At 44.9% G+C, this 130,404-nt stretch overlaps 3 protein-coding genes and 1 long non-coding RNA gene across 6 annotated transcripts; 2 read left to right on the top strand and 2 right to left on the bottom strand.

Annotated features, from left to right (window-relative positions):
- Positions 1–8,807: 8,807 nt before the first annotated feature.
- Positions 8,808–17,798, top strand: LOC124009657 (calreticulin-like). Its single transcript, XM_046321680.1, has 9 exons — positions 8,808–8,991; positions 9,542–9,643; positions 9,982–10,185; positions 11,060–11,154; positions 11,249–11,458; positions 12,133–12,246; positions 15,538–15,681; positions 16,306–16,398; positions 16,642–17,798. Exons 1-9 carry the CDS (start codon positions 8,904–8,906, stop codon positions 16,843–16,845), a joined length of 1,254 nt encoding a protein of 417 aa, XP_046177636.1. The 5' UTR covers positions 8,808–8,903; the 3' UTR covers positions 16,846–17,798.
- Positions 17,799–33,563: 15,765 nt separating this feature from the next.
- Positions 33,564–36,119, bottom strand: LOC124009183. Its single transcript, XR_006834235.1, has 5 exons — positions 35,994–36,119; positions 35,615–35,686; positions 34,433–35,197; positions 33,938–34,156; positions 33,564–33,830 (listed from the first exon to the last, which is right to left on the bottom strand). It is a non-coding gene; the product is annotated as an uncharacterized LOC124009183 (long non-coding RNA).
- A 1,535-nt stretch (positions 36,120–37,654) lies between these two features.
- LOC124009324 (epidermal growth factor receptor substrate 15-like 1) lies at positions 37,655–104,254 on the top strand. Of its 2 annotated transcripts, XM_046320991.1 has the most exons (23): positions 37,655–37,762; positions 38,513–38,554; positions 40,280–40,369; positions 40,596–40,643; positions 40,734–40,829; positions 41,129–41,200; positions 43,705–43,830; positions 44,480–44,539; positions 44,719–45,072; positions 48,167–48,330; positions 51,255–51,414; positions 55,901–55,986; positions 57,154–57,226; positions 57,940–58,101; positions 58,623–58,820; positions 63,067–63,246; positions 63,851–63,974; positions 65,634–65,767; positions 66,251–66,323; positions 76,082–76,167; positions 76,425–76,485; positions 101,259–101,275; positions 101,980–104,254. In XM_046320991.1, exons 1-23 carry the CDS (start codon positions 37,736–37,738, stop codon positions 102,109–102,111), a joined length of 2,565 nt encoding a protein of 854 aa, XP_046176947.1. In that variant the 5' UTR covers positions 37,655–37,735; the 3' UTR covers positions 102,112–104,254. The 2 variants fall into 2 exon arrangements, with proteins under 2 accessions (XP_046176947.1, XP_046176948.1); XM_046320992.1 differs by lacking the exon at positions 101,259–101,275.
- A 1,078-nt stretch (positions 104,255–105,332) lies between these two features.
- Positions 105,333–107,840, bottom strand: LOC124009643 (Krueppel-like factor 2). Of its 2 annotated transcripts, none has more exons than XM_046321647.1 (3): positions 107,468–107,840; positions 106,348–107,341; positions 105,333–106,174 (listed from the first exon to the last, which is right to left on the bottom strand). In XM_046321647.1, the coding sequence occupies exons 1-3, from the start codon at positions 107,534–107,536 to the stop codon at positions 105,999–106,001; spliced, it is 1,239 nt and encodes a 412-aa protein (XP_046177603.1). In that variant the 5' UTR covers positions 107,537–107,840; the 3' UTR covers positions 105,333–105,998. The 2 variants fall into 2 exon arrangements, with proteins under 2 accessions (XP_046177603.1, XP_046177604.1); XM_046321648.1 differs by having other exon boundaries at positions 107,611–107,840.
- Between the last annotated feature and the right edge of the window lie 22,564 nt (positions 107,841–130,404).

Raw genomic sequence — 130,404 nt, 5'->3', positions numbered from 1 at the left:
CAATTTCAAAATGATGGAGGCCACAGTGTTCACAATGGACCTTCAATGCTGCAGACATTTTTTGGTGCTGTACCCTTCCCCAGATCTGTGGCTCGACACAATCCTTCCTGTCTCGGAGCTCAACAGACAATTCCTTTGACCTCATGCCTTGTGAGGATCAGGTGATGAGTGGCTAATATGCCTATGCCTCCTGTCCTGCTAGCTAACGTTCAATTGCTGGAAAATAGGTGCGGCGAACTTAAAGCACGTATATCCTACCAACGGGACATTAAAAACTGTAATATCTTATCTTTCACTGACTCGTGGCTGAACGACGAAATTAAGAACATACAGCTGGAGGCTTATACATTTTTACGGCAGGATAGAACAGCAGCCTCTGGTAAGACACGGGGCGGGGGCCTATGCATATATACAGTGGGGAGAACAAGTAGTTGATACACTGCCAATTTTGCAGGTTTTCCTACTTACAAAGCATGTAGAGGTCTATAATTTGTATCATAGGTACACTTCAACTGTGAGAGATGGAATCTAAAACAAAAATCCAGAAAATCACATTGTATGATTTTCAAGCAATTAATTTGCATTTTATTGCATGACATAAGTATTTGATCACCTACCAACCAGTAAGAATTCTGGCTCTCACAGACCTGTTAGTTTTTCTTTAAGAAGCCCTCCTGTTCTCCACTCATTACCTGTATTAACTGTACCTGTTTGAACTCGTTACCTGTATAAAAGACACCTGTCCACACACTCAATCAAACAGACTCCAACCTTTCCACAATGGTCAAGACTAGAGAGCTGTGTAAGGACATCAGGGTTAAAATGTTAGACCTGCACAATTCTGGGATGGGCTACAGGACAATAGGCAAGCAGCTTGGTGAGAAGGCAACAACTGTTGGCGCAATTATTAGAAAATGGAAGAAGATGACGGTCAAGATGATGGTCAATCACTCTCGGTCTGGGGCTCCATGCAAGATCTCACCTCGTGGGGCATCAATGATCACGATGAAGGTGAGGAATCAGCCCAGAACTACATGGCAGGACCTGGTCAATGACCTGAAGAGAGCTGGGACCACAGTCTCAAAGAAAACCATTAGTAACACACTACGCCATCATGTATTAAAATCCTGCAGCGCAAGCAAGGTCCCTCTGCTCAAGCCAGTGCATGTCCAGGCCTGTCTGAAGTTTGCCAATGGCCATCTGGATGATCCAGAGGAGGAATGGGAGAAGGTCATGTGGTCTGTTGTTAAGTGACTGTCCCACTGGATGTCATAAGGTGAATGCACCAATTTGTAAGTCGCTCTGGATAAGAGCGTCTGCTAAATGACTTAAATGTAATGTAAATGTCTGATGAGACAAAAATGGAGCTTTTTGGTCTAAACTCCACTCGCTGTGTTTGGATGAAGAAAAAGGATGAGTACAACCCCGAGTACAACCCCAAGAACACCATCCCAACCGTGTAGCATGGAGGTGGAAACATCATTCTTTGGGGATGATTTTCTGCAAAGGGGACAGGACGACTGCACCGTATTGAGGGGGGGATGGATGGGGCCATGTATCGTGAGATCTTGGCCAACAACCTCCTTCCCTCAGTAAGAGCATTGAAGATGACAAGGACCTGAAACACACAGCCAGGGCAACTAAGGAGTGGCTTCGTAAGATGCATCTCAAGGTCCTGGAGTGACCTAGCCAGTCTCCAGACCTGAACCCAATAGAAAATCTTTAGAGGGAGCTGAAAGTCCATATTGCCCAGCGACAGCCCCGAAACCTGAAGGATCTGGAGAAGGTCTGTACGGAGGAGTGGGCCAAAATCCTTGTTGCAGTGTGTGCAAACCTAGTCTGGCCTGCTCGCCTACCTACCACTGAGGAAGTACAGCTCCCGCTCAGCCCAGTCAAAACTGTTCGCTGCTCTGGCCCCCCAATGGTGGAACAAACTCCCTCACGACGCCAGGACAGCGGAGTCAATCACCACCTTCCGGAGACACCTGAAACCCCACCTCTTTAAGGAATACCTAGGATAGGATAAGTATTCCCCCCCCCTTTAAGATTTAGATGCACTATCGTAAAGTGACTGTTCCACTGGATGTCATAAGGTGAATGCACCAATTTGTAAGTCGCTCTGGATAAGAGCGTCTGCTAAATGACTTAAATGTAAAATGTAAATGTAGTCAAGAGCTACAGGAAACGTATGATCTCTGTAATTGCAAACAAAGGTTTCTGTACTAAATATTAAGTTCTGCTTTTCTGATGTATCAAATACTTATGTCATGCAATAAAATACAAATGAATTACTTAAAAATCATACAATGTGATTTTCTGGATTTTTGTTTTAGATACCATCTCTCACAGTTGAAGTGTCTCTATGATAAAAAATTACAGACCTCTACATGCTTTGTAAGTAGGAAAAACCTGCTAAATCGGCAGTGTATCAAATACTTGTTCTCCCCACTGTATAAACAACAGCTGGTGCACAATAACTAAGGAAGTCTCGAGGTTTTGCTTACCTGAGGTAGAGTATCTCATGATAAGCTGTAGACCACACTATCTACCTAGAGAGTTTATCTGTATTTTTCATATCTGTCTCTACAGACCGATGCTGGCACTAAAACCTCACTCCATGAGCTGTATACCGCGATAAGCAAACAGGAAAACGTTCATCCAGAGACGACACTCCTAGTGGAGGGACTTTAATGCAGGGAAACTTGTATCAGTTTTACCTCATTTCTATCAGCATTTTAAATGTGCAACCAGAGGGGGGGGTCTAGACCATTTTTACTCCACACGCAGAGATGCGTGCAAGGCTCTCCCTCGTCCTCCATTTGGCAAATCTGAACATAATTCTATCTTCCTGATTTCTGCTTGCAAGCAAAAATTTAACCAGGAAGCATCAGTGACTTGGTTTATAAAAAAGTGGTTAGATGAAGCAGATGCTAAACTACAGCACTGTTTTGCTAGCACAGACTGGAATATGTTCCTGAATTATTCCGATGATATTGAGGAGTACACCAGTCACTGGCTTTATCAATATGTGCATTGAGGACGTTGTCCCCACAGTGACTGTACGTACATACCCCAACCAGAAGCCATGGGTTAGAGCTAAAGGGTAGAGTTGCCGCTTTCAAGGAGCGGGACTCTAACCCAGAAGCTTATAAGAAAAACCATCAAACAGGCAGAGCATCAATACAGGACTAAGATCAAATCGTACTACACCGGCTCCAACGCTCGCCGGATGTGGCCGGGCTTGCGAACTATTACAGACTACAAAGGGAAGCACAGCCGAGAGCTTTCCAGTGACATGAGCCTTCGAAATGAGCTAAATCACTTCTATGCTCGCTTCGAGGCAAGTAACACTGAAACATGCATGAGAGCATCAGCTATTCCGGACGACTGTGTGATCACTCTCTACGCAGCCAATGTCAGACCTTTAAACAGGTCAACATTCACAAGGTCGCAGGGCCAGACGGATTACCAGGATGTGTACTCCGAGCATGCACTGACCAACTGGCAAGTGTCTTTAATGACATGTTCAGCCTCTCCCTGTCTGAGTCTGTAATACCAGCATGTTTCAAGCAGACCACCATAGTCCCATTGCCCAAGAACATTAAAATAACCTGCCTAAATGACTACCGACCCGTAGCACTCACGTCTGTAGCCATTAAATGCTTTGAAAGGCTGGTCATGGCTCACATCAACACCATTATCCCAGAAACCCGAGACCCACTCCAATTTGCATACCACACCAACAAATCTGCAAATGATGCAATCTTTATTGCACACCACACTGCCCTTTCACACCTGGACAAGAGGAACACCTATGTGAGAATGCTGTGCACTGACTACAGCTCAGCGAACAACACCATAGTGCCCTCAAAGCTCATCACTAACGTAAGGACACTGGGACTAAACACCTCCCTCTGCAACTGGATCCTGGACATCCTGATGGGCATCCCCCTGGTGGTAAGGGTAGGTAACAACACATCCACCACGCTGATCCTCAACACGGGGGCCCCTCAGGGGTGCATGCTCAGTTCTCTCCTGTACTCCCTGTTCACTCATGACTGCACGGCCAGGCACGACTCCAACACCATCATTGAGTTTGCTGATGACACAACATTGGTAGGCCTGATCACCGACAACGATGAGATAACCTGTAGGGAGAAGGTCAGAGACCTGACCGTGTGGTGCAAAGACAACAACCTCTCCCTCAACGTAATCAAGACAAATTAGATGATTGTGGACTACAGGAAAAGGAGGAACGAGCACGCCCCCATTCTCATCGACGGGCTGTAGTTTAGCAGGTTGAGAGCTTCAAGTTCCTTGGTGTCCGCATCACCAACAAACTAACATGGTCTAAGCACACCAAGACAGGCGTGAAGAGGGCACAACAAAACCTATTCCCCCTCAGGAGACTGAAAAGATTTGGCATGGGTCCTCAGATCCTCAAAAGTTTTTACAGCTGCACCATCGAGAGCATCCTAACGGGTTGCATCACTGCCTGGTATGGCAACTGCTCGGCCTCTGACCGCAAGGCACTACAGAGGGTCGTGCGTACGGCCCAGTACATAACCGGGGCCAAGTTTCCTACCATCCAGGACCTCTATACCAGGCGGTGTCAGAGGAAGGTCCTAAAAATTGTCAATGACTCCAGCCACCCTAGTTATAGACTTTTCTCTCTGCTACCACATGGCAAGCGGTACTGGAGCGCCAAGTCTAGGTCCAAGAGAATCCTAAACAGCTTCTACCCCCCCAAGCCATAAGACTCCTGAACAGTTAATATAATGGCTTCCCAGACTACTTGCATTGCCCCCCTCTTCTCAATGGAAACAGGATGCACCTGAGATCAATTTGGAGTCTCATATCACATGGTCTGAAGACTTATGTAAATAAGGTATTTCTGTTTAAAAACCAATTCTGAATTAGCTAAAATGTAAAACAAAAAATATATTTTTGCTTTGTCATTATGAGTTATTGTGTGTAGATTGATGAGGAAGAAAAATAATTGAATAATTTTTAGAATAAGGCTGTAACATAACAAAATGTGGAGAAAGTCAAGGGGTCTGAGTACTTTCCGAATGCACTACATTTGACATATTGTTGTGGTTCATTTCTTTACTATCAAATGAGGAGAGACAAACTGATCACACAAGTCAGAGTTATCCTTAAACTAAATCTTGAATCACTTTGTAATAATAGTGCAGGCCAATACAACGCACACACATAAAGGGAATCGATTGAGTGCTCTTGTCATGCATTGTCATATTATGTCTTGTTCCTGTTCTTTCTCTTCACTCCGTCTCCCTCTGCTGGTCGTATTAGGTTACCTCCTCTTCCTCTCCTTCCCCCAGCTGTTCCTCATTTTCTCTAACTACCTCGTTCACCCTTTTCCCACCTGTTCCCTTTTTCCCTCTGATTAGGTCTCTATTTCTCTCTCTGTTCCTGCTTCTGTCTTTGTCAGATTCTCGTTTGAGTTTCTCATGCCAGAACCAAGCTATCGTCTCGTTTGCTTCACCCTTGTCCCGTCCTGTCGGAATCTGCATGTTCATCTGATGCTACGTGTGATTATTATTATTGATCAGGTACCTCTGTCCTCTACGACCCGCGCCTACCCAGAGAGACCAGCAGTCTGTCGCCGCTAACCCAGCTATTCTCCTCTGCTGCTAAGAAGGGGACTCTTCTGTAAATATCAGAAGGACTTTATGATTCATTTGTCGCCCTCTCTGCGGGTTGTCTATTTTGCCATTATATACATCTGAAGAGGATCTATGTCTTCCTTGTGTTTTGACATTAAAGAACTCTGTATTTGTTAAACCGCTTTTGGGTCCTCACTCACGTGCATAACAGGTCTATCATAATGTTGGCTGGTCGACGATTCACGGTCAAATGATTCGTTGAGAGCACCGGGACAAAAGTACAAAGGTCTTTTATGGCCAAGATACACCCCTTTCAACCTACATGACGAACAACAGATCTATAGAATGGGTCACAAGGTTAAGATCTGTATGAAAGATACCTATAATACATAGCAGACAACTGTTGACACAGCAGATACTTTCATTGTATAGAGACCAGTTTCTGGCCCTCCAACTCCAAACTGGAGTCGTCTCTCTCTGGTATGGTATAGAAAAGCAACATTAACCCATGCTCTTGAATGCTCTTTAGGTTTTATCACCCAAAATACATTGTAATTTTCCTGTTAGTGTTATCTCCCATCCTCAGTAGAACACACACACACACAATAGTTAAGAATACTCTATTCTGTCGAATAAAATAACCATTTGATAAAAGTATTACAACATAATCTTACAATTTTTCCTCTCACAATATACATTTGACATTTTTATTACTGAACAAAAATATAAATGCAACATGTAACAATTTCAATGATATTACTGAGTTACAGTTCATATAAGGATATCAGTCAATTTAAATGGATAAATTAAGACCTACTCTATGGATTTCACCTGACTGGGTGGGGGCTTAGTCGTGGGTAGCCACTGGGAAGCCAGAGCCAGCCAATCAAAATGTGTTTTTCCCTACAAAAGAGCTTTATTACAGACAGAAATTCTCCTCAGTTTCATCAGCTGTCCGGGTGGCTGGTCTCAGACGATCCCGCAGGTGAAGAAGCTGGATGTGGAGGTCATGGGATTGCATGGTTACATGTGGTCTGCGGTTGTGAGGCCAGTTGGACATACTGCCAAATTTTCTAAAACAACATTGGATGTGGCTTATGGTAGAGAAATTAACATTCAATTCCCTGGCTACAGTTCTGGTGAGGACCACCACTTTACATGTTGCCTTTATATTTTTGTTCAGTATACAGTACCAGTCAAAAGTTTGGACACACCTACTCATTCAAGGTTTATTTTTTTTTTTACTATTTTCTACATTGTAGAATAATAGTGAAGGCATCAACACTATGAAATAACACATGGATTCATGTAGTAACTAAAAAAGTGTTAATCAACAAATCAAAATATATTTAACATTTGAGATTCTTCAAAGTAGCCACCCTTTGCATTGATGACGGCTTTGCACACACTTGTTATTCTCTCAACCAGGCTCATGAGGTAGTCACCTGGAATGCATTTCACCTAATAGGTGTGCCTTGTTAATTTGTGGAATTTATTGATTTATTAATGTGTTTGAGCCAACCGCTGTGTCTTTGAGACGCAGAGTAGGTGGAAGGATGATCTCTGCATGTGTGGTTCCCACCGTGAAGCATGGAGGATGAGGTGTGATGGTGTGGGGGGGCTTTGCTGGTGACACTGTGATTTATTTAGAATTCAAGGCACACTTAACAGGCATGGCTACCACAGCATTCTGCAGCAATATGCCATCCCATCAGACTGGCGCTTAGTGGGACTAGTGGGACAGTGAAGCTAGTTGAGAGAATGCCAAGAGTCTTCCTTTTTTGTGGCGGTCCTCATGAGAGCCAGTTTCATCACAGTGCTTGATAGTTTTTGCGATTGCACTTGAAGATACTTTCAAAGTTCTTGACATTTTTCGGGTTGACTGCCCTTCATGTCCTAAAGTAATGATGGACTGTCGTTTCTGTTTACTTATTTGAGCTGTTCTTGACATAATATGGACTTGGCTTTTTACCAAATAGGGCTATCTTCTGTATACCACCCCTACCTTGTCACAACACAACCGATTGGCTCAAATGCATTAAGAAGGAAATAAATTCCACAAATAAACTTTTTGCAAGGCACACCTGTTAATTGAAATGCATTCCAGGTTACTACCCCATGAGGCTGGTTGAGAGAATGCCAAACGTGTGCAAAGCTGTCAAGGCAAACATGAGCTACTTTGAAGAATCTCAAATCTAAAATATATTTGGATTTGTTTAACACTTTTTTGTTTACTACATGATTCCATATGTGTTATTTCACAGTGTTGATGTCTTCACTGTTAAACTACAATGTACAAATAAAGAAAACAACTGGAATGATTAGGTGTGTCCAAACTTTTGACTGGTAATGTACATACATATGTAACAGTATGACTTTAGACCGTCCCCTCGCCCATACCCGGGCGCAAACCAGGGACCCTCTGCACACATCAACAACAGTCACCCGCGAAGCATCGCTACCCATCGCTCCACAAAAGCCACTACTTCAAGGTCTCAGAGCAAGTGATGTCCACGGTTGAAACGCTATTTAGCGCGCACCACCGCTGACTAGCTAGCCGTTTCACATACATACATACATACCTACCTACCTACCTACCCACACACACACACACACACACACACACACACACACACACACACACACACACACACACACACACACACACACACACACACACACACACACACACACACACACACACACATACATACATACATACATACATACATACATACATACATACATACATACATACATACATACATACATACATACATACATACAGTATCAGTCAAAAGTTTGGACACACCTACCCATTCAAGTATATTCTTTATTTTTTAATATTTTCTACATTGTAGAATAAGGCTCAATCTGACCATGAATCTGATTTTAAAAGTTAGGCAATGTTGTATTTGAGCTAACCCTAACCCTTTTCCTAAGCTGCTACGTTAATTATCCCAACCTGCTGAATAAATTGTCCTAACCTGCTATGAAAAGTCAATTTTGACATAAACTCTGTACTATCAATTCAAAACAATTTACCACTGGATCAGCGGAATTTAGTTCACCGGAAGAGGAATGACCGAGCGTGTGTTTCGTGGTCTCATCTGATTGGTCAAGGATGATAGCGTTTGAACCAATGAGAGGCAGACATCTGTTCACTCGAGCAACTCCGAAATTGCTTTCCCTTCCTTGTCATTCATTGAAATCACAAGACATTACCTGGAAGAGTCTCTTTTGAGGACAACGTTTAAGCTTTAGGCGGTCAAAATGCAGGTCTTGGGAGCATTCGCGATAATTCTGTCCATATTTTCTGTTCATTCTACCGTTTATTTCCAAGAACAATTCCTTGATGGAGGTAAGTTCGTTTTATTTCTGACGTTCCACCCTCGTCTAGAAACGTTAGCTAGCTAGCCCACTTACTCAGGCCGTGCACAAGTTTCAAAGATGGACCTGGAAATGAGTTGTCACACTGCCTTCTCTTCAATTGAACTGTATGCTGCATATTTTGTTGCACATGCATTATTTACATGTTAATGCTAGCTATATTGCTACATAATGAAAGAAAATTAGCTTTGACAATGTAAAATTTGCAGACTTAGTTAGTTGGGCTACACTGGTCTATTCAGACAGACTCATGAGTTCCATTTGTAACATTTGACTGACCATACACAAACAAATGGCTTGATGATTAGGCATGTCAGAGAAGTAGCTGGTGACACTTAAAAAAAAAAAAAAACTGAATTGAATGTTTTTGCCCTTATCAGATGGTGTCTAGACTGTAAAATTACTGTGTTTGAGGTGGAGAAGGCCTTGTGCCATATTTTCCACTGTTTTGCGACGTCAGTGACTGGTCTTCATTTGTTTGATGATTCTGACTGTTCATTGGTTGGTGTATTTTTCTGCAGATGCCTGGAAGACTCGCTGGCTGGACTCTAAGCACAAGGCAGACTACGGGGAGTGGAAACTGACAGCTGGTAACTTCTATGGAGATGCTGAGAAGGACAAAGGTTAGTTCATTATTGCCCCTTGGGTCGATGACCTTACTGGGTCAGTTTCTTTATTGTCTCCTGGGTCAGTGCTGCCTACTAAGGTTTGGGGTCATTTCAGGAAGTGAACTGAAATTCCTACACTGGTTGTAGCTTTTTGGTTTACTTCCTGAATTGATGGAATTTACCACAATTCTGCAGCCTGCTGTTTGGCTGGGGTCTTGAACATGTTCTGTTATTAACTAAGATACTGATAATGGCTGTTTGTGATTTGTGACTATTGTGTTGTCACCCATTATGACTGTTATACAGCGAGTATTCATCAGTGTTACCATGCCTCACTCTGGCTGTGTCCCCAGGTCTACAGACGAGCCAGGATGCCCGTTTCTATGCCGCATCGGCCCGCTTCGAACCCTTCAGCAACGAGGGAAAGACTCTGGTGATCCAGTTCACTGTGAAACACGAGCAGAAAATTGACTGTGGTGGCGGTTATGTCAAGGTGTTCCCCTCCACCCTTGACCAGGCTGAGATGCACGGAGACTCCCAGTACTACATCATGTTCGGTAGGTACCTCTGTCTGGTCTTATGGCCAGTGCACTGGTGTGTATTCATTAGGGCACATAGAAAATTGTAGCCAAACATTTTGCAACATAAACAAGAGTTAAAAAATATATATATTATACAAATTCAGGTAGGTCCCTCCCTGTTTTTGTTCCATTTGCTTCCATTTGGTTAGTGAATACACACAGGAGTTTTTCTTAAATTTAACACATTGTGACATGACCAGGGAAAACTCTGGGTCCTTATTGGAGCCTATGAGTAGGTTTATTTCCTAGTCTAATAACATGGGCAGGAACATCAGGACTGGTGTGTGTGATGATGACTCAATTATATTGGACAACTTTGTGGTGATAGGATGGAAGGTCTCTACTAGAGGTTGACCGATTATGATTTTTCAACGCCGATACCAATTTATTGGAGGACCAAAAAAAGCCAAAGCCGATTTCATTGTTTATTTGTAATAATGACAATTACATCAATACTGAATTAACACTTTTATTTTAACTTAATATAATACATAAATAAAATCAACTTAGTCTCAAATAATGAAACCTGCTCAATTTGATTTAAGTAATAAAAAACAAAGTGTTGGATAAAGTAGTAGTGCTGTATGTGCCATGTTAGCTTTTACATTTAACATTGAATGTTTAAAAAAAAGAATTGTCGTAATTATGTACAATTCTGGAAAATTAGTTTGCAGCGAGCCAGGTGGCCCAAACTGTTGCATATACCCTGACTCTGCGTGCAATGAACGCAAGAGAAGTAACACAATTTCCCTAATTAATATTTCCTGCTAACATTAATTAAATTAAACTAAATATGCAATTAGCACCGCTAGTGCTAATTTGATCATACTCTGTCCTGCGACCTGTACAGGCCCTGACATCTGTGGCTACAGCACCAAGAAGGTCCACGTTATCTTCAACTACAAGGGCAAGAATCACCTCATCAAGAAGGAAGTCAAGTGTAAGGTAAGGTGCTCTCGTTTTGATTTCTGTCCTCTGATTACCGTCTCACACACACACACCTACTTTAACCTAAGCGATCTCTCTTCCCCCGCTTCAGGATGACGAGCTGACCCACCTGTACACGCTGATCCTGAACCCAAACCAGACCTACGAGGTGAAGATTGATAATGAGAAGGTTGAGTCAGGCACTCTGGAGGAGGACTGGGACTTCCTGCCGGCTAAGACCATCAAGGACCCCGAGGCCAAGAAGCCCGAGGACTGGGACGACCGCCCCAAGATGGACGACGCTGAAGACACCAAGCCAGAGGTACAACCACTGTCTTTAAACACCACGTGGCACCAAGCCTATTCAAATCAAACTTTTATCTAAACTGCATTTAGATCGTATGAAGACACTTTACTGTAAAATACACCCAGTAAAAGAAAGTAGAGGACAGATGCCTCATTATTACTATAGTCAGTGCAGGAGCTGTGTGTTTTATTTAACTAGGCAAGTCAGTTAAGAACAAATTCTTATTTTACAATGACTGCCTATTCCCCCTGGCCTATTCCCCCTGGCCAAACCCCCCGGCCAAACCCGGGCCAATTGTGCACCGCCCTACGGCCGGTTGTGATACAGCCTGGAATCTAACCAGGGTCTGTGGTGATGCCTCTAGCACTGAGATGCAGTGCCTTAGACCACTGCGCCACTCGGGAGGGGCTAGTAGCAACACCACCTCAGATGTTTCACTGTTTGACTTCCTGTTCTTCTGATAGATTATTAAACTCAAAAGTATTGTGGAGCTCCTGCTCTTAAATATAAACAGGACCAGAGTCCCTACACCTATTTCCGTCCAAGTCATATAGTATTATTGGTTTTACAATGATATGGTGAGGCTGACCTCGACGTGCCATAGCAGGAAGTGATTTTCATATTGTGAGTTATGTTTCCAGGATTGGTCCAGTAAGCTATACTGTAGTAGTAAATGACTGTTGTTCCAGGACTGGGATGTGGCTGAGAACATCCCTGACCCTGATGCCAAGAAGCCTGACGACTGGGACGTGGACATGGATGGAGAGTGGGAGCCGCCTGTGATCACCAACCCAGTGTACAAGGTTTGTGTTAAACTAGGCTGGGGCGGTGATCAGTGATCACACTATACCAGTGTTCCTCAACTCCAGTCTACAAGCCCAGAACAAGTGTACCTAATTCAACTAATCAAAGGCTTGATATATGTAGTTTGACTCAGATTTGTTAGTGTGGGTCTAGGACAAAAATGTGCAATGGATGGTACTCGAGGACATTAGTTGAGAAACACTATCAGCTTATCAAACTGAACCAAGAGGAGTGTTTTCAGCTAATTTGTCAATGAGCTGTGCTTAGCCAGAGTGGTATTCAAGACCGCAACGTTGTAGAAACATGTTATTCTTGAAAGGGAAGTTCTAGCAACTTTTTTTGCAACAGCTTTTGTTGCCATTCAGTTTTTGTGAAATGGAATGGAGGAAGTTGTTTCCTGAAATAATGCCACACAATTTGGACCGTTTGTTGCGAAACTGGTTAGGACTTAACCTTTGTGCAACTGGCACAAGTTGAGGAAGACTCTATAGACATTATCACACTGCATTGTTCTTAACCCCAGGGCTAGATGCATTGTTCTTAACCCCAGGGCTAGATGCATTGTTCTTAACCCCAGGGCTAGATGCATTGTTCTTAACCCCAGGGCTAGATGCATTGTTCTTAACCCCAGGGCTAGATGCATTGTTCTTAACCCCAGGGCTAGATGCATTGTTCTTAACCCCAGGGCTAGATGCATTGTTCTTAACCCCAGGGCTAGATGTATTGTTCTTAACCCCAGGGCTAGATGTATTGTTCTTAACCCCAGGGCTAGATGCATTGTTCTTAACCCCAGGGCTAGATGTGTTGTTCTTGGCCCCAGGCCGAGCTGCAGTGTTCACGCAAGCATTTTTTTACATGTATTCCAAAGCCCTGGGATAACGGACAAGCGATCAACATTTTTATTTAGCATTTTAGTCATTTGGTAGATACACTTATCCAGAGCAACTTACAGGAGCAATTAGGGTTAAGTACCTTGCTCAAGGGCACATCAACATATTTTTCACCTAGTTGGCTCGGGGATTTGAACCAGCAAACTTTTCGGTTACTGGCCCAAAGCTCTTAACCGCTAGACTACATTTTGTCTCTGACATGCGACCACTGTTTACAAGGCACTTAGTAATGCCATTTCCTCTTGCATCTGGACCAGCATTTGATTTCCAACAGTGATAGTTTCCGAGGTCAGACAGCAAAAACAATGTTTTACTTTTCATATGCGATCTCGCCCCTGTACATAGATGAATCAAATCAAACTTTATTTGTCACATGCGCCGAATACATAAAAGCTATGAAAAGTGTTTGCTGCCCTTCTAGCAGTTGCTTTAGTTGAGTAAGTACGAAGACATTAGCCAACCTGCATGGCAAACATTTTTGTTTTTGCACGTATTACAGTATTTTGCTCAGATTGAAGGACGAAATGGTATGATTTTACTGATCAAATTAACATGCATATGTCTTCGCTAACCGTGCTCCGGAGCAGGGCCAACTAGCCCACTTATAAAATGTGCAAGAGTGAACATTCGCTTAGCCCTGGGCTAAAAATCTTCCTTAGCCCTGGGCTAAAAATCTTCCTTAGCCCTGGGCTAAAAATCTTCCTTAGCCCTGGGCTAAAAATCTTCCTTAGCCCTGGGCTAAAAATCTTCCTTAGCCCTGGGCTAAAAATCTCCCTTAGCCCTGGGCTAAAAATCTCCCTTAGCCCTGGGCTAAAAATCTCCCTTAGCCCTGGGCTAAAAATCTCCCTTAGCCCTGGGCTAAAAATCTCCCTTAGCCCTGGGCTAAAAATCTCCCTTAGCCCTGGGCTAAAAATCTCCCTTAGCCCTGGGCTAAAAATCTCCCTTAGCCCTGGGCTAAAAATCTCCCTTAGCCCTGGGCTAAAAATCTCCCTTAGCCCTGGGCTAAAAATCTCCCTTAGCCCTGGGCTAAAAATCTCCCTTAGCCCTGGGCTAAAAATCTCCCTTAGCCCTGGGCTAAAAATCTCCCTTAGCCCTGGGCTAAAAATCTCCCTTAGCCCTGGGCTAAAAATCTCCCTTAGCCCTGGGCTAAAAATCTCCCTTAGCCCTGGGCTAAAAATCTCCCTTAGCCCTGGGCTAAAAATCTCCCTTAGCCCTGGGCTAAAAATCTCCCTTAGCCCTGGGCTAAAAATCTCCCTTAGCCCTGGGCTAAAAATCTCCCTTAGCCCTGGGCTAAAAATCTCCCTTAGCCCTGGGCTAAAAATCTCCCCTTAGCCCTGGCCTGGGCTAAAAATCTCCCTTAGCCCTGGGCTAAAAATCTCCCTTAGCCCTGGGCTAAAAATCTCCCTTAGCCCTGGGCTAAAAATCTCCCTTAGCCCTGGGCTAAAAATCTCCCTTAGCCCTGGGCTAAAAATCTCCCTTAGCCCTGGGCTAAAAATCTCCCTTAGCCCTGGGCTAAAAATCTCCCTTAGCCCTGGGCTAAAAATCTCCCTTAGCCCTGGGCTAAAAATCTCCCTTAGCCCTGGGCTAAAAATCTCCCTTAGCCCTGGGCTAAAAATCTCCCTTAGCCCTGGGCTAAAAATCTCCCTTAGCCCTGGGCTAAAAATCTCCCTTAGCCCTGGGCTAAAAATCTCCCTTAGCCCTGGGCTAAAAATCTCCCTTAGCCCTGGGCTAAAAATCTCCCTTAGCCCTGGGCTAAAAATCTCCCTTAGCCCTGGGCTAAAAATCTCCCTTAGCCCTGGGCTAAAAATCTCCCTTAGCCCTGGGCTAAAAATCTCCCTTAGCCCTGGGCTAAAAATCTCCCTTAGCCCTGGGCTAAAAATCTCCCTTAGCCCTGGGCTAAAAATCTCCCTTAGCCCTGGGCTAAAAATCTCCCTTAGCCCTGGGCTAAAAATCTCCCTTAGCCCTGGGCTAAAAATCTCCCTTAGCCCTGGGCTAAAAATCTCCCTTAGCCCTGGGCTAAAAATCTCCCTTAGCCCTGGGCTAAAAATCTCCCTTAAAAATCTCCCTTAGCCCTGGGCTAAAAATCTCCCTTAGCCCTGGGCTAAAAATCTCCCTTAGCCCTGGGCTAAAAATCTCCCTTAGCCCTGGGCTAAAAATCTCCCTTAGCCCTGGGCTAAAAATCTCCCTTAGCCCTGGGCTAAAAATCTCCCTTAGCCCTGGGCTAAAAATCTCCCTTAGCCCTGGGCTAAAAATCTCCCTTAGCCCTGGGCTAAAAATCTCCCTTAGCCCTGGGCTAAAAATCTCCCTTAGCCCTGGGCTAAAAATCTCCCTTAGCCCTGGGCCTACTGCTTTTTAAAAACAATGGCTAAGACTAAAGCAACAACCATGCGTTGTCTGCAGGGAGAGTGGAAGCCCAAGCAGATAGACAACCCTAACTACAAAGGAGCCTGGGTCCATCCTGAGATCGATAACCCAGAGTACGCCGCTGACTCTAACATCTACAAGTTTGATGACATCAGTGTCCTGGGCCTGGATCTGTGGCAGGTGAGACTGGACACCACAGAATGTTAAATATAACATAATACATTATACATGCTACATATTTCAAATATGCATTTTAATGGTGGACACCTGTGAGAAACTCCTATTTTTACCCTCAAGTTTTACCTAACCATGTGACCTTGCCAAGAAACTCCTGAGGGGGTTTACTACTAAGGGTCTTTGAGGGTTAGCCGACTTCAGTTCGCTTACTACAAAGCAGGGTCAATGAGTTGGCCAGCTAACGTGCCTAAATATATTTAAAAAAAATATGAGCTTGAAATGGGAACGATCTAGCGGACTCCACAGTCAAACACACACATTGAAGTTAAGCTTTTATTAATGACCCTGAAGATTGGTTCTGGTTGTTTATCAATGTTAGTTGGCGAACCCTCATTGAATCTGCTTTGTGTTAAGCTCAGGTAACTGAAGCTGGTTAGTTTTAGAAGACTCTTGAGTAGATCTCGCTTCCTTTGTACTTTACCCCTATGGCCTTATGACTATCTACAGTAATGCTAATTGTAGATAGTAGGGCCTTTTCCTGGTCATGTGAGAAATAAATAGCTTTAAAAAGATAAAAATAAACATTTTATCAATGTAGTTAAGACGCCAACATGAGTTTCTTTTCAGGTGAAATCTGGCACAATCTTTGACAACTTCCTGGTCTCAGATGATGTGAAGGAAGCAGAGGAGTTTGGAGCTGATACATGGGGTGTTACTAAGGTATGTGATAACTATACTGTGAACTGGCTGGTCCTCTATTCTCCTATGAGTGTTTATTGTACATTCCCAATATTAACACACCATGTTTCAATTCATCAACCAATCAACTCTTTGGTTATTTGAATCTGGTGTCCTAGTGCTGGGCTCGAGCAGAAATGTTGAACATGCCACCTACCACAATAAGGCTTCCAGTTCACTGTCAATACATGTCCATCTACTGTTACCTCTTTACACATATCACAGGAGCCAGAGAGGAAAATGAAACAGGAGGAAGATGACAAGAAACGTAAAGAGGAAGATGAGAAAAACAAAGAACAAGCCACTGAGGCAGAAGACGAAGGTGAGGACGAGGAAGGTGAGGACGAAGGTGAGGACGAGGAAGGTGAGGAGGAGACTCCAGAGGAAGGAACTGAGGAAGAAGAGGCTCCAGAGAAAGATGAGCTATAGGCTGGCTTGGACACAAGTGTCTGTCTGAATCCCAATTCAACCCCTAGCCACCACAGTCTCTAGTGTAGATCTGAGAGATTCAGGAAGGATGTCCACAATTTGACTACAATTCCAACAGAGGGCAAGATGGATCTGCCAATTATGCAATCCTCTGAGATCTACATAAGTACCTATGAGCTAGGGGTTGATTTGTGATTTAGGGTGTGTCCCGCTCTGGCTCTACTTACCAGGGAGTTATCATGGCTGCTATGCATCCATCCCCTGAGAAGCCAATGGGTCCATTTGAGGGTTACAAGCTTTACTGAAGTGTATCCCAAATGGCACCCTACCTCTGATATAGTGCTGTTTTGACCAGGACCCCTGGGTAAAAGTATTGCTATATATTAGGTGATCGGGTGCCATTTGGGATACCGATTGGGTGATATTGGACTTAGTGATTCACACATCAGCTTGTATGTTTATAGGTGATTTTTGTTTCCCTTACCCAGATATGACATTCATAGGTCCTCCCAATCCAGTATGTCATGCTTAATTGTGTAGTATGTTCAGTGTCTTTATATCCAACAGCAGTTAATTTGACTTTTGTACCGTGTAACAATGCTATATTCCCCTTGTCCATCGGCTCTGACCTTTCTTTTCCGACTCAACGTAACACACCAAGATGTTCTCTGTTCTGACGTGATTCACAAAGTCACTGGTTGTCATCGTTTGGAAATAAATTGGTTCTTGTACCACTGAATGTTTGTAAAGTGCAACATATTTCTCAACATGCCTTGTCATCCACCTGGCACTTTGTCTTTCACACATCAGCTCATTGTTATTCTACTGTGTTCTCATTACATCCATTTTGTTTCGCACTGAATTTTCCTCACTGTTTGTTTTGTCTTTACTGTTTGTTTTCATACGTGTTCAATGAGATTACATGCTTGGCCAATTAAAACAGTTGTTGGGTTCTCTGCGTTTTGATGAATATTGTGAAAGATTAGTCATTTATAAATTGTCCCTCCTGTCCTGCTTTTGAATTTGAAAATTCCTTCTCCCCCCCCCCCTTGAAAGTATAGTTATTGTTTGAATGGCGTTCCATCCCAACAATGCCACGGGTCTGGACACCAAACATATAATTGCTGTCATGTCAACCCCATGTTGTACAGCAATGTCACCTAGGAATGCACACTTTTCTAATAATGTTATTGATACCAAAGTTTTATTAAAATAACTTAACTGAGGTCTTATTGACCCCTACATATTATACTGAAAATAGTGTTTGATATTAGACACAGTAGGAAAAATAAGCTGAAAAGGGTCTTACTCATGATCAACCAATTAGATTCATTTTAAAATCCAAAAATGATTAAACAATTTTGCCACGTGGGTGACAACATAATGAATAACACTGGCGTTTTATCGCTTAGGTGCAGTTTATACATGTGAAAATGTACCACAACTTAGTACAAAACTCTAACGTTTTCAATTAAGTAGAACAGTCACTTTTTCACATCGCAATACATATAAAGTAATTTCCTTTCGCAATGCAACGCTCACATTACTTTTGATAGGATTCTCTTTTAATATAGATTTGACTATTAATCGGATTGCTCCTAAACAATCATTTAAACATTTGGTAAACCTATACATTTATATATCTGGTTTGTCTCCTACAGATTTTGAGAACTACATAATGAAAATGTATGTGAAGTAGAAACAAAAAGTATATATATATATATACTTGAATCTACAATGGTGACTTATGATTTTACTTCACAATACATTTTTAAAAATTTGATATTGACAATATTAGAGATGTGCTTTATGTAACAAATCAACGTTTATTGGTCGCGTACACAGATATGCCGATGTTACAGCAGGTGCAGCGACATTCTTGTGTTTGTAATACAATACCAGTACACAAAATAAAGTCAAAAACAAAGAAATGCATCCCCTATACAGTAAACATGTATTCAAAAAAACAAAGAAATGCATCCCCTATACAGTAAACATGTATTCAAAAAAACAAAGTTGCTAAAACTGCATTGGCTAATACTGAACTGTAATACGTGATATATTTACGTAGCAGACGCTTTTATTGAAAGTGAAAATAGTCCACACATTTTGGTATTAATCGAACCCACAACTCTGGTGCTGCTAGTGCCATGCTCTTACAGTATCACATGTATTTATATAGCCCTTCTTACATCAGCTGATATATCAAAGTGCTGTACAGAGAACCCAGGCTAAAACCCCAAACAGCAAGCAGAAAGGCTCCCTAGAAAGCCCAAAACCTAGGAAGAAACCTAGAGAGAAACCAGGCTATGAGGGGTGGCCAGTCTTCTTCTGTCTGTGCCGGGTGGAGATTATAACAACATGGCCAAGATGTTCAAATGTTCATAATATGTATGAACTGAGCCACGTACAGGACCACTACAATACATACGTACAATACTTGATTAAAATACAGGTGGAAGATGTATGATCGCCACCCCCATAAGCGAACCACCCTCCTTCAGGCCATGGATGATATGGGGGGGTGATAAGTGCCAGTTTTAAGCCTCGTGAAGTTACTGATACCTCTCACCAAGTCACCTAATGTCTTCCTAGCGCCATAAAATACCGCCCTTGAATTAACATGGAATGTCAATGGAGGCAAGTTGTTTTCTAAGGCGCCATACTGCCGACGCTTTTACGTCATGTTCATGTCACGTGACACGTACACGTAATGTAGATGTGGTCCAGTCATCTTATGTGTTACTGATTTACGTGTTAGTTTATTATGACAGATCTTACCATGAATGGGCCTCCCAGGTGGCGCAGTGGTCTGCATCGCAGCGCTAGCTGTGCCACCAGAGACCCTGGGTTCGCATCCAGGCTGTCGCAGCCGGCCGCGACTGGGAGGTCTGTGGGGGACGCACAATTGGCCTCGCGTCGTCCGGGTTAGGGAGGGTTTGGCCGGTAGGGATATCCTTGTCTCATCGCGCACCAGCGACTCCTGTGGCTGGCCGGGCGCAGTGCGTGCTAACCAAGGTCGCCAGGTGCACGGTGTTTCCTTTGACACATTGGTGCGGCTGGCTTCCTGGTTGGATGCGCACTGTGTTAAGAAGCAGTGTGGCTTGGTTGGGTTGTGTTTGGGGGGGATGCATGACTTTTGACCTTCATCTCTCCCGAGCCCGTACGGGAGTTGTAGCGATGAGACAAGATAGTAACTACTAATAATTGGATACTACGAAATTGGGGGTAAAATTTAAAAAAATAAAATAATTGTCGATTATGCTAAAATAGGCATATCACCTCAATCACCTCAAAAATTATTAGGCTAGTTGATATCGCTACCGCTTGTTTGCTTAACCTTAGAAAAAACAACGGTCCAGATTATATAAAGTGATCTCGGTAATAACAATGAGTAACTTCACGATTATTTCCGTAGTCTACAAGCCTATCAAAGGTATTGCTCAGCCTCAACATCATAGGAAAATGTGGTTGGTTTATTAAATGCTCCGCAATTTAGAATATTAGTGGTAGCCCATGCCTACCGCAAAAGAAAAACAACTATATAGAATTGTATGGGTCTATGCAAAGACCATACAGCTTAAAAGATACTTTTTTTATTCAGGAGAATCGCATTGAATCAAATCAAATGCCATTGTAATACAACAGGTGTAGACCTGACAGGGAAATTCTTACGTACAAGCCCTTAACCAACAATGCAGTTTTAAGAAAAAAATGTGTTTTAGAAAGTATTTACTGAAATAAACTGAAGTTAAAAATGTTTTTACAAAAAAACCACAAAAAAACTAATAATTATGGAGCAACAATAAAGTAACAGTAGCAAGGCTATATACAGGGGGTACCGGTACTGAGTCAATGTGGAGGCTATATACAGGGGGTACCGGTACTGAGTCAATGTGGAGGCTATATACAAGGGGTACCGGTACTGAGTCAATGTGGAGGCTATATACAGGGGGTACCGGTACTGAGTCAATGTGGAGGCTATATACAGGGGGTACCGGTACTGAGTCAATGTGGAGGCTATATACAGGGGGTACCGGTACTGAGTCAATGTGGAGGCTATATACAAGGGGTACCGGTACTGAGTCAATGTGGAGGCTATATACGGGGGGTACCGGTACTGAGTCAATGTGGAGGCTATATACAGGGGGTACCGGTACTGAGTCAATGTGGAGGCTATATACAGGGGGTACCGGTACTGAGTCAATGTGGAGGCTATATACAAGGGGGTACCGGTACTGAGTCAATGTGGAGACTATATACAGGGTGTACCGGTACTGAGTCAATGTGGAGGCTATATACAGGGGGTACCGGTACTGAGTCAATGTGGAGGCTATATACATGGGCTACCGGTACTGAGTCAATGTGGAGGATATATACAGGGGGTATCGGTACTGAGTCAATGTGGAGGTTATATACAGGGGGTACTGGTACAGAGTCAATGTGGAGTCTATATACAAGGGTACCGGTACAGAGTCAATGTGCGGGGGTCACCGGTTAGTCAAGGTCATTGAGGTAATGTACATGTAGGTAGAGGTAATGGATAATGGATAATGGATAATAAACAGAGAGTAGCAGCAGTTAAACATGGGGGGTGGGGTGGGGACAATGCAAATAGTCCAGGTAGCCATTTGATTAGCTGTTCAGCAGTCTTATGGCTTGTGTCAGGATTTGGCCAGGGTTGTTCCGGTTTTTGGTCACTAGATGCCCCCATTGTGCTTTTTGACCTTTTGTTTTCCCTTGATCCCCATTATTATTTGCACCTGTGCCTCGTGTCCCCTAATTGTATTTAAACCCTTAGTTTTCCTCAGTTATTTGCTCTGTGTTTGTATGTTAGCACCCAGCCCTAGTATTCTCTGTACTCTTGTTGATCCCGGTGGACTCTCTTGTGGAATTCTGTTTTTTGTTCTTGTTTATTTATTTTTGAGTATCTTTTGAGGCTTTTTATGCTATCCCTACCACCTTGTGGATTTACCTTTTTGTCTTGGAGGATTACCTTTGTTCTTGTGGAATTCCTTTTGAGGTTGTGGAGTTACATGTTTTCCTGAAGGACTTCACTGTTTTACTTCATTAAATACACTGTCTCAAGTACTGCTGTGTCTGCCCCATCTTCTGGGTTCTGCCGACTATTCGTGGCTCAGTTGGTTAAGTGACTGTTTCTCACTCCGGAGACCCGGGTTCGTAACCGGGTCCTGACAGCTTGGGGGTAGAAGCTGTTAAGAAGCCTTTTGGACCTAGACTTGGCGCTCCGGTACTGCTTGCTGTGCGGTAGCAGAGAGAACAGTCTATGTCTAGGGTGGCTGGAGTCTTTACCAATTTTTGGGGGCCTTCCTCTGACACCTCCTCCCTATAGGCTGTCTCATCGTTGTCGGGGATCAGTCCTGCCACTGTGGTGTCGTCGGCAAACTTAATGATGGTGTTGGAGTTGTGCTTGGCCATGCAGTCATGGGTGAACAGGGATTACAGGAGGGTACTGAGCCCTCACCCCAGAGGGCCCCCTATGTTGAGGATAAGCGTGGCAGATATGTTGTTATCTACTCTTACGACCTGAGGGCAGCCCATCAGGAAGTCCAGATCCAGTTGCAGATAAATTTGTTTAGTCCCAAGGTCCTTAGCTTAGTGATGAGCTTTGAGGGAACTATGATGTTGCATGCTGAGCTGTAGTCAATGAATAGCATTCTCACATAGGTGTTCCTAGTGTGGAGTGCAGTAGAGATTGCATCATCTATAAATCTGTTGTGGCGGTATGCAAATTGGAATTGGTCTAAGGTTTCTGGGATAATGGTGTTGATGTGAGCCATGACCAGCCTTTCAAAGCACTTCTTGGCTACAGACGTGAGTGCTACGGGTCGCTAGTCCTTTAGGCAGGTTACTTTAGTGTTTTTTGGCTCAGGGACTATGGTGGTCTGCTTGAAATATGTAGGTATTACAGACTTGGACAAGGACAGGTTGAAAATGTTAGTGAAGACACTTGCCAGTTGGTCAGCGCATGCTCGGAGTACACGTCCTGGTAATCCGTCTGGCCCTGCGGCCTTGTGAATGTTGACCTGTTTAAAGGTCTCACATTGGCTACGGAGAGTGTGATCACAAAGTCGCCTGGAACAGCTGAGGCTCTCATGCATGCTTCAGTGTTGATTGCCTCTAAGTGAGCATAGAAGTAATTTAGCTTGTCTGGTAGGCTTGTGTCACTGGGCAGCTCGTGGCTGTGCTTCCCTTTGTAGTCTGTAATAGTTTGCAAGACTTGCCACATCCGATGAACGTCGGGGCCGGTGTATTATATTTCAATCTTAAGTACTGTATTGACGCTTTGTCTGTTTGATGGTTTGTCGGAGTGCATAGCGGGCTATTTCATTTCAGTGCAGTTGTTTTCTTGTGCATAACCTTAGTCTAAACGGATCCGAAAACACCCCAGGCTGTTTTGATCACAGATCATGATGAAGCCGGAACATTTCAGCTGTTTGTCATTGATTTAGCCCACAATCACCTACAGATGTGAGACACATGAAAAACCTATATTTCATCTGGATTTGACAAACTGTCTGCCTGACAAGGACCCTTTGACTTCTCCCCACGTTATATGTGTTACCAATTAGGCCAAATGTATTCTTATTAATAAGCTTTTATTTTCCTATTAAGTTGCATTGGCTAATCAATGTTATTTACCATCTTCTGCTTTTTATGAATCGGGGTAAAAAATAATATATAATTTCGATGTCCTCCCCCACCCCACACATTAATGCTACTTTCCTTACAGATCACAAAGACAGATAATTTCCACTCTATTCATATGCAAATACTTTTGATTCATACACTGGCTTGTCTGGCTGTCATGTTTTCATTTTAAACAGGCCTTCCCTTATCTACACTGAAATAATATTATTTCAGTAGTCCTGCATTATAATACAAAAAAATAATAGCTCATTAGTACACCCTTGTGGTTGAATATATATATCTATTGTATGTCGGATACAACAATGAATAATGTTGAAGTAACAAATACCATCAAAGGAACTGTTACAATTTACAATAATGAACACCTTGTGAAACAGCTTTGAAAACCAATCTGGCAATATTTAAGTTTCAAATACAGTACCAGTCAAACGTTTGGAGGGTTTTTCTTCATTTTAAAAAATGTTTTACATTGTAGAATAATAGTGAAGACATAAAAACTATGTAGTAACCCAAAAGTTGTCCATCATTACTTTAAGACATGAAAGTCAGTCAATCTGGAACATTTCAAGAAATTTCAAGAAAGTTTCTTAAAGTGCAGTCGCAAAAACCAAGTGCTATTATGAAACTGGCTCTCAGGAAAGGAAGACCCAGAGTTACCTCTGCTGCAGAGGATAAGTTCTTTAGAGTTACCAGCCTCAGAAATTCCTGCCCAAAAAATGGGTTCAAGTAACAGACACATCTCTAAATCAACTGTTCAGAGGTACCAGTACCCCCTGTACTACTAAAGGACACCAATAATAAGAAGAGACATGCTTGGGCCAAGAAGCACGAGCAATGGACAATAGACAGGTGAAAATCTGTCCTTTAGTTTGATGAGTCCGAATTTTGTGATTTTTCGATCCAACTGCCGTGTCTTTGTGAGACACAGAGTAGGTGAATGGATGATCGCCGCATGTGTGGTTCCCACTGTGAAGCACGGAGAAGGAGGAGTGATGGCGTGGGTGTGCTTTGCTGGTGACACTGATTTATTTGGAATTCAAGGCACACTTAAGCGCACCACAGCATTATGCAGTGATACGCCATCTCATCTGGTTTGAGCTTATTGGGACTATCATTTGTTTTTCAACAGGACAATGACCCAACACACCTACAGGCTGTGTAAGGACTATTTGACCAAGAAAGAGAGTGATGGAGTGCTGCATCAGATGAACTGGCCTCCACAATCACCCGACCTCAACCCAATTGAGATGGTTTGGGATGAGTTGGACGTAGAGTGAAGGAAAAGCAGCCAACATGCGCTCAGTATATGTGGGAACTCCTTCAAGACTGTTAGAAAAGCATTTCAGGTGAAGCTGGTTGAGAAAATACCAAGAGTGTGCAAAGCTGCTGTTGTCGTGCCTTTACTATCATTAACTGAAGACTTATATTTTTTTTCAAAGATTCTCTGTAATTAGTATTACGCGATCAACTGATTAATCATGTAACTAATTAACTAGGAAGTCTGGGCACCAAGGAAAAATATTCAGATTACAAGGTTATAATTTCCGAATATAACCTTTCAGATATTTTCATATCTGATCCATAGTCTTCTGATGAATGAATGAATTACTTTACCTCACATTAGTCTCATTCCAAACGTCGTAAATTGTTGGTTATCGGCACGAACCCAGTCTTCACTATGAGTCATCCATACATCAATTGTCTTAAATCATTTATTTATTACTAAGTAATTCACAGAAATGCATAAACACACAAACAAACATGGTAAATGTAATGATAGGAGAATGTGCCCTAGTGGGCTAAACCGGCATGGCGGCTTGTTAGACAAAAGGGGAAGTGGGGGTCGACGAAGAAGTCACTACAGAGTGATAATTATAATAATTGAAATGCTAATCCTTTACACATGAACGCTCACTCATTCGGGAACAATTGCAATCAATCAATATATTTACGCTCAGTGCGTTGTCTTGATCGCTGGCGAAAAAGTTTGTTTCTTTTGTAGAATTGTCTGTCTCTCTCCCTCTCGTGGTTATAGTGAATAGTTCAGAGAGACATTCATTCGTTTCGTTATAGAATGGATGTTTCAGCGGTTGTCGTTCTTCGCGTTCAATGATACCGAATTCCTGGCTGCAGACTAGTAATTAATATCAAAGGCTTGTTCTTATTCTGTCGGTATCGATAGTCTAAGAGTTTAACCACGTGGTATGGTTAAAAGGTTCAGCAATGGTCTACAACCTTTGGAGAAAAACATGGTCTGCGGATAATTTCTCAAAGTTGGGTTTTATTCGGAATGGCAGAAAAGGGCTGTCCCAGGATGTCTGACCCTAACTGGGCTCAGGGGCGGTCCTCTGATTTAGTTAAAATCCAATTCCCTTTTTGAGTTTTCCTTCATTAAACAGTCCAAAAGTACAATACACAATTTTACAAACAGTATCATACTCACTCATTCATCTTATACAACAATTAGATGTAAACCTCATATCTGAGGCTATTATATAAACAGCGTTATGGTAATGTGGTCACACCGTCTCCCATGAGCTTCCCCAAGTTGTGACAAACGGACCAGTTCGTAGCTGGATTCTTCACCGATCTTTTATACTTTCTCCGGAACATGACATTTATTCGTACCTCAAGTTCTGTGAGGTGGAAGGAATTCCTTTGTTCTCCATGAAAATCTATTCTCTCTATACTGTGTGTCCATGAGGAGATCCTCAGGAATTTACGACGTCTCTCTGACCACAGCAACCTAGTTGAAGGAGGCAAGGGGGAGGCAGGGAGAGGAGGATGGGGCTTGCTATACTCAAAGAGGCCAACATCATGACACTGTCATCAAGGCAAAGGGTGGCTACTTTTGAAGAATCTAAAATCTAAAACATATTTTGTTTTGTTCAACACTTTTTTGGTTGCTACGCGATTCCATTTGTGTTATTTCATAGTTTTGATGTCTTCACTAGTATTCTACAATGTAGAAAATATAAAAAATAAAGAAAAACACTTGAATGAGTAGGTGTGTCCAAACTTTTGACTGTTGGTGTATATAAACGTTGATATTTTTTTGGTACACGTGTGTCAATTTACTTTCACAGATTTTTTGTGCACTCACATTGCATTCATAGACTGAAATACTGAATTCTGGTGTGTGGAATAGAGAGGAGGTTGATGCTGTGTGGATGGGAGGTTCTGCCTGTCACTTCTCAACAGGCAGTCTCTGAAGGGGGACTCGAAGAGTGAGACTGCAAAGTTCAGGCGCTGCTGCTCTTTTTCATCTGAGGTGTTTGTAGTGCCAGAGTTTTATCTAATCTGTGTATCTCACATGATGTGCCCAGTATGATTGTTTTCTTGCTCTTTCTTAGTAGATAATAACAACATGACAATAACAGTAGCTGATGAAGGAAAAGTTGGAGGGTGGTGGGTAATGGAGAACATCAGGTAGCTCCATGTCTGGGTGTTGGGCAGAACCCCTAGATCGTAGGCGACAGACGTAAACAAGCAAACACACAGGTTACAGATTTATCAGGTATATAATAATACAGTTATTGAATGATTTAATTTAAATGTTTGATTAGACATGCAATAATGTTAATGGCAGACAGAAAATAATGGATACCTGTCTGATATTGTTTTTGTCCGTGGGGTTGATGAGGGAGGTAAGGGGTGGTCCCTTGAAAAGATCGAGAATAGAGTTGTGAAAGAAACTCCTGGGTGGGGTCATACACCTCAACAGTACCTACCTAGATGAGGTGGTTACTGAAATTGACCCAGTGGTTTTTATTTTTATAACTAGGCAAGTCAGGTGAGAACAAATTCTTATTTACAATGACAGCCTACCCGGGTGACGCTGGGCCGATTGTGCGCCGCCCTATGTGACTCCCAATCACAGCCGGATGTAAATGCAGCCGGGATTTGAACCAGGGACTGCAGTGATGCTTCTTACACTGGGATGCAGTGCAGTGACCGCTGCGCCACTCGGTCTTCCCAGTGTTCCCTCCTCAGGTTATCGAGTTGATGGAGTGCTGCATCAGTCTGTTGCATTTTATTCTCAGATGCTGCGATTTTTATATTCATTGAGATTGAAATGGCTATTTTTTCATCATTTCTGCAAATTTGGACTTTAATTGGACCTTCATAACGCTTCCATCTCGGAGAAAGTATCCCCTAGGCCAGTGTTGGTACTAATCAGAAGTGCATTTCAACTGACAGCATGGCCGTTCCTGTCACGTCGGTTCAGCTTGTTTGTTGTCGCCCATCACGAGGAAGCAAATGCAAATATTTATAATCAGAGATTTTTATATTCATCTTAATCTTAAAGCTAGCGGAACCCCTCGACAACATCCGCTGAAATGGCAGAGCGCGAAATTCAATTTTTTTTATTTCTAAATATTTAACTTTCATACATTCACAAGTGAAATACACCAAACTTGTCATGTTTGTCATTTATTATCATGTCTTGTCCCTGTTCCCCATGTTTCCACTCTGGCTGGTTCCTTTAGATTGGCTCACTCTTTCCCTCCTTCTATCCCTTCTCTCCCCTCGTTCGCATCTTCCCCTCCGCATCGCCCATCTCTTCTGGCTCTAGCCCAGCAGTTCCTGCACCCAGCCGCCTGTTCCCTAATCAGTGCTGGAGTCTTCCCAGAACCTATCTGTAGTTCGGATCTTCTCCTCCTGATTAGGTCCTGTTCTTTGTGATCCACCTACGCTGACCGGTTCGGTCCTTGTATTGCCTTGATTCATTATTGGTTGTTTGTCCTGGGTTCGGACGTTTTTCAGAGATTGATAAGCCTACGCCCATGTTCTCCTTAGATGGTACATCTTCCCAGTATCAGTCACTACCTTTAACCCTCACAGTATCTGGTAACCACAGTGAGACTATTTCTTTTTGAGTTGTTTACACCTGTTGTTTTGGGTCCCCTGGCTAGTATGTCTAATCCTTCTATTAATTGGTTTCTAGTAATTCTATCCTATCCTGGAACGTTTCTTGTCATGTCTGTTTTGTTAATGTCTGCCATCCTCCCGTTTCTTTGTCCCTCTTCTCACCTTCCAGGAGTGCCGGAGGAATTCCTGCCACGGTCTTCAGTCGGTCCCGAGCCAATCGATGATTGTAGTATTGATCTCTTTCTCCTCCTCGAGGTAGAATACTCTCTCTTGGGCAGAACGGCTCCCCTGGGCAGAATAGGATTATTTGTCTGTGTCTCTTGGTACCATAGTGCCTTCTTCTGCTCCTCAGGGGCGGGGTTCTTTTTGTTAAGAAGAAGGACGGTAGTCTGGGTTACCAGCTGAATGACATGTTCGTTATCCCAGCTTGCCCCTTATGTCATCAGCCTTCGAGATCCTCTGCGTTTGTCCAACGCCATCTCGTGCGCATCCGTTTGCACTCCGTTAGGGCATTTTGAGTACCGGGTTCTGTTCGGTCTCGCCAATGCGCCAGCTGTTTTTCAGGCATTAAGTTAATGATGTTCTGAGAGACATGCTGAACATTTTTGAGAGCTCGTGATTTTTCTCCGTCACTTACGAGATTCATGTTCCACTTCGAACGTTACCTCTCTACGTACAGCTGAGTAAGTGCTCTTTTCATGTCTCCTCCGGCTGATTTCCGCTGAAGGGATTCGTAAGGTCCGCTGTCTCCCAGGCCGTTCAAGGTCACGTGTCGAGTTGCAGCGCTTTAGGTTTCCTGCGACTATCTTCATTCGTAATTTAGGTCAACGTCTGCCCCCTCTCATCTTCTTCCATGTCAAGACGTGTTTAAGCCCTTTCTTCCTCTATCCCCGTTACTCCTGACGTCACTGATTGTCCCCCTCCCGTCCTTGTCAGAGCGGCGTATTCTATCCCAGCGCAGTCTACATAAGATCATGGACATGCTCTCGGGGGACGGGGTCATCTGGAGCGCAACTATGATTGTTTCCGGTCCTGAGGAGAGGAGTTGGTTCCGTCTGGACGTGCTGGACATCAACTCATCGATGATTTCCTCCGTTGCCGCCAGATCTCCTCCTCTGAGTGCGCCACTGGAGGCGGGCGTCGGTGACAGTGGGGGAGTACTGTCATGTTTGTCATTTATTATCATGTCTTGTCCCTGTGCTCCCCATGCTGATGTTTCCCTCTGCTGGTCTTATTTGGTTCTTTCCCCCTTCTACTCCTCCTCCAGGTAGACTAGACTCTCTGTCGGCTCCCAACGTACTCTCGATTATTTGTCCCTCTTGAGGGTACCATTCCTTCTTCTTCTCCGGGCTCGTGGAAGAGCGGGGTTCTTTTTGTTAAGAGCGTGTGCAGCTGGGAGGGATCGGAGGATCACCAACCCCTGTCATCATTGAGAAATTCATGTCCAGGTAAAGTTCATCTGTAAGCGGAGCAACTACCATCAGGTCCTGTACTACTTTGTCGGTCCACCTACGCTGGACCGGTTCTGCCGTGCTACATGTAGTGCCTTGTAGACCTCTCTCTCCCCCTGCCCCTCTCACCTGTCTTACTTCTGTCAAGGTCTGTTTTATGTCCTCTAAAGAACGTTTCATTCCGCTCCTATCCTGGAACTCCTTGTCACTGTGAAGTCATTAATGTCTCCTCCCGTTTCTTCTGCCATTCTATCAGGAGGAACCTTCCAGTCTGACAGGATCATCTCGCTCTCTCTTCTCTCTATGTGGGTAACCGTTCCGTTCCTGGTCCCAGCTGTTTGGACCCATATTCCCCCTGCCAATCATCATTTAGTCTTCCCCGGTACACACTGTTCCCGATTCTTCTTTCTACCCCGGGGGGATGATTAATTGAAAGAGGATTAAGAAGTCCTATTTATTCCTTTGTTCCTGATCGTCGTTCTTCTGTCCCTGCCAAGTCGGTCATCCTTTCGAGGCACTCTTGCGTCTATTCGCCAGCGCTATTGACACCATGCTGTAAGATTCCTCCTGCGTTTCGCCCTGTCCTTTAGTTCATGGTCTGCCTTTTGCCGTGATTGTTAGTATCTCTGACCCTTGGGTTCGTCTTCTGTAAGCTGGACGGCACAAATCGATGTTTCAGAATTGCCTTCAGACGTTCCGTCAGATGCTGCGTGGAGGGGGTTCTGATTTATTATCAGTCTCTCTTCTGTCTCCCCAGTCGACTCCCCTGAAGGCCTTACCCTGAAGCTCCCCTCAGACCTGCAGTCTGTGGCCGCTTCTCATCCCAGTTGTTTCCCCTCTTTGTCCACAAGTCTAGAGGTCCCATTTCTTACTTTTATTCCGTTTTGGACTTTAATAAACTCTGTTTCTGTTAAGTCGCTTTTGTGGCCGGGTCCTCTTTCACCTGCATGACAAAACTAAAGCTTTCACCTGCATAATGTATTCAGAATTCATGGCCTCCCCTCTCAGTTTACTTCTGAACGCTTTCAGACAGAGGCCCGTTCTCACGCACTGTTTTGGAGGGAGTTCTGTCGTTTGAGAAATATTAATCATAAACTTTGATAAAAGATACAAGTGTCATGCATAAAATTAAAGATATACTTCTCCTTAATGCAACCGCTGTGTCCGATTTCAATAATCTTTACAGAAAAAGCACACCATACAATAATCTGAGTATAGTGCTAAGCCACAAAAACAAGCCATACAGATACCCACCATGTTGTGGAATCAGTAAAAGTCAGAAATAGCATTATAAATATTAACTTACCTTTGCTGATCTTCATCAGAATGCACTCCCAGGAATCGCAGTTCCACAATAAATGTTTGTTTTGTTCGAACAAGTTAATCTTTATGTCCAAATACCTCCTTTTTGTTAGCGCTTTTAGTTCACCAATTGAAATTCACAAGGCACGGGCAAGTCCATACGAAAGTCCAGACGAAAAGTCAAAAAAGTTATATTACAGTTCGTAGAAACATGTCAAACGATGTATAGAATCAATCTTTAGGATGTTTTATCATAAATCTTCAATAATATTTCAAGCCCTTTCTTCGGGTTCCCCCCTCCCGTCCTTGTCGGGCACGTGCTGGACCACTCATCGATGGGAGGTTTCCTCCGTTCGGGGCGTGCTGGACGTTCACTCATCGGTTGGGTCATGTTGTCATTTATTATCATGTCTTGTCCCTGTGCTCCCCATGCTATTCGTTTCCCTCTGCTGGTCTTATTTGGTTCTTTCCCTCCTTCTATCCCTCTCTCTCCCCCTCCCTCTCTCATCTCTCGCTCTCCAGACAATTCCTTAGTCTTTAGAAATGAAAATGAACACAGCTCGCTCTCACGGACGCACGTGTGACTTAGCTCATGGCATTCTGCCAGACCCCTTAGTCAAACAGCTCTTATTCGCTTCCCCTTAAATTCTTGCGTCGAGCCATCCCGGATCAGGGATCGTGACTACAGCCTCAAGCCCATTACCATAATGCAACGTTAACTATTCATGAAAATCGCAAATGAAATTAAATCAATATGCTAGCTCTCATGCTTAGCCTTTTGTTAACAACACTGTCGTCTCAGATTCTCAAAATATGCTTCTCAACCATAGCAAAACAAGCATTTGTGTAACAGTATTGATAGCTAGCGTAGCATTTAGCGTCAGCATTCAGCAGGCAACATTTTCAACATTTTCAACATTTTAATTTTCAATGAGGAGACTCTCAGTTAGATAGCAAATGTTCCGTTTTTCCTGAAAGATTATTTGTTTAGGACAAATCGCTCCGTTTTCTGCGTCACGTTTAGCTACGAAAAAAACCTGTATCCAGGATTGTGTAAATCTATCCGCAAGCTCATTAGCATAACACAACGTTAACTATTCATGAAAATCGCAAATGAAATGAAATCAATATGCTAGCTCTCAAGCTTAGCCTTTTGTTAACAACACTGTCATCTCAGATTTTCAAAAATATGCTTCTCAACCATAGCAAAACAAGCATTTGTGTAACAGTATTGATAGCTATTGATAGCTAGTGTAGCATTTAGCGTTAGCATTCAGCAGGCAACATTTTCACAAAAACCAGAAAAGCATTCAAATAAAATAATTTACCTTTGAAGAACTTCGGATGTTTTCAATGAGGAGACTCTCAGTTAGATAGCAAATGTTCAGTTTTTCCTGAAAGATTATTTGTTTAGGACAAATCGCTCCGTTTTCTGCGTCATGTTTAGCTATGAAAAAAACCTGTATCCAGGATTGTGTAAATCTATCCGCAAGCTCATTAGCATAACGCAACGTTAACTATTCATGAAAATCGCAAATGAAATTAAATAAATCTATTTGCTCTCAAGCTTAGCCTTTTGTTAACAACACTGTCATCTCAGATTTTCAAAATATGCTTTTGAACCATAGCTAAACAAGCATTTGTGTAACAGTATTGATAGCCTAGCATAGGATTATGCCTGGCATTCAGCATGCAACATTTTCACAAAAACCAGAAAAGCATTCAAATAAAATAATTTACCTTTGAAGAACTTCAGATGTTTTCAATGAGGAGACTCTCAGTTAGATAGCAAATGTTCAGTTTTTACAAAAATATTATTTGAGTTGACAAATCGCTCCGTTTTCTTCATCACGTTTGGGTAAGAAAAAAAGCAAAGAAATTAACTCCATAATATCAACAGAAACATGGCAAACGATGTTTAGAATCAATCCTCAAGGTGTTTTTCACATATCTATCGATGATAAATCCTTCGTGGCAGTTGACGTTCTCTTCTGAAGAAATGGAACGCGCATGGACCTAGAGATTACGCAATAATTTCGACACAGGACACCGGGCGGACACCTGGTAAATGTAGTCTCTTATGGTCAATCTTCCAATGATATGCCTACAAATAAGTCACAATGCTGCAGACACCTTCGAGAAATGACAGAAAGGGCAGGCTCATTCCTGGCACATTCACAGCCATATAAGGAGACATTGGAACACAGCACCTTCAGAATCTGGGGCATTTCCTGTATGAAACTTCATCTTGATTTCGCCTGTAGCATTAGTTTTGGGGCACTCACAGATAATATATTTGCAGTTTTGGAAACGTCAGAGTTTTTTATTTCCAAAGCTGTCAATTACATGCATAGTCGAGCATCTTTTCGTGACAAAATATCTTGTTTAAAACGGGAACGTTTTTTATCCAAAAATTAAAAGAGCGCCCCCTATCTCGAAGAAGTTAATAGTAGAAGCCTGCAACAAGGTTCTAAAGACTGTTGACAATACTGCCCCTATCCCAAACAGGTTTTAACAGTGACCCCAGCTAGGAGCGAAAGAGCAGCAAGGCCTCCCAGGTCTCGCCTTCCTTTTGTCCATCTTCCAAGAGAAGTAATTTGCCCGGATGTCGAAGCACTTGGTCTGCTTGCTTCTCCTCTGGTGGCTCTCCTTCTGTTTCTCGTACACCTTGTCCATGTTCAGTCTTACCTTTATTGATAATAGAAATAACTGCAATTATATTTCATATTATATTAAAATACATATTTTATATATAACTTAGGAGTGCCAGAAAATACATTAATAATACTTTTTACCTGGTCAAAAACCTCTTAATCTTTCTCATTCCATGCCCGAAGGTGGTCCACGAAGACGTTCTGATTAACCTGGTCAAAAACCTCTTCGTCGTTCTCATTCCATGCCCGAAGGTGGTCCACGAAGACGTTCTGATTTACCTGGTCAAAAACCTCTTCGTCGTTCTCATTCCATGCCCGAAGGTGGTCCACGAAGACGTTCTGATTTACCTGGTCAAAAACCTCTTCGTCGTTCTCATTCTATGCCCGAAGGTGGTCCACGAAGACGTTCTGATTTACCTGGTCAAAAACCTCTTCGTCGTTCTCATTCCATGCCCGAAGGTGGTCCACGAAGACGTTCTGATTTACCTGGTCAAAATCCTCTACGTCGTTCTCATTCCATGCCGGAAGGTGGTCCACGAAGACGTTCTGATTTACCTGGTCAAAAACCTCTTCGTCGTTCTCATTCCATGCCCGAAGGTGGTCCACGAAGACGTTCTGATTTACCTGGTCAAAAACCTCTTCGTCGGGCTCCATTCCAGAGAGGGTTTTTCATGGAACCAAAAATACTTCTACTTGGAACCAAAAAGGGTTGGCCTTTCGTGACAGGCAAAGAACCCTTTTGGAACCCCTTTCTCAAACATCTGTCTGGTAGCACCACCAACTTTGAAGGTTTTCATCAACCTCTGCTCAGACTTAAATAGCAGTGTTCCAAGAACCTCCACCAGGGGTGCTGTAGTATCCTCAAATGGACAAAAAAGGAGACACAAGAGGACACCCCATATTCATTTTAGATCCCAAGGGGTCTTTATTTTTATACTTATGCTCTCACTCTCATCGCTATCTCATTTGCCATCCACTCATGTCTTTTCTTGGAAGTCCGTACACACACACACACACACACACACACACACACACACACACACACACACACACACACACACACACACACACACACACACACACACACACACACACACACACACACACACACACACACACACACACACACACACACACACACACACACACACACACACACACAACTGTAGCATCTTGTTTACATTTCTCACATTTTAGGCATCCATCTTTGGCCTTGGTTGGATCATGTTGCAATGAGATGGACACAGAGGTATGTATGTATGTACAGTCTTTTTCAGTCTGGTGTCAAATTAGTTGAACAGGAGAAGAGAATGAGGATGCTTGTGGAGGGAGAGCAGTGTGGGTGGTGGGTAGAACAGCTGCAGGGACGGTGATTGGTTGCTCTGGCTCATCACTTATTGACTAAAAGAAAGATAGATTTAGAAATGATTTCAACCTTGCCATAGTTCAACAGCTGAAAAGCCTTCACTAACGTACTCCCAGAGAAAGCAAGACATTTAGTATTCACTGAATGAAGTAGCCTCTCCATCCCCATTTACAATTTAATTGATAAATTAAACAAATGTTTCTATAGCACATTCAATTACATTATTGCTCCTCTACATTGCTGCTCCTCTATCTACCTTGTACAATTCCATAATCATTGAATGAAGTAGCGTACTCGTACACATTTACAATTTAAATAAATACTAGCCCATAGACTTACATTATTGTAGAATAGGCTACTCTGTTATCCACACTATATTTAGATATCGTTATGATTTAATTGCTCTTGTCAGGCATGATTTTAAGGTCTTCGATCGAAATTATAAGTTGTACCTCGTTCCCTTCTTCGGTGAAAAGTAGTTATGCATCCCCCATTCAATTCCGTTCGAGTGTGAATGCGTAGGTCTAGAGACAGTGGAAAAATAAATCCATAGCTCCAGCACGCAGTGCCACGTAGGGGTAGTGTATTACAATGTCAAATATGTATATATCCTATGTGTGTAAATTTTCATTTACAGTTTCAATAAACTAGCACATCAAATTACGTTATTATTGTACACCAGTCTACTCCCCTATCGACATAGTAAAAAATATTGCTTATGCTCGTTGTAGACAAAAATATATTATTTTCAAATCAACCAAATTTGCCTTAGCAACACAGTAGGGCTAAATATTTCCTAGTGATATCACAACTTAAATATAACCTGCTTACTCCTCAGTCGGATCAAGGACATCTTGGTAATTCTTTTCATCGTCTCTAAGGAAACTATCTTGGCCAGACACTCTCGAAAATCGAGTGCACGGACCCCCTGGGAAAGCCTATGGACTCCTCTATTCGACTGAAAGCCACGGACACAACTCTTATTGGTTCTCTGATGTAGGCTACTGGGAACTGGTAACAACACAGTCTGTGATTGGCTAACAATATTTAGATCTGTATACAGCGAGATAGGACAACATACCATGCCATGAGTTGTTGAGGGAAAGACAGATTACCTATAGATTGGACATCATCTTTTATAGGCCATTGGCTATAACAGGAAATACACAAGCGGTGGCTCAAGATGGCTACTTTGGCATGTCGGCGTGCACAGGAAAAACATGAAGTTTCTAACATTTATGGTTTAATACATTTAAATATAAACTATTCACCTTATGACTTTCATTAACACGCAGACGTCACGCAGACGTTAGTATGGCGTTTGTATCATGTCATGTCAGTCAGACGTTCAATGGTAGGCGACAGCCACACGGTGGTGCAGTTGTCTAGGCTTAATTCTGGCACATATCATCCCCCACAGACGAGCCATGCAATGATTTACATCCAGACCTACAGTATGTCAGGCTTGAATTCGCCATGCCAAAAGTTTTCCCCCAGTTGCATGAACAATGAGGATATTTATTGCGATTTCGCATTGTGATTACATTGTGAAAGATGTCTTCAATCATCACACATTTGATCACACATGGGATGGAAATTATAGACATTTGATGTTCAGTTAATTTTAATGGGTACTGCAAGTGTGTTGTCTCATGTGAAAACACTGTAATGTACTGTCGCATAATACATTCAAAGGGCAATTTTGAAACATGTATCATAAATGTTTTGCTATTGGATGAACTGGTTATTAAAATAACTACATTGAAACGATATAATTATTTTGTGTTTTTATGATTAAACCAATGTACTCATTATATTTCACAGTTAACGTATATTTTGAATGGTTGTGTGGTGAAAATGCCTACAAACAAAATGAATGCACAATGAAAGGCACAATATGTATGACTAGCTGCGTTACAAGTGTTACCAGTTTGTAGTTTTGTAGTTCTTTACTACTAAAATTCTCCACATACTTGTGAAAATAGTACCAAAGCAATAAAAAAATAAAAAAAACGGTAATAAAGACAGACAATTAGAAAAATAGTGCGTCTGTTGAATAACAAGCACAGTAAATTAGCTAAATGCCTCGCCAATAAGTGATCCAACTTGACTGGGACACAATGCAGATAGCCCGGTTAGCCAATGTGCGGGACCACTGGTTGGTCGGGCCAATTGAGGTAGTATGTACATTAATGTATAGTTAAAGTGACTATTCATATAAGATAAACAGAGAGTAGCAGCAGCGTAAAATAGGGGATGGGGGGGGAACACAATGCAAATAGTCTGAGTACCCATTTGGTTACCTGTTCAGGAGTCTTATCGCTTGGGGGTAAAAACTGTTGAGTAGCCTTTTTGTCCTAGACTTGGCACTGAATAGAAGGGTGAACAATGGAAAAGGGTGTAGCTAGTTCTATTCTATTGTTTTCTTTTATTCGGTGTTACTGAAAATAACAAGTTTTCCCTCCCCGTGCATTCATGCTCCTCCACACCACTAATGTCAACAATGTCGAGCTGTCAGTGGTGAGGCGCGTCGTAGCTTCAAGGGTGTGCGCGCTCTCGACACAGCAGGAAATATGGCGGCGCTCATGACTCTCACCCAGGTAACTCCAAATACGTACTTTCCCGATGTTTTTGCTATGGTTAAATGGTGTACATGAGCTAGTTATTCACACATCTCGAAAGTGATTGAATTATATGGTAACCACTAGCCGAGAAGTCAAAGATTGATGCATGTCCCCTTGTTAGCTATCTAGCTAGCTGTTAGCATTTTCGCCAGCAACAGGAAGGGAGCCGACAATGTAGCTCAGTTCGTGTAGCTAAATGATTGCTATCTAGCTGTAGCGATGTTTTCCTAATATCACGAATCACATTGACAATCAATGTTTTACTATCGTAGTTGTGTCAGTAATACTGTCACTGTCAAACAATTAGCTACGAGTCTATTTGAAGTTAGCTTGCAGCCAAGTCACCAAAAGTTGAACTGTTAGCTGTTAGCTCCAGTGTTTGTTAGCTCAGCTGTAATTTCCTTCTTTATCTTCCTAATCGTCACTGTTCACACTGTTTTATTATGGCTGTTGACTTGCTCATCATTATTACAAGTAATGTGGGTTGCTCTACTTAAGAGAGAGATAGTCATGGCAGACTGGAAACCACTTCATACTGACAGTGACACAGATTTAGATACTGTTGATTCGCTGTAACTTCACCTGTGACAACATAGGTTACATCTTTCACGTCTTCCCAAAATGTGTTGAATGTAAGTAGACCAAAATGTGTAAGTAAACGTGCTATTTACATTTTTTTTAATTTTTAAACTACATCTCCCCTGACGTTTCTTGATTTCTCTGCAGTTATCGAGTGGAAACCCAGTTTACGAAGTCTACTACAGACAGGTGAATGAATGATAATTTGTGCCATTTATGTTTTGTTTGTTACACCTAAAATGCTGTCAATTGATTTGGTATGTCTCTACATAAGCTACAGCCGCTCGGCTCCTTCCTTCTACAATGCATTGCAGTTCCAATTAGGGATGTGACAAATGGACAATCTCGCTTAAGGTTTAAACGGACATTTTTAATAAATCGGTTTTCGGTTAAAACGATAAGAAAACATCATACAATTCCACATCAATTTACAATGCAGAATAATGGCGCTATTACATATGTATGACCGCAAGGGCTGATTAATGAAGTAATATCTACCGTAACCCGTTACAAGACAGAACGCAGCTACAGTATAACATGTCGATATCGACGATTGATAACTTTTCAGACAATTAAAAAAACAGGCTACTGCAATTTCATATGAGACCAAAACTAAGAGTAGGTTACCCCTCTAAGACAACGGTGCGGTGAATAGGCTTTTATACTATACACACAACAGACCGAAGACTGAACACACTTGCTTCATTAGAGAGCAGGCAGGCCAGGGAGAGAGAGGTAGAAGCCTGCTCATATGTTTTGGTAATCTTCATCTTGCAGTGTTTTGTCATGCCTTGCAAATTCACCAAGTAGTTCCGTTTTGCCTCTTTCTCTCTGGTTGTATTTGAATTGCACAACTTCCCCAGGCCTTTCCGGCCTATTGGCTATAACACAGAAAATAATGTATTGTTATAACTGAACTGTGATTTATAATTAAGTGGGGGTAAAATACATGGTTTTTCGGTTAGGGATTTTTTTGTTAACGTTAAGGATCCCAATGTTGAAACTTTTATACCCAATAAGTGTTGCAATTTCAATGTTGCAGAGTGGCTGTATACAGGGCTAATGAGCAGAGTGGCTGTATACAGGGCTAATGAGCAGAGTGGCTGTATACCGGGCTAATGTTGCAGAGTGGCTGTATACACGGCTAATGAGCGCTAATGACCAGAGTGGCTGTATACAGGGCTAATCAGCAGAGTGGCTGTATACAGGGCTAATGTTGCAGAGTGGCTGTATACACGGCTAATGAGCGCTAATGAGCAGAGTGACTGTATACAGGGCTAATGAGCAGAGTGGCTGTATACCGGGCTAATGAGCAGAGTGGCTGTATACAGGGCTAATGAGCAGAGTGGCTGTATACAGGGCTAATGTTGCAGAGTGGCTGTATACCGGGCTAATGAGCAGAGTGGCTGTATACCGGGCTAATGAGCAGAGTGGCTGTATACCGGGCTAATGAGCAGAGTGGCTGTATACCGGGCTAATGAGCAGAGTGGCTGTATACCGGGCTAATGAGCAGAGTGGCTGTATACCGGGCTAATGAGCAGAGTGGCTGTATACCGGGCTAATGAGCAGAGTGGCTGTATACCGGGCTAATGAGCAGAGTGGCTGTATACCGGGCTAATGAGCAGAGTGGCTGTATACCGGGCTAATGAGCAGAGTGGCTGTATACCGGGCTAATGAGCAGAGTGGCTGTATACACGGCTAATGAGCAGAGTGGCTGTATACCGGGCTAATGAGCAGAGTGGCTGTATACCGGGCTAATGAGCAGAGTGGCTGTATACCGGGCTAATGAGCAGAGTGGCTGTATACCGGGCTAATGAGCAGAGTGGCTGTATACCGGGCTAATGTTGCAGAGTGGCTGTATACAGAAGCACAACCAGCTGATTACATTACCTCCATTCCGTTCCCCCATTGAAGGTGGATCTGGGAGACACTGGGACAGTAGGAGCTGCAGATGCTGCTCAGTTCCTGAAGAAATCAGGCCTTTCAGACAGTACCTTAGGAAAAGTGAGTAGCAGACCCCCCCCCCACACACACACACACACACACACACACACACACACACACACACACACACACACACACACACACACACACACACACACACACACACACACACACACACACACACACACACACACACACACACACACCCCACTCTCAGTAAACTGCACACTTCATATCTCAGACTCCAACTACATACAGTTACACCATACTATTTGACTATTTTCAGATCTGGGATTTGGCCGATCCAGAAAGGAAGGGCTTCTTGGACAAACGGGTAAATAAAATGAACCTCCATTACTTCTTACTACCAAATAATGAATGATTTCCCACATGAACCACTGACCAGATCCTCTGTTCCTCCCAGGGTTTCTTTGTAGCGTTGAGGTTGGTGGCCTCAGCTCAGGGTGGCAACGACATCAGTCTCAACAACCTCAATCAGACTCTAGCAGCACCCAAGTTTGTGAGTGATACTTTACTTACTTACCACCAACTATATTGTCCTCGTAGGGAACGCGTGTTTGTAGTATCGTATGTATTATTATGTTTTAAAACAAAAGTAGAAACATGCACTTGATCTTCTCAATCATTTCAGCAATGAACACAAGATGAATAAGTTATCTAGCTAACCTGCCTAAATAATCTGGCATTGATACCCCTCTGTTGATCTTATCTTCATTGGGGTAATCTCAGTCGTCATATCAGTTAAGAACTACCGTGGTCTTTATTGAAACAATCTAAGTTGTTTTTGTATTGTTGCAGAGAGACACAAATACTCCGTTGCTCAGCACATCGCTGAGTACACCTTCATCTGATTCCCACTGGGCTGTAAGGGTGAGCATTCATACCTGGTGTATGTAGAAATGAATCAATCAATGATAGATATGCTGTGCCTTCAGAAAGCATTCAAATCAAAGTCTATTTGTCACGTGCGCCGAATACAACAAGTGTAGGTAGACCTTACAGTGAAATGCTGAATATAACAGGTGTAGGTAGACCTTACAGTGAAATGCTGAATACAACAGGTGTAGGTAGACCTTACAGTGAAATGCTGAATACAACAGGTGTAGGTAGACCTTACAGTGAAATGCTGAATACAACAGGTGTAGGTAGACCTTACAGTGAAATGCTGAATACAACAGGTGTAGGTAGACCTTACAGTGAAATGCTTACTTACAGGCTCTAACCTATAGTGCAAAAAAGGTATTAGGTGAACAATAGGTAAGTATCCTTATTCCACATTTTGTTGTGTTATAGCCTGAATTCAAAATGGATTAGCCAGCTAGCCGGGTAATGATGACAAAATGGATTAGCCAGCTAGCCGGGTAATGATGACAAAATGGATTAGCCAGCTAGCCGGGTAATGATGACAAAATGGATTAGCCAGCTAGCCGGGTAATGATGACAAAACGGATTAGCCAGCTAGCCGGGTAATGATGACAAAATGAAAACATGTTTTTACATTTTTTTTTTTAGAAAATGAAATATAGAAATATCTCATTTATGTACACTGTAAGTATTCACACACCTGAGTCAATACGTCTTAGAATCAATCACTTTTGGCAGCGATTACAGCTGTGAGTCAGTCTGGCTGGGTAAGTCTGTAAGAGGTTTGCACACCTGCATTGTAAACATCTTGCCCAGTATTCTTTTCTAAATTCTTCATGCTCTGTCAAATTGGATGTTGATCATTGCTAGACAACCATTTTCAAGTCTTTCCATAGATTTTCAGACAGATTTAAGTCAAAACTGTCCACTGTCTTCTTGGTAAGCAACTCCAGTGTAGATTTGGCCTTGTGTTTTAGGTTATTATCATGCTGAAAGGTGAATTCAACTCCCAGTATCTGGTGGGGAGCAGACTGAAGCAGGTTTTACGGTCATGAAAATCCTGGATAATTCATGGATTTTTTAAAAATGGAATGAAATCAAAAAAGTAATGGAAATTCATTTCTGTTTAATGTAATTTATTTAGGCACAGTTTTAAAATACTTTATTGATCAAAAAGAAATCCAACGTATCAGCTAGGATCGGAGTGTCATTTGGCGCTCAACACCTGCGTGTTTGTGAGACAAGTGAGCAGTTCAAGGAAGAGTCAATTTATCTATAAATCTATAAAATATTATAGGGAACAGACTAATAGCTTGGTAGCCAATTCAAAACATATCGTGTACCCTCTAGTTGACTGTTTAACAATTATTAGCATATTTTCATCTTTTCGTCATGTCCCCAAAAAACTTTACAACAACATTTGCGAACACTATTATTGACAGAGGACACAGAGTGAGTCCATGCAACTTATTATGTGACTCGTTAAGCACATTTCTACTCCTGAATGTATTTAGTTAGGCTTGCCATAACAAGGGGGTTGAATACTTATGGACTCGAGACACTTCAGCTTTTCATTTTTAATTAATTTGCAAAGAAATGGTAAAAACATGATTCCATTTAGGTATTATGTGATATTATGTGTAGGCCAGTAACACAAATTCTCAATTGAATCCATTTTAAATTCAGGCTCTAACACAATAAAAATGTGGTATAAGTCCAGGGGTATGAATCATTTTTGAAGTCATTGTTTGTTGAACACATACCTTTTGTTAACAAATGACCTGTACATGTTTGACAATGTATTTTTTTCATGTAGGAGAAATGCAGTGAGCTTAAATCCACGAAGGGATGACCAGAATTATGATGATTATAAACAGGCATAAGTCAATACTGCACTATTGGTAGATAGGTCCTCTGAGCTTCTCTTTCAATTGGTTTTGAGAAGGAGGTGAGGAGTAACCCCATGTAACATCTTTCTCTGTCTCCCTCTTTCCCTGTTTCTCTCTCCCTCTTTCCTTCTTTCTCTTTCCCTCTTTCTCTTTCCCTCTTTCTCTTTCCCTCTGTCTCTCTCCCTGTCTCTCTCTCCCTGTCTCTCTCTCCCTGTCTCTCTCTCCCTGTCTCTCTCTCTCCCTGTCTCTCTCTCTCCCTGTCTCTCTCTCTCCCTGTCTCTCTCTCCCTGTCTCTCTCTCCCTGTCTCTCTCTCTCTCTCTCCCTGTCTCTTTCTCTCCCTGTCTCTCTTTCTCTCCCTGTCTCTCTCTCTCTCTCTCTCTCTGTCTCTCTCTCTCTGTCTCTCTCTCTCTCTCCCTGTCTCTCTCTCTCTCTCTCTCTCTCTCTCCCTGTCTCTCTCTCTCTCTCTCTCTCTCTCTCCCTGTCTCTCTCTCTCTCTCCCTGTCTCTCTCTCTCTCTCCCTGTCTCTCTCTCTCTCTCTCCCTGTCTCTCTCTCTCTCTCTCCCTGTCTCTCTCTCTCTCTCTCCCTGTCTCTCTCTCTCCCGGTCTTGCCTTTCCTCCAGTCTGATGAAAAAAGGAAGTTTGATGGCATCTTTGAAAGTCTTCTACCAGTCAACGGTCTTTTGTCTGGAGACCAAGTCAAACCTGTCCTGATCAACTCCAAACTACCCATGGATGTGTTAGGAAGGGTAAGCACATGACAAGGATCTGTCCAAAAACAATCCCTACCCCCTACCCCCGGCCCTTACCCCACCCCCTAGGCCCTACCCCCACCCCCTACCCCCTACCCCACACCCTAGCCCCTACCCCACGCCCTACTCCCTAGCCCCTACCCCTAGCCCCTACCCAACCCCTACCCCTAGCCCCTACCCCACATCCCCTACCCCACAGCCCCTACCCCACATCCCCTACCCCACCCCTAGCTCCTATCCCCTAGCCCCTACCCTAGCTCCTATCCCTTAGCCCCTACCCCACCCCCTACCCCACATCCCCTACCCCCTAGCCCCTACCCTACCCTAGCTCCTATCCCCTAGCCCCTACCCTAGCTCCTATCCCCTAGCCCCTACCCCACCCCCTAGCCCCTACCCCACATCCCCTATCTCCTACTCCACCCCTACCCTAGCTCCTATCCCCTAGCCCCTACCCTAGCTCCTATCCCCTAGCCCCTACCCCACCCCCTACCCCCTAGCCCCTACCCCACATCCCTATCCTCTACCCCACCCCCTACCCTAGCTCCTATCCCTTGGCCCCTACCACACTGTTCCTGTATACTAAGAAGTTAGCTATAGCAGATATTGTGACCGTTTGGTCATATTTTTGTTATATTCTGTTCTGTAGATTTGGGACCTCGGTGACGTGGATAAAGATGGACACTTGGACAGAGAGGAGTTTTCAGTGGTAAGTTGATTGGAGGAGAGAGCTCATGGAGTTAAGACTCCAATTACCCTGGTTACACCTTGCATTAACATGTGGTTTTCGTCATCCTTTCATGACAATCCAATCACTAAGACACACCTACGCAGGGTGTTAATGGGGCGAATGAAGTTTGCTGAACTGTTTTCTCCTTTCCCCTCCAGGCCATGCACCTGGTGTACAGGGCTATGGAGAAGGAGCCTGTCCCTTCCGTCCTGCCCTCCTCCCTCATCCCTCCATCCAAGAGGAAGAAGTCTGCGGGGGCTCTGCCTGGCGCCGTCTCTGTCCTGCCTCCCTTGTCTGCCCTCGCAGGCCTGTCTGGTCTGTCTCGGACAGCCAGCTCTCCTCCCCTGCCCGGCGCTGTAGCGGCTCTGCCTGGCTTGTCTGGTCTGTCTCGGACAGCAAACTCTCCTCCTCTCAACGACACCTTACACTCCACTCCACCTCACAGAAGCATCACCTCCATCAACAGCTCTGGCAGTCTCTCTCCTAAACCTTCGTTCAAAGCCCCCTCACAGGTACAGTACAGAGTACAGTACAGAGTACAGTATCAATCCACACCCTGCCTGGTGACTGGGTCGGAATGCTGTTACACTGTCCCATCTGTGTCACAAATGACACACTAATCCCTATGTAGTGCACTCTTTTTGACGAGAACCCTATGCGGTTGTGAGATTTTACGATTTTCGCCTTTAATGTTATTGCAGACGGTCCTTGATTCCCTCTAATTATTTGACTAGCACATTGAGGCATTAGGGTTCATCCTTGGACTGTCAGCGGGGTAGGTAACGAATCTCAGAAAGTGTAAGAGGCAGCTGTGCTTTTCTTAGTAAAGCCAGGACGTCGTTCAGTCTTCCTCCCTGTTCCTGAGAAGTCTGTTAAGGGTTACAGCAGCTATATACCAACCTGAATTTCCTGTACCTCCTATACCCACTGGGATGGTTCATCTGTCATAAACCATAACTCTTCACCTACTGGTTCATGTGTCATAAACCCTAACTCTTCACCTACTGGTTCATGTGTCATAAACCCTAACTCTTCACCTACTGGTTCATCTGTCATAAACCCTAACTCTTCACCTACTGGTTCATCTGTCATAAACCCTAACTCTTCACCTACTGGTTCATCTGTCATAAACCCTAACTCTTCACCTACTGGTTCATCTGTCATAAACCCTAACTCTTCACCTACTGGTTCATCTGTCATAAACCCTAACTCTTCACCTACTGGTTCATCTGTCATAAACCCTAACTCTTCACCTACTGGTTCATCTGTCATAAACCCTAACTCTTCACCTACTGGTTCATCTGTCATAAACCCTAACTCTTCACCTACTGGTTCATCTGTCATAAACCCTAACTCTTCACCTACTGGTTCATCTGTCATAAACCCTAACTCTTCACCTACTGGTTCATCTGTCATAAACCCTAACTCTTCACCTACTGGTTCATCTGTCATAAACCCTAACTCTTCACCTACTGGTTCATCTGTCATAAACCCTAACTCTTCACCCACTGGGATGGTTCATCTGTCATAAACCCTAACTCTTCACCCACTGGGATGGTTCATCTGTCATAAACCATAACTCTTCACCCACTGGTTCATCTGTCATATAAGTAGACTTGTTTGGCAACATTCTCTAAATTGTCTTCGATCCCTGAGTGGTCCTTTTCTTAGTCATCTGTTTGAAAGGAATTTGTCTGATGATTAAGAGGAACAGGTTTCATTGAAAGGGAAACGATGCCACACCCACAATGTGTCATCACAACCGAAGGCATGTGAACAACCAGAGGGACATAGTGTCCCCGCTTTAAAGCTACACTCCTTAATTTGAGCACATAAGCATACCAATAAAGAGTGTTTAATGCCCATTGATTGACATGAATGCATGATTTCTGAAAAGGCAAGATGTGCACACATACTGTAGTTAGGATTAGGAATCTGTGCAAAGATTGTATCTCCTATTCTCCGGTCCTGTTTTTCTGTCCTCTCTCCTGTCCTCTCTCCTGTGTGCTAGCCACCTGCAGTAGTGAACTGGGTTGATAGTCCTGTCCTCTCTCCTGTGTGCTAGCCACCTGCAGTAGTGAACTGGGTTGATAGTTCTGTCCTATATCCTGTCCTCTCTCCTGTGTGCTAGCCACCTGCAGTAGTGAACTGGGTTGATAGTCCTGTCCTCTCTCCTGTCCTCTCTCCTGTGTGCTAGTCACCTGCAGTAGTGAACTGGGTTGATAGTCCTCTATCCTGTCCTCTCTCCTGTGTGCTAGTCACCTGCAGTAGTGAACTGGGTTGATACTCCTCTATCCTGTCCTCTCTCCTGTGTGCTAGTCACCTGCAGTAGTGAACTGGGTTGATAGTTCTGTCCTATATCCTGTCCTCTCTCCTGTGTGCTAGCCACCTGCAGTAGTGAACTGGGTTGATAGTTCTGTCCTATATCCTGTCCTCTCTCCTGTGTGCTAGTCACCTGCAGTAGTGAACTGGGTTGATAGTCCTGTCCTCTCTCCTGTCCTCTCTCCTGTGTGCTAGTCACCTACAGTAGTGAACTGGGTTGATAGTCCTGTCTCCTGTCCTCTCTCCTGTGTGCTAGCCACCTGCAGTAGTGAACTGGGTTGATACTCCTGTCCTCTCTCCTGTCCTCTCTCCTGTGTGCTAGCCACCTGCAGTAGTGAACTGGGTTGATAGTCCTGTCCTCTCTCCTGTCCTCTCTCCTGTCCTCTCTCCTGTGTGCTAGACACCTGCAGTAGTGAACTGGGTTGATAGTCCTGTCCTCTCTCCTGTCCTCTCTCCTGTGTGCTAGTCACCTGCAGTAGTGAACTGGGTTGATAGTCCTGTCCTCTCTCCTGTCCTCTCTCCTGTGTGCTAGTCACCTGCAGTAGTGAACTGGGTTGATAGTCCTGTCCTCTCTCCTGTCATCTCTCCTGTGTGCTAGTCACCTGCAGTAGTGAACTGGGTTGATAGTTCTGTCCTCTCTCCTGTCCTCCTGTCCTCTCTCCTGTCCTCTCTCCTGTCCTCTCTCCTGTGTGCTAGTCACCTGCAGTAGTGAACTGGGTTGATAGTTCTGTCCTCTCTCCTGTCCTCTCTCCTGTCCTCTCTCCTGTCCTCTCTCCTGTCCTCTCTCCTGTGTGCTAGCCACCTGCAGTAGTGAACTGGGTTGATACTCATGTCCTCTCTCCTGTCCTCTCTCCTGTGTGCTAGCCACCTGCAGTAGTGAACTGGGTTGATAGTCCTGTCCTCTCTCCTGTCCTCTCTCCTGTGTGCTAGCCACCTGCAGTAGTGAACTGGGTTGATAGTCCTGTCCTCTCTCCTGTCCTCTCTCCTGTGTGCTAGCCACCTGCAGTAGTGAACTGGGTTGATAGTCCTGTCCTCTCTCCTGTCCTCTCTCCTGTCCTCTCTCCTGTCCTCTCTCCTGTGTGCTAGCCACCTGCAGTAGTGAACTGGGTTGATAGTCCTGTCCTCTCTCCTGTCCTCTCTCCTGTGTGCTAGTCACCTGCAGTAGTGAACTGGGTTGATAGTTCTGTCCTCTCTCCTGTCCTCTCTCCTGTCCTCTCTCCTGTGTGCTAGCCACCTGCGGTATTGAACTGGGTTGATGGTTCTGTCCTCTCTCCTGTGTGCTAGTCACCTGCAGTAGTGAACTGGGTGGTCCCGGTGGCAGACAGAGGACGTTATAATGACATCTTCCTGAAGACAGACACAGACATGGACGGTCTTGTCACCGGAGGGGAAGTCATGGAGATCTTTATGCTGTCCAACCTTTCTAAGACCATGCTGGCACAGATCTGGTGAGCGACAGAATGGCCTGCACCTTAGACTTACATATTGTTAATTTAACACCTAACAAACACACTGAGTGCACAAAACATTAGGAGCACGTTTGGCTCTTTCCATGACATAAACTGACCAGGTGAATCCAGGTGAAAGCTATGATCCCTTATTAATGTACAGTGGGGAGAACAAGTATTTGATACATTGCCGATTTTGCAGGTTTTCCTACTTACAAAGCATGTAGAGGTCTGTAATTTCTATCATAGAGACACTTCAACTGTGAGAGACGGAATCTAAAACAAAAAACAAGAAAATGACATTGTATGATTTTTAAGTAATTAATTTGCATTTTATTGCATGACATAACATTTGATCACCTACCAACCAGTAAGAATTCTGGCTCTGACAGACCTGTTAGTTTTTCTTTAAGAAGCCCTCCTGTTCTCCACTCATTACCTGTATTAACTGCACCTGTTTGAACTCGTTACCTGTATAAAAGACACCTGTCCACACACTCAATCAAACAGACTCCAACCTCTCCACAATGGCCAAGACCAAAGAGCTGTGTAAGGACATCAGGGACAAAATTGTAGACCTGCACAAGGCTGGGATGGGCTACAGGACAATAGGCAAGCAGCTTGGTGAGAAGGCAAAAACGGTTGGCGCAATTATTAGAAAATGGAAGAAGTTCAAGATGATGGTCAATCACCCTCGGTCTGGGGCTCCATGCAAGATCTCACCTTGTGGGGCATCAATGATCATGAGGATGTCATAAGGTGAATGCACCAATTTGTAAGTCGCTCTGGATAAGAGCGTCTGCTAAATGACTTAAATGTAAATGTAAAATGTAGGAAGGTGAGGGATCTGCCCAGAACTACATGGCAAGACCAGGTCAATGACCTGAAGAGAGCTGGGACCACAGTCTCAAAGAAAACCATTAGTAACACACTACGCTGTCATGGATTAAAATCCTGCAGTGCACGCAAGGTCCCCCTGCTCAAGCCAGCGCATTTCCAGGCCTGTCTGAAGTTCACCAATGACCATTTGGATGATCCAGAGGAGGAATGGGAGAAGGTCATGTGGTCTGATGAGACAAAAATAGAGCTTTTTGGTCTAAACTCCACTCGCCATGTTTGGAGGAAGAAGAAAGATGAGTACAACCTCAAGAACACCATCCCAACCGTGAAGCATGGAGGTGGAAACGTCATTCTTTGGGGATGCTTTTCTGCAAAGGGGACAGGACGACTGCACCGTATTGAGGGGAGGATGGATTGGGCCATGTATCTTGAGATCTTGGCCAACAACCTCCTTCCCTCAGTAAGAGCATTGAAGATGGGTCGTGGCTCGGTCTTCCAGCATGACAACCACCCGAAACCCACAGCCAGGGCAACTAAGTAGTGGCTCCGTAAGAAGCATCTCAAGGTCCTGGAGTGGCCTAGCCAGTCTTCAGACCTGAACCCAATAGAAAATCTTTGGAGGGAGGTGAAAGTCCATATTGCCCAGTGGGCCAAAATCCCTGCTGCAGTGTGTGCAAACCTGGTCAAGAACTACATGAAACGTATGATCTCTAATTGCAAACACAGGATTCTGTACCAAATATTAAGTTCTGCTTTTCTGATGTATCAAATACTTGTCATGCAATAAAATGCAAATGAGTTACTTAAAAATCATACAATGTGATTTTCTGGATTTTTGTTTTAGATACTGTCTCTCACAGTTGAAGTGTCCGTATGATAAAAAAATTACATACCTCTACATGCTTTGTAAGTAGGAAACACTGCCGATTTTGTAGGTTATCAAATACTCGTTCTCCCCACTGTATAAACAACAACCGGGGTACAATAACTAAGTAAGTCTCAAGGTTTTGCTTGCCTGAGGTAGAGTATCTCATGATAAGGTGTAGACCACACTATCTACCTAGAGAGTTTTCATCTGTATTTTTCGTATCTGTCTGTCTACCACCACAGCACCTATGATAAAGAATGACAACCTCTACATGCTTTGTAAGTAGGAAAACCTGCAAAATCAGCAGTGTATCAAATACTTGTTCTCCCCACTGTATGTTATTAAATCAGTGGAGATGAAGGGGAGGAGATGATTTATTAAGCCTTGAGACAATTGAGACATGGATTGTGTAGGTGGGCCATTTAGAGGGTGAATGGACAATACAACATATTTAAGTGCCTTTGAATGGGGTCTGGTAGTAGGTACCAGGCGCACTGGTTTGTGTCAAGAACTGCAACGCTGCAGTTTTTTATAAATGGTCAACAGTTTCCTGTGTGTATCAGAGTGGTCCACCACCCAAAGGACATCCAGCCAACTTGACACAACTGTGGGAAGCATTGGAGTCAACATGGGTCAGCATCCCTGTGTAATGCTTTTGACACCTTGTAGAGTCCATGCCCAGACAAATGAGCCTGTTCTGAGGGCAAGGGGGGGGGGGCAACTCAATGTTAAGAAGGTGTTCTAGATGTTTTGTACACTCGGTGTGTAATAACAGATGTATCTCATCATAAAATGTTTTGGCAAAAACGAGAAACTATTTTCATTGGCCGATCATACAGTGACATATTGGGCATTGTCTTGTTGGACCAGTACACTACACTTTAACAAAAGGTTACTTGCAGTGATCGTGATATGTCATTTTCTTTCCTGCTGAATGTGAATGCATTATGTTAAATTACTCTGGATTAGAATACACAGTACCTGTTAACTTGACTACAATGTAATGAGAGTAGCAAAATTATCTTTTAACTTTCCCCAAATTCCCTGTTTTTTTGGAAATCATGGTTGGGACCATAACCCTAACCCATTGCTGTAATCAAGAGGGAATAAGCACAAAACCTGCATTTCTGCAACCAGAATTTAGGGGAAAAGCAGCCAAATTTAAACAAGTGACAGTAATTTAGCAAACCCTAAATGTAATGTATTTTGTTCCTAGGGGTCTGGCTGACACCAAGCAGACAGGAAAGCTGTCCAGAGAGCAGTTCTCTTTGGCCATGTGGCTGATCCACCAGAAAGTCATCAGCGGGTTGGACCCTCCCCAGACCCTCTCCCCCGAAATGATACCCCCCTCTGAGAGGACCACCACCTCTGTTCTTGTAAGTCACTCCCTCACCCCTAGTTCCTCACCTTCTCCCCCTCCTCGTACCCTCTCCCCCCGAGTGATACCCCCCGAGAGGACCGCCACTGCCCTCCTGTTTGATACCCCCCTCTACCCTTCTCACCAACCCTCTACTGCTCTCCTCTCCACTTTCTTGTCTTTATCCCTCTCTCTGCACCCTCTCCCATCTCCCCAGCGCCTCCTATCTTTAGCTTTACTGTACTGCATTTCAAGCTCTCTCTGTCTGTTACTGTCTGGTGTTGTGTTGTGTTACTGTCTGGTGTTGTGTTGTGTTACTGTCTGGTGTCGTGTTGTGTTACTGTCTGGTGTCGTGTTACTGTCTGGTGTTATGTTACTGTCTGGTGTTGTGTTACTGTCTGGTGTTGTGTTACTGTCTGGTGTCGTGTTACTGTCTGGTGTTGTGTTACTGTGTTGTGTTACTGTCTGGTGTTGTGTTACTGTGTTGTGTTACTGTCTGGTGTCGTGTTACTGTCTGGTGTCGTGTTACTGTCTGGTGTCGTGTTACTGTCTGGTGTCTTGTTACTGTCTGGTGTTGTGTCTTGTTACTGTGTTGTGTTACTGTGTTGTGTTACTGTCTGGTGTTGTGTTACTGTCTGTTGTTGTGTTACTGTCTGGTGTTGTGTCTTGTTACTGTGTTGTGTTACTGTGTTGTGTTACTGTCTGGTGTTGTGTCTTGTTACTGTGTTGTGTTACTGTCTGGTGTTGTGTCTTGTTACTGTGTTGTGTTACTGTCTGGTGTTGTGTTGTGTTACTGTCTGGTGTTGTGTCTTGTTACTGTGTTGTGTTACTTTCTGGTGTTGTGTTACTGTCTGGTGTTGTGTTACTGTCTGGTGTTGTGTTACTGTCTGGTGTTGTGTCTTGTTACTGTGTTGTGTTACTGTCTGGTGTTGTGTCTTGTTACTGTCTGGTGTTGTGTTACTGTCTGGTGTTGTGTTGCTGTCTGGTGTTGTGTTGCGTTACTGTCGTGGTGTTTCACTGTCCTTTGTTTCACAGTGTAAAGCACAATATTTGTACAGATGTATTTCCTGTGGTGTGTCATGACCTATTGTTTATGTATTACCAATGCCAAGGAAGGGATGAATGCATTCTAGTATTTCCAGCCTTACCTCAGAATGTTACTGTTTTCAAGGCAAACACTGCCACCTTCTGGTGGTCTAGAGTGATAACACCACTGTCTGATTCAGTTCACCGTGAAATCTTTCTCTTTCTCTCTCTCAGTTCAAAGGGCTTTATTGGCATGGGAAACATGTTTACATTGCCAAAGCAAATGGAATAGACAAACAAGGGAAACATTAGTGAACATTACACTCACAAAAGTTTATAGATGTTTCAAATGTTATATTATTGGCTATGTACAGTGTTGTAACAATGTGCAAGTAGTTGGAAATAAATAATCGGATAAATATAGGTTTTATTTGCAATGTTTGTGCTCCACTTTTTGACCCTTTTCTCATTGCAACGACCCACAAATCACACAACTGTGATTTCACACTGCGGTATGTAACCTAACAGATATGGGAATTTATCAATGTTTGATTTGTTTTCAAATTCTTTGTGGATCTGTGTAATCTGTGAAAAATATGTCTCTCTAATGTGGTCATACATTTGGCAGGTGGTTAGGAAGTGTAGCTCAGTTTCCACCTCATCTTGTGGGCAGTCTGCACATAGCCTGTCTTCTCTTGAGAGCCAGGTCTGCCTATGGTGGCCTTTCTCAATAACAATGCTATGCTCACGGAGTCTGTGCATGGTCAAGATTTTTCTTAATTTTGGGTCAGTCACAGTGGTCAGGTATTCTGCCACTGTATACTCTCTGTTTAGGGCCAAATAGCATTATAGTTTGCTCTGTTTTTTGGTTGATTCTTTCCAGTGTGTCAAGTAATTATCTTTTCGCTTTCTCATAATTTGGTTGGATCTAATTGTGTTTCTGTCCTCGGGCTCTGTGGGGTCTGTTTGTGTTTGTGAACAGAGCCCCAGGACCAGCAGGCTGAGGGGACTCTTCTCTAGGTTCATCTCTCTGTAGGTGATGGCTTTGTGGTGGAATGTGTGGGCATCGCTTCCTTTTTAGGTGGTTGTAGAATGTAGCAGCTCTTTTCTGGATGTTGATAACTAGTGGGTATAGTCCTCATTCTGCTATGCCTGCATTGTTCGGGATTTTGCATTGTACACAAAGTATATTTTTGCGGAATTCTGCATGCAGAATCTCAATTGGGTGTTTGTCCCATTTTGTGACTTCTTGGTTGGTGAGTGGACCCCAGACCTCACAACCATAGGTTCGATAACTGATTGAATTATTTTAGCCAGATCCTAATTGTGATGTTTTATGTTCATTTTGATGGCGTAGAAGGCCCTTCTTGCCTTGTCTCTTAGATCGTTCACAGCTTTGTGGAAGTTACCTTTGGTGCTGATGTTTAAGCCTAGGTAGGAATAATTCTATAATATAATAATAATATATGCCATTTAGCAGACGCTTTTATCCAAAGCGACTTACAGTCATGTGTGCATACATTCTACGTGTGGTCTCCCTGGCGTTACAAGCGCCATGCTCTACCAACTGAGCTACACAGGACCCAATTCTTTGTGTGCTCTAGGGCAACAGTGTCTAGATATAATTTGTATTTGTTGTCTTGGCTACTGGACATATTTTGGAATACCATTGTGTTGGTCTTACTGAGATTTACTGTCAGGGCCCAGGTCTGACAGAATATGTGCAGAAGATCTAGGTCCTGCTGTAGGCCCTCCTTGGTTGGGGACAGAAGCACCAGATCATCTGCAAACAGTAGACATTTTACATTATAGTAGGGTGAGGCTGGGTGCTGCAGAGTGTTGTAGTGCCCTCACCAATTCATTCATCATTCATCATATGTTGAAGAGTGTGGGGCTCAAGCTGCATCCCTGTCTCACCCCATGGCCCTGAGAAAATAAATCTATGTTTAATTGCCCATTTTAACTGCACATTTGTTGTTGATTTAATAATGTTATATGCTTTCCCTCCCAACACTTCTTTCCATCAATTTTTATAGCAGACCCTCATGCCAAATTTTGAAATCAACAAAGCGCGATAACTTGTTTTGTTTGTCAATTGGGGTGTGTAGGATGAATACGTGCTTTGTCATACGGTATGTTGGTAAGAAGCCGATTTGTCATTTGCTCAGGAAGTTGTTTTTACTGAGTAAATGTTGGATTTTTCTGAGGTACCGGCTGACGCCTATTCCACTGTAATTATTGCGGTCAAAATTGTCACCACTTTTGTGTATTGGGGTGATCAAATCAGTCAATGTTGTTGAAGAGTTTAAGAATAGCCTATTTGAATTTGTGGTCTGTATATTTGATAATTTCATTGAGGATACCATCAACACCACAGGCCGTTTTAGGTTGTAGGGTTTGATCCTTTACTTCATCCAATGTAATTGGAGAATCCAGTGGGTTCTGATTCTAAGTTTACTAAATGATCATGTATATCTTTTAGCTTTTGTTTCTTTGTTATATGTCCAAACGGTTGGAGAAGTGGTTTTATCTGTACATCTCCATTTTGGATAGATAGCTCTTTGTGTTTTTTGTTTAGTGCGTTCCAATTTTCCCAGAAGGGATTTGATTCTATGCATTCTTAAATCACATTGAGCTGATTTCTGTCATGCTGTTCCTTCTTTTTCTGTATTATCTGAGTGATTCACCAGAGTGAAGCCATAGGCTCAGATTTTCTGCTTCTCTATGGTTTTGTTTGGATAGGTTTCTCAACATTTTTTCTTAGGTTTTTACATTCAACATCAAACCATTTCTCATTGATGTTAGTTGTCTTAGGTTTTCTGCCTGAATTTAAATATGATATGTTAGCTGATAGGTAAAATATATTGTTCAGGCTTCCTACTGCTAAGTTTACACCTTCGCTATTTTGCAGGAAAACATTTTGTCCAGGAAGTTGTCTCGAAGGGAGTAGATTTTGTTGTTGGCCAGGTTTGGTAGGTTTCTACAATACCCTCCGTCTATCCTTAACATTCCTTAATAGTATGCAGCTTGTTCGGCTTCGATGCTTCGTGGTTGATTATTGCTCCGTTCAAGTAGATTGTGATTTTGCTGTGATCTGACAGGGTTGTCAGTGGGCTGACTGTGAACGCTCTGAGAGACCCTGGGTTGAGGTCAGGGATAAAGTAGTCTACAGTACTACTGCCAAGGGATGCTATAGGTGTACCTAACGTAGGAGTCCCCTCGTAGCCTACCGTTGACTATGTACTACATACCCAGCATGCGACAGAGCTCCTTCCTGTGTTAACGTTGTGGTGATGCAGCAGTAGTGAGATCCTCTCTCTCCCTCAGAGCAGAATCTCTCTCACCTACTCTTCTTCTTCTTCTCTCCTCTGTTTCTCGACACCCCACTCTCTACCCCTTTTTTACCTTTCCTTCTCTTATCGCTCTTCTGTCACCCTGTTCATCCCTCCCCTCTCTTCCTCATCCTCTGCCCCCCACAGGACAGCAGCAGTTCTACAGAGTCAGCTGACCTGACAGGCATCAAAGAGCTGGATGACATCAGTCAGGAAATCGCCCAGCTGCAGAGGTGAGCCCCTCCCAGAACACTGAGCCTAGAACACTGAGCCTAGAACACTGAGCCTAGAACACTGAGCCTAGAACACTGAGCCTAGAACACTGAGCCTAGAACACTGAGCCTAGAACACTGAGCCTAGAACACTGAGCCCAGAACACTGAGCCCAGAACACTGAGCCCAGAACACTGAGCCCAGAACACTGAGCCTAGAACTTTAAGCCTAGAACTTTAAGCCTAGAACTTTAAGCCTAGAACTTTAAGCCTAGAACACTAACCCTAGAACACTAACCCTAGAACTTTAACCCTAGAACTTTAACCCTAGAACTTTAACCCTAGAACTTTAACCCTAGAACTTTAACCCTAGAACTTTAACCCTAGAACTTTAACCCTAGAACTTTAACCCTAGAACTTTAACCCTAGAACTTTAACCCTAGAACACTAAGCTTAGAACACTAAGCTTAGAACACTAAGCTTAGAACACTAACCCTATAACTCTAAGCCTATAACTCTAAGCCTATAACTCTAAGCCTATAACTCTAAGCCTATAACTCTAAGCCTATAACTCTAAGCTTAGAACTCTAAGCTTAGAACTCTGAGCCTAGAACTCTGAGCCTAGAACTCTAACCCTAACCTCTATTGCTCGACTGGAGGACATCTTGTTTGACATTTCTTTTAACAGCCAGGGGGAGATCTTCTTCGTTGGATTAAATCTACTTTGATTGTCTGTTGTTCACAGAAATGTACTTTGTGTACAGAATCCTTGCCCAATGACTGAAGCACAGCCAAGGAGATGAGAAATAGGAAGCTATGTTTTCCCTACTGATCCTCGTGCCTTGTGGGTTTCCCTGATGTGTGTTCTGTAAACAGTGTCCTCTTCATACTGCCTCCTCAGCACTCTTATCTTTTACAGCACTCTTACCTTTTTACACTCAGGTAACCTGGTGACACAAAGGCCTTGTTGCCGTGTCTAGCATTGGCTAGGGCAGTGTTTCTCGATCCATACCTCGCAGATCCCCCAGACACTGCACAGTCAACTAGCACTTGGGGGAGGTAATAACGTACAATTTGACATGGTCTCCTTCTCACCTGTGTGTGTGTGTGTGTGTGTGTGTGTGTGTGTGTGTGTGTGTGTGTGTGTGTGTGTGTGTGTGTGTGTGTGTGTGTGTGTGTGTGGTTGCAGAGAGAAGTACACTCTGGAGCAGGACATCAGGGACAAAGAGGAAGCCATCAGACAGAAGAACAAGGAAATTCAGGTGAGACCCACAGGGAGTCAGGGACCCATTTTATGGATGAATCGTTCTTAATGGGTCTATACCTAGGATAGGATAAGTAATCCCTCTCACCCCCCCCCCCCTTTTAAGATTTAGATGCACTATTGTAAAGTGACTGTTCCACTGGATGTCATAAGGTGAATGCACCAATTTGTAAGTCGCTCTGGATAAGAGCGTCTGCTAAATGACTTAAATGTAAATGTAATCCACGGGAAGGGAACTCTCATCCTGAAGTGTCTCATGGACTCCACATCTTGTTCAATCACAACTACTCAAAACAGATTGGAGGAAAATATATGATTCCACCCCCCTCAAACCTAAACTTCCAATTATTTTTGGGATGGAGGTGAGGAGAGGGAGGATGCAAGGAATCAAGGAAAGACAAATGGAGAAAGCGCCTATATCTCTATTGCTGAGGTCTGCGCTGGTCTCCTTCCCTTCCACCATTTCCTCAGGAGATGCAGGGGGACCTGGGGAGCGGTGGTCTGGTCTGATTACTGTATGTATTTTAACAGGAGATGCAGGGGGACCTGGGGAGCGGTGGTCTGGTCTGATTACTGTATGTATATTAACAGGAGATGCAGGGGGACCTGGGGAGCGGTGGTCTGGTCTGATTACTGTATGTATTTTAACAGGAGATGCAGGGGGACCAGGGGAGCGGTGGTCTGGTCTGATTACTGTATGTGTTTTAACAGGAGATGCTGGAGGACCTGGACCAGGAGAGCGGTGGTCTGCAGGACCTGGAGGCCCAGAAGCAGGATGCTCAGCAGCAGCTGGAGGAGATGGACCAGCAGAGGAACAAGCTGGAGGGCATGCTAAAAGACGTTCACCTGAAGTGTCAGGATCAGTCCACCCTGGTCAGTCAGCAACACACCTATACGATTACGAAAACTCTGTCCACAGTTAGGGCTGTTACGGCCATAGAATTTTGGATGCTGGTTATTGGTCAACCAAATGATTGCGATCACCGTTATAACCATTTCGACCAGCCAATTATTCATTTGTTGTACCAGTTATTTATTCTCCTCTCCTCCGCTCCTGACTGCATGTGCTGCTTCTGCAGGGAGCGGGGTGTTGCCTAGGCATCCAAAGACTCATTTGCTACAACACCGTGCTTGTTTCAGCAAGGAGTAACAAAGTTAAGGACGGTGTAGAGTCCATGTTACAGCAGAAACGGACTCAACTGTCCCATCTTCAGTCAGCTGTTTGTTAAATGGTGATCTTCATTGGTTACCCGGTTATATGGTATATGTGCCACCCCTAACCCCAGTTTATAGAGGCTTATCTGAATGTCCGAAACAATTGTCCCCATTTACAGGCCGTCACTAGCGCTTATCACATCTTATTTACATAGGATTCCTCTTCTCCCTCCGTCCAGATCTCATCCTTACAGACCCAGATCCACAGTCAGGAGTCTGACCTGCAGAGTCAGGAGACTGAGCTGAGTCGTACCAAGTCTGACCTGAACAAACTGCAGTTGGAGGAGAAGCAGCTAGAGCAGAACCTACTGACCGGACGCATGCAGCTAGACTCCATCATCAAGTCACTCAAGGCCACCCAGGATGAGATCAACCAGGTACGTGGATAGAGAGATGCTATAGCTCATTATCATAGACAAATGTCGTATTAAATGAACATGGTGTCACGTTTGGAGTAGAATGTAACTTTTGAATGGCCATCTGGAAAATAGAAATGTTCCCTGTTTAATAACTAAATGAAAATGTTCCCCATTTTGCTTCTACCTCTCCGATGCTTTCAGATCTAGCGTGTGGTTCTTAAACTTTTGTAGCTCAAGAACCAAATGAGAAATTGACCGTCGTCCCTTGACCCAAATCGTCCTACAAACGACCCCAATTTAGAAGAAATTGTGTGTGATTTCTAGATGTATTCTCATAACTCACTACCCACCTCTCACATGCCCAGGGCCCACTTTGGGTCCCCGCCCGTGGTTTAAGAAACCCTGGACTAGAGTGCACGGGCTAGGGGTTGTTTCTGGATGGGACTCTCACAAAAACAGACAGTGTTATTTTTGTAGACTGACAACCCATTGTCCCCGCAGGATTTTATTAATAACGGTTTAAATGTAGGGTTGTGGCGGCCATTACTATTTTGGCAGCCGGTAATTGTTAAGCAAATAACTGTCGGTCTCGAGGTAATTGACCATTAATTAACATTAACACGTTAAGCATCTCCTGTCTTCCACACACAGCCTACAAGCCACTGATGCAGACCTTTCAAACATGTATATAAAAAATATATTTAGAAAAATCCATGATTTATTTTAGACATATCCAAAGAAACATGATATGAAGAAAATGTAAGTCTATTTCAGAAGAACATGCTCGGAGTTGTCCCTTATCTGGCTGGGCCATATGGCCGTGGGCTACACCAGGTGCTTTTAGCAGACAATAGTTGCTTAGAATTCCATGGCATTATTTTATAGAATGAAGAATACAATTGAACAAAGCTGAATAAAATAGAACGGATATTTTCTTCAAATGATTTCCGAGGGAGTGAACACGTGTTGAGCAGTTAACAAAGGAACAGGAACTCCTATATGCTGAGTTGAGTTGTTTATGCCATGTTAGTTGTGATACACACGTTGGGCTATATGTCTTGATGTTTATTACATTCTAATGCTGCGTAATGCGACTTAAATGATGACTTGAAAAAAGTTTCACGAAAAGCATGATCTCTGCTTTGTTTTGTTTTTGCACAGGCTGTACACACTTCATCAGTCTCTCATTCACAATTTGACAAGCACTTGATAATGGCTCCAATTTCCCGTTGGCATCCCGCTTGTGTTGCCGTAAGGCCCCCTGAAAAAGCCCATTCCTTTTGTGGCCAGTGGTCGTTGTGCTCTTGGGCTGAATATGAATAATTATTATTCCCTTATCAAATCAAAGTTTATTTGTCACGTGCGCTGAATACAACAGGTGTAGGTAGACCTTACAGTGAAATGCTGAATACAACAGGTGTAGGTAGACCTTACAGTGAAATGCTGAATACAACAGGTGTAGTAGACCTTACAGTGAAATGCTGAATACAACAGGTGTAGGTAGACCTTACAGTGAAATGCTGAATACAACAGGTGTAGGTAGACCTTACAGTGAAATGCTGAATACAACAGGTGTAGTAGACCTTACAGTGAAATGCTGAATACAACAGGTGTAGGTAGACCTTACAGTGAAATGCTGAATACAACAGGTGTAGTAGACCTTACAGTGAAATGCTGAATACAACAGGTGTAGTAGACCTTACAGTGAAATGCTGAATACAACAGGTGTGGTAGACCTTACAGTGAAATGCTGAATACAACAGGTGTAGGTAGACCTTACAGTGAAATGCTGAATACAACAGGTGTAGTAGACCTTACAGTGAAATGCTGAATACAACAGGTGTAGGTAGACCTTACAGTGAAATGCTTACATACAGGCTCTAACCAATAGTTCAGAAAAGTTATTAGGTGAACAATAGGTAAGTAAAGAAATAAAAACAACAGTAAAAAGACAGGATATATACAGTAGAGAGGCTATACACAGTAGCGAGGCTATAAAAGTAGCGAGGCTATAAAAGTAGCGAGGCTACATGCATACACCGATTGGTCAGGCTGATTGAGGTAGTATGTAGATATGGTTAAAGTGACTATGCATATATAATGAACAGAGAGTAGCAGTAGTGTAAAAGAGGGGGTGGAGGGTGGTGGGACACAATGCAGATAGTCCAAGTAGCCATTTGATTACCTGTTCAGGAGTCTTATGGCTTTGGAGTAAAAACTGTTGAGAAGCCTTTTTGTCCTAGACTTGGCACTCCGGTACCGCTTGACATGTGGTAGTTGAGAGAGAACAGTCTACGACTGGGGTGGCTGGGGTTTTTGACAATTATTTGGGCCTTCCTCTGACACCACCTGGTGTAGAGGTCCTGGATGGCAGGCAGCTTAGCCCCAGTGATGTACTGGGCCGTTTGCACTTCCCTCTGTAATGCCTTGTGGTTGGAGGCCGAGCAATTGCCGTACCAGGCAGTGATGCAACCAGTCAGGATGCTCTCGATGGTGCAGCTGTCGAACGTTTTGAGGATCTCAGGTTCTCCGAACCACCTCTCACTCGCATGGTTCTCTCAGACATCTCAATTCTTATTAGCCAATGTCCGTCACGTGATCCGGTCCTTCTCACAGGCATCTCCGCTCTGAAGTAGGCTACAAGTTAAGAAAGACACATCAGGGATGCAACAGCGCGCGTTCTTCTTATCGTATTCCGAGGCACATGTTGAACTGTCTACATTTACCTTTTGTCAGCCAACAAGATGAGTAGGCCTAACGACCAGCGAAAGCAGCAGCCTATGTTCATCTACTATCCCCCATAGTACAAAAGTTGACATTTTCTATCGGTCAACTCGTCCTTCTGTGTGAGAAATAAATAATTCAAACGTAGTCTGGGACATTTGTGGGATGTGATGGATCTCAAATTAATACAACTACTATCGTCAACAAAACACATGTCTATGCAATGAGGCTGACTCAACCAATCAGAACGTTCAGCTTGATATATGATCAACTATCAGGCTATTTATTCACATTATTTATTTAAGGGGCGGCAGGTGGTCTAGTGGTTAAGAGCGTTGGGCCAGTAACTGAAAGGTCGCTGGTTCGAATCCCCGAGACAACTTAGGTGGAAATGTGCCGATGTGCTCTTGAGCAAAGCACTTGACCCTAATTGCTCCTGTAAGTCGCTCTGGAAACGAGCATCTGCTAAATGACTAAAATGTTCCAAAATGCAATCAATTAGCGTGAAAACACCTTCCTCAAATGACCGCAAATGCAATTTATGCTTTATTATAATGGTGCTATTTTATGGTGTAATGCTTTATTATAAAGGTGCTATTTTATGGTGTAATGCTTTATTATAAAGGTGCTATTTTATGGTGTAAATGATACTCCTCTAATCTTGAAACTCACACGCTGGTAATGTATACCAGTCTACACCGGTTGTAAAGCGGATTAATAATGGGCTTCATTTTAAGAAGTTATTTGGACACTTTAGTTGTTATACAAACCTTATCAAAACATATAGGCCTATGGGCTAGTTTACATGAGGTATGCCACTATGATTTTAAATAGTTGCAAAAAAAATTACAAAGGCATCCGCTATTCACAAATGATAATACGCCATTCACAAGTGATAATACGCCATTCACAAGTGATAATACGCCATTCACAAGTGATAGGTGACAGTATTAGCCTATTAGACTATTCTTAATTTAATCTTGTTTAAATAATATATGTGTGAAATTAATTTTGATTTAGAATGGACCATTATCATGCGCTTGTCTCATAACAGGGGGATTATACATGTCATCTATGCACTTAAATAGCGAATGTAAGACGCCTTTCCAGTGGTTTATATTCATGCCAGCTAGGTAGGCTATACTTCTGTTGTAAAGTGAAGCAATGTGATTAATATTAGCAGAGATGATAAATAAATATAGTAGGCCTAGCCTAAAGAAAAATGATGGGATCCTCCTCTTTTTATTAGAGGCCATCACTGTGTTTTCTCCCACAATTGCGTAGCCAATAGAAATGTTGTGCAACATGAGCTCATGGGCTCTCATGAAGTGCTTGATTTCGATGTTCCGTTACATTTGTATTGATGTCAGTGATGACAGGGACAATAGAGTGCTGAGTACCAGGCAGTTAGTTATTAGAAACACACCAAAATTGCTATCAGCAGCATCAAGCCTTGTTACTGAGACTAAACGGTCAAATGGAGTTTAACTAGAACTACCGGTGTTACTGGAGACTCACTGACATCCCTTTATCCCTTTAGGCTCGTAGTAAGCTTTCTCAGATCCAGGACAGTCAACAGGAGGTGACTAAGACTATAGAGCAATACAACAACGCTCTGAACGGAAGCCACAGCCAGACTCATGCTGGCAGCATGACCAACCTGGCAGACATGAGCGAAGTAGGATTCTCAGAGAGGGAGAACGGAGAATTTGGCGCCAGGGTGAGTAGTGTTGTCATGATACCAGGGCCGTGTTCATTAGGCATCAAATGGAATAAAACTGATTTGAAATGGGGAGTGACTACCTGAATAAGAAATGCTTATTTTTGTTTTCCGTTGCAAAACATTTAGCTAAGTAGTGGCTTAATAAAGACGACCAAAGACTGGAAAGAGCTTGCCTATACTTTAATATACACTGAGAGTACAAAACATTAATAATCTAACTGGCTTTTTCCATGACACTTCAATCAGGGGAGGAGACAGGTTAAAGAAGGATTTTTAAGCAACTCAATATTGGGAAGGTGTTCTTAATGTTTTCTACGCTCAGTGTATATTATATACCCAGCTATTCATGTGGAGCTCTCACTGTGTTTAGTGTGACCTCACTTCCTGTGGCTCACACCTGACAGACTTGATACCTTTTTATTCAATGTTCATTATGTTAGAGATTACAAGAAGAAGCGTCTACGTTCAGTTCCGCTTGGTAAAGCGTTGTTGTCCCAACGTTGTTGTCCCAACGTTGTTGTCCCAACTGGCAATCCAGTTGATTTGAATGGAAATGGAAAAGATTTTGAGGTTGAGCAAATCTGAATATTTTGTCCCCCAGAATCAGGAGGACTCTTTCAAATCGAGGATAGCCATGTTCAGCAGCAACAAATCAACACCAGAACCCCTTCCTGCAGCAGACCCCTTCCAGACAGAGGACCCCTTCAAATCAGACCCCTTCAAAGGTAACTTTATAAATATATTATACCAAATGAATGTTTATGCAAAATATTGTTGGAACAATTCTGGAATGATTGTAATTCCATGGCCCAGGACTGTATGTTCCAGAGGCTATGAGGTTCTATTCCTTTAGAGAAAAGTGTGTGGTCATAAGCACATGTGCTTGGCTAATGAAGTACACCTGAACAGAACAGAAAGGCCTCCATGTGCTTGGCTCATCAAATCAAATCAAATTTATTTATATAGCCCTTCGTACATCAACTGATATCTCAAAGTGCTGTACAGAAACCCAGGCTAAAACCCCAAACAGCAAGCAATGCAGGTGTAGAAGCACAGTGGCTAGGAAAAACTCCCTAGAAAGGCCAAAATCTAGGAAGAAACCTAGAGAGGAACCAGGCTATGTGGGGTGGCCAGTCCTCTTCTGGCTGTGCCGGGTGGAGATTATAACAGAACATGGCCAAGATGTTCAAATGTTCATAAATGACCAGCATGATCCAGTAATAATAAGGCAGAACAGTTGAAACTGGAGCAGCAGCACGGCCAGGTGGACTGGGGACAGCAAGGAGTCATCATGTCAGGTAGTCCTGAGGCATGGTCCCAGGTCCTCCTCCGAGAGAAAGAAAGAGAGAATTAGAGAGAGCACACTTAAATTCACACAGGACACCGAATAGGACAGGAGAAGTACTCCAGATATAACAAACTGACCCTAGCCCCCCGACACATAAACTACTGCAGCATAAATACTGGAGGCTGAGACCGGAGGGGTCAGGAGACACTGTGGCCCCATCCGAGGACAGCCCCGGACAGGGCCAAACAGGAAGGATATAACCCCACCCACTTTGCCAAAGCACAGCCCCCACACCACTAGAGGGATATCTTCAACCTCCAACTTACCATCCTGAGACAAGGCCGAGTATAGCCCACAAAGATCTCTGCCACGGCACAACCCAAGGGGGGGGGGGGGGCGCCAACCCAGACGGGATGACCACATCAGTGACTCAACCCACTCAGGTGACGCACCCCTCCCAGGGACGGTATGAGAGAGCCCCAGTAAGCCAGTGACTCAGCCCCTGTAATAGGGTTAGAGGCAGAGAATCCCAGTGGAAAGAGGGGAACCGGCCAGGCAGAGACAGCAAGGGCGGTTTGTTGCTCCAGAGCCTTTCCGTTCACCTTCCCACTCCTTGGCCAGACTACACTCAATCATATGACCCACTGAAGAGATGAGTCTTCAGTAAAGACTTAAAGGTTGAGACCGAGTTTGCGTCTCTGACATGGGTAGGCAGACAGTTCCATAAAAATTGAGCTCTATAGGAGAAAGCCCTACCTCCAGCTGTTTGCTTCGAAATTCTAGGGACAATTAGGAGGCCTGCGTCTTGTGACCGTAGCGTACGTGTAGGTATCATGAAGTATACCTGAACAGAACAGAAAGGCCTCCACGTGCTTGGCTAATGAATTACACCTGAACAGAACAGAAAGGCCTCCACGTGCTTGGCTAATGAATTACACCTGAACAGAACAGAAAGGCCTCCACGTGCTTGGCTAATGAATTACACCTGAACAGAACAGAAAGGCCTCCATGTGGTATATGCTCCATATTACCACCGTTAATGACAAATGTTTCCATCCACAAGGATCTTCGTCACATTTTGTCTCAATCCTCTCAGATCCATTTGAAGCCGATGATCCCTTCAAAGAGAGTGATCCATTCAAGGGTGCTTCCTCAGACTTCTTCAAGAAAACGACCGATGTGTTTGCCTCAGCAGATCCCTTCAGTAGAAAACCTACTCCCCCCATCAAGGTAATACATGTTATTATTTAATATATTATTTTCTATGGTAATTTATTTACAGTATGTCATATTTGAATACATTTATATTGAATTATAAGCTGGGTGGGTCGAGCCCTGAATGCTGATTGGCTGACAAACGTGGTATATCAGACCGTATACCACGGGTATGACAAAACGTATACCACGGGTATTTTTACTGTTCTAATTATGTTGGTAAATAGTTTATAATAGCAATAAGGCACCTCGGGGGTTTGTGGTATATGGACAATATACCACGGCTAAGGCCTGTATCCAGGCACTCCGCGTTGCGTCGTGACTAAGATCAGCCCTTAGCTGTGGTATATTGGTCTTATTGCTTACATTATATTGTGTGTAATTTTGTTCATATTTATTGAATATATTGGTATTGAAATTACATCCTGTATTTAGTTGAATGAAAGTATCTGGATGGAATTGATCTTAGTGGTGTTTCTCTTCCTGTCTGTGTCTCAGCCTGGTGGCAGTCTGTCGGGTAGCAGGAATCTCTTAACCTCCCACAGCCCCCGGCCCAGCCCCAAGCCTACAGGTACCTCACCTCTGCAATACACAACCTCTTTTACACACACTCACACTCTCACTCACTCACTCACTCACTCACTCACTCACTCACTCACTCACTCACTCACTCACTCACTCACTCACTCACTCACTCACTCACTCACTCACTTTTGTATCTACATTTGAATGACTGTTTTTAGTCAGTGTAGTTACACTCCCACTCTTGTATCTACATTTGAATGACTGTTTTTAGTCAGTGTAGTTACACTCCCACTCTTGTATCTACATTTGAATGACTGTTTTTAGTCAGTGTAGTTGCACTCCAGATACTTCAGCTGCAAGTGACATTTAGAGTAAAAAACAACAACAAAGACGAGAGAAAACGTTTTCTGACTTCTCAGCAGCCTATCAGTTGTGAAGATAATGTTCTGTGTCTTTCAAAAAGCAGCGGCTATCAAAATATTTGTTTTCTGCTATGTCAGAGAACATTTACAACCAGGTCATTAAGTACTCTGAATTTCACAAGATTTAGAAGCAGAAAAGGAGAATCAATCTCCTATCTGTATATCGCTGAGATACATCTATCTGTATATCGCTGAGATACGTCTATCTGTATATCGCTGAGATACGTCTATCTGTATATCGCTGAGATACGTCTATCTGTATATCGCTGAGATACGTCTATCTGTATATCGCTGAGATACGTCTATCTGTATATCGCTGAGATACGTCTATCTGTATATCGCTGAGATACGTCTATCTGTATATCGCTGAGATACGTCTATCTGTATATCGCTGAGATACGTCTATCTGTATATCGCTGAGATACGTCTATCTGTATATCGCTGAGATACGTCTATCTGTATATCGCTGAGATACGTCTATCTGTATATCGCTGAGATACGTCTATCTGTATATCGCTGAGATACGTCTATCTGTATATCGCTGAGATACGTCTATCTGTATATCGCTGAGATACGTCTATCTGTATATCGCTGAGATACGTCTATCTGTATGTATATCGCTGAGATACGTCTATCTGTATGTATATCGCTGAGATACGTCTATCTGTATGTATATCGCTGAGATACGTCTATCTGTATGTATATCGCTGAGATACGTCTATCTGTATGTATATCGCTGAGATACGTCTATCTGTATGTATATCGCTGAGATACATCTATCTGTATGTATATCGCTGAGATACATCTATCTGTATGTCGTTAAGAGAAAGGGAAAGTTGTGATAGACTTCTGAATAAAAGCCCTCATTCACTGCTGCCCAGGTGACGTGTTCCTGCACATTTAGACTTTATTTCTGGGCATTAGTTTGTGGAATACAACTTAAAACTCATTGTAACTTCATATTTTCCTGTGGCGGAGGTCTATATTTAGTAGGCTACCTACGCATTTAACTGCTGGCCAACTAAAAATAACCTTGGAAAAACAGGAGTTGCAGTGTAGGCCAAACATAACAGAAAATGTGTGTCTGTGTGTGTTTTTGTCTGAAAACGAACACCAGAACACTCACACCCCTGCTTTAACCAGTTCAGCTCTTCAATACCCCACCCCCTCTCATCCCCCTCTCCTCCTCCTCGCCCCCCTCCCTCCTCTCCTCCCCCCTCCTCTTTCCCCCTCCCCTCTCCTCCTTCCCTCCTCTCCCCCCCCTCCTCTTTCCCCCTCCCCTCTCCTCCTTCCCTCCTCCTCCTCCCCTCCTCTCTTCCTCCTCCCTCCTCTCCTCCCCCTCCTCTTTCCCCCTCCCCCTATCCTCCTTCCCTCCTCTCCACCTCCTCTCCTCCCCCCTCCTCTCCACCTCCTCTCCTCCCCCCCTCCTCTTTCCCCCTCCCCCTCTCCTCCTTCCCTCCTCTCCTCCTCCTCCCCTCCTCTCCTCCTCCTCCTCCCCTCCTCGCCCCCCCTCCCTCCTCTCCTCCCCCCCTCCTCTTTCCCCCTCCCCCTCTCCTCCTTCCCTCCTCTCCTCCCCTCCTCTCTTCCTCCTCCCCCTCTCCTCCTCCCCCTTCTCTCACCCCCCCCTCTCCTCCTCTCCTCCTCCCCTGTTCATTCCATTCATCCTCCGCTATTGAACTGCGAGCCTCTATGCCTCAGTCACTGAGAGAGGAGGAAGTTGTGTTAAGTTTGGGCTGACACTCCTACGCACCAGTGAAACGACACCCCTCCACAGGAATAAGGGACACACTGTGGGGGAAACTTAGAGCTATGCCACGAGAAGGAAAACACTGTGTAACACACGTCATACTGCCCCTTTATCGTCACACACATTCTCAAGTCACAACAGAGTCGTTTCATGCCATTTCAGACGCCATGACACCCACCATCTCAGAATATTCAGAAATTGTTTCTATAGTCAGAATCAGGTACAATTTGCATTCCTAAAACATTATTTTGTTGTAAATTAATTTTATTTCTGACATTAAGCAAATTTATTGCACCTAAATTGGCTATTAAAATTTATAGGATTCGGATAATATTCAATAAATATAGAACCCAAAATCTGATTTGGACCAAACTTCTTCCCACCAATGAATCAGACATTAGAAATCTCCAAGAGATGGTCAAAAACCACCCACCGAACCCCCCACACCCCACGCCAATCCCATCCCATCAACCAGTATACAGTATCAGTTCTCTATGTTTGACAAGTAGTATGAAGCTGATGCTTGGAGTATTGCTTCTTCATAATATGTGTTTTTTTCCCACTGTTCAGAGAAATTAGTCATTTATGTTGCTTGCATTATTTACCATAAAGTAGTGTGAAAGTACCAGGTTTTGGCCGCTAGATGCCACTGTTCCTGATATACCGGCACACTCTTATCAATTTTGCTGGTCTCTTGTGTTTATTAAATAGATCACAACGTTTCCTAAGCAATTTTGGGTAGAAAACGAATAGATTTGGCTCATGATGAAAATAAATTGTGTGGTCATCCTCACAATTCAAGCCACTCCTTCATGAAGCAATTCAGTTTGACCTTATTTTACGCTTAATCAGTGTCCAGGAAACGACCGCCTTTGTGTGTGGCTTATTCCCTTCCAGAAAGGTCTGGATTAGCTACTGTTGTGGTCTTCAATGGTAGAAGTCTCAAACACACTGTTTAGTGTTTTTCAATTGTTATGGTATTGGGTTGGGTTGGGTTTAATTGTAAATGTCACTCATCTTAATACATAGAGGTTTTTCCTGAGAATTTTATTGAAAAACATAAAACTGTCATGCAATTTATTATTTTATTAGGGTTGTCACCAGGTTCACATGGAATACATTACATAGTATAGAGAAGCAATACTCCAAGCCACAGCTTCATACTACTTCATAGAGAACTGATACTGTATACTGGTTGTTGGGTTGGGATTTGCATAGGATGTGGATGGTCCGTGGGTGGCTTTTGACCAAAAAAATGGGATTCCTCACGTCTTCCTCATTGGTAGGACAAAGTTTGGTCCATCTCGGATGTTGGGTACTATATTGTTTGAATATTATCTGAATCCTGTAAATTTAAAATGGCCAATTTGGGTGCAGTTAATTAACTTAATTTCTCAGAGATCAAATTACAGTGCATTCGGAAGGCATTCAGACCCCTTGACTTTTTTTTATAGCTTATTCTAAAATAGATTAATCTACACACAATGCCCCATGATGACAAAGCGAAAACAGAATTTTATAAATTTGTGCAAATTTATAAAAAAAATTAAAACAGAAATACCTTATTTACATAAGTGTTTAGATCCTTTGCTACGAGAACCGAAATTGATCTCAGGTGCATCCTGTTTCCATTGATCGTCCTTGATGTTCCTACAACTTGATTTGGAGTCCTCCTACGGTAAATTCAATTAATTAGACATGATTTGGAAAGGCACACACCTGTCTATATAAGTTCCCACAATTGACAGTGCATGTCAGAACAAAAACCAAGCCATGAGGTCGAAGGAATTGTCCGTAGAGCTCCGAGACAGGATTCTGTCGAGGCACAGATATGGGGAAGGGTACCAACAAATTTCTGCTCCATTGAAGGTCCCCAAGAACACATTGGATTTCATCAATCTTAGAGCTTGCCGCCCGGCCAAACTGAGCAATCAGAGGAGAAGGGCCTCAGTCTTGGTCAGGGAGATGACCACTCCTCAGTAAAAGGCACATGACAGCTCGCTTGGAGTTTATTATTTAAACATATTTTAGGTGGTAGATCAGCTTTAATATTGCAGATAGATTGTAGCTTCCATCAGTGAAATTGTCTGCATCACTTCCAATCCCCCTTGTTTTTGCATTTTTTTGTCCGTTTTAAAATAACATCAATTTGATCAGAAATACAGTGTAGACATTGTTAACCTCTCTGGGATATGTGGGACGCTAATGTCCCACCTGGCCAAAAGCCAGAGAGAATGCAGAGCGCCAAATTCAAATGAATTACTATAAAAATCAAACTTTCATTAAATCACACATGCAAGATAGCAAATTAAAGCTACACATGTTGTGAATCCAGTCAACATGTCAGATTTCAAAAAGGCTTTCCGGCGAAAGCAAACGATGCTATTATCTGAGGATAGCACCTCCGTAAACAGAGAGAGAAACCATATTTCAACCCTGCAGGCGCGACACAAAACGCAGAAGTATTCATGCCTTACCTTTGACAAGCTTCTTTTGTTGGCACTCCAATATGTCCCATAAACCTCACAACTGGTCCTTTTGTTCGATTAATTCCGCCGATATATATTCAAAATGTCACATTTGATCCAGAACAACACCGGTTCCAACTTGCGCAACGTGACTACAAAATATCTCTCAAGTTACATTTCAAACTACTTTTGTAATACAACTTTAGGTATTTTTTAATGTAAATAATCACTCAAATTGAAGACGGGATGATCTGTGTTCAATACAGGAGTAAAACAAACTGTAGCTTTCTGGTCACGCGCCTCTATCTAACAGTACACTTCAAGTGACCCTCGTTCAAGATGGCCGTACTTCTTCATTACACAACGGAATAAGGGCAGGGTAGGGTAGCCGGGTAGCCTCGTGGTTAGAGCGTTGGACTAATAACCGAAAGGTTGCAAGTTCAAATCCCCGAGCTTGTCAAGGTACAAATCTGTCGTTCTGCCCCTGAACAGGCTGTTCCTAGGCCGTCATTGAAAATAAGAATTTGTTCTTAACTGACTTGCCTAGTTAAATAAAGGTAAAATAAAAAATAACCTCAACCAATTTCTAAAGACTGTTGACATCCAGTGGAAGCAATAGGAACTGCAAGAAGGTCCCTTAGAAATCTGGATTCCCATTGAAAAGAGTGACCTCAAAAAAAAATCTGAATGGTTTGTCCTCGGGGTTCTGTTATACTCACAGACATGATTCAAATAGTTTTAGAAACTTCAGAGTGTTTTCTATCCAAATCTACTAGTCGCTTTGGATAAAAGCGTCTGCTAAATGGCATATATTATTATTATTATTATTAATATGCCTATGGTGATATTCCATTTTTAAAAATCTGCTGTTTCCAGCTACAATAGTCATTTACACCATGAACTTCTTGGTGACGGGGCAGTATTTTCACATCTGGATGAACTGCATTCCCAAATTCAACTGCCTGCTACTCATCCACAGAAGATAAGATATGCACAGTGTCTGTGTTCTTTTGCCCATCTTAATCTTTTATTTTTATTGGCCAGTCTGAGATATTACTTTTTCTGTGAAGACCAGCATCCCGGAGTCGCCTCTTCACTGTTGACTTTGAGACTGGTGTTGTACTAACTACAGAAACGATTTCAGAACCATTTGAGATGGTGGGGGTCAGTCCTTTTTCTTGTGCAATTTGAGGTGGAACGACCCAACAAACAAATATTTTGTTACAATGGTTTATTTCTTTTTTTGAAACCTACAGTTGGAAATGTATTTGTTAAGTCAAAAAGGCATACCACAGTGTTTGAAAACCATCACAGTGCTTCTCACGGTAACCCAGCTCAGTGCTGCTCACAGTAACCCAGCTCAGTGCTGCTCACAGTAACCCAGCTCAGTGCTGCTCACGGTAACCCAGCTCAGTGCTGCTCACGGTAACCCACCACAGTGCTGCTCACGGTAACCCACCACAGTGCTGCTCACGGTAACCCAGCTCAGTGCTGCTCACGGTAACCCAGCTCAGTGCTGCTCACAGTAACCCAGCTCAGTGCTGCTCACAGTAACCCACCACAGTGCTGCTCACAGTAACCCAGCTCAGTACTGCTCACAGTAACCCAGCTCAGTACTGCTCACAGTAACCCAGCTCAGTGCTGCTCACAGTAACCCAGCTCAGTGCTGCTCACAGTAACCCAGCTCAGTGCTGCTCACAGTAACCTGCCACAGTGCTGCTCACAGTAACCCACCACAGTGCTGCTCACAGTAACCCACCACAGTGCTGCTCACAGTAACCCACCACAGTGCTGCTCACAGTAACCCATCTCAGTGCTGCTCACAGTAACCCATCTCAGTGCTGCTCACAGTAACCCAGCACAGTGCTGCTCACAGTAACCCAGCTCAGTGCTGCTCACAGTAACCCGCCTCAGTGCTGCTCACAGTAACCCACCACAGTGCTGCTCACAGTAACCCACCACAGTGCTGCTCACAGTAACCCACCACAGTGCTGCTCACAGTAACCCACCACAGTGCTGCTCACAGTAACCCAGATCAGTGCTGCTCACAGTCACCCAGATCAGTGCTGCTCACAGTCACCCAGATCAGTGCTGCTCACAGTAACCCACCAGAGTGCTGCTCACAGTAACCCACCAGAGTGCTGCTCACAGTAACCCACCAGAGTGCTGCTCACAGTAACCCACCAGAGTGCTGCTCACAGTAACCCACCAGAGTGCTGCTCACAGTAACCCACCAGAGTGCTGCTCACAGTAACCCACCAGAGTGCTGCTCACAGTAACCCACCAGAGTGCTGCTCACAGTAACCCACCCACCAGAGTGCTGCTCACAGTAACCCACCCACCAGAGTGCTGCTCACAGTAACCCACCAGAGTGCTGCTCACAGTAACCCACCAGAGTGCTGCTCACAGTAACCCACCAGAGTGCTGCTCACAGTAACCCACCAGAGTGCTGCTCACAGTAACCCACCAGAGTGCTGCTCACAGTAACCCACCAGAGTGCTGCTCACAGTAACCCACCAGAGTGCTGCTCACAGTAACCCACCAGAGTGCTGCTCACAGTAACCCACCAGAGTGCTGCTCACAGTAACCCACCAGAGTGCTGCTCACAGTAACCCACCAGAGTGCTGCTCACAGTAACCCACCAGAGTGCTGCTCACAGTAACCCACCAGAGTGCTGCTCACAGTAACCCACCAGAGTGCTGCTCACAGTAACCCACCAGAGTGCTGCTCACAGTAACCCACCAGAGTGCTGCTCACAGTAACCCACCAGAGTGCTGCTCACAGTAACCCACCAGAGTGCTGCTCACAGTAACCCACCAGAGTGCTGCTCACAGTAACCCACCAGAGTGCTGCTCACAGTAACCCACCAGAGTGCTGCTCACAGTAACCCACCAGAGTGCTGCTCACAGTAACCCACCAGAGTGCTGCTCACAGTAACCCACCAGAGTGCTGCTCACAGTAACCCACCAGAGTGCTGCTCACAGTAACCCACCAGAGTGCTGCTCACAGTAACCCACCAGAGTGCTGCTCACAGTAACCCACCAGAGTGCTGCTCACAGTAACCCACCAGAGTGCTGCTCACAGTAACCCACCACAGTGCTGCTCACAGTAACCCACCACAGTGCTGCTCACAGTAACCCACCACAGTGCTGCTCACAGTAACCCACCACAGTGCTGCTCACAGTAACCCACCACAGTGCTGCTCACAGTAACCCACCAGAGTGCTGCTCACAGTAACCCACCAGAGTGCTGCTCACAGTAACCCACCAGAGTGCTGCTCACAGTAACCCACCAGAGTGCTGCTCACAGTAACCCACCAGAGTGCTGCTCACAGTAACCCACCACAGTGCTGCTCACAGTAACCCACCACAGTGCTGCTCACAGTAACCCACCACAGTGCTGCTCACAGTAACCCACCACAGTGCTGCTCACAGTAACCCACCACAGTGCTGCTCACAGTAACCCACCACAGTGCTGCTCACAGTAACCCACCACAGTGCTGCTCACTGTAACCCACCACAGTGCTGCTCACTGTAACCCACCACAGTGCTGCTCACTGTAACCCACCACAGTGCTGCTCACTGTAACCCACCACAGTGCTGCTCACTGTAACCCACCACAGTGCTGCTCACAGTAACCCATATCAGTGCTGCTCACAGTAACCCAGATCAGTGCTGCTCACAGTAACCCACCAGAGTGCTGCTCACAGTAACCCACGAGTGTTGCTCACAGTAACCCATATCAGTGCTGCTCACAGTAACCCACCAGAGTGCTGCTCACAGTAACCCACCAGAGTGTTGCTCACAGTAACCCAGATCAGTGCTGCTCACAGTAACCCAGATCAGTGCTGCTCACAGTAACCCACCAGAGTGCTGCTCACAGTAACCCACCAGAGTGTTGCTCACAGTAACCCATATCAGTGTTGCTCACAGTAACCCATATCAGTGCTGCTCACAGTAACCCACCAGAGTGTTGCTCACAGTAACCCAGATCAGTGCTGCTCACAGTAACCCAGATCAGTGCTGCTCACAGTAACCCACCAGAGTGCTGCTCACAGTAACCCACCAGAGTGCTGCTCACAGTAACCCATATCAGTGTTGCTCACAGTAACCCATATCAGTGCTGCTCACAGTAACCCACCAGAGTGTTGCTCACAGTAACCCAGATCAGTGCTGCTCACAGTAACCCAGATCAGTGCTGCTCACAGTAACCCACCAGAGTGCTGCTCACAGTAACCCACCAGAGTGTTGCTCACAGTCACCCAGCTCAGTGTTGCTCACAGTCACCCAGCTCAGTGCTGCTCACAGTCACCCAGCTCAGTGCTGCTCACAGTAACCCAGCTCAGTGCTGCTCACTGTCACCCAGCTCAGTGCTGCTCACTGTCACCCAGCTCAGTGCTGCTCACACCCACCCAGCTCTGCTCAGTGCTGCTCACAGTCACCCAGCTCAGTGCTGCTCACAGTAACCCACCACAGTGCTGCTCACAGTAACCCACCACAGTGCTGCTCACAGTAACCCACCAGAGTGTTGCTCACTGTCACCCAGCTCAGTGCTGCTCACTGTCACCCACCACAGTGCTGCTCACAGTAACCCACCACAGTGCTGCTCACAGTAACCCACCAGAGTGTTGCTCACTGTCACCCAGCTCAGTGCTGCTCACTGTCACCCAGCTCAGTGCTGCTCACAGTCACCCAGCTCAGTGCTGCTCACAGTCACCCAGCTCAGTGCTGCTCACAGTCACCCAGCTCAGTGCTGCTCACAGTCACCCAGCTCAGTGCTGCTCACAGTCACCCAGCTCAGTGCTGCTCACAGTCACCCAGCTCAGTGCTGCTCACAGTCACCCAGCTCAGTGCTGCTCACAGTAACCCAGCTCAGTGCTGCTCACAGAAACCCACCACAGTGCTGCTCACAGAAATCCACCACAGTGCTGCTCACAGTAACCCACCACAGTGCTGCTCACAGTAACGCTGCTCAGTTCTGTAATCAGTTAATCAGATGCGGACGTCAGTCTTCTACTATTTAGGTTTGGAAAGTCCTAGTAAAGACCGCCCCGTTTCTCTGGATTCTCTCTGTGTGGTTTCCCAGGCAGCTTCAGTAGCTCGTTTGTTCCCTGGATGTTTCCATGTGAAGTGTTTTTATGGTTGTTGTGTTGTCGTTCTGTTTGTAGATGGCTTCGGAACAGTGGACCCTTTCGGTGGCAATGCTTTTGGAGGAAAGAGTGGATTCGCAGACTTCAGTCAAATGTCTAAAAAGGTAGGTTACCGGGGAGCATTGTGGATGTAAATCATATATAAGGACTGCTTTATAGCATTATATTCCCAAATAAATACAATGACTGACATCGATATGATATTATTCTCCACCTGGATACAGGGAGGCTGTCTGACTGTCAAGGCAACGAGATGTAGGCTCTTAACTCAAAGCTTGTGAAAAATATAGTACCTCTGTTGTAAAAAATGTCAATTTTGGATGTTTTTTTGTTGTTGTCTTTATTCTGGCGTTGTGAGCAGAAACCAATCAACCCTGTGCTACCACCTAAGAACACACCTAACAGGCCTGCGCCTCCTTATGGTAGGTGTGTGTGTGTGTGTGTGTGTGTGTGTGTGTGTGTGTGTGTGTGTGTGTGTGTGTGTGTGTGTGTGTGTGTGTGTGTGTGTGTGTGTGTGTGTGTGTGTGTGTGTGTGTGTGTGTGTGTGTGTGTGTGAAGGAAGTCAATGTGATGTTACTTATAATACACAGTTCTTCCTTTAGTTAGCAAAAAAAACAACAAGTGATAGTCTTAAGTGAAATCAAAAGAACAGAAGAGAAACACTAGAAGAGAAGGTTTAAACACCTTTCTAGGGTAATACCACAAGACTAAAATAGACGCTTCTATTATTAAATCGGTTCATCAAATTAATTTTCTTTAAAAAACTAAGTTCTGTAGTTAGTCTCTTGTTTATTGTGGCTGTCTTCAATGGCACCCTATTCGCTACACAGTGCCACCTATTCCCTACACAGTGCCACCTATTCCCTACACAGTGCCACCTATTCCCTACACAGTGCCACCTATTCCCTACACAGTGCCACCTATTCCCTACACAGTGCCACCTATTCCCTACACAGTGCCACCTATTCCCTACACAGTGCCACCTATTCCCTGCACAGTGCCACCTATTCCCTGCACAGTGCCACCTATTCCCTGCACAGTGCCAACCATATTCTCTACACAGTGCCAACCATATTCTCTACACAGTGCCAACCATATTCTCTACACAGTGCCACCCATTCCTTACACAGTGCCACCTATTCCTTACACAGTGCCACCTATTCCTTACACAGTGCCACCTATTCCTTACACAGTGCCACCTATTCCTTACACAGTGCCACCTATTCCTTACACAGTGCCACCTATTCCTTACACAGTGCCACCTATTCCTTACACAGTGCCACCTATTCCCTACACAGTGCCACCTATTCCCTACACAGTGCCACCTATTCCCTACACAGTGCCACCTATTCCCTACACAGTGCCACCTATTCCTTACACAGTGCCACCTATTCCTTACACAGTGCCACCTATTCCTTACACAGTGCCACCTATTCCTTACACAGTGCCACCTATTCCTTACACAGTGCCACCTACTCCCTACACAGTGCCACCTACTCCCTACACAGTGCCACCTACTCCCTACACAGTGCCACCTACTCCCTACACAGTGCCACCTACTCCCTACACAGTGCCACCTACTCCCTACACAGTGCCACCTACTCCCTACACAGTGCCACCTATTCCCTACACAGTGCCACCTATTCCCTACACAGTGCCACCTATTCCCTACACAGTGCCACCTATTCCCTACACAGTGCCACCTATTCCCTACACAGTGCCACCTATTCCCTACACAGTGCCACCTATTCCCTACACAGTGCCACCTATTCCTCACACAGTGCCAGGAGTTAGTTAGGAGGATGAGTTAGTTAGTTAGGATGAGTTAGTTAGTGAGGATGAGTTAGTTAGTGAGGATGAGTTAGTTAGTGAGGAGGAGTTAGTTGGTTAGTGAGGAGGAGTTGGTTAGTGAGGAGGAGTTGGTTAGTGAGGAGGAGTTGGTTAGTTAGGAGGAGTTGGTTAGTTAGGAGGAGTTGGTTAGTTAGGAGGAGTTGGTTAGTTAGGAGGAGTTGGTTAGTTAGGAGGAGTTGGTTAGTTAGGAGGAGTTGGTTAGTTAGGAGGAGTTGGTTAGTTAGGAGGAGTTGGTTAGTTAGGAGGAGTTGGTTAGTTAGGAGGAGTTGGTTAGTTAGGAGGAGTTGGTTAGTTAGGAGGAGTTGGTTAGTTAGGAGGAGTTGGTTAGTTAGGAGGAGTTGGTTAGTTAGGAGGAGTTGGTTAGTTAGGAGGAGTTGGTTAGTTGGGAGGAGGGGGAGTTAGTTGGGAGGAGGGGGAGTTAGTTGGGAGGAGGGGTTAGTTAGTTGGAGGGAGGGGGAGTTAGTTAGTTAGTTAATTAGGAGGAGAAGTTAGTTAGGAGGAGGAGGAGTTAGTTAGGAGGAGGAGGAGTTAGTTAGGAGGAGGAGGAGTTAGTTAGGAGGAGGAGGAGTTAGTTAGGAGGAGGAGGAGTTAGTTAGGAGGAGGAGGAGTTAGTTAGGAGGAGGAGGAGTTAGTGAGGAGGAGGAGGAGTTAGTGAGGAGGAGGAGGAGTTAGTGAGGAGGAGGAGGAGTTAGTGAGGAGGAGGAGTTAGTTAGGAGGAGGAGGAGTTAGTTAGGAGGAGGAGGAGTTAGTTAGGAGGAGGAGGAGTTAGTTAGGAGGAGGAGGAGTTAGTTAGGAGGAGGAGGTAGTTAGGAGGAGGAGGAGTTAGGAGGAGGAGGAGTTAGGAGGAGGAGGAGTTAGGAGGAGGAGGAGGAGTTAGGAGGAGGAGGAGGAGTTAGGAGGAGGAGGAGGAGTTAGTTAGTTAGGAGGAGGAGGAGTTGGTTAGGAGGAGGAGGAGGAGTTGGTTAGGAGGAGTTGGTTAGGAGGAGGAGGAGTTGGTTAGGAGGAGGAGGAGTTGGTTAGGAGGAGGAGGAGTTGGTTAGGAGGAGGAGGAGTTGGTTAGGAGGAGGAGGAGTTGGTTAGGAGGAGTTGGTTAGGAGGAGTTGGTTAGGAGGAGTTGGTTAGGAGGAGTTGGTTAGGAGGAGTTGGTTAGGAGGAGTTGGTTAGGAGGAGTTGGTTAGGAGGAGTTGGTTAGGAGGAGTTGGTTAGGAGGAGTTGGTTAGGAGGAGTTGGTTAGGAGGAGTTGGTTAGGAGGAGTTGGTTAGGAGGAGTTGGTTAGGAGGAGTTGGTTAGGAGGAGTTGGTTAGGAGGAGTTGGTTAGGAGGAGTTGGTTAGGAGGAGTTGGTTAGGAGGAGTTAGTGAGGAGGAGGAGGAGTTAGTTAGAAGGAGGGGGAGTTAGTTAGAAGGAGGGGGAGGAGGTAGGAGTTAATTAGTTAGTTAATTAGGAGTTAGTTTAGGAGGAGGAGTTAGTAAGGAGGAGGAGTTAGTAAGGAGGAGGAGTTAGTAAGGAGGAGGAGTTAGTAAGGAGGAGGAGTTTGTAAGGAGGAGGAGTTAGTAAGGAGGAGGAGTTAGTAAGGAGGAGGAGTTAGTAAGGAGGAGGAGTTAGTAAGGAGGAGGAGTTAGGGGGAGTTAGTTAGGGGGAGTTAGTTAGTCAGTGAGGAGTTGGTTAGTTAGTAGGAGTAGTTAGTTAGAAGGATTAGAAGTTGAGGTAAGTCATAGTTTGTAGCATCAATTTTTTCAGAACGATTCATTTGTTCGCTAACACTGTCTTATTAAACTTGTGTGTGTGTGAGCGTGTGTGTGTGAGCGTGTGTGTGTGAGCGTGTGTGTGTGTCATGTTAGTCCTTCCCTTTTGTGGTCGTCTTGTGAGCGTGTGTGTGTGTCATGTTAGTCCTTCCCTTTTGTGGTCGTCTTGTGAGCGTGTGTGTGTGTCATGTTAGTCCTTCCCTTTTGTGGTCGTCTTGTGAGCGTGTGTGTGTGTCATGTTAGTCCTTCCCTTTTGTGGTCGTCTTGTGAGCGTGTGTGTGTGTCATGTTAGTCCTTCCCTTTTGTGGTCGTCTTGTGAGCGTGTGTGTGTGTCATGTTAGTCCTTCCCTTTTGTGGTCGTCTTGTAAGCGTGTGTGTGTGTCATGTTCCCTTTTGTGGTCGTCTTGTGAGGGTGCGGAGCCCTCAGTTTCTTCTCCTTTCAAAGGAGCTGGTAAACAGGAAAGCTGTTGGAACAGATAAGGTCTGTTTTGGCTTTGAGCACTGACTGATTACTGATACTGATTGTTTAGTTTACCATCCAAACCCAGTGTCCAGATTAAGATAGGAAATAACCAGCAGGTCCAAGTTAGGCTGCCAGCAGGTCAACAGCAAAATCTGAAGGTGTGTGGTCTGCCCACATCTACCTCAGTGTGTGCTCTGCCCACATCTACCTCAGTGTGTGGTCTGCCCACATCTACCTCAGTGTGTGGTCTGCCCACGTCTACCTCAGTGTGTGGTCTGCCCACGTCTACCTCAGTGTGTGGTCTGCCCACGTCTACCTCAGTGTGTGGTCTGCCCACGTCTACCTCAGTGTGTGGTCTGCCCACGTCTACCTCAGTGTGTGGTCTGCCCACGTCTACCTCAGTGTGTGGTCTGCCCAGGTCTACCTCAGTGTGTGGTCTGCCCAGGTCTACCTCAGTGTGTGGTCTGCCCAGGTCTACCTCAGTGTGTGGTCTGCCCAGGTCTACCTCAGTGTGTGGTCTGCCCAGGTCTACCTCAGTGTGTGGTCTGCCCAGGTCTACCTCAGTGTGTGGTCTGCCCATGTCTACCTCAGTGTGTGGTCTGCCCATGTCTACCTCAGTGTGTGGTCTGCCCATGTCTACCTCAGTGTGTGGTCTGCCCAGGTCTACCTCAGTGTGTGGTCTGCCCAGGTCTACCTCAGTGAGTGGTCTGCCCAGATCTACCTCAGTGTGTGGTCTGCCTACTAGAGGTTGACGCGGGAGTGAAAATTCAGTCCTTTCTATAACCCCGGAACTTTCCTGTCCCTTCCTGAGAAAAATCACTCCCATCCCGTCCTCATTTTTGCACACGCAAATATGTAGGCTATTGTCTTTGTTTTGGACATATTGAAAATCATTTCAGTAATGCAATATACGACTGTGGTATGTGGTTGTCTTACCTATTTTAGTTCAAATGTACTGAATGTGGGCCGTGTATCTCTGGATGAGTGTATTCTAAATAACCTGGGTGTAGATCATTAAGGATGAGGACAGAGACCACAGCAGGATGGTCTGCTCAGCACAGCACTGGCATTAAACTGTAGTCTACAGCTGAAGCACTGAGCACATTATACTGTAGCCTACAGCTGAAGCACTGAGCACATTAAACTGTAGTCTACAGCTGAAGCACTGAGCACATTAAACTGTAGTCTACAGCTGAAGCACTGAGCACATTAAACTGTAGCCTACGGCTGAGCACTGAGCACATTAAACTAGTCTACAGCTGAAGCACTGAGCACATTAAACTGTAGCCTACGGCTGAAGCACTGAGCACATTAAACTGTAGTCTACAGCTGAAGCACATTAAACTGTAGTCTACAGCTGAAGCACAATAAACTGTAGTCTACAGCTGAAGCACAATAAACTGTAGTCTACAGCTGAAGCACATTAAACTGTAGTCTACAGCTGAAGCACATTAAACTGTAGCCTACAGCTGAAGCACTGAGCACATTATACTGTAGCCTACAGCTGAAGCACTGAGCACATTAAACTGTAGTCTACAGCTGAAGCACTGAGCACATTAAATTGGAGACTACAGCTGAAGCACTGAGCACATTAAACTGTAGCCTACGGCTGAAGCACTGAGCACATTAAACTGTAGTCTACAGCTGAAGCACATTAAACTGTAGCCTACAGCTGAAGCACTGAGCACATTAAACTGTAGTCTACAGCTGAAGCACTGAGCACATTAAACTGTAGTCTACAGCTGAAGCACTGAGCACATTAAACTGTAGCCTACGGCTGAAGCACTGAGCACATTAAACTGTAGTCTACAGCTGAAGCACATTAAACTGTAGTCTACAGCTGAAGCACTGAGCACATTAAACTGTAGTCTACAGCTGAAGCACTGAGCACATTAAACTGTAGTCTACAGCTGAAGCACTGAGCACATTAAACTGTAGTCTACAGCTGAAGCACTGAGCACATTAAACTGTAGTCTACAGCTGAAGCACTGAGCACATTAAACTGTAGTCTACAGCTGAAGCACTGAGCACATTAAACTGTAGTCTACAGCTGAAGCACTGAGCACATTAAACTGTAGTCTACAGCTGAAGCACTGAGCACATTAAACTGTAGTCTACAGCTGAAGCACTGAGCACATTAAACTGTAGCCTACGGCTGAAGCACTGAGCACATTAAACTGTAGTCTACAGCTGAGCACTTAGGAACATTCACTACATATTTAAAAGACACTGAGCACTACTGCGTTGTCTGTCAACCTTTTTTAATTTCACCTTCCAGGTCATCTATAAGTCTTTGATAGGTAAAGCTCCGCGTTATCTCAGCTCACTGGTCACCATAGCAACACCCACCCGTAGCACGCGCTCCAGCAGGTATATCTCACTGGTCATCCCCAAAGACAACACCTCATTTGGCCGCCTTTCCTTCCAGTTCTCTGCTGCTAATGACTGGAACGAATTGCAAAAATTGCTGAAGTTGGAGACGTATATCTCCCTCACTAACTTTAAACGTCAGCTGTCAGAGCAGCTTACCGATTGCTGCAGCTGTACATAGTCCATCTGTAAATAGCCCATCCAATCTACCTACCTCATTGCCGCACTGCTTTGCTTTATCTTGGCAAGGTCACAGTTATAAATGAGAATTTGTTCTCAACTGGCCTACCTGGTTAAATAAAGATGAAAGGATAAAAGTTAGCACAGGTTTAGTTAAATAAACAAACAATTGTGAGGTAAGATAGCTAGGAGTGGAGGAGCTGTGCCGCTTCAGGCCACTTGTCCCGCTCTCTGATTGGTTAGACTATAATGTTTCTTTACAGGCTGTGTTCTCTGTTCCTTCCTTGTACACTGACGTAGGTTGGCATCTGACTCTGAGGTAGCCTAATGACTGGCAACAACTGAAGCGAGGTGCGAGTGAGCTGACGTAGGTTGGCATCTGACTCTGAGGTAGCCTAATGACTGGCAACAACTGAAGCGAGGTGCGAGTGAGCTGACGGAAGAGGGAGGGGGAAGTCACCATTTATTACTTATTTATTTCAACTGTATTAGGCCACAGTTGTTTTTATGAAATGCTCCACACATGACGTATTCCCGCCCCCAAAAACTCACTTTACAACTATTCCTGTGGAATGTTGATCCTGTACTGTACTGCCCGTTCCTGTAGACTGTTGGCCTGTACTGCCCGTTCCTGTAGACTGTTGGCCTGTACTGCCCGTTCCTGTAGACTGTTGGCCTGTACTGCCCGTTCCTGTAGACTGTTGGCCTGTACTGCCCGTTCCTGTAGACTGTTGATCCAGTACTGTAGACTGTTGGCCTGTACTGCCCGTTCCTGTAGACTGTTGATCCTGTACTGCCTGTTCCTGTAGACTGTTGGCCTGTACTGCCCGTTCCTGTAGACTGTTGGCCTGTACTGCCCGTTCCTGTAGACTGTTGATCCTGTACTGCCTGTTCCTGTAGACTGTTGGCCTGTACTGCCCGTTCCTGTAGACTGTTGGCCTGTACTGCCCGTTCCTGTAGACTGTTGGCCTGTACTGCCCGTTCCTCTAGACTGTTGGCCTGTACTGCCCGTTCCTCTAGACTGTTGGCCTGTACTGCCCGTTCCTCTAGACTGTTGGCCTGTACTGCCCGTTCCTCTAGACTGTTGGCCTGTACTGCCCGTTCCTCTAGACTGTTGGCCTGTACTGCCCGTTCCTCTAGACTGTTGGCCTGTACTGCCCGTTCCTCTAGACTGTTGGCCTGTACTGCCCGTTCCTCTAGACTGTTGGCCTGTACTGCCTGTTCCTGTAGACTGTTGATTCTGGCCTGTACTGCCCGTTCCTGTAGACTGTTGATCCAGTACTGTAGACTGTTGATCCAGTACTGTAGACTGTTGATCCAGTACTGTAGACTGTTGATCCAGTACTGTAGACTGTTGATCCAGTACTGTAGACTGTTGATCCAGTACTGTAGACTGTTGATCCAGTACTGTAGACTGTTGATCCAGTACTGTAGACTGTTGATCCAGTACTGTAGACTGTTGATCCAGTACTGCCCGTTCCTGTAGACTGTTGGCCTGTACTGCCAGTTCCTTAGACTGTTGATCCAGTACTGTAGACTGTTGATCCAGTACTGTAGACTGTTGATCCAGTACTGTAGACTGTTGATCCAGTACTGTAGACTGTTGATCCAGTACTGTAGACCCAGTACTGTAGATTGTTGATCCTGTCCATAACTTGACTCTAGAACTTGACTCCCATTTCTGCCAGATTCCTGCAAGACCTGTGTCAACCTCTACTGCCCACATCTGTGTGTGTGTGTTCTGCCCACATCTCCCACGGTGTGTGTGCCCTGTGTTTCTCTTCCTGTGTGACTCTCATAGCAGCAGCCACAGTTCAGATGTGGTGGTGGTGTCAACTATTCACCCTCGCTACATTATCTCTCTCTCACTTCGCGTCTCACCTCGCTCTCACCTCGCTCTCACCTCTCTCTCGCCTCGCCTCTCGCTCTGTCTCTCTCGCTGCTCTCTGTCTCTCTTGCTCTGTCTCTCTCGTCTGCTCTCTGTCTCTTGCCTCTCCCTCTCTCTTGTCTCTTTCGCCTCTCTCTGTCTCTCTCGCTCTGTCTCTCTCGCTGCTCTCCCTCTCTCTCTCGCTGCTCTCCCTCTCTCTCTCGCTGCTCTCCCTCTCTCTCTCGCTGCTCTCCCTCTCTCTCTCGCTGCTCTCCCTCTCTCTCTCGCTGCTCTCCCTCTCTCTCTCGCTGCTCTCCCTCTCTCTCTCGCTGCTCTCCCTCTCTCTCTCGCTGCTCTCCCTCTCTCTCTCGCTGCTCTCCCTCTCTCTCTCGCTGCTCTCCCTCTCTCTCTCGCTGCTCTCCCTCTCTCTCTCGCTGCTCTCCCTCTCTCTCTCGCTGCTCTCCCTCTCTCTCTCGCTGCTCTCCCTCTCTCTCTCTCGCTGCTCTCCCTCTCTCTCTCTCGCTGCTCTCCCTCTCTCTCTCGCTGCTCTCCCTCTCTCTCTCGCTGCTCTCCCTCTCTCTCTCGCTGCTCTCCCTCTCTCTCTCGCTGCTCTCTCCCTCTCTCTCTCACTGCTCTCTCCCTCTCTCTCTCTCCCCCTCTCTCTTGCCTCTCTCTCGCCTCTCTCGGTCTCTCTCGCCTCTCTCTTGCCTCTCTCTCTTGCTCTGTCTCTCTCGCCTCTTGCTCTGTCTCTCTCGCCTCTTGCTCTCTATCTCGCCTCTCTCTCGGTCTCTCTCGCCTCTCTCTCGCCTCTCTCGGTCTCTCTCGGGTCTCTCTTGCCTCTCTCTTGCCTCTCTCTCTGTCTCTCTTGCTCTCTCTCTCGCCTCTTGCTCTGTCTCTCTCTGTCTCTCTTGCCTCTCTCTCTGTCTCTCTCGCCTCTCTCTTGCCTCTTGCTCTGTCTCTCTCTGTCTCTCTTGCCTCTCTCTCTGTCTCTCTCTGTCTCTCTCTGTCTCTCTCGCCTCTCTCTCGCCTCTCTCTTGCCTCTCTCTCTGTCTCTCTCGCCTCTCTCTTGCCTCTCTCTCTGTCTCTCTTGCTCTCTCTCTGTCTCTCTCGCCTCTCTCTCTGTCTCTCTCGCCTCTCTCTTGCCTCTCTGTCTCTCTCGCCTCTCTCTTGCCTCTCTCTCTGTCTCTCTTGCTCTCTCTCTGTCTCTCTTGCTCTCTCTCTGTCTCTCTTGCTCTCTCTCTGTCTCTCTTGCTCTCTCTCTGTCTCTCTCGGCTCTGTCTCTCTCGCCTCTCTCTCTGTCTCTCTCGCCTCTCTCTTGCCTCTCTCTCTGTCTCTCTCGCCTCTCGCTCTGTCTCTCTCGCCTCTCTCTCTGTCTCTCTCGCCTCTCTCTTGCCTCTCTCTCTGTCTCTCTCGCCTCTCTCTTGCCTCTCTCTCTGTCTCTCTTGCTCTCTCTCGCCTCTCGCTCTGTCTCTCTCGCCTCTCTCTCTGTCTCTCTCGCCTCTCTCTGTCTCTCTCGCCTCTCTCTTGCCTCTCTCTCTGTCTCTTGCTCTGTCTCTCTCGCCTCTTGCTCTGTCTCTCTCGCCTCTTGCTCTGTCTCTCTCGCCTCTCTCTCGGTCTCTCTCGCCTCTCTCTCGCCTCTCTCGGTCTCTCTCGCCTCTCTTGCCTCTCTCTCTGTCTCTCTCGCCTCTCTCTCTGTCTCTCTTGCCTCTCTCTGTCTCTCTCGCCTCTCTCTCTGTCTCTCTCGCCTCTCTCTCTGTCTCTCTCGCCTCTCTCTCTGTCTCTCTCGCCTCTCTCTTGCCTCTCTCTTGCCTCTCTCTCTGTCTCTCTTGCTCTCTCTCTCGCCTCTTGCTCTGTCTCTCTCTGTCTCTCTTGCCTCTCTCTCTGTCTCTCTCGCCTCTCTCTTGCCTCTTGCTCTGTCTCTCTCTGTCTCTCTTGCCTCTCTCTCTGTCTCTCTCTGTCTCTCTCTGTCTCTCTCGCCTCTCTCTCGCCTCTCTCTTGCCTCTCTCTCTGTCTCTCTCGCCTCTCTCTTGCCTCTCTCTCTGTCTCTCTTGCTCTCTCTCTGTCTCTCTCGCCTCTCTCTCTGTCTCTCTCGCCTCTCTCTTGCCTCTCTGTCTCTCTCGCCTCTCTCTTGCCTCTCTCTCTGTCTCTCTTGCTCTCTCTCTGTCTCTCTTGCTCTCTCTCTGTCTCTCTTGCTCTCTCTCTGTCTCTCTCGGCTCTGTCTCTCTCGCCTCTCTCTCTGTCTCTCTCGCCTCTCTCTTGCCTCTCTCTCTGTCTCTCTCGCCTCTCGCTCTGTCTCTCTCGCCTCTCTCTCTGTCTCTCTCGCCTCTCTCTTGCCTCTCTCTCTGTCTCTCTCGCCTCTCTCTTGCCTCTCTCTCTGTCTCTCTTGCTCTCTCTCGCCTCTCGCTCTGTCTCTCTCGCCTCTCTCTCTGTCTCTCTCGCCTCTCTCTGTCTCTCTCGCCTCTCTCTTGCCTCTCTCTCTGTCTCTTGCTCTGTCTCTCTCGCCTCTTGCTCTGTCTCTCTCGCCTCTTGCTCTGTCTCTCTCGCCTCTCTCTCGGTCTCTCTCGCCTCTCTCTCGCCTCTCTCGGTCTCTCTCGCCTCTCTTGCCTCTCTCTCTGTCTCTCTCGCCTCTCTCTCTGTCTCTCTTGCCTCTCTCTGTCTCTCTCGCCTCTCTCTCGGTCTCTCTCGCCTCTCTCTCGCCTCTCTCGGTCTCTCTCGCCTCTCTTGCCTCTCTCTCTGTCTCTCTCGCCTCTCTCTCTGTCTCTCTTGCCTCTCTCTGTCTCTCTCGCCTCTCTCTCTGTCTCTCTCGCCTCTCTCTCTGTCTCTCTCGCCTCTCTCTCTGTCTCTCTCGCCTCTCTCTCTGTCTCTCTCGCCTCTCTCTCTGTCTCTCTCGCCTCTCTCTCTGTCTCTCTCGCCTCTCGCTCTGTCTCTATCGCCTCTCTGTGTCTGTCTCCCTCTGTCTCTGTCTATTTCGCCTCTCTCTCATGCCTCTCTCTCTTCTATAGCCTCTCGCTCTCTCGCACATCTCGTTCTGTCTTTCTCAACTCTCTCTCCTCTAGCCTCTCTCTCCTCTAGCCTCTTGTTCTGTCTATCTCCCCTCTCTCTCTGTCTCTCATGCCTCTCGCTATCTCACACCTCTCGCTCAGTAAAATGTCAAACAAGTACACAAATAATTAAAATGTTTTTAAAAAGTACAGAGAATCCAATTAAAACCCCAAATAACACCGATTAAGTAGCCGAGTAAACACTCCTTGTCTCGGGTGACTGAGGTTCTTAATGATCTGCTTGGCCTTTCTTTGACACAGAGTGCTGTAAATGTCCTGGAGGGCAGGCAGCGTGCCCCTGATGATGTGTTGGTCTGACCGCATCAGCCTCTGGTGTGCCTTGCGGTTGAGGGGGCAGTGCAGTTGGCGTACCGGGCGGTGATGCATACCCGACAGAATGCTCTCGGCGGTGCATCTGTAGAAGTTTGTGAGGGTCTTAGGGGCCATATTTCTGAGGCGCTGTTTAATGTCATGTCTTCGCTTATGTGTACGCCGAGGAACTTGAAGCTTTTGACCCTATCCACTGGTGCCCCTTCGATGAGGATGGGGTTGTGCCCCCTCTTCTGTCTCCTGAATTCCACAATCAGTTCCTTAATATTGTTGATGTGGAGGGAGAGGTTATTTTCCTGGCAACACTCCACCAGGGCTCTCACCTCCTCCCTGTAGGCCATCTCGTCATTGTTGGTAATCAGGCCTACTACTGTTGTATCGTCTGCAAACTTGATGATTGAGTTGGAGTCATGCGTGACCACGCCATCATGGGTGAACAGGAAGTACAGGAGGGGGCTGAGCACGCACCCCTGTGGGGCCCCAGTGTTGAGGATCAGCGTGGCGGAGGTGTTGCCTACCTTCACTGCTTGGGGTCGGCCTGTCAGGAAGTCCATGACCCTGTTGCACAGAGAGGAGTTCAGTGACGAGCTTGGAGTGCACTATGGAGTTAAAAGCTGAGCTATAGTCGATGAACAGCACTCTCACGTAGGTAATCCTGTTGTCCAGGTGGGATAGGGCGTTGTGCAGTGCAACGGCGATTGCATCGCCCATGGATCTTTTATGGCGGTATACAAAATTGTTGTGGGTCTAGGATGTCTGGTACGGTGGAGCTGATGTGATCCTTGACAAGCCTTTCAAAGCACTTGATGATAACAGAAGTGAGTATTCGTGTGCTACTGGGCAGATAGACAGTTCAGTTACCTTAGCTTGTCCTGGGTACAGGAACAACGGTGGCCATCTTGAAGTGAGTGAGGACGACAGACCGGTGGTTGTGAGTCAACTATTCAGCCTCTTATCTCTGAGAGGAGGGGGGTGGAGTAAAAATCAAAAATCAAATCAATTTTATTTGTCACATAGACATGGTTATCAGATGTTAATGCGAGTGTAGCGAAATGCTTGTGCTTCTAGTTCCGACAATGCAGTAATAACCAACAAGTAATCTAACTAACAATTCCAAAACTACTACCTTATACACAGTGTAAAGTGTAAAGGGATAAAGAATAAAGAATATGTACATAAAGATATATGAATGAGTGATGGTACAGAGTGGCATAGGCAAGATGCAGTAGATGGTATCGAGTACAGTATATACATATGAGATGAGTAATGTAGGGTATGTAAACAAAGTGGCATAGTTTAAAGTGGCTAGTGATACATGTATTACATAAAGATGCAGTAGATGATATAGAGTACAGTATATACGTATACATATGAGATAAATAATGTAGGGTATGTAAACATTATATTAAGTAGCATTGTTTAAAGTGGCTAGTGATATATTTTACATAAATTCCCATTATTAAAGTGGCTGGAGTTGAGTCAGTGTGTTGGCAGCAGCCACTCAATGTTAGTGGTGGCTGTTTAACAGTCTGATGGCCTTGAGATAGAAGCTGTTTTTCAGTCTCTCGGTCCCAACTTTGATGCACCTGTACTGACCTCGCCTTCTGGACGATAGCGGGGTGAACAGGCAGTGGCTCGGGTGGTTGTTGTCCTTGATGATCTTTATGGCCTTCCTGTGACATCGGGTGGTGTAGGTGTCCTGGAGGGCAGGTAGTTTGCCCCCGGTGATGCGTTGTGCAGACCTCACTACCCTCTGGAGAGCCTTACGGTTGTGGGCGGAGCAGTTGCCGTACCAGGCGGTGATACACCCCGACAGGATGCTCTCGATTGTGCATCTCTATAAGTTTGTGAGTGCTTTTGGTGACAAGCTGAATTTCTTCAGCCTCCTGAGGTTGAAGAGGCGCTGCTGCGCCTTCTTCACGATGCTGTCTGTGTGGGTGGACCAATTCAGTTTGTCTGTGATGTGTACGCCGTGGAACTTAAAACTTACTACCCTCTCCACTACTGTCCCATCGATGTGGATAGGGGGCTGTTTCCTGAAGTCCACAATCATCTCCTTAGTTTTGTTGACGTTGAGTGTGAGGTTATTTTCCTGACACCACACTCCGAGGACCCTCACCTCCTCCCTGTAGGCCGTCTCGTCGTTGTTGGTAATCAAGCCTACCACTGTTGTCATCCGCAAACTTCAAATCAAAATCAAATCAAATGTATTTCTATACCCCTTCGTACATCAGCTGATATCTCAAAGTGCTGTACAGAAACCCAGGCTAAAACCCCAAACAGCAAACAATGCAGGTGTAGAAGCACGGTGGCTAGGAAAAACTCCCTAGAAAGGCCAAAACCTAGGAAGAAACCTAGAGAGGAACAAGGCTATGTGGGGTGGCCAGTCCTCTTCTGGCTGTGCCGGGTGGAGATTATAACAGAACATGGCCATGATGTTCAAATGTTCATAAATTACCAGCATGGTCCAATAATAATAAGGCAGAACAGTTGAAACTGGAGCAGCAGCACGGCCAGGTGGACTGGGGACAGCAAGGAGTCATCATGTCAGGTAGTCCTGAGGCATGGTCCTAGGGCTCAGGTCCTCCGAGAGAGAGAGAAAGAAAGAGAGAATTAGAGAGAACACCCTTAAATTCACACAGGACATCGAATAGGACAGGAGAAGTACTCCAGATATAACAAACTGACCCTAGCCCCCCGACACACAAACTACTGCAGCATAAATACTGGAGGCTGAGACAGGAGGGGTCAGGAGACACTGTGGCCCCATCCAGGACACCCCCGGACAGGGCCAAACAGGAAGGATATAACCCCACCCACTTTGCCAAAGCACAGCCCCCACACCACTAGAGGGATTTCTTCAACCACCAACTTACCATCCTGAGACAAGGCCGAGTATAGCCCACAAAGATCTCCGCCACGGCACAACCCAAGGGGGGGGCGCCAACCCAGACAGGAAGATCACATCAGTGACTCAACCCACTCAAGTGACCCAGGGACGGTATGAAAGAGCCCCAGTAAGCCAGTGACTCAGCCCCTGTAATAGTGTTAGAGGCAGAGACTCCCAGTGGAAAGATGGGAACCGGCCAGGCAGAGACAGCAAGGGCGGTTCGTTGCTCCAGAGCCTTTCCGTTTACCTTCCCACTCCTGGGCCAGACTACACTCAATCATTTGACCCACTGAAGAGATGAGTCTTCAGTAAAGACTTAAAGGTTGAGACCGAGTTTGCGTCTCTTACATGGGTAGGCAGACCATTCCATAAAAATGGAGCTCTATAGGAGAAAGCCCTGCCTCCAGCTGTTTGCTTAGAAATTCTAGGGACAATTAGGAGGCCTGCGTCTTGTGACCGTAGCGTACGTGTAAGTATGTACGGCAGGACCACATCAGAGAGATAGGTAGGAGCAAGCCCATGTAATGCTTTGTAGGTTAGCAGTAAAACCTTGAAATCCAACTTGATGATTGAGTTGGAGGCGTGCGTGGCCACGCAGTCGTGGGTGAACAGGGAGTACAGGAGAGGGATCAGAACGCACCCTTGTGGGGCCCCAGTGTTGAGGATCAGCGAGGTGGAGATGTTGTTACCTACCCTCGCCACCTGGGGGCGGCCCGTCAGGAAGTCCAGTACCCAGTTGCACAGGGCGGGGTCGAGACCCAGGGTCTCGAGCTTAATGACGAGTTTGGAGGGTACTATGGTGTTAAATGCTGAGCTGTAGTCGATGAACAGCATTCTCACATAGGTATTCCTCTTGTCCAGATGGGTTAGGGCAGTGTGCAGTGTGGTTGAGATTGCATCGTCTGTGGACCTATTTGGGCGGTAAGCAAATTGGAGTGGGTCTAGGGTGTCAGGTAGGGTGAAGGTGATATGATCCTTGACTAGTCTCTCAAAGCACTTCATGATGACGGAAGTGAGTGCTACGGGCGGTAGTCGTTTAGCTCAGTTACCTTAGCTTTCTTGGGAACAGGAACAATGGTGGCCCTCTTGAAGCATGTGGGAACAGCAGACTGGGATAAGGTTTGATTGAATATGTCCGTAAACACACCAGCCAGCTGGTCTGCGCATGCTCTGAGGGGCGCGGCTGGGGATGCCGTCTGGGCCTGCAGCCTTGCGAGGGTTAACACGTTTAAATGTTTTACTCACCTCGGCTGCAGTGAAGGAGAGTCCGCATGTTTTGGTTGTGGGCCGTGTCAGTGGCACAAAGTTATTTAGTCTGCCTGGGAGCAAGACATCCTGGTCCGTGACGGTGCTGGTTCTCTTTTTGTAATCCGTGATTGACTGTAGACCCTGCCACATACCTCTTGTGTCTGAGCCGTTAAATTGCGATTCTACTTTGTCTCTATACTGACGCTTAGCTTGTTTGATTGCCTTACGGAGGGAATAGCTACACTGTTTGTATTCGGTCATGTTTCCGGTCACCTTGCCCCGATTAAAAGCAGTGGTTCGCGCTTTCAGTTTCACGCGAATGCTGCCATCAATACACGGTTTCTGGTTTGGGAATGTTTTAATTGTTGCTATGGGAATGACATCTTCAACGCACGTTCTAATGAACTCGCTCACCGAATCAGCGTATTCGTCAATGTTGTTGTTTGACGCAATACGAAACATATCCCAGTCCACGTGATGGAAGCAGTCTTGGAGTGTGGAATCAGATTGGTCGGACCAGCATTGAACAGACCTCAGCGCGGGAGCTTCTTGTTTTAGCTTCTGTCTGTAGCCAGGGAATAACAAAATGGAGTCGTGGTCAGCTTTTCCGAAAGGAGGGCGGGGGAGGGCCTTATATGCGTCGCGGAAGTTAGAATAGCAATGATCCAAGGTTTTACCAGCCCTGGTTGCGCAATCGATATGCTGATACAATTTAGGGAGTCTTGTTTTCAGATTAGCCTTGTTAAAATCCCCAGCTACAATGAATGCAGCCTCAGGATATGTGGATTCCAGTTTGCAAAGACTCAAATAAAGTTCGTTCAGAGCCATCGATGTGTCTGCTTGGGGGGGAATATATACGGCTGTGATTATAATCGAAGAAAATTCCCTTCGTAGATAATGCGGTCGACATTTGATTGTGAGGAATTCTAAATCAGGTGAACAGAAGGACATGAGTTCCTGTATGTTGTTGTGACCACACCACGTCTCGTTAACCATAAAGCATACGCCCCCGCCCCTCTTCTTACTAGAAAGATGTTGGCTTCTGTCGGCGCGATGCGTGGAGAAACCAGCTGGCTGCACCGACTCCGATAGCGTCTCTCGAGTGAGCCATGTTTCCGTGAAGCAAAGAACGTTACAGTCTCTGATGTCTCTCTGGAAGGCAACCCTTGCTCGGATTTCATCAACCTTGTTGTCAAGAGACTGGACATTGGCGAGAAGTATGCTAGGGAATGGTGCGCGATGTACCCGTCTCCGGAGTCTGACCAGAAGACCGCTTCGTTTCCCTCTTTTACGAAGTTGTTGTTTTGGGTCGCCGGCTGGGATCCATTCTGTTGTCCTGGGTGAAAGGCAGAACACAGGATCCGCTTTGCGAAAGTCATAATCTTGGTCGTACTGATGGTGAGTTGACGCTGCTCTTATGTTCAGTAGTTCTTCCCGACTGTATGTAATGAAACCTAAGATGACCTGGGGTACCAATGTAAGAAATAACATAGTACCAGTGTCTCAGTCACACACACACATAGTACCAGTACCAGTATCACACACACATAGTACCAGTGTCTCAGTCACACACACACATAGTACCAGTGTCTGTCACACACACACATAGTACCAGTATCACACACACATAGTACCAGTGTCTCAGTCACACACACACATAGTACCCGTGTCTCAGTCACACACACATAGTACCAGTGTCTCAGTCACACACACACACACATAGTACCAGTGTCTCAGTCACACACACACACACATAGTACCAGTGTCTCAGTCACACACACACACACATAGTACCAGTGTCTCAGTCACACACACATAGTACCAGTGTCTCAGTCACACACACACACATAGTACCAGTGTCTCAGTCACACACACACACATAGTACCAGTGTCTCAGTCTCACACACATAGTACCAGTGTCTCAGTCACACACACACACACACACACACACACACACACACACACACACACACACACACACACACACACACACACACACACACACACACACACACACACACACACACACACACACATAGTACCAGTGTCTCAGACACACACACACACATAGTACCAGTGTCTCAGTCACACACACACACATAGATAGTACCAGTGTCTCAGTCACACACACACACATAGTACCAGTGTCTCAGTCACACACACACACATAGTACCAGTGTCTCAGTCACACACACACACATAGTACCAGTGTCTCAGTCACACACACACACATAGTACCAGTGTCTCAGTCACACACACACACATAGTACCAGTGTCTCAGTCTCACACACACACACATAGTACCAGTGTCTCAGTCACACACACACACACACACACACACACACACACACACACACACACACACACACACACACACACACACACACACACACACACACACACATAGTACCAGTGTCTCAGTCACACACACACATAGTACCAGTGTCTCAGTCACACACACACACATAGTACCAGTGTCTCAGTCACACACACACACATAGTACCAGTGTCTCAGTCACACACACACACACACACACACACACACACACACACACACACACACACACACACACACACACACACACACACACACACACACACACACACACACACACATAGTACCAGTGTCTCAGTCACACACACACACACACACACACCAGTGTCTCAGTACCAGTGTCTCAGTCACACACACACACACACACACACACACACACACACACACACACACACACACACACACACACACACACACACACACACACACACACACATAGTACCAGTGTCTCAGTCACACACACACACATAGTACCAGTGTCTCAGTCACACACACACACATAGTACCAGTGTCTCAGTCACACACACACACATAGTACCAGTGTCTCAGTCACACACACACACATAGTACCAGTGTCTCAGTCACACACACACACACACACACACACACACACACACACACACACACACACACACACACACACACACACACACACACACACACACACACACACACACATAGTACCAGTGTCTCAGTCACACACACACACATAGTACCAGTGTCTCAGTCACACACACACACATAGTACCAGTGTCTCAGTCACACACACACACATAGTACCAGTGTCTCAGTCACACACACACACACACACACACACACACACACACACACACACACACACACACACACACACACACACACACACACACACACACACACACACACACACACACATAGTACCAGTGTCTCAGTCACACACACACACACACACACACACATAGTACCAGTGTCTCAGTCACACACACACACACACACACACACACACACACACACACACACACACACACACACACACACACACACACACACACACACACACACACACACACACAGTACCAGTGTCTCAGTCACACACACACACATAGTACCAGTGTCTCAGTCACACACACACACATAGTACCAGTGTCTCAGTCACACACACACACATAGTACCAGTGTCTCAGTCACACACACACACATAGTACCAGTGTCTCAGTCACACACACACACACACACACACACACACACACACACACACACACACACACACACACACACACACACACACACACACACACACACACACACACACACACACATAGTACCAGTGTCTCAGTCACACACACACACATAGTACCAGTGTCTCAGTCACACACACACACATAGTACCAGTGTCTCAGTCACACACACACACATAGTACCAGTGTCTCAGTCACACACACACACACACACACACACACACACACACACACACACACACACACACACACACACACACACACACACACACACACACACACACACACATAGTACCAGTGTCTCAGTCACACACACACACACACACACACACATAGTACCAGTGTCTCAGTCACACACACACACACACACACACACACACACACACACACACACACACACACACACACACACACACACACACACACACACACACACACACACACACACACACACACACATAGTACCAGTGTCTCAGTCACACACACACACATAGTACCAGTGTCTCAGTCACACACACACACATAGTACCAGTGTCTCAGTCACACACACACACATAGTACCAGTGTCTCAGTCACACACACACACACACAACCAGTGTCACACACACACACACACACACACACACACACACACACACACACACACACACACACACACACATAGTACCAGTGTCTCAGTCACACACACACACAACCAGTGTCTCAGTCACACACACACACACACATAGTACCAGTGTCTCAGTCACACACACACACACATAGTACCAGTGTCTCAGTCACACACAGTGTCAGTCACACACACATAGTACCAGTGTCTCAGTCACACACACACAGTATCACACACACATAGTACCAGTCTGTCACACACACACACACACACACACACACACACACACACACACACACACACACACACACACACACACACACACACACACACACACACACACACACACACACACACACACAACCAGTGTCACACACACACACACAACCAGTGTCACACACACACACACAACCAGTGTCACACACACACACACACAACCAGTGTCACACACACACACACACAACCAGTGTCACACACACACACACACAACCAGTGTCACACACACACACAACCAGTGTCACACACACACACACACACACACACACACACACACACACACACACACACACACACACACACACACACACACACACACACACACACACACACACAACCAGTGTCACACACACACACACACACAACCAGTGTCACACACACACACACACACAACCAGTCACACACACACACACACACACACAACCAGTGTCTCAGTCACACACACACACACAACCAGTGTCTCAGACACACACACACACACAACCAGTGTCTCAGTCACACACACACACATAGAACCAGTGTCTCAGTCACACACACACACACATAGTACCAGTGTCTCAGTCACACACACACACACACACACATAGTACCAGTGTCTCAGTCACACACACACACACACACACATAGTACCAGTGTCTCAGTCACACACACACACACACACACATAGTACCAGTGTCTCAGTCACACACACACACACACACACATAGTACCAGTGTCTCAGTCACACACACACACACACACACACACACATAGTACCAGTGTCTCAGTCACACACACACACACACACACACACATAGTACCAGTGTCTCAGTCACACACACACACACACACACACACACACACACACACATAGTACCAGTGTCTCAGTCACACACACACACACACACATAGTACCAGTGTCTCAGTCACACACACACACACACACACATAGTACCAGTGTCTCAGTCACACACACATAGTACCAGTATCACACACACACACATAGTACCAGTCTGTCACACACACACACACACACACACACACACACACACACACACACACACACACACACACACACACACACACACACACACACACACACACACACACACACACACACACACACACACACACACACACACACACACACACAACCAGTGTCTGTCACTCACAGAACCAGTGTCTCAGCGCCAGGCTCTCACTCAGGCAGCTTCCTTCTACTACTTTCATAACACACTGCAACACATACTTCTCCTAATGTGTCTCAATGTAGTTGTGACATTTTAATCGACACACTTTTTGATCCCGGGGTTTCTGTATATAACGAGACACAATTTCATTCAGTCAATCATCAATCAATTTTAGTTCCACCAAATATGATTTGTGTAGTGCTTGTAACGAATACATTATTGGCACAAAATGTTTAACTGTAGCCTGAAACTAATGTGAGAATGTTTATGTCATTCAAATACTGTACTCTTTAAACATATTCTAGAAGCACAAGTGCTGTGAAAAAAAATAAAAAATAATTGATACTGAATGTTAATCAGATCTTCAAGCAAAACCTAATGTTTGATAAAGGGAACCTGAGTGAACAAATAACACAACCATTACACACTTATTTCATAAACAAAGTTATGCAACACCCAATGCCCCCGTGTGAAAAAGGAATTGTCCCCTTACACTCAGTTGTGCCACCTTCAGCTGCAACGATTCAAACCAAACGCTTCCTGTTGATCAGTCACTCACCAATTTTGGCCAATTCTTCAATGCAGAACTGGGTGTTGTATAACTTTTGTTAATTTAAATAAATACAATAATTATCCGTTTTTTTTTTTTTTTGTATTTGTAAACTCAAATTCCCTTTATCTAATATTAGGTTTTTACTTGAAAATCTCTTAACATTATCAAAACTCTGTACAGCAACATTCCTGTATGTAGGATCTGTACAATAACATTCCTGTATGTAGGATCTGTACTCTGTACAACAACATTCCTGTATGTAGGATCTGTACAGCAACATTCCTGTATGTAGGATCTGTACAGCAACATTCCTGTATGTAGGATCTGTACAGCAACATTCCTGTATGTAGGATCTGTACTCTGTACAACAACATTCCTGTATGTAGGATCTGTACAACAACATTCCTGTATTGCTTTGCCTTCTCCAAACCTGTCAAGAGTTCTCTCACATGACTTGGGTTGGGTGGTGACGGTGCTACTGTTTTGGTAAAACCAAGGGACCCTTTGCAAATTCAAAACACCTTTGGAGATTCACTTGGCAGCAGAAAAGATCGTTTTACTTTTCCTTCCTCGCCGGCAAAGCTACTCTTCTAGAGAGGTTTGTTCTGTAAGTTTGAGCTGGTTCTTCCCACTGTCCAGTCTCTGCCACTGCTGCTTTCTGCTTCCTGTTTGTAGCGGTCATCTCAGAGCATATAGAGCAGAATATAAATTGTTTTTTGTTTTCTGCTAATCATTCAGCACCTCGATCTGGAGTAGCTGTTGCTTTGCAACCTGTCATATGATATGATGATATGAATGTAACAATGGGATCACCTGATCACCCTGGTGTTGACGAACAATCCTCAGCAGACATCAGATTACCATCCTTCGTCTTGTTTGAATGACCAGTTCCTGTTTCTCCTCTAGTTGCCAGTCTCCAGGGTTAGGATCAAATTCCTGATAATTCACTCAAGGACACTTGAAATTCCAATACTTTTCAATGCGGAAAGTTTAGGATTTGGAAGTTGTTTTACTTTCTGAATCAACCGGAATTTAATTGGAATTGACCCCCGACCCCTGCTAGTCTCTCCCCTATTGCGCCGTCGTGCAATAGGAGGCTGGTTGATAGCTGTTCCTGCGACGTCTCTGACATCTGGCTAATCAAACTTAAAAATAAAATGAAAAAAAACTTGTCTTTAACACGGTTGATTGTTCATTGTTCAACGCAACACAAATGAACAATCATCTATTCTGTAATAGTTCTTGCGGTGGCTTCCGCTCCCTCAGTCGGTGTTCTGCTCGTACGTCGTACCGTGTGACTCTCTGTCGTTTTAGAAGATGTACGTGTCAGTCTCTGTCGTTTTAGAAGATGTACGTGTCAGAGTCTCTGTCTTTAGTCTCCACGCCGGCTGGTACATCAGATGTACGTGTCAGAGTCTGTCTTTAGTCTCCACGCCGGCTGGTACATCAGATGTACGTGTCAGAGTCTCTGTCTTTAGTCTCCACGCCGGGTGGTACATCAGATGTACGTGTCAGAGTCTCTGTCTTTAGTCTCCACGCCGGGTGGTACATCAGATGTACGTGTCAGAGTCTGTCTTTAGTCTCCACGCCGGGTGGTACATCAGATGTACGTGTCAGAGTCTCTGTCTTTAGTCTCCACGCCGGCTGGTACATCAGATGTACGTGTCAGAGTCTCTGTCTTTAGTCTCCACGCCGGGTGGTACATCAGATGTACGTGTCAGAGTCTCTGTCTTTAGTCTCCACGCCGGGTGGTACATCAGATGTACGTGTCAGAGTCTGTCTTTAGTCTCCACGCCGGGTGGTACATCAGATGTACGTGTCAGAGTCTCTGTCTTTAGTCTCCACGCCGGGTGGTACATCAGATGTACGTGTCAGAGTCTCTGTCTTTAGTCTCCACGCCGGGTGGTACATCAGATGTACGTGTCAGAGTCTCTGTCTTTAGTCTCCACGCCGGGTGGTTCATCAGATGTACGTGTCAGAGTCTCTGTCTTTAGTCTCCACGCCGGCTGGTACATCAGATGTACGTGTCAGAGTCTCTGTCTTTAGTCTCCACGCCGGGTGGTTCATCAGATGTACGTGTCAGAGTCTCTGTCTTTAGTCTCCACGCCGGGTGGTACATCAGATGTACGTGTCAGAGTCTCTGTCTTTAGTCTCCACGCCGGCTGGTACATCAGATGTACGTGTCAGAGTCTCTGTCTTTAGTCTCCACGCCGGGTGGTACATCAGATGTATGTGTCAGAGTCTCTGTCTTTAGTCTCCACGCCGGGTGGTACATCAGATGTACGTGTCAGAGTCTCTGTCTTTAGTCTCCACGCCGGGTGGTTCATCAGATGTACGTGTCAGAGTCTCTGTCTTTAGTCTCCACGCCGGGTGGTACATCAGATGTACGTGTCAGAGTCTCTGTCTTTAGTCTCCACGCCGGCTGGTACATCAGATGTACGTGTCAGAGTCTCTGTCTTTAGTCTCCACGCCGGGTGGTTCATCAGATGTACGTGTCAGAGTCTCTGTCTTTAGTCTCCACGCCGGGTGGTACATCAGATGTACGTGTCAGAGTCTCTGTCTTTAGTCTCCACACCGGCTGGTACATCAGATGTACGTGTCAGAGTCTCTGTCTTTAGTCTCCACGCCGGGTGGTACATCAGATGTACGTGTCAGAGTCTCTGTCTTTAGTCTCCACGCCGGGTGGTACATCAGAGTCTCTGTCTTTAGTCTCCACGCCGGGTGGTACATCAGAGTCTCTGTCTTTAGTCTCCACGCCGGGTGGTACATCAGAGTCTCTGTCTTTAGTCTCCACGCCGGGTGGTACATCAGAGTCTCTGTCTTTAGTCTCCACGCCGGGTGGTTCATCAGATGCTTTGCATTTTCTTTTGCGTTTCTTGTTGTTGTATTCTACCACCTTTTCTCGTTGATATTGTTTACCTAGGTCCTGGTGTGTGTTTGTGCGTGTGTGTGTTGGGTGTGTGTGATCTGCCCTGCATTATTTGTGTAGGTGCCTGTTATTTTTTTTAAATAATTTGTATGTTTAGTATTGTATTGTAATGTGTTTTTCTCCCAGGACTGGAAAGTGTCAAGGTAAGGTTACTAATAGAAGTGTGTGATGACCAAATGGAATATTTTGCATACAAAGAACTTTTCTAAATTCCACTCTCTACATGGATGAGCACTCTGATTGGTGGTCACTATTGACATCCTGAATGGATGAGCACTCTGATTGGTGGTCACTATTGACATCCTGAATGGATGAGCACTCTGATTGGTGATCACTATTGACATCCTGCATGGATGAGCACTCTCATTGGTGATCACTATTGACCTCCTGCATGGATGAGCACTCTGATTGGTGATCACTATTGACATCCTGCATGGATGAGCACTCTGATTGGTGATCACTATTGACATCTTCAATAAAGGTGGCTTTACACACTGAATAGAAAATGGAGGTACGTTACAGTTGGTAGCACCAGAAATCCTCTAAATGTATAATTTATTTTTTCCTCTCTGATTTGAAGAATTCAATATTTTATCGATCAGCATTAATTAAATAAATCACCATGAGCTGGTTTTACCACAGTTGGAACTCACTGTATTCATATTTACTCAAATTCAACTTCTCAGTTCAAAAACCATCATTTGATCTCAAATGTTTTTTATCGCTCACTATTGTCTCCAAATGTAAAAGTTGAGTATGAGATCTTTTGACACGCGGGCTTCAGGTGTCTTGTGGGTATCTCTCCCCTTGTATCCAGTGTGTAACTTGTCCCCCTACCTTCCTGTAGTCAGGAAGTGAGTCAGAGCAGCTGGCGTGGGCGAAGAGGGAGACTCCGCCCACAGGAACAGGAGAGACTGAGGAGACTCCGCCCACAGGAACAGAAGGACCCGGACCTGGTCATCGCCCTCAGCACGGATAAAATCTAAGAACCCTATTAGACTCACAACAATAACCACAGTCCTGTTAGACACTCACAACGACACACACCTCCTGACCACAGTCCTGGTACAAGCTGAATAAAAACCATGCAACTGACTGATATCATACAGTACAGCACAACAAACAGCTTCACCACGACCAACAGTTCCTCAACAGCCCAAATATTACCGTCTGACTAGATCCTGGGGACAGTGTGTCTTCAGACTAGACTACAACACTTGTACACCCCCAATATAAACCAGAGTACACCCTAACAACAACTACAACTTCACCCTGACAACAACTACAACTTCACCCCGACAACAACTACAACTTCACCCCGACAACAACTACAACTTCACCCCGACAACAACTACAACTTCACCCCGACAACAACTACAACTTCACCCTGACAACAACTACAACTTCACCCTGACAACAACTACAACTTCACCCTGACAACAACTACAACTTCACCCTGACAACAACTACAACTTCACCCTGACAACAGCCTCCCGCTGCAGCTCCGTGACGTTCTGACAACAGCCCCTCTAGACTGTGGCCCAATCATCCCCTAAACCCTGTGCCCAAATCAGCCCCTAAACCCTACGCCCTATGCTAATCTGAGAGGATTTGACAAGGGTAAGTAATCTGGCAATAGCTCCAGCGTGCTCTCTGATAGGCTAGGTGGAAGTTTCACTATATTGCTTATACCGATCAAATCCTCTCCGATCTCTACCAGTGCATATGGTTTAGGGGTCGATTTTTGGATTGGGCCTAGGACTTGAGGATGGGATGGCAGCCCCTCTACCGATTCAGCTCCGCTGAAGCCAGACTTTATCAACACTAACCTACCAAAGTCTCTCTTTTAACCTCTTTGTCATCGTCAGCCTCAGTGGTTAATTCCAGTCAGCTGCATCACAACTAAAATCAGCTCAGCTCCTTTTTCTTTTCTTTTTTAGCCCTGATTTTAGTCCGACTTGACTGACTGACAGCCTAAATCAAGAGTGACTTAACTCTGACTTGGCTAAGGTCAGGGGTCGTTAGGACTCTAGTAGACCCCGTAGTTCTTCTATGGGGAGACTCTGGGTGCTTAACTTTGTTTTTGCTTCATCATTTGTTGTGAGGAAATAGCCAAGATTTTAACATTTTTATTTAATTTGTATTATTTATATAGGGGGAAAATCATGCACTTGTGGTTTATGAAGTATCTGTATATGTACTATTATAACTGTTTAATATACCCTTAAAAACATTCATGCAAAAAGTCTGTTATAGCGTACTCTTTTGCTGTCAGTAAGTGTGCTTGTGTTCATGATTTCTTGTTGAAAATCTCCTTTTTCGTAAGGAAATGTTTAGATTATGGAAATACAGATATTCTTTGTTATTTTCTTGTCTCGGGGGTTCTGAACTTTTATTGCCTTCCACCCCAACAGAAGAATGACAAATTCAAAAACTCTCCTGCCTTAAAGGATATGGGGTGGGGGTTGACCTTTCACCTCTCACTGTCAACATTTAGATTGTATTTTTGTTGTAATCTCTTAATGCTAAACTCTATAATGCATTCAGTGCGTTTATTTTGACGTGTTTCATCTGTTATTGATTTATTGAACTAGGGCATTAGAATTACGACGTTTATTTTATATTTAATTCATTTTCAGGAGAAAATGTATTGTTACACTCACAAGCACCACACTCAATAATCACTCGCTATCGCTATCCTAATGCCTTGTAATTCACTGATGATAGGGGTTGTTTGGCACATACAATGTGTGTTTATGACCTCCTATGGTTGTCTAAAATTGCACCCCTATTCCCTATAAGGGGCCCCTGGTTAAAAGTAGTGCATTATATAGGGAATAGGGTGTCATTTGGGCTACAGACACAGTGTGTGTGTATGTATATTCTGGGAACTCTGTGCTGCAGCTCATTCTCCAGTGTTGACCTGAAGGAGTATTGTATTGGTCACACTGGGATCCATTAAGGAGTCATGTCCACAATGATGTCTGTCTTACTTATCCATAACCACAATGGCTCATTTCATGTGTAACAGTATATATGATTATAAATATTCCATCAAGGTTGAAATAATTGAAATCCTGTGTATATCTTTGAATATAAATAAAACCTCATGTAACATTCCAGGAAGTGGTTGGTGTCTTGTTTCAAAGAGAAACACTCTACCTCCTTTTCTCCTCTTTCCTCTCTCTCCCTCTCTACTTTCTTCCTCTTTTCTCCCTCTCCTCTTTGTCTTTCTCTCCCTCCTTTTTTTCCCTCCTTTCTGTCTTTCTCTCTCTCCCTCTCTTCTCCCCTCTTTCCCTCTTTCTCACTCTCTTTCCCTCTTTCTCACTCTCTTTCCCCTCTCCTCACTCTGTAGTAAAAAATTACTTTCACAAGAACAGAAAAGTGAAAGGAGAATGTTAGATTTGCGTTTCACTACTCAGTTATTTTTAGGCAGGCTTCTACTTGTTGTTGGCAGATTGAACTGAAATCTGTGATTAACCTTGTTCCTCTGCAAATGGTCAAATCCTCTCAAATGGACCAATAGTGAGAGGTACCAAGTGCAGCTGCCTGCTCCTACCTGTCCCCTTCAGCGTCACTTCTAATGGGAGGCGTGACCAGTTAGCAGCTCAGGTAATGTTTTTGAAGGAGTGTGTATCATTTCGGGTGAATGTAAGGACCTCTGACATGTAATTTATCCATCGGATATGTGTTCCAAAGGGCACCCTATTCCATAAAATAACAAAAAGTAGTCCACTAAATAATAGAATGAAGAGGGTGCTATTTGGGACTGCTGTGTCCCCTGTCCCTTCCAGACATCTCCCCAGCCCAGTCAGCCTCTAATTATGGACATATGTTTGTATTTATAGGCTGAAACCACACAAAAAAATACTGTCCTTGTCAGAGTAACAGCTGGAAAAGATAGTTTCAATTTAACCAAAAGTCTTTGAGGTTGAGAAGAGCTGTAATAGAGTAGCAGTGTGTATCCGCTTATAGGCTAATGAACTGTGTGATAGATTGTATGCGTGATCTTAGGTCTGTCCTACTACATCCATCTACAGTGTCAATATACCACTCGTATTCAGTGCTGGATGTGGTTTTACTAAACTAGTACGATGTCTGGACAACTTTCTCAAAACAAGGAAAATGTCTGACTATTGGACTTAGTTGCATCATTGCACAAATCGTGATATCAATCAAGAATGAAATACAAATCAATAATATATTTCAATGTATTTTAATATTTACAATAAATACACCATTTACAGTATAAAATGAATACAGACTTCAGTCAAAAATAAGGATACACAAGACATCTAGCCCTGGTAGTGTACAATGAGTCTGGACCCATATTTTTGCACCCAAACCATACCACACAATTTCATCCAAAAGATTTCCATGAAAACAGTTGAGGGTAAAAGGTAAGCTACAGTATTTGGGCCATTCAAATCATTGAGGCAGTTGTCAATAACAAAACGTATTTCACTAATAGCAGACTATTGTAAACGTGTCTTATTTTGGTGCCCTTCTAGTTCTGCAGTGAACACTTTTACAGGTAGAATAATTGAAAGGCACTTTTGTGTTGAACACAGCACTCCAGTTTTTCCAAGGAAAGAGAAGGAGAAGTACAGGGCCAGCCTCACATACAACCAAACACCCTACCAAGCGTTTCTAAAGCTTTAAAATAACAATAACCAAGGTAGTACCAGCTACATTACTAGAAAATAATCACACTAAACATTTATCAATATACATTGTTTTTTAAACAACAAAAAAACGTTGGCATGTAAAACATCTTAAATATAGAAAAAGACAGATAAACCAAATAGACCTGAAGGTCACCCCTTAATAATAACCCACCATCAGTCCAAGGCCTGTACGTCACATTCACATGTGTCGCTTCATGTGAAGCGCAAGGTGATCGGACCGGGAGAATGCGCGCTCGCACAGGTGGCACTGGAAAGGCCGGTGACCGGTGTGTTTGCGGAAATGCCGTGTCAGTTCGTCGGAGCGAGCGAATTTCCAGCCGCAACCGTCCCAACTGCAATGGTATGGCTTTTCACCTGCAGAGAGAAAGAAGAGAGAAACGTCAGCATAAGCTCCCGTTGGGATAACGTCAACAGTCAAGCAACTATATGTATTCACCAAGAATACGGCTGTGTAATAGCATATATGCCTAATGTTAGACGTAATGTTGCGTAATTCGTCAAAAAACTATACGATATATATTCCTTACCAGTGTGCGTTCTGTGATGTGCCTTCAGATGTGAACTCTTGGTGTAAGTCTTTCCGCACCCAGCGAATGTGCAGGTGTGCGTAGCCGTGCGCTTCCGCGGCCAGGTGCGGCGACCTCTCTTGGGCTTGGTCTCCAGCATTTCCAGCGGAGAGGACGGGGGCGTCAGCAGTACCCTTTGTGTGTTTGGATGCATGCTCAGTCCCTCCTCGTACATGCCGAACTGGTGAGCGCCTTGGTATGTTCCGAGCTGCATCTGTGCGGCTGGAGGCGCTCCGGGGCGTTGGTGTGTGTACGTCGCCGAGGAGTGGTAGTTCTGTGGGAAGCTCATGGAGTGGCCCATCGGTACCTGCTGGCGGCACTCGGAGCTCCCCTGGGCGTTGGGGCTGAGCGGTGGCGTCATGTTGCTGGCTGCCCGCGGAGAGACGGCTACTCTCGGCTGCTCAAAGGACATCATACACGACACGTTTCCCTCTTGCTTGATTTTTGGACAACTCTGGGGGCCCATGCTCATAACGGGTCCATAACCGTCCATGGACGGCTCCACTTTGATGTTATCAATAATGTCCTGTCTAATGGGAAAAAGTGCAGAGTTGACATAAAACCGTCCTTGGACGCTATAGGTATTACGCGTAATATCGCCCCCATAGTCGTTCTCTCCCTCGGACCTGAGAAGCTCCGCCATCAGGCTGGTGCTGTAGGGGGGAGGCGGGGAGCTATGCTCACTGGACGGGTAGGATGGCATAGGGCTCCCGGTGGTGAACAGGTTGCCTGGATAATCCACTGAGGGCATGTTATACAACGCTACACCTGCTCCCAGCGCAGCGGTAGGCATGCTGTCTGATCCAGTGGTGTTTGCCAGAATGAAATCCAAATCTAAGTAGCTACTCAGATCTTCGTCGTCTTTCCTTTCGATGCTCCGACAGTTCATGTTCTGTACCATATCAAGCATGGAGCAGTTGGAAGACATCGGTTTGTCCATGTCGCTTTTCCACCTCTGCAACAACCAATAGGAAAAAATACATTAGATATATGACACAATACACACAGAGGTGAATCTCCAAGCAGAAGGCGACACCGAAACACACACACATGATCATACAAGTTTGAGGTTTGTACTTACATTTTCTAAACTTTTGGTTTGGTTTGCGAATGTCGAGATGGGTGGCAAAATCACACCGGATAAAGCCATTTAAAAGATACAATAAATGCTTATTTGTTTCTTGTCAATGTTGATTCAGTGAGTGAGTGCCTTTTTCAGCTCACCTTCCACCAGAAAAAGCGCGTTCTAACTGTTCCAAAGTTGCGCTTGAAAGACACCAAGCAGTAGGTCGTCCAAGCTTATAAATATGGTAGCCGAGTAGCTGGACCAATTGTGCGCCAGCGAGGAAATACGTTCAGGATGATGGTAAATTTAGCTCCGTTATATAAAGTTGTCCTCCGGTGAGCTCCGCTCTGTCTCTCTCTGTCTCTCTCCACTCCGCCGTTCAGCCGAGCCTATAAAGCACTGGGGAACCTCCCTCCACGCGGGCGATTCATAGACCAACCCACCTGGAGGCGGAGGGAGTGCGAGCGTGGCACGTACTTGTCAAAAACATACAATATGTCATCATTACACATACATCATGTGGCCAAAGGAATGAAGTTACATATGAGAAAGATAAAACAGGACAAATGTTTCATTGACTTAGCCCATTTCATTTCTTGCAGTTTAGTTGTACTTTGTCAGTAATTTAAATCTAAATTCAACTCACAATTTACACTGAACCTTGAATTACTATTAAACAAATATGTAAAATAGGGTTTGGGATAGCCTAGAGAAAAACATTCAGAACATGTATGTAACGATGCTAAATGAGATATCTTATTACATGTTAAAAAAATTTACATTATTTATTTATTGTAGGCCTATGCTCAGTCAATGTGAGCTAATTTAATTTAAACCTGTCTAACCCTTATGGTTAGTTCTAGAAGACTAATGTCCCCTCTCAGCATGCATGTCTAAATGCAACTATAGCAGGCGCTTGGAAACTGTTTTCACAGTTGTTTTCACAGTTGTTTTCACAGATGTTTTCAAAGATGTTTTCGCAGTTGTTTTCACAGTTGTTTTCACAGATCTTTTCACAGATGTTTTCACAGATGTTTTCACAGATGTTTTCACAGATCTTTTCACAGTTGTTTTCACAGATTGGAACTGCTTTTAGACACGTGATGTTAACATGATCTAACTTCCCTCTGAGCGTTCCTAGTCAGGTTGAAATAAACAGCGGTTTGAATCAGTGGTCAGAATGTTGATGGGGTTGATGACGCTTGCCCTACCCTACCCTACTTTACTCTACTTTACCCTACTCCACCCTACTCTACCCTACCCCACCCTAACCCACCTTACCTTATTACATTTTTACATTTAAGTCATTTAGCAGACACTCTTATCCAGAGCGACTTACAAATTGGTGCATTCACCTTATGACATCCAGTGGAACAGTCACTTTACAATAGTGCATCTAAATCTTAAAGGGGGGGGGGGGTGAGAAGGATTACTTATCCTATCCTAGGTATTCCTTAAAGAGGTGGGGTTTCAGGTGTCTCCGGAAGGTGGTGATTGACTCCGCTGTCCTGGCATCGTGAGGGAGTTTGTTCCACCATTGGGGGGGCCAGAGCAGCGAACAGTTTTGACTGGGCTGAGCGGGAACTGTACTTCCTCAGTGGTAGGGAGGCGAGCAGGCCAGAGGTGGATGAACGCAGTGCCCTTGTTTGGGTGTAGGGCCTGATCAGAGCCTGGAGGTACTGAGGTGCCGTTCCCCTCACAGCTCCGTAGGCAAGCCTCATGGTCTTGTAGTGGATGCGAGCTTCAACTGGAAGCCAGTGGAGAGAGCGGAGGAGCGGGGTGACGTGAGAGAACTTGGGAAGGTTGAACACCAGACGGGCTGCGGCGTTCTGGATGAGTTGTAGGGGTTTAATGGCACAGGCAGGGAGCCCAGCCAACAGCGAGTTGCAGTAATCCAGACGGGAGATGACAAGTGCCTGGATTAGGACCTGCGCCGCTTCCTGTGTGAGGCAGGGTCGTACTCTGCGGATGTTGTAGAGCATGAACCTACAGGAACGGACCGCCTTGATGTTAGTTGAGAACGACAGGGTGTTGTCCAGGATCACGCCAAGGTTCTTAGCGCTCTGGGAGGAGGACACAATGGAGTTGTCAACCGTGATGGCGAGATCATGGAACGGGCAGTCCTTCCCCGGGAGGAAGAGCAGCTCCGTCTTGCCGAGGTTCAGCTTGAGGTGGTGATCCGTCATCCACACTGATATGTCTGCCAGACATGCAGAGATGTGATTCGCCACCTGGTCATCAGAAGGGGGAAAGGAGAAGATTAATTGTGTGTCGTCTGCATAGCAATGATAGGAGAGACCATGTGAGGTTATGACAGAGCCAAGTGACTTGGTGTATAGCGAGAATAGGAGAGGGCCTAGAACAGAGCCCTGGGGGACACCAGTGGTGAGAGCGCGTGGTGAGGAGACAGATTCTCGCCACGCCACCTGGTAGTAGCGACCTGTCAGGTAGGACGCAATCCAAGCGTCTTTACCAAGCGTCCTTACCTTACTTTACCTTACCCTACCTTACCCTACCCTTCATTACCGTACCCGACCTTACCCTACCTTACCTTTTTCTACCTTACCGTACCCGACCTTACCCTACCTTACCTTTTTCTACCTTACCTTACCTTACCTTACCTTACCTTACCCAACCTTACCCTACCCTACCTTACCCTACCTTACCCTACCTTACCCTACCCTACCTTACCCTGCCTTACCGTACCTTACTCTACCTTACCTTACCCTACCCCACCTACCTTACCCTACCCTACCCTGCCTTACCTTACCCTACCTTACCCTACCCTAGCTGACCCTACCTTACTATAGCATACCCTACCTTACCCTACCCTACCCTACCTTACCATACCCTACCCTACCCTACCGTACCCTACCCTACCTTACCCTACCTTACTCTACCTTACCCTACCTTACCTTAACCTACCCTACCTTACCCTACTTTACCTTACCCTACCCTACCCTACCCTACCCTACCCTACCCTACCCTACCCTACCCTACCCTACCCTACCATACCTTACCCTACCTTACCTTACCCTACCTTACCCTACCCTACCCTACCCTACCTTACCCTACCTTACTCTACCCTACCTTACCTTACCTTACCTTACCTTACCTTACCTTACCTTACCTTACCTTACCTTACCTTACCTTACCTTACCTTACCTTACAAGGTAAGTTGTTTTGTTTCCCTGTGTTTTGTAACCAGAAGTCTAACACCAATAATAAACAAATATTTGACAATTTTTCTGCTTTTAAGAGCAATAGACTAGTCCAACGAGTCGTCCTATTGCAACGGCCATACTTCTCAGTCATTCTTACCTCAGATGGCTTGCTATTGTGACACACACACTCCATGTTATTGTAGAAAATGAAATGCAGAATCTAAATGAGTATCTAGCTCATGTTATTGCCTCGTGAAGGACATGATTACATAATCATAATATTATCTCAGAAAAAGTCAGTTAGGCCCAACTGAAACATAGACTAAGCATTGATTGTACATGTTTGGGCTAACTGTCATTGCAATCTCTAATTAATTTGTAATAATAATAATACACTTTGCAATAATATCGTTATTACAATGTTACTACACAGGCATAAGAGCAACATAATGTAAAGCTTTGATGTAACCAGTTCCCTAAGCTGATAGGCTTATCATCTGGGATTGAACTCATTCTACCCCCCCAAAAAATCCATTGATAACATTTACATTATATAATTAATTCAAGCATTATAATGTAGAAAAAGCTGCTCAGGTATTATACAATCTCTCTGAACAGCTTTACTGCTTGCCAAGGAGGTCAAAGTGAACTTTTCTTTTGGTTGAGTCTGTGTTCTGTTCTGTGGAACGTGTGTCATCCAACAGACTTCCAGTAGTCCTGGAAAGGAAGGGGAAGTGTGAGCATGTATGTGACCACCTGACCCGTGACCCTAACTCTCACACCACCGCTTCTTCCCGACCTACCACCAATGAGAGTGTTCTGCTGTCGGACCACCTTCTCTCAGAGTGTGAATCAGACATCTCTCAGTTCGAAATTCCACCCTACTCCCTACGTAGTGCACTACTTGTGACCAGAGCGGTATGGGCTCTTTTCAACAGTAATGGAATAGGGAGTAGGGTACCATTTGGGATGGGAGACAAAGGCCTCTCTGAACGGGAGACAAACGGCTCTCTGAGCGGGAGACAAACGACTCTCTGAACGGGAGACAAACGACTCTCTGAGCGGGAGACAAACGACTCTCTGAGCGGGAGACAAACGGCTCTCTGAACTGGAGACAAACGACTCTCTGAACGGGAGACAAACGGCTCTCTGAGCGGGAGACAAAAGGCTCTCTGAACTGGAGACAAACGACTCTCTGAACTGGAGACAAACGACTCTCTGAACTGAAGACAAAAGGCTCTCTGAACTGAAGACAAAAGGCTCTCTGAACAGGAGACAAACGACTCTCTGAACTGGAGACAAACGACTCTCTGAACTGAAGACAAAAGGCTCTCTGAACTGAAGACAAAAGGCTCTCTGAACAGGAGACAAACGACTCTCTGAACTGGAGACAAACGACTCTCTGAACTGGAGACAAACGACTCTCTGAACTGAAGACAAAAGGCTCTCTGAACAGGAGACAAACGACTCTCTGAACTGGAGACAAACGGCTCTCTGAGCTGGAGACAAAAGGCTCTCTGAGCGGGAGACAAACGACTCTCTGAACAGGAGACAAAAGGCTCTCTGAGCGGGAGACAAACGACTCTCTGAACTGGAGACAAACGGCTCTCTGAACTGGAGACAAACGGCTCTCTGAGCTAAGTGACACTCTGAACGGTTTACTTGTAGCTAACAAGAGTGTGAGGAACTCAACTTTGTTCATACAGAGTGATACTTGAATTAAATGCTAAATGCTAAAAGGAGATAAAGGATTCCTCGACAGTGCCTCTCCACTGAAGCTTGTTTTAGACAGTTTTCTTCTTTTTTTTTGCATCTTTGAGGTATAATTAATTAGTAAAGGGATGAGGTATAATTAATTAATAAATGGATGAGGTATAATTAATTAATAAAGGGATGTTGTATAATTAATAAATAAAGGGATGAGGTATAATTAATTAAAACAGGGATGAGGTATAATTCATTAATAAAGGGATGAGATATTATTAATTAAAAAAGGGATGAGGTATAATTCATTAATAAAGGGATGAGGTATGATTAATAAATAAAGGGATGAGGTATAATTCATTAATAAAGGGATGAGGTATAATTCATTAATAAAGGGATGAGGTATAATTCATTAATAAAGGTATGGGGTATAATTAATTAATAAAGGGATGAGGTATAATTCATTAAAAAGGGATGAGATATAATTCATTAATAAAAGGATGAGGTATTATTAATTTAAAAAGGGATGAGGTATAATTCATTAATAAAGGGATGAGGTATGATTAATAAATAAAGGGATGAGGTATAATTCATTAGTACAGGGATGAGGTATAATTCATTAATAAAGGGATGAGGTATAATTCATTAGTAAAGGGATGAGGTATAATTCATTAATAAAGGGATGAGGTATAATTCATTAATAAAGGGATGGGGTATAATTAATTAATAAAGGGATGAGGTATAATTCATTAATAAAGGGATGAGGTATAATTCATTAGTAAAGGGATTAGGTATAATTCATTAATAAAGGGATGAGGTATAAGTCATTAATAAAGGGATAAGGTATAATTCATTAATAAAGGGATGAGGTATTATTCATTAAAAAAGGGATGAGGTATAATTCATTAATCAAGGGATGAGGTATAATTCATTAATAAAGGGATGAGGTATAATTCATTAATAAAGGGATGAGGTATAATTCATTAAAAAAGGGATGAGTTATAATGGTATAATTCATTAGTAAAGGGATGAGGTATAATTCATTAATTAAGGGACGAGGTATAATTCATTAGTAAAGGGATGAGGTATAATTCATTAATAAAGGGATGAGGTATAATTAATTTAAAAAGGGATGAGGTATAATTAATAAATAAAGGGATGAGGTATAATAAATAAATAAAGGGATGAGGTATAATTCATTAATAAAGGTATGGGGTATAATTAATTAATAAAGGGATGAGGTATAATTCATTAGTAAAGGGATGAGGTATAATTCATTAATAAAGGGATGAGGTATAATTAATTTAAAAAGGGATGAGGTATAATTAATAAATAAAGGGATGAGGTATAATTAATAAATAAAGGGATGAGGTATAATTCATTAGTAAAGGGATGAGGTATAATTCATTAATAAAGGGATGAGGTATAATTCATTAGTAAAGGGATGAGGTATAATTCATTAATAAAGGGGTGAGGTATAATTCATTAGTAAAGGGATAAGGTATAATTAATTAAAACAGGGATGAGGTATAATTCATTAATAAAGGGATGAGATATTATTAATTAAAAAAGGGATGAGGTATAATTCATTAATAAAGGGATGAGGTATGATTAATAAATAAAGGGATGAGGTATAATTAATGAATAAAGGGATGAGGTATAATTCATTAATAAAGGGATGAGGTATAATTCATTAATAAAGGTATGGGGTATAATTAATTAATAAAGGGATGAGGTATAATTCATTAAAAAGGGATGAGATATAATTCATTAATAAAAGGATGAGGTATTATTAATTTAAAAAGGGATGAGGTATAATTCATTAATAAAGGGATGAGGTATGATTAATAAATAAAGGGATGAGGTATAATTCATTAGTACAGGGATGAGGTATAATTCATTAATAAAGGGATGAGGTATAATTCATTAGTAAAGGGATGAGGTATAATTCATTAATAAAGGGATGAGGTATAATTCATTAATAAAGGGATGGGGTATAATTAATTAATAAAGGGATGAGGTATAATTCATTAATAAAGGGATGAGGTATAATTCATTAGTAAAGGGATGAGGTATAATTCATTAATAAAGGGATGAGGTATAAGTCATTAATAAAGGGATGAGGTATAATTCATTAATAAAGGGATGAGGTATTATTCATTAAAAAAGGGATGAGGTATAATTCATTAATCAAGGGATGAGGTATAATTCATTAATAAAGGGATGAGGTATAATTCATTAATAAAGGGATGAGGTATAATTCATTAAAAAAGGGATGAGGTATAATGGTATAATTCATTAGTAAAGGGATGAGGTATAATTCATTAATTAAGGGACGAGGTATAATTCATTAGTAAAGGGATGAGGTATAATTCATTAATAAAGGGATGAGGTATAATTAATTTAAAAAGGGATGAGGTATAATTAATAAATAAAGGGATGAGGTATAATTAATAAATAAAGGGATGAGGTATAATTCATTAGTAAAGGGATGAGGTATAATTCATTAATAAAGGGATGAGGTATAATTCATTAGTAAAGGGATGAGGTATAATTCATTAATAAAGGGGTGAGGTATAATTCATTAGTAAAGGGATAAGGTATAATTCATTAATAAAGGGATGAGGTATAATTCATTAATAAAGGGATGAGGTATAATTCATTAATACAGGGATGAGGTATAATTCATTAATAAAGGGATGAGGTATAATTCATTAATAAAGGAATGGGGTATAATTAATTAATAAAGGGATGAGGTATAATTCATTAATAAAGGGATGAGGTATAATTCATTAATAAAAGGATGACTACATGAAGCATGCTACTAGATCAAATGAGTTGAGGATGCGGATGCAGATGAGGTGGGGATTCACATAGACATTTAAAAGGCCACTAGAGTGAATCGAGTTTGATTGGCTTGACTCTGCAGACGTTATTACGTTTTAAAACCTACTCTGAGCACACGTCTGCAGAAAATGAACCAAATTGGACATGATGTTTTGAGTGACAGTGACATTGTTGATGAGTAAGAATGCCACAGAATGAGCAACGCCCAAAAAGCTGGTTTTTCTTGAATTAAAGATTTACACAATAGTGTGACTATTGGGCAATGCACACACAAAAAAAACAATTTCACAACTATGTACTAGAATGATGAAATACATAGGTCTGACATATTAGTTCACACCCTACACTTTTAAATTAGTTATTTTCACCTCTACACACAGGGGAGGAACCTGACAGACCAGACTACTGTAATTCTTTACATTTGGTTGTTATTCGTAAAAAAATAATAATAATCACCTGCCCATTGGAGCAACCACAGAGCATGCTCAACTAGCATGACTTGTCAGGTCTCTTGCCCCGGGAAATAGGGCAACCCTTAATGTCAAAGTCATTGTAACTCATTCCTTATCTATGTAGTAAATTGATAGCATGTCTGTCATTTTTATCGTATTGAAGAGGGTTAAATCTTCAGGCCGATGATTGACACGTTCCTCATTTTGTCTATCTGCTGTCACGCCTTGGTCATTGTATTTTGTGTTTTTGTTATATGTTTGGGTAGGCCAGGGTGTGACATGGGTTTATATGTTGTATTCGTATTGGTGTTTGTATTATTTGGGATTGCGGCTGATTAGGGGTGTGTCTAGTTAGGCTTGGCTGCCTGAGGCGATTCTCAATCAGAGTCAGGTGCTTGTCGTTGTCTCTGATTGAGAACCATATTTAGACAGCCTGACTTTCGCTTTGTATTTTGTGGGTGTTTGTACCTGTCTCTGGGTAGTAGTCACCAGATAGGCTGTAATTAGTTTCACGTTTCGTTTGTTGTTTTCGTATTTCAGTTATTTCATGTACCGTTTTCATTCATTAAAGTCATGAGTAACCTACACGCTGCATTTCGGTCTGACTCTCTTCTTACAACAGACCAACGTAGTTACAGAAACACCCACCACTCACAGACCGAGCAGTGTGTAAACTGGCAGGAGCTAAAGGAGGACGTTATGGACAGCAGAAGCATGGATTATATGACGTGGGAAGAAATCGACAGGTGGGCGGCCGACCCAGAGAGAGTGCAGGCGCCCGCCTGGGATTCGCTTCAGCAGTGCGAAGAGGGCTACAGGCTAATGGAGTCAAAAAGGAAAACACGGCGATGCAGAGCGAAAACCGAAAGTAACGGGAGAGAGCGCAGAGAGAGAGTGGCTGAGTCAGGAGTCAGACCTGAGCCTACTCTCCCTGTTAATCGTGAAGAGCAGTTGCAGTGGGAGAGGCTGTACCACTTGGAGATTTGGACATGGGAGGAGGAATTAGACGGAAAAGGACCCTGGGCGCAGCCGGGAGAATATCGCCGTCCCAAGGATGAAATAGACGAGGATAAGGCGGAGAGGCGCAGGTATGAGGAGGCAGCACGGCGACGCGGTTGAAAGCCGGAAAAGCAGCCCAAAAAAATTATTGGGGGGGGGGCTAGAAGGGAGAAAAGTTATGCCAGGTAGGAGACCTGCGCATACTCCCTGTGCTCACCGTTGGGCTAGAGAGACCGGGCAGGCAGCGTGTTATGCTATGGAGCGCACAGTGTTTCCAGTGCGGGTGCAGAGCCAGGTGCGGCACATACCAGCCCTTCCTATTGGCCGGGCTAGAGTGGGCATCGAGCCAGGTAAGCTTGGGCAGGCTCGGTGCTCAAGAGCTCCAGCGCAGCCAGCGCTTTTCTCCTCTCCTGCGCTATCGGAGTCTCCCGCCTGTTTAGCGCAGCCAGAGCCTTTCTCCTCTCCTGTGCTGCCGGAGTCTCCAGTCTGCCCAGCGCGACCAGTGCTCCCAGTCTGCCCAGCGCGGCCAGTGCTCCCAGTCTGCCCAGCGCGGCCAGTGCTCCCAGTCTGCCCAGCGCGGCCAGTGCTCCCAGTCTGCCCAGCGCGGCCAGTGCTCGCAGTCTGCCCAGCGCGGCCAGTGCTCCCAGTCTGCCCAGCGCGGCCAGTGCTCCCAGTCTGCCCAGCGCCGCCAGTGCTCCCAGTCTGCCCAGCGCCGCCAGTGCTCCCAGTCTGCTCAGCGCCGCCAGTGCTCCCAGTCTGCCCATCGCCGCCAGTGCTCCCAGTCTGCCCAGTGCTCCCAGTCTGCCCAGTGCTCCCAGTCTGCCCAGCGCCGCCAGTCTGCCTAGCACCGCCAGTCTTCCCAGCGCCGCCAGTCTGCCCAGTGCCGCCAGCAGTGCTCCCAGTCTGCCCAGCGCCGCCAGTGCTCCCAGTCTGCCCAGCGCCGCCAGTGCTCCCAGTCTGCCCAGCGCCGCCAGTGCTCCCAGTCTGCCCAGCACCGCCAGTGCTCCCAGTCTGCCCAGCGCCGCCAGTGCCGCCAGTCAGCCCAGCGCTGCCCGACAACCAGTCTCTTCCAGATCTGCCCGACAACCAGTCTCTTCCAGATCTGCTCGACAACCAGTCTCTTCCAGATCTGCCAGCCAGCCAGGATTTACCGGAGCCTACTACATGCCTGAGCTTCATCTCAGTACTGGGCTTCCTCTCAGTACTGGGCTTCCTCTCAGTTCCGGGCTTCCCCTCAGTCCCGGGCTGCTTCGGTCCCGAGCTGCCCCTCTGTCCCGGGCTGCCCCTCTATCCTGAGATGCCCCTCTGTCCTGAGATGCCCCTCTGTCCTGAGATGCCCCTCTGTCCTGAGATGCCCCTCTGTCCCGAGCTGCTCCTCAGTTATGTGGGGATCTGGGTGAGGACTATTAGGCCATGGTCGCCGGAGAAGGCGGATTATCCCAGGACGCGAAGGGGAGGAACTAGGACATTAATGGAGTGGGGTCCACGTCCCGAGCCAGAACCACCACCATGGACAGACGCCCACCCGGACCCTCCCTATGCTCTTGAGGTGCGTCCGGGAGTCCGCACCTTAGGGGGGGGGGGATTCTGTCACGCCTTGGTCATTGTATTTTGTGTTTTTGTTATATGTTTGGGTAGGCCAGGGTGTGACATGGGTTTATATGTTGTATTCGTATTGGGGTTTGTATTATTTGGGATTGCGGCTGATTAGGGGTGTGTCTAGTTAGGCTTGGCTGCCTGAGGCGATTCTCAATCAGAGTCAGGTGCTTGTCGTTGTCTCTGATTGAGAACCGTATTTAGACAGCCTGACTTTCGCTTTGTATGTTGTGGGTGTTTGTACCTGTCTCTGTGTAGTAGTCACCAGATAGGCTGTAATTAGTTTCACGTTTCGTTTGTTGTTTTCGTATTTCAGTTATTTCATGTACCGATTTCATTCATTAAAGTCATGAGTAACCTACACGCTGCATTTCGGTCTGACTCTCTTCTTACAACAGACGAACGTTGTTACACCTGCTACTTCCAGGCAGCGGTGTGTGGAAAATCAACGCCATTTGATATTTTAAGTAGAAGTTGTTGCACACATAAACTTATATTTGAACAAAGTGCCCTATAATATAGACATCATGGAATATTTTATAAATCATTATTTTGTTTATATGAATGCAATACTGAATGTTATCAGATCTTTAATCAAAACTTAATATTAGATAAAGGGAACCTGAGTGAACAAGTAATACAACCATTACATACCTATTTCATGTACTCCCATTAACAAAGTTGTAACGGCGTTCTTCGTTTGTAGAAAGAGAGTCGGACCGAAATGCAGCGTAGTAGTTACTCATGACTTTAATGAAGAAAGCGATACATGAAATAACTATTACATAATACAAAACAACAAACGGAACGTGAAACCTATTACAGCCTATCTGGTGAAACTACACAGAGACAGGAACATTCACCCACGAAATACAAAGCGAAACCAGGCTACCTAAATACGGTTCCCAATCAGAGACAACGAGAATCACCTGACTCTGATTGAGAACCGCCTCAGGCAGCCAAGCCCATAGAACACCCCTACTCAGCCGCAATCCCAATAATACAAAAACCCCAATACGAAATACAACAACATAAACCCATGTCACACCCTGGCCTGACCAAATAATAAAGAAAACACAAAATACTAAGACCAAGGCGTGACAGAACCACCCCCCTAAGGTGCGGACTCCCGGACGCACCTCAAAACAATAGGGAGGGTCCGGGTGGGCGTCTGTCCATGGTGGCGGTTCCGGCTCGGGACGTGGACCCCACTCCATTAATGTCCTAGTTCCTCCCCTTCGCGTCCTGGGATAATCCACCCTCTCCGCCGACCAGGACCTAATAGTCCTCACCCAGAACCCCACAGAACTGAGGAGCAGCTCGTGACTGAGGGGCATCTCGGGACTGAGGGACAGCTCGGGACTGAGGGGCAGCTCGGGACTGAGGGGCAGCTCGGGACTGAGGCAGCTCGGGACTGAGGGGAAGCTCGGGGCTGAGGGGCAGCTCGGGACTGAGGGGCAGCTCGGGACTGAGGGGCAGCCCGGAACTGAGGGGAAGCCCAGTACTGAGAGAAAGCCCAGCACTGAGAGGAAGCCCAGTACTGAGAGGAAGCTCAGGCAGGTAGTAGGCTCCGGTAGATCCTGGCTGGCTGGCGGATCTGGAAGATTCTGGTTGACTAGCAGATCTGGAAGAGACTGGTTGACTGGCAGATCTGGAAGAGACTGGTTGACTGGCAGATCTGGAAGAGACTGGTTGACTGGCAGATCTGGAAGAGACTGGTTGACTGGAAGATCTGGAAGATTCAGGTTGACTAGCAGATCTGGAAGAGACTGGTTGACTGGCAGATCTGGAAGAGACTGGTTGACTGGCAGATCTGGAAGAGACTGGTTGACTGGCAGATCTAGAAGAGACTGGTTGACTGGCAGATCTAGAAGATCATGGCTGACTGGCTGATCTAGCTGCTCTATGCAGGCTGACAGCTCCTTTCAGACTGACAGCTCTTTGCAGACTGGCAGCTCTGGCTGCTTTATGCAGATTGACAGCTCTGGCTGCTTCATACAGACTGACAGCTCTGACTGCTCCATGCAGGCTGACAGCACCCTGCAGACTGGTAGCTCCTTGCAGACTGACAGCTCCGGCTGCTTCATGCAGACTGACAGCTCTGGCTGCTTCGAAGAGACTGACAGCTTTGACTGCTCCATGCGGGCTGAAAGCTCTGGCTGCTTTATGCAGACTGACAGCTCCTTGCAGACTGACAGCTCTGGCTGCGTCATGCAGACTGACAGCTCTGACTGCTCCATGCAGGCTGACAGCACCCTGCAGACTGGCAGCTCTTTGCAGACTGACAGCTCTTTGCAGACTGACATCTCTGGCTGCTTCATGCAGACTGACAGCACCTTGCAGACTGACAGCTCCCTGTAGACTAGCAGCTCAGGCTGCTCCGAACAGGCAGGAAGCTCCGGCAGCGCTGTAGAGGAGGAAGGCTCTGACAGCGCTGAACAGGCGGGAGACTCCGACAGCGCAGGAGGGAAGGAAGGCTCTGATAGCGCTGAACAGACAGGAGACTCCAGTAGCGCAGGAGGGAAGGAAGGCTCTGGCTGTGCTGAACATGCGAGGCGCACAGAAGGCCTGGTGCGTGGTGCTGGAACTGGTATTACAGGATTGAGGACATGCTCAGGAAGCCTGGTGCGGGGAGCTGCTACCGGAGGACTGGTGTGTGGAGGTGGCTCTGGATAGACCGGACCGTGCAGGCGCACTGGAGCTCTTGAACACCGAGCCTGCCCAAGCTTACCTGGCTCGATGCCCACTCTAGCCCGGCCAATAGGAAGGGCTGGTATGTGCCGCACCAGGCTATGCACCCGCACTGGAAACACTGTGCGCTCCATAGCATAACATGGTGTCTGCCCAGTCTCTCTAGCCCACCGGTAAGCACAGGGAGTTTGCGCAGGTCTCCTACCTGGCATAGCCATACTCCCTTTACGCCCCCCCCCAATAATTGTTTTGGGCTGCTTTTCGGGCTTCCAACCGCGTCGCCGTGCTGCCTCCTCATACCAGCGCCTCTCCGCTTTAGCCGCCTCTATTTCTTCCTTGGGACGGCGATATTCTCCAGGCTGAGCCCAGGGTCCTTTTCCGTCTAATTCCTCCTCCCATGTCCAATTCTCCAAGTGGTGCAGCCTCTCCCACTGCAACTACTCTTCACGATTAACAGGGAGAGTTGGCTCAGGTCTGAACCCAGACTCAGCCACTCTCTCTCTGCGCCCTCCCCCAATAAATATTTGGGGGTTACTTTCGGAATTCGCTCTGCGCCGACGTGTCTTTCTTTTTGACTCCATTCGCCTATAGCCCTCTTCGCATTGCTCCAGCGAATCCCAGGCGGGTTCCTGCACTCTCTCTGGGTCGGCCGCCCACCTGTCTATTTCTTCCCACGTCGTATACTCCATGCCTTTGCTGTCCATAACGTCCTCCTTTTTCTGCTCCAGCTGTCGCTGCCTGTTAACACGCTGCTCGGTCCGAGTGTGGTGGGTGATTCTGTAACGGCGTTCTTCGTTTGTAGAAAGAGAGTCGGACCGAAATGCAGCGTAGTGGTTACTCATGACTTTAATGAAGAAAGCGATACATGAAAATAACTATTACAAAATACAAAACAACAAACGGAACGTGAAACCTATTACAGCCTATCTGGTGAAACTACACAGAGACAGGAACAATCACCCACGAAATACAAAGCGAAACCAGGCTACCTAAATACGGTTCCCAATCAGAGACAACGAGAATCACCTGACTCTGATTGAGAACCGCCTCAGGCAGCCAAGCCCATAGAACACCCCTACTCAGCCGCAATCCCAATAATACAAAAACCCCAATACGAAATACAACAACATAAACCCATGTCACACCCTGGCCTGACCAAATAATAAAGAAAACACAAAATACTAAGACCAAGGCGTGACAAAAGTTATGGACCCAATGCCCTTGTGTGAAAAAGGAATTGCTTCCTTTATACTCAATAACTTTATCTGCACTGACTACAAACAACCACTTCCTGTAGTTGTTGAACAGTCTCTCACATCACTGTGGAGGAATTTACTGTAGCTGCACTGACTACAACCAACCACTTCCTGTAGTTGTTGAACAGTCTCTCACATCGCTGTGGAGGAATTTACTGTAGCTGCACTGACTACAACCAACCACTTCCTGTAGTTGTTGAACAGTCTCTCACATCACTGTGAAGGAATTTACTGTAGCTGCACTGACTCCAACCAACCACTTCCTGTAGTTGTTGATCAGTCTCTCACATCGCTGTGGAGAAATTGTGGCCCACTCTTCCATGTAGAACTGCTTTAACTGAACAACATTTATGGGTTCTCAAGCATGAACTGCTCGTTTCAAGTCCTGCCACAACATCTCAATTGGGATTAGATCTGGACTTTGACTAGGCCAGTCCAAAACTTCAAATATGTTTATTTTTAGTCATTTTCATGTAGACTCGATTGTGTGTTTTGGATCATTGTCTTGCTGCATAACTCAGCTACGCTTCAGCTTCAGTTTACAGACGGATGGCCTGACATTCTCCTGCAGAATTCATGGTTCCTTCTATTAAGGCAAGTCGTCCAGGTCCTGAGGCAGCAAAGCATCCCCCAAACCATCATACTACCACCACCATGCTTGACGGTTGGTATGAGGTTTTCACTGTGGAATGCAGTGTTTAGTTTTTCCAGGCATAATGGGGCCCTGTCATGTCGTTTTTGTGTTATTTGTAAACTCAGGTTCCCTAATTATCTAATATTAGGTTTTGATTGAAGATCTGATAAAATTCAGTATAAAAAATATGAAAAAATAAAGAAAATCAGAAAGGGAGCAAATACTTTGTCATTGTACTTTTTCATTGTACAGAATGCATATCCCCTTGAGCATGGTGAAGTTAGGATGGTGTATCAATACACCCAGTCACTACAAAGATAACAGGCGTCCTTCCTAACTCAGTTGACGGACAGGAAGGAAACTGCTCAGGGATTTCTCCATGAGGCCAATGGTGACTTTAAAGCAGAGTTGAATGGCTGTGATCGGAGAAACCTGAGGATGGATCAACAACATAGTAGTTACTCCACAATACCAACCTAATTGACAGAGTGAAAAGAAGGAAGACTGTACAGAATAAAAATATTGCAAAATATGCATCCTGTAAAAGGCACTAAAGTAAGACTTGCAAGACTTTAAATGGCTGTCTAGCAATTATCTATAATCACCTTGACAGAGCTTGAATCATGTTTTTAAGAGTAATGGACAAATATTGTGCAATCCAGGTATAGAAAGCTCTTAGAGACTTACAGCTGTAATCGCTGCTAAAGGTCCTTCAACAAAGTATTGACTGAGGGGTGTGAATATTTCTATATATCGATGAGATGTTTCTGTGTTTCATTTGCAATAAATTAGCAAACATTTCTAAAAAATGTATTTTCAGTTTGTCATTATGGGGTATTGTGATGTCATTATGGGGTATTGTGATGTCATTATGGGGTATTGTGATGTCATTATGGGGTATTGTGTGTAGATGGATGAGAAAAAACACATGGACTGTAACACAATAAAATGTGGAATTAAGTCAAGGGGTATGAATATTTTGTAAAGGCGCTATAATCCCAACATTTTGACCATCTTTGTAAAGCCCTAGTCATTTTGTTGACTTGACAAAAGTCATTTCTGAAGATTATTATTTATTTCATGTGATTAGTGATTCATTTCCGTCTGTCCTTCATTTTAAGGTGAACTCTGTTACGTGAGCTGAACTCTCATTTTATACGGTGAAACTATTCCTTTAAAACCTTTTTTTTCTTCAAAAGAAACACTGAACATCTAATAGTTAAATTATAGTGTAAAGCAGGTGAGCTGGTTCTACTATTTTGGGTCATGTTCTAGTGTTTTGGGCCCTGTTCTACTATTTTGGGCCATGTTCTAGTGTTTTGGGCCATGTTCTTGAGTTTTGGGCCCTGTTCTAGTGTTTTGGGCCATGTTCTAGTGTTTTGGGCCATGTTCTTGAGTTTTGGGCCCTGTTCTAGTGTTTTGGGCCATGTTCTAGTGTTTTGGGCCATGTTCTAGTGTTTTGGGCCCTGTTCTAGTGTTTTGGGCCATGTTCTAGTGTTTTGGGCCATGTTCTAGTGTTTTGGGCCATGTTCTAGTGTTTTGGGCCATGTTCTAGTGTTTTGGGCCATGTTCTAGTGTTTTGGGCCCTGTTCTAGTGTTTTGGGCCATGTTCTAGTGTTTTGTGGTGGAAAGCGGAGATAGACAGGCTAGAAATGTTTAAACAATTATTTGTCTTTTTTTACGCTTGCATTTCCTAGCACACAACAAGACTTCCACCCCCGTCACAAGAGGACTCGTGGCTGATTTATGATGAAGTCGTCAACCCTGTTACTTTATTCGTCACTTAACAGGCACTAGCTATAGTCCATTTTTTAAAATTTAACCTCTTCAGATGGGAAAACATGTTTTCTAGTAAGTTAAATGTGCTCTTTATGACAGTATGTTTTTTTTTACCAAGGTACACTACTCAAAAGACATCTAATTGGTGGAAGGTCTCTTCTATTTGTATAACAGTCTTCATTTTGATACATATATTTTACATTCTATTATGTACAGACTTCTCATACTAGTATACTTCGTACTCGTTCTTCTATTGTTTGTTTCTATTTGTTATTTTTGGACTTTTGTATTTGGCATTTGACTCTTGACAGATATCGTTATTGTACAGCATTGTTGAAGAGAGTTAGCAAGCAAGCATTTCACTGTACCGTGTGTACAGTACGTGACCAATACACTTTGATTAGATTTGGAGAGGGAGTGAAAGAGCTTTCGCTGTGTCTCTGGTACTTGTGAAAGAGAGGGAGACCTTTGGATGGGTGTCGGGTGCTTGTAGTGGGAGAGAGCGGGAGAGCTTTAGGTGGGTGTCAGGTGCTTGTAGTGGGAGAGAGCGGGAGAGCTTTAGGTGGGTGTCGGGTGCTTGTAGTGGGAGAGAGCGGGAGAGCTTTAGGTGGGTGTCGGGTGCTTGTAGTGGGAGAGAGCGGGAGAGCTTTAGGTGGGTGTCGGGTGCTTGTAGTGGGAGAGAGCGGGAGAGCTTTAGGTGGGTGTCGGGTGCTTGTAGTGGGAGAGAGCGGGAGAGCTTTAGGTGGGTGTCGGGTGCTTGTAGTGAGAGAGAGCGGGAGAGCTTTAGATGGGTGTCGGGTGCTTGTAGTGGGAGAGAGTGGGAGAGCTTTAGATGGGTGTCGGGTGCTTGTAGTGGGAGAGAGTGGGAGAGCTTTAGGTGGGTGTCGGGTGCTTGTAGTGAGAGAGAGCGGGAGAGCTTTAGATGGGTGTCGGGTGCTTGTAGTGGGAGAGAGTGGGAGAGCTTTAGATGGGTGTCGGGTGCTTGTAGTGGGAGAGAGTGGGAGAGCTTTAGATGGGTGTCGGGTGCTTGTAGTGGGAGAGAGCCGGAGAGCTTTAGATGGGTGTCGGGTGCTTGTAGTGGGAGAGAGTGGGAGAGCTTTGGATGGGTGTTGGGTGCTTGTAGTGTGAGAGAGCGGGAGAGCTTTGGATGGGTGTTGGGTGCTTGTAGTGTGAGAGAGCGGGAGAGCTTTGGATGGGTTTCGGGTGCTTGTAGTGGGAGAGAGTGGGAGAGCTTTAGATGGGTGTCGGGTGCTTGTAGTAGGAGAGAGTGGGAGAGCTTTGGATGGGTGTTGCGTGCTTGTAGTGGGAGAGAGCCGGAGAGCTTTAGATGGGTGTCGGGTGCTTGTAGTGGGAGAGAGTGGGAGAGCTTTAGATGGGTGTCGGGTGCTTGTAGTGGGAGAGAGCGGGAGAGCTTTGGCGCTATGGACTGGTGCTTGTACTGAGAGTGATGGAGAGCAGAAGAGCTTTGGCTACGTGTCTGGTACTTGCATTGAAAGTGGGTGAGCTTTGAAACTACTAACTGGTAGGTTAGGTTAATGGTGCCTGTATTGGGAGAGCTGGAGAGCAAAAGAACGGGAGGACGAGAGCTGCACATACCAGGCAGGAAGTTGTTCTAGAGAGTGGGGAAGATAAGGAGAAATAGTGTGTGTGAGAGAGAGTGAAACAGAGTTGGGTTCTGCTTTTTTTTCCCTGCTCACACAAACACACACACACACGTCCAGATTGAAACAAAATCACAGAATGATGGTACTGAGAGACTTAAGACTCCTGTTGGAGGGACTAACAGACTTACCGTCTGCTGTTGGTGGGACTGAGAGACTTAATCGTCTCCTGTTGGAGGGACTGAGAGACTTAACGTCTCCTGTTGGAGGGACTGAGAGACTTAATCGTCTCCTGTTGGAGGGACTGAGAGACTTAACGTCTCCTGTTGGAGGGACTGAGAGACTTAATCGTCTCCTGTTGGAGGGACTGAGAGACTTAACGTCTCCTGTTGGAGGGACTGAGAGACTTAACGTCTCCTGTTGGAAGGACTGGGAGACTTAACGTATCCTGTTGGAGGGAATAACAGACTTACCATCTGCTGTCGGAGAGACTGAGAGACTTAACGTCTCCTGTTGGAGGGACTGAGACTTAATGTATCCTGTTGGAGGGACTGAGACTTAACGTCTCCTGTTGGAGGGACTGAGAGACGTAAGACTCCTGTTGGAGGGACTGAGACTTAATGTATCCTGTTGGAGGGACTGAGACTTAACGTCTCCTGTTGGAGGGACTGAGACTTAATGTATCCTGTTGGAGGGACTGAGACTTAACGTCTCCTGTTGGAGGGACTGAGAGACGTAAGACTCCTGTTGGAGGGACTGAGACTTAACGTCTCCTGTTGGAGGGACTGAGAGACTTAAGACTCCTGTTGGAGGGACTGAGAGACTTAAGACTCCTGTTGGAGGGACTGAGAGACTTAACGTCTCCTGTTGGAGGGACTGAGAGACTTAACGTCTCCTGTTGGAGGGACTGAGAGACTTAACGTCTCCTGTTGGAGGGACTGAGATACTTAATCGTCTCCTGTTGGAGGGACTGAGCGACTTAATCGTCTCCTGATGGAGGGACTGAGAGACTTAATCGTCTCCTGTTGGAGGGACTGAGACTTAACGTCTCCTGATGGAGGGACTGAGAGACTTAATCGTCTCCTGTTGGAGGGACTGAGACTTAACGTCTCCTGTTTACAGTCCAGAAAAGTGTCCCTCAAACCTAACAAAAACTTAAGCTATGATCTGCATATTTTGAGTCATTCAACATGAATTTGTGTCATGCTACAGTACGTGTTCTATAAATGTGTATTAGCGTATTACTTTGTTAATAAAGACTGTCACACACAGGACTGCAGTGAGACGTTTGAAAACAGAGGTTGTTGTTTTCAGCTGCCATGTTACGTTCCACGACACGTTCATACTATACTCTTAGAAAAAAAAATGCTATCCAGAACCTAAAAGGGTTCTTTGGCTGTCCCCATAGGAGAACCCTTTAAACAACCATTTTTGGTTCCAGTTAAAACCCTTTTGGTTTCAGTTAGAACCCTTTTGGTTCCAGATAGAACCCTTTTGGTTCCAGTTAGAACCCTTTTGGTTCCAGATAGAACCCTTTTAGTTCCAGTTAGAACCCTTTTGGTTCCAGTTAGAACCCTTTTGGTTCCAGATAGAACCCTTTTGGTTCCAGTTAGAACCCTTTTGGTTCCAGATAGAACCCTTTTGGTTCCAGTTAGAACCCTTTTGGTTCCAGATAGAACCCTTTTAGTTCCAGTTAGAACCCTTTTGGTTCCAGTTAGAACCCTTTTGGTTCCAGATAGAACCCTTTTGGTTCCAGTTAGAACCCTTTTGGTTCCAGTTAGAACCCTTTTGGTTACATACTTTTGGTTACAGTTAAAACCCTTTTGGTTCCAGTTAGAACCCTTTTGGTTCCAGTTAGAACCCTTTTGGTTCCAGATAGAACCCTTTTGGTTCCAGATATAACCCTTTTGGTTCCAGTTAGAACCCTTTTGGTTCCAGTTAGAACCCTTTTGGTTACAGTTAAAACCCTTTTGGTTCCAGTTCGAACCCTTTTGGTTCCAGTTAGAACCCTTTTGGTCACAGTTAAAACCCTTTTGGTTCCAGTTAGAACCCTTTTGGTTCCAGTTACAACACTTTTGGTTCCAGATAGAACACTTTTGAGTTCCATTTTGAGTGTAGGAACCTAACACAACCAGTGTCTGGAAAGAACTAAACCCAAATATAAGTTTCAGACACATTTAGCTTTCACTATGTGTTTTTATGGAAACCCATCTCTCCCAAACATGCACTTCTCACTCTAGTAATGACTACATGTGGATCTAATTGAGTAAAACTGAGACCGAGAAATGAAGCACAGAGAGAGAGAGGTAGAAAGAGAGAGAGATTGAGAGGGAGAGAGAGAGGCAGAGAGGGAGAGAGAGGTACAAAGAGAGAGAGATTGAGAGGGAGAGAGAGATTGAGAGGGAGAGAGAGAGGTAGAAAGAGAGAGAGATTGAGAGGGAGAGAGAGAGGGAGAGAGAGATTGAGAGGGAGAGAGAGAGGCAGAGAGGGAGAGAGAGGTAGAAAGAGAGAGATTGAGAGGGAGAGAGAGAGGTAGAAAGAGAGAGAGATTGAGAGGGAGAGAGAGATTGAGAGGGAGAGAGAGAGGCAGAGAGAGACTGACATACAGAGCAGTGTACAATTTACTATCTATTAACACTCTGAATCATACTGGTTACTCTATTAACACTCTGAATCATACTGGTTACCCTGTTAACACTCTGAATCATACTGGTTACTCTATTAACACTCTGAATCATACTGGTTACTCTATTAACACTCTGAATCATACTGGTTACTCTATTAACACTCTGAATCATACTGGTTACTCTATTAACACTCTGAATCATACTGGTTACTCTATTAACACTCTGAATCATACTGGTTACTCTATTAACACTCTGAATCATACTGGTTACTCTATTAACACTCTGAATCATACTGGTTACTCTATTAACACTCTGAATCATACTGGTTACTCTATTAACACTCTGAATCATACTGGTTACTCTATTAACACTCTGAATCATACTGGTTACTCTATTAACACTCTGAATCATACTGGTTACTCTATTAACACTCTGAATCATACTGGTTACTCTATTAACACTCTGAATCATACTGGTTACTCTATTAACACTCTGAATCATACTGGTTACTCTATTAACACTCTGAATCATACTGGTTACTCTATTAACACTCTGAATCATACTGGTTACTCTATTAACACTCTGAATCATACTGGTTACTCTATTAACACTCTGAATCATACTGGTTACTCTATTAACACTCTGAATCATACTGGTTACTCTATTAACACTCTGAATCATACTGGTTACTCTATTAACACTCTGGATCATACTGGTTACTCTATTAACACTCTGAATCATACTGGTTACTCTATTAACACTCTGAATCATACTGGTTACTCTATTAACACTCTGAATCATACTGGTTACTCTATTAACACTCTGAATCATACTGGTTACTCTATTAACACTCGGAATCATACTGGTTACTCTATTAACACTCTGAATCATACTGGGTTCTCTCCATCAGACACACATGTCTGTGTTGGCTGTGAAAATGTTTTATTACTCTTAAAGTGCAAATAATGGAAAATAAATTCTGTGAGCAATGAACAAGGACAGTCTCTCTGTGTCCCAAATGGCATCAAGTTCCCAGTGTCGCACTACTTATGACCAGGGTCCCATTGGGCTCTAGTCAAAACTAGTGCACTATATATGGAATAGGGTGCCATTTGGAACACAGTTATATGGAACAGAGGTTTCATAAGGTTGCCTGGTCCAATAGGATAGCCTGTCAATGTTGTAACAGACAGAGAGAGTGGATCTCTAACCCATAGTAACACCAGTAAGGGAAACAGAAATCAGTGTAAGTAAGACATTGGGCTCTTTGGGGTTGATCTATCTCGTCACTGACCAAAGTTTTCTATTTTAGGTGAAACCATATACACTTCTGCTTTGTCTAAGTTTTTGTGTAAATATCCTCAGGGCATGGTACTATTTGTAATTCTCTATTTTCTATTCTTAGAGCGGTGAAGCATTACATTTGTGAAGCATTCGGTGTTAAATAGATAGACGGAGACCCTCAGTGATCGAGACTGAGTTACTTAGAGAACTGGAGAGGACTGGAGGGGGGGTGACTGGAGAGGACTGGAGGGGGGACTGGAGGGGACTGGGGGGGGCTGGAGAGGACAGGTAGGTATGTATGTATTAGGGTTCAGGAGA

This window comes from Oncorhynchus gorbuscha, linkage group LG22 (assembly GCF_021184085.1).
Source record: "Oncorhynchus gorbuscha isolate QuinsamMale2020 ecotype Even-year linkage group LG22, OgorEven_v1.0, whole genome shotgun sequence".
Classification (NCBI taxonomy): domain Eukaryota; kingdom Metazoa; phylum Chordata; class Actinopteri; order Salmoniformes; family Salmonidae; genus Oncorhynchus; species Oncorhynchus gorbuscha.
The sequence above is the reverse complement of the archived record's forward strand: the minus strand, read 5'-3'. Positions and strand labels throughout refer to the sequence as shown.

Coding starts and splice junctions, on each gene's coding strand:
- LOC124009657 (XM_046321680.1), top strand. CDS start 8,904: ATGCAGGTCTTGGGAGCATTCGCGATAATTCTGTCCATATTTTCTGTT. Junction 9,644..9,981: donor AGATGCTGAGAAGGACAAAG/GTTAGTTCATTA, acceptor CTGTGTCCCCAG/GTCTACAGACGAGCCAGGAT. Junction 11,155..11,248: donor AGAAGGAAGTCAAGTGTAAG/GTAAGGTGCTCT, acceptor CCCCCGCTTCAG/GATGACGAGCTGACCCACCT.
- LOC124009324 (XM_046320991.1), top strand. CDS start 37,736: ATGGCGGCGCTCATGACTCTCACCCAG. Junction 44,540..44,718: donor ACAGAGAGGAGTTTTCAGTG/GTAAGTTGATTG, acceptor TTTCCCCTCCAG/GCCATGCACCTGGTGTACAG. Junction 63,247..63,850: donor ACGGAGAATTTGGCGCCAGG/GTGAGTAGTGTT, acceptor TTTGTCCCCCAG/AATCAGGAGGACTCTTTCAA.
- LOC124009643 (XM_046321647.1), bottom strand. CDS start 107,536: ATGGCTTTATCCGGTGTGATTTTGCCACCCATCTCGACATTCGCAAAC. Junction 107,342..107,467: donor AAACCAAAAGTTTAGAAAAT/GTAAGTACAAAC, acceptor TGGTTGTTGCAG/AGGTGGAAAAGCGACATGGA. Junction 106,175..106,347: donor ACATCACAGAACGCACACTG/GTAAGGAATATA, acceptor TTCTCTCTGCAG/GTGAAAAGCCATACCATTGC.